The sequence below is a fragment of the Capricornis sumatraensis genome, chromosome 6 (genome assembly GCF_032405125.1).
Source record: "Capricornis sumatraensis isolate serow.1 chromosome 6, serow.2, whole genome shotgun sequence".
Lineage (NCBI taxonomy): Eukaryota > Metazoa > Chordata > Mammalia > Artiodactyla > Bovidae > Capricornis > Capricornis sumatraensis.
The window spans coordinates 69,718,929-69,843,779 of NC_091074.1; the positions used below are offsets into that span (position 1 = coordinate 69,718,929).

The 124,851-nt window shown below is 41.9% G+C and overlaps 3 protein-coding genes and 1 pseudogene across 3 annotated transcripts; 3 read left to right on the forward strand and 1 right to left on the reverse strand.

Annotated features, from left to right (window-relative positions):
• Positions 1-30,428: 30,428 nt before the first annotated feature.
• FRMPD1 (FERM and PDZ domain containing 1) lies at positions 30,429-76,013 on the forward strand. The gene is made up of 15 exons (XM_068974600.1): positions 30,429-30,529; positions 44,217-44,374; positions 45,207-45,309; positions 48,601-48,646; positions 51,977-52,084; positions 55,056-55,151; positions 61,433-61,558; positions 62,668-62,787; positions 63,354-63,490; positions 64,535-64,661; positions 64,813-64,908; positions 66,631-66,813; positions 67,666-67,813; positions 70,067-70,873; positions 73,630-76,013. The coding sequence occupies exons 1-15, from the start codon at positions 30,429-30,431 to the stop codon at positions 76,011-76,013; spliced, it is 4,740 nt and encodes a 1,579-aa protein (XP_068830701.1).
• Positions 76,014-81,800: 5,787 nt separating this feature from the next.
• Positions 81,801-93,971, forward strand: TRMT10B (tRNA methyltransferase 10B). The gene is made up of 8 exons (XM_068973851.1): positions 81,801-82,050; positions 82,513-82,621; positions 83,452-83,576; positions 85,940-86,092; positions 87,250-87,328; positions 87,951-88,018; positions 90,483-90,606; positions 91,209-93,971. Exons 1-8 carry the CDS (start codon positions 81,865-81,867, stop codon positions 91,313-91,315), a joined length of 951 nt encoding a protein of 316 aa, XP_068829952.1. The 5' UTR covers positions 81,801-81,864; the 3' UTR covers positions 91,316-93,971.
• On the reverse strand, positions 93,250-98,117 carry EXOSC3 (exosome component 3). Its single transcript, XM_068973852.1, has 4 exons — positions 97,794-98,117; positions 96,650-96,799; positions 94,749-94,900; positions 93,250-93,678 (listed from the first exon to the last, which is right to left on the reverse strand). Exons 1-4 carry the CDS (start codon positions 98,115-98,117, stop codon positions 93,477-93,479), a joined length of 828 nt encoding a protein of 275 aa, XP_068829953.1. The 3' UTR covers positions 93,250-93,476.
• A 4,780-nt stretch (positions 98,118-102,897) lies between these two features.
• Positions 102,898-120,736, forward strand: LOC138080736 (uncharacterized; annotated as a pseudogene).
• Positions 120,737-124,851: the final 4,115 nt, after the last annotated feature.

The window sequence follows — 124,851 nt, forward strand, 5'->3', positions numbered from 1 at the left end:
GTTTTAGAATAAGAAGGGGCTTGCTTAAGATCACACAGGGGCAGCACAGAGGCAGATAAGGTGTGCCCCTGCTGACACTCAGGCTGGCTGCATTTGCTTGCCATGTTGCCAGTCCCCAGAGCTTTGTTTCTCTGCTCAGAAGTTGTCAGTCTGATCCTAAAATGAGGTATCATTGTACACAAACAATAATAATTGGAATGCAAATAAAAACAGAAGACATTTACAGCCTAAACCCATCATCCATCAGATCAAACTTGCTGTTTTGTGTCTCGTTGCCTGCCACTGCCCAACATCAATTTTACAGCTGTACCCAGAACACAGATATGGCTTTATAGCCTAGAGTTTACACTGTACCTGAAAACAGTTGCTTTTCCTGAAATGTTATATGGCTTCTGGTTATCATTTCTTAAGGATTCAAAAAAGAGGATGTGCTGTAACTTACTTACTCTCTGTTGTCAGGTGTTTTGTTTTTCTTCCTTGGAGATATTGTCTCATTGAGCATCTTTGTTGCACAGCCTTTGTTGCACATTCCCACAGAATGCTTTCTTTCCTTGAGCAAAACTCCCAGCCAGGAGAGTCTCTCTGTCCTTTTATAGTGGATTGACCCAACTGGACACTTTTCTGAACTGAGGTCAGGGACAGAAGGCAGAATGCTCAATTAGGGCTAAGTTTCTGTGTTTCTGGGCCCTACTGTCTTCACTGATTTCTGACTCCAGTTGGCATCTGTTCACAGTTGTCGGCACTGCTCCTAATGGCTGCCATCTCTGAACAGCTGACCTGATTCTCTGAATCGTTGGCTATAAACTGGGCAATTCTACAGGATGGAGAGGAGGTTTCTGGGCAGAATGCTTAATCAGGGCTTAATTAAGATGGCCAGAGTGGCTCATTGGCTTGAACCCTTGCACAGGGTCCTGATTGGCAGGTGACACCTGGTGTTTTTGGCTGTCTGACAGCCACCAGCCGTCCCTAAGCCCCATGCAGAGATGAGCAAGACACATGCTGCCCTTTCACAGACTCCCTGGAGCATTTTAGACATCCCTTTCTCATGGGCCCCATGCTCTGCCTCACGTTGGTTAGGGGCTAATTATGTAGGTGTCGAATCCTCTTGATAACACAACAAACTCTCGAAGGGCAGGTGCTGTGTCTGGCTAACCTTGATCTCCTCTACCACACCCAGCACAGGGCAAGTAAAAAGAGAGTGCTTGATATGAATTGAATGGAAAGCATTGATTTTTTGGACCAGATCCCTCCACTTGAGATAGTTGCAGGGACTAGACTTGAGATATGCAGGGACTGAGAGCCTACAAGCCCATGGCCAGTGCCAAGTCTATGGGAAGGGTGAAGACTTTTTGAGAAGACCTCAAGATCTCTCTGGGCAGGACATAGCCTGTTGTCACAGGTCATGAGGCAGGAGCTCTGAAAAGCATGCCTTGCACCCAGCTTTGGGAGCCATTCTTAGTTTCTTGTGCTGTAGTTGTGGTTGTTATTGTTCTCTTAGCATGGTCGATTTGGAATTTCTTTCTTTCCCTGGATTTGCTTTCTTTCCCTGGATGCAAACACATGGAGGCAAATCTCAGTCTACCCGAGTGGCAAGCTGCTTCATTTGAGCCACTCTGGGGTGCTCGGTCTGAATTTCCCAAGCACTGTACTTGCTATGGGTTTTGCTTTTGGTGCCTGTGGTATCAAACATGCTAGAAGCTATTGAAATTAGTTGGCAGGTAATGACATTTGATGACTCATTTGATCATAAAAAAACAAATCTAGCCTTTGAGTCTACATTCTACAGTTTTGTTGAATTTTACCCAAATGGTGGTAAAGAGGATTTTTCTTAACGGGTTTGGAGCATTTGTAATAACCAACAAATCTATGAAGACAAAAAGAACTTCACGTTGAATGTCAAAGGGGTACTAAAAGCTGGAGGATCTTATGGTCTCTGAGATAGAAAATCCCTAATGAGCTTTTGGTCCAGCACCTGGATTCTTTGTGCACCTGAGAAGCAGCAGGTAGCCCCACGGAAAATGTGTTATCATGAAGGCCCCAAGCATCAAGGCTTTGGCCCCCTTTCAAGATGGACTTTTGGCTGTCTTGTATTTGAAATGGTTGGTCATATATTCTTTAATGTATGTGTGGCAAAATACACAGAACATAGAATTTACCTTTAAAACATCATTTTCAAATGAACAATTCAGCAGCATTAAGTGTATTCACAGTATTGTGCTATCATTACTGCTATCTAGTTCCTGGATTTTTTCATCTCAGAAGGAAACCATCAAACAAACATACCCTATTCCCTCCTCCCCTGAGTCCCTATAATATATAGTGTAGATAACTAGATTATCTCACTTACTGTGAGGTAGGTGAAGTCAACCCACTTCACTGATACAGGTTCAGGAAGCTTAAGGTACTTGTTGAAAGATGCACAAGTGAGTGAGAGCTGGGACTGGAACCCAGGTCACATCCAGGCCTGTGCACTTGACATGAGAAGTTACTTCAAGAGCCTTGAAGCCAGCAGCACTGTCAAAGCACAGAAGGAGGGAATGAAGATGTGCCCACCACATGAGCTCTCCATGCCCTGGAGACTGCTTTGAAAACTGCAGCTGCTGCTGCTGCTAAGTCGCTTCAGTCGTGTCCGACTCTGTGTGACCTCATGGACGGCAGCCCACCAGGCTCCCCCATCCCTGGGATTCTCCAGGCAAGAACACTGGAATGGGTTGCCGTTTCCTTCTCCAATGCATGAAAGTGAAAAGTGAAAGTGAAGTCGCTCAGTCATGTTTGACTCTTAGCAACCCCATGGACTGCAGCCCACCAGGCTCCTCCATTCGTGGGATTTTCCAGGCAAGAGTACTGGAGTGGGGTGTCATTGCCTTCTCCGGAAAACTGCAGAGGACAGTGCAAAACCTTCGCAAACCGTGCTCGTGTGTCTCCAGCAGATCACTGCTGCCATTCTGCTGTGAATTACAATTGGGTGTTTATAGCTCTGACTCCCCCCAGCGAATTACAAACTCCATGAGGGTGAGAACCGTGCTCGCTTGTGAGAACTCCCGCTCAGCCTGTGTCCTGGCACACTGCTGATCAGTGAGTATTTCCTGAGTGAGTGTGTGGGTGTACGCCTTGACTTGGAGAGAAGGAAAGGGAAACAGGTGCCAAGATGATGTCTGTCCAGGTATGTCAAAGCCAAGGGCTTTGACGAGAATTGAAAAGAAAGAAAAGAGCTCTCTGGCCTTCTGGAGATGTGAATGGGAGAACCCATAATGGGAAAAATTTTGGCCTGACCCCTGACTTCCAGCTCCATAGCACTGATAAACTAATCTAATTCTTTTTTCTCTCCCTAGCACTTATCAGTTTTTAACATTCTTAATTCGTTTCCTTTATTATGTTTGTCATTTCTTGTCTAGTGAGAGCTTCCATGAGAGAGTAAGCTTCATCAGGGTTGTCAGTTTGTCTATTTTGCTACACTCCCTTTTCCCCAAGCCCCTCGACCTAAGCCAGCACTAATTCCTTTCTGTCACTATAGATTTGCCCCTGCTGGACTCTCATATGAATGGAATCATATAACACATATGTCCCTGGCGACTGGCTCCTTTCACTGAGCACAGGGTTTCAAGGCGCATCCATGCTTGCCTCTTTACAGGCAGCAGAACTGAAACTCAGAGGGAATACTCGTGACCTGGGTTATGTGGTACGGCTGATTGCAGGTGTTCTGTCTCTCTGTCCAGGGCTTCTTTTCCTGCCCAGTGTGGACTGACAGGCTTGGCAGCCACAGCCAATTCAGCAGTGCCATCTTGCTATCTTTGGGGCTGCCTATAGGGCCCCTTCAAGCATAGCCATGGTGAAATGAGGCCTTGAAGACAGTGTTGTTGTTAGTGGCAGCTTTTTCCCATGTTCTTTTCAGGGCTCACTGTCCACCTGATAAAGTAGATGCCTTGTGTGACCAGTTTCCAGTCTCCTGGTGTCACTGGGCCCTTAGATCACTAGCAAGGGAAAAGCACAGCCCCACATGCTGACTGCTCGGCTGCCACCCTGTCGCTCCCAGAGGGCCATGCAGAGGCCATCTGCACTGAGCTAGATAAGAGGCTATGCCCTTCCTGAGAGATGTCTAATCCTGTTAGGCAGATGTGAAATCTGGATGGCATGGTGATGCCTTGAGCCTGTGTTTCCCAAAGGTTTGTTTTTGTACCATGTGGCACCCAGGGTGGTTTCAGGTGATTCAGGAACAACCATTTTTCTTTAAATAGTTGTATATTTACTTTAATATGTACCAAGAAAAAAAACCCATATCTATCAATAGTATGATCAGACATGTGGCTTAATGAATATTATCGTTAATATTTAGGCTGAAGGTAAAGTAGGAGGTGCTGTACCATAGAATCTTTCTTTAGACAGATGGCATGTCACAGGCATAATAGTCTGGCTGACTTGCTCCCCCTACCTTTCTCACTTTCTCAGAACTGTCATTTTTCTGATAAAGTACCATCTTCATCTGAATTTCTTTTAGAAAATGAATGCAGCCCATTATCTCTCACTGAGCTACAATCACTGCAATGAACGAAGATGATCTCAAATAATTGACCAGAAATGTAAATATGCATTTCCCTAAAATATTTGCAATTAATTTTTCCTTTTGGCTTAGAACTTCAGGAAATAAAACTGCTTATTGTTCTAGTGAGTCTAGCAGACTTACAGATATAGAGATATAACTATAGATATAACTGCAAACTGGTAGTTACCAGTGGGGAGGGGGAAGAGGGAGGGGCAATATAGGAGTCAGTGGGGGGAAGGGTTATTTTGGGATTATATGAAATCATGTGTGTGAAACTTTCGAAAATTGTAAAGCACTATAGAATTATTCAAAAAAACCTTTCAATGTTTTTGAAAAAGAATTAAAGCTGCTTATCGTTCTAGTGTTCTGAGCTCACCATAGCATTTCCGACATCTGTAACCTGCCATTATTAATTCAGCAAATGTCGACTGAGCTCGGGGCATTCTGCTGGACCCTGCAAGGATTTTGAAGAAACAGGACACCTTTCTGCTCCTCTCAAGGAGTTTATAATCTGGAGGGGAAAAAAACAACAACTCTGAATCCATATGAAGTTTGGAAACATAAGACGAGAGCATAGACAAGGAGGTCAGGTGCTGGAAAGAAAGGGTAAGACACAGCACAACAGCTCTGCAATGGGAAACCAGGTAGCTGGTGGTAGACTGGTAAGCAGGAACCCACCCTGGGTGTGGTGGAGCTCCAGCTGAGTTTTGAAGGTTAGATAGGATTTGGATTAAGTCTCAGAGAGTGAGGAAAGAAAGAAAGTGAAGTTGCTCAGTTGTGTCTGACTCTTTGCAACCCCATGGACTCCACCAGGCTCCTCCATCCGTGGAATTTTCCAGACAAGAGTACTGGAGTGGGTTACCATTTCCTTCTCCAGGGGATCTTCCCAACCCAGGGATCGAACTTGGGTCTCCCGCATTGCAGGCAGATGCTTAACCATCTGAGCCACCAGAGATGAAGGGATCACGAGCAAATGCACAGGCGCGGCCACCTAGGGCTCTTCTGAGGGCCAGCTAAGCATTGGAAGAGAGAATTACATGATTGGAGGAGGATGCGGCCTTGGGTTCCCTCGGTCATTTGGAGGAAGTTCTTTACCCTTTACAAGACTCAGCTTCCTTGTCCTTAAAATGCAGTTATGGATTCCCACCACACAGGACTGTCATGAGAAGTCAGTGACATGCTATAGGTTATATATTTATGTTTGTTCCCATCCTTTTCCAAATGTGTCAGGTGGGAAGTTGAGCTGGACATCTGGGTAGAGGTTGGATATTAGGGATGGGAAGCCCTGGAGGCCTTAAGGAGGGAACTGATGAGGTCCAAAACATAATTTTAGGACTGGCGGATTCTTAGAGAAGTTCAGCACTTATAAAAGAAATAACCAGAAGTTTGGTGACTTGTGCAATTTCAGGCCTAATTAGAGTCAAAGTCGGGAAGAGAATCCAGGTTTCCTGACTTTTAGCTCAGTGCTCTTTTCAGATTCTCTAGCTTTTATCTCGGAGAAGGCAATGGCACCCCACTCCAGTACTCTTGCCTGGAAAATCCCACGAATGGAGGAGCCTGGTAGGCTGCAGTTCATGGGGTCGCTAAGAGTTGGACATGACTGAGCAACTTCACTTTCACTTTTCACTTTCATGCATTGGAGAAAGAAACGGCAACCCATTCCAGTGTTCTTGCCTGGAGAATCCCAGGGACAGGGGAGCCTGATGGGTTGCCATCTATGGGGTCGCACAGAGTCAGACACTACTGAAGTGACTTAGCAGGAACAGCAGCAGCTTTTATCTAGAGGGAAGTTAAAATGCACATTCTTGGGCCCTACTGTAGGGCAACTGAATTAGAAACTCTGGGGCCCTACAATTGGTGTTTTAGTCAGCCCTCCAGATGCTTGTAATGCTTTTTGGGAACGAGTGTTCTGGGTTTTACAAAGAAAGAATGGGGGGAGGATATGAGGAAAGACAGGTTCCTTATTGGAGTTGGATATTACTTACCATTAAGGGAAAGGGGGCAGAAGGGTTAAGCTCAGTGCCAGAGAGAAACTTCCTTAAAAACGTACAATTCAGTGGTTTTTAGTATATTTGCAAGGTTATGCTACCATCACCACTGTCTAATTCCAGAGTATTTATCACTCCCAAAATATACGTCTTCCCCATTAGCAGTCAGTCCTCATTTCCCCTTTCCCACAGGCCCTGGCAACCACTGATCAATGCTCTGTCTCTATGGATTTGTCCATTCTGCACATTTTGTATAAATAGAATCATACAATATGTGGCCTTTTGTGTCTGGTTGCTTCTACTTTGTGTAATGTTTTCAAGTTTCATCCATGTTGCAGCACCTATCAGGACTTCATTCCTTTTATATGGCAGAGATGAACTTCTTTTTTAATATTTACTTATCTATTTGGCAGTGCTGGGTCTTAGTTGCAGCATGCAGGATCTTCGATATTTGTCGCATTATGTGGGATCTTTAGTTGTTGCCTATGAACTCTCAGTTGAAGCATGTGGGATCTAGTTCCCTGACCAGGGATGGAACTCAGGCTCCCTGCATTGAGAGCATGGATTCTTAGCCATTGGACCACCATTGGAAGTCACAGAGATGAACTTCTCATAGTTCAAACTTTTGTTTCAGATTTGGTTATATAACTGAGCTTTACACTACCTCAAAAAAAGAGGTTTCCCTTGGACACATTTGTGTAGAACTTTATAGTTTTCAAAGAATTGTCATCACATATTGGAATGTAAACCTTTAACCAACCCTGGAACATGACCATGCAGGAATCGTCGCAGTCGTTCTTCCAGATGAGGAGACAAGCTGGAGAGAGAAGAGTTTGTGCTTGACCAGTGTGCTCTTATGCCCGCACACTGAAGTACCAGTTGGAATTTGGGGCGTGACAGGCAGGGCAGGTGGACCAGGCAGGGGAAATAGCATCTACAGAGGCATGACAGTGTGAGAAGTCAGGCATGACGGTGTTTGGGGAACAGTGGGTAATTCAGTTCTAATGGAGTGTGCAGTATAAGGGGGATGACAGACAGGTAGGCAGGGGCCCGATCACAAAAGGCTTTGACTGCCACTCCAAGGCTGGGAGGAAGGCAGTGGGAGAGAATAGTTGAGTCCAGCTCCAGAGACCAGCAAGCTAATCTGATTTGGAATTTCATTTCTGCCACTTCCTTGCTAGGTACTAAAAGGCCAAATTGCCTCTTCATGCCTCAATTTCCTTTTTGTAAGTGAGGATTGTAATAAGCATTAAGTAAAATAACACATATAAATTGCTTAGCTCAGTGTCTAGCACATAGTAAATGGTAGTATGTTAATGTACTTGTGTTATTAATATTATTGTAATTCTTGAGCTCAGACATTATCCTAAAAATGAAGGAAAACCACTAAAGGATTTTAAAAATAAAAGTGACATAATTAGAATTACATTATGTCGTTTTGGCAGCCACATGGAGGATAGATTGATGGAGGGTAAATCTAGAAGCATAGAGACTGGCTAGGAGATTATCATAGTATTTCAGATAGGATCAAAGGTTGAGCAATGGCTATAGCACTAAGAAAGAGTTAGTGAGAGATGAAGGTAATTGGAGGGTTTCCCAGGTGGTCCTAATGGTAAAGAACCACCTGCCAGTAAAAAAGACGTAAGAGAGGTGGGTTCATTCCCTGGTTTGGGAAAATCCCCTGGAGGAGGGCATGGCAACCCAGTCCAGTATTCTTGCTTGGAGAATCCCACGGACAAAGAGCCTGGTTGGCTGTGGTCCATTGGGTCACAAAGAGCTGGACATGACTAAAGCACACACACATGCACAAAGGTAATTGGGAGCAAAGTCAATAGAACTTGGTAACTTGCTCAAAGTGGGGCATGTAACGAGGGGAAAGAGTCAAGAATGATTTTTGGCTTGGGCAGTTAGAAAATTAAATAGTGGTCTCCTTCAATAAAATGTTCCACCGTAGAGAAGAGGATTTGAGGAGTGGAACAATGAAAGACAGTGAATTCTATTTTATATATAACTGGCCCAAGTGCTTATGGGACATCTTGGTAGAGATCCTAAAGAAGCAGTTGATTCTTGAAGCAGCTGAAACTGGGAGAGTAAATGACATCACCCTTGGAGAGTGTTGTGTGGTAGTTTGAGCATTCTTTGGCATTGCCTTTCTTTAGGATTGAAATGAACACTGACCTTTTCCAGGCCAATGGCCACTGCTGAGTTTTCCAAATTTGCTGACATATTGAGTGCAGCACTTTCACAGCATCATCTTTTAGGATTTGAAAAAGCTCAACTGGAATTCCAGCACCTCCACTAGCTTTGTTCATACTGATGCTTCCTAAGGCCCACTTGATTTCGCATTCCAGGATGTCTGGGTCTGGGTGAGTGAACACACTACTGTAATTATCTGGGTTGTGAAGATCCTTTTTATATTGTTCTTCTGTGTATTCTTGCCACTTCTTCTTAATATCTTCTGCTTCTGTTAGGTCCCTACCATCCCTACCATTTCGGTCCTTTATTGAGGCCATCTTTGCATGAAATGTTCCCTTGGTATCTCTAATTTTGTTGAAGAGATCTCTAGTCTTTCCCATTCTATTGTTGTCCTCTATTTCTTTGCATTGATTGCTAAGGAAGGCTTCTTATCTCTCCTTGTTATTCTTTGGAACTCTGCATTCGAATGGGTATCTTTCCTTTTCTCCTTTGCCTTTCTCTTCTCTTCTTTTCACAGCTATATGTAAGGCCTCCTCAGACAGCCATTTTGCTTTTTTGCCTTTCTTTTTCTTGAGGAGGGTCTTGATCCCTGTCTCCTGTACAATGTCACGAACCTCCGTCCATAGTTCATCAGGCACTCTATCAGATCTAATCCTTTAAATCTATTTCTCACTTCCTCTGTATAATTGTAAGAGATTTGATTTAGGTCATACCTGAATGGTCTAGTGGTTTTCCCTACTTTCTTCAATTTAAGTCTGAATTTGTCTATAAGGAGTTCATGACCTGAGCCACAGTCAGCTCCCGGTCTTGTTTTGGCTGACTGTATAGAGCTTCTCCATCTTTGGCTGCAAAGAATATAATCAACCTGATTTCGGTGTTGACCATCTGGTGATGTCCATGTGTAGTCTTCTCTTGTGTTGTTGGGAGAGGGTGTTTTCTATGACCAATGCATTCTCTTGGCAAAACTCTATTAGCCTCAAACTACAGCACAATTGCACTCATCTCACACACTAGTAAAGTAATGCTCAAAATTCTCCAAGCCAGGCTTCAGCAATACGTGAACCATGAACTCCCAGATGTTCAAGCTGGTTTTAGAAAGGCAGAAGAACCAGAGATCAAATTGCCAACATCCACTGGATCATTGAAAAAGCAAGAGAGTTCCAGAAAAACATCTCTTTCTGCTTTATTGACTGTGTCAAAGCCTTTGACTGTAATACCAGACCACCTGACCTGCCTCTTGAGAAACCTGTATGCAGGTCAGGAAGCAACAGTTAGAACTGGACATGGAACAACAGACTGGTTCCAAATAGGAAAAGGAGTACATCAAGGCTATCTATTGTCACCCTGCTTATTTAACTTATATGCAGAGTACATCATGAGAAATGCTGAGCTGGAAGAGGCACAAGCTGGAATCAGTATTGCCAGGAGAAATATCAATAACCTCAGATATGCAGATGACACCACCCTTATGGCAGAAAGTGAAGAAGAACTAAAGAGCCTCTTGATAAAAGTGAAAGAGGAGAGTGAAAAAGTTGGCTTAAAGCTCAAGATTCAGAAAACGAAGATCATGGCATCCGGTCACATCACTTCATGGGAAATAGATGGGGAAACAGTGGCTGACTTTATTTTGGGGGCTCCAAAAATCATTGCAGATGGTGACTGCAGCCATGAAATTAAAAGACACTTACTCCTTGGCAGGAAAGTTATGACCAACCTAAATAGCATATTAAAAAGCAGAGACATTACTTGGTCAACAAAGGTCCATCTAGTCAAGGCTATGGTTTTTCCAGTAGTCATATATAGATGTGAGAGTTGGACTATAAAGAAGGCTGAGCACCGAAGAATTGATGGTTTTTGAACTGTGGTGTTGGAGAAGACTCTTGAGAGTCCCTTGGACTGCAAGGAGATCCAACCAGTCCATCCTAAAGGAGGTCAGTCCTGGGTGTTCATTGGAAGGACTGATGCTGAAGCTGAAACTCCTATACATTGGCCACCTGAAGCGAAGAGCTGACTCATTTGAAAAGAACCTGATGCTGGGAAAGATTGAGGGCAGGAGAAGGGGATGACAGAGGATGAGATGATTGGATGGCATCACCGACTCAATGGACATGAGTTTGGGTAGACTCCTGGAGTTGGTGATGGACAGGGAGGCATAGCGTGCTGCAGTCCGTGTGGTCGCAAAGAGTTGGACACGACTGAGTGACTGAACTAACTGAATGGAGAGTGGTTAGAGCAGTGGAGCCTCAAACTTAGCTGTTCATTGGAATTGCAGGCCAGGGTAGGGTGGGTCTTTTTTTTTTTTTTTTACTCTTTTTTTTTTTTAATTGTTCCTTTTATTGGGCGGGTCTTTAAAACTAACAGTATGTGGCTTGAACCCTCAAAGAATCTGTTTTAATTGTTGAAGGGTGTGATCAGGGATTGTTAACAGCTCCCCTGGTGATTCTCATGTTCCTGAAGTTTAGAAACTACTGCTTTAGAAATAATGTGTCATTTATTTACATGAGAAGGGAGCTGAGAACCAAAACCTGTAATTAGGTGATGCAGGAAAGAGGAGTGGGTGAGTAGGTATAGTCTGAGAGGCTGGAGGAAACTGGGGAGACAAATGTCACAAGAGCTGAGGAACGAAGGTCAAGACATTTTAATTATTTGTTAGCTTAAGAGAAAATGCTAGTTTGGTAATTTTTTTTCTCTCATTATTCAAAAGGCTGGATGTTTGCCATGCATTTTGTTTCCTTGTTTGTATCATCAGTTAGTTTATATCGTCAGATCTAGTGTATATTGGAGATTAGCTGTTATAAAAAGATACATATATTAAAGCTCTTTCTCCGCCTGGGTAGCCCAATGCCATTTTGGTATAATAGCTCTGATTGCTGCTGAGTCACTTCAGTCATGTCCGACTCTGTGCGACCCCACAGACGGCAGCCCACCAGACTCTCCCGTCCCTGGGATTCTCCAGGCAAGAATACTGGAGTGGGTTGCATTTAACAAGGTGGACAAAATCAATAAATATTAATAAAAGCTAACTCCATGGGTGCATGGAGATTCATGATTATATTGTCTGATTTGTGTATGTTTTGAAATTTCCCTTAAGAAAAATTAAAGAGAAAAGTTGTTTACATTGTTTTCTTGAGCTTAGATAAATTTTTACTTTAGGTTTCATTCAGAACAAGTTCAGGCACCTTTTATACATATAGTCCTTTCCGGTACTTGTTATTGTCCATAAAGTCTCTTAAGTCTTAACAACTGAACAGTTTTGCTCAGGTTATTTATTATTTCTGATATTTTGAAATTGAGGCCCATATGCAGTCATGCCACCTGTAGGCACTGGTGATTTAAGCTCCTTTGCTTTATTTACTTCTCATTTCTCTTTCATGTTATATCACACTAGCTGGTGATCCTAATGTTGTGATGAACACTGTTATTTTTATTTTCCTTTGTGAGTGGAATGCTTTTATCTTTTATTCTAAAGTAATGTTGAATTGCCTGGTATTTCTGGCTTTTTAAAGTCAAAACAAGGAGATTAGATTACATAAAACAAATGATTTTCCAGAATCTTATGATGTGATCATCCATTATTTTTTTTCTGTTTATGAGCTAAAACATATAAATAGTTTCCCTTAAATGGAACTTTTCTTTCTTAGGATAAATCCAGCTTGATTATGATATATTATCCTGTTAATATGTTGTTTCTGGATTTTACTGGAAGTTTCTTTAAATTAAAAAAAAAACACGAGTTTATTGAGAAGATTTTTAATGTACACAAAAGTCAAGAGAATAGTAAAATGAAGTTTAAATACCCATCTGCTAGAATCAAGAATTATTAACATTTCTGGCTAGAATCTTGTTTAGGAATTTAGTGAATATTTTATGAGTAAGATTGGCCTCGATGTCCCTTTTTAGTATAAGTTTTGCTAATTTTAAATTTAGGGCTACCTTTACATCATTAGAAATTGGTCACATGCTATTCTTTTTATCTGTTGAAGAATATTGTCCATTAGTTTTTGAGAGAGTATTTGAAATAATTCTCTGATAAACACAACAGCAAGTTCTATGTAGACTTTTAAATAGATTTTTGAAAAATTGACTTTCAAAATTTCTTCCACAGGTATAAATTTACTCAAATTTTTAACTTTAATTCTGGTTGGTTGTTTTGGGGGTAAAGGTGTTGAGGCAGGGGCTGCATCTTCCTCATCTCTCATTCTTGGTCACCTGCACTGAGTGTTTTTTCAATGAATATGTGCTTAGTCACTTGGATTTATATTTAAACAAATGATATATATCTCAGCACATCCAAGAAAGATCAGCATCTCAGATCCCCAGAGGCTACTACCAGGGTGTTTCACTGTTTCCATCTTCATTGTGGGTCTTAGAGTCTTCTCCTTTTAACACCCAACATAGAAAGTATTTCTTCCCCTATGTCCAAAGAACTGGTCTAGGAAAATCCCTTCACAGGTCCAAATGAATTTACATACCAAGGGTTGATATGGAAATCTTGGGAAACACTGTTCTATGGGGCTGACCTTGTTAGGCAGAAGTCTGCGCCTCAGGAAGACTGAAGGATTTATGAGAAGAATGCATCTAGAAAGAAAGATGCATTCCCAGCAGATCTTCCAAAGCCACTCATATTCTTAGCTTATCTCTAGTGTTTTTTTTTTCCTAATGTTTGTTTGTCTTTGCTCATTTCTCATTTTGTTCATGATAACTTGTACCAGTAGTTTACTGTTTTTTGTCAATCTTTAAGAACCCACATTAATTTTGTCTTTATTAAGTGATTCTTTTTTCTTTTTGGATTTCAGCAAGTCATTTTTATTTTATTTTGGCGGTTTTTAAAAAATATAAGCTTATTTATTTTAATTGGAGGCTAATTATTTTACAATATTGTATTGGTTTTGCCATACATCAACATTCTTTTTTCTTATTTTCCAGTTTATTTCTGCTTTATTTTAATTTTGTTCATTCAGTCATTCAGCAAATATTTATTCAGCCTATGTGACAGGTCCTGAGAGAGAATTAGAGGGATAAGACATGTTCTTTATGCAGTAGTAATAAGAGAAGAAATAGTGAAAGAAAAAAAAGCCACTAAGTGGACAAAAGACCTTCACTAGTAGGTTAAAAAAAAAATCACAGAATGACTCCCAGGGATATCTTTCAAGAACAGAGCGTCAAACATCACTTGTAAAGCTTTTACATTCCCCAGAGAAATAATGAACTGAGTCTATGTTTATACCTAAATAATATGCTACAAAATTTAAGAGCTTAATCTTTTCTTTTTCAAATGATCATATTTTTTTAAACTCCTTTAAAACAGATTTTAATGGTGATTCTTTAATCTTTGGCATTTAAGAACTTGAGCTGATGTGTAAGGAACCTTCGTTGAGGCATATATCTGAGAGCTGCTCCTTGTGTTCTTTATATTTGAAATGTATTTTTCAGCTCAAGAAATTTACCTTTAACTGTTTTTTTTTTTTACAATTTTGTGCATTCCTTTTCTTTCTGTACTAGCTCCTATTATTTGTAAGCTGAATATCCTCAACCTGATTCTAGCTCTGACAGTTTCACTTGAATTGCTATCTAAAGTTCAATTTAGTGTAAGTGATTTTTAGCTCTTTACTTTATCTTCTATCCATTGCTGCCTCCTTTGATGTTTTTCATTTCTCATTAGCAGTTAATGGTTTCCTGAAGTTCTTTATTATCACCACTTATATCCCTTTTGAAGGGTTTATATTCTTAATTGTCTGTTTGCTTTATAAGATGATTATCACCGTAGTGTGTTCAGTCTTTTCCATTTGCAGAATATTTTGAGAGAGTTTGTCTCTTCACAGCGCTTCGTTCCAGACAACCAGAAGTGTGTTCCATTTGCAGATTCATGCTTTTTAAGAGATTTTGCGAAGCCCCTAGGAGGATGATCTAAAGTGATCCTGTTGTGTGAAGACCTTTTGAATGAACTGAGGATGCTTGGTCTGGGACAGAAGGGGCAAGATTGCTCTGTTCAAGTCCAGAGAGACTGATGTATAGAAGAGGGAGCTGATTTATTCTGGTTGGTGTGCTGGTGTGGGGTGTGGAATTCAGCTTTATGTAAAGCAGTTTTCTGGCAATAAGATAGTTCTAACAATAAATGACAGAACAATTAGAGGCTGGATGACTTCTTAGCAATGGGGTTGTAGAGAAGATTCAAATGTATGGAAATTATCTGGGCTCTTATTTTCTTCTATTGGCTCAGCATTCCCAAGGCAAATGTTAAAACCATTAGCAGGTCATTTTCTTGACTTTAAACTTTCCTGCTCAGGCTTTGCTGAGTCAGGGAGCACTTTTAATGGCTTGGTTGATGTCATTTGTTTGGTCTTTGGGGATCCCTAGATGAAGGCGTGTGCCTATCCACAGTCCAGATATATACTGCAAATTAATTACTTTAATTAGAGCTATATATGTTTATGGAAATCAATTAGCTAGACTATATTTGGCAGCATTTGTAACAGTCTCCTATAAGTTACCATTGCAGTCAGATGGCCTTTGAAAGAAATGGAACATCATTATGGATGAGTCTGAGATCCTTAGCGACTCTATGGTCATTTGGAGATTGAAACAACATAGTGGTCAGAGATTTTGTAACTTCCAGAACTGTGGTGACTTCACGAGTTCCAGCTACCCCCCAGGGGATGTGGGTCTTTGAATTCTGAGACAGAACACAACAAATATCATCTTGTCTGCTTTTTTAGATCTAGTAGAGACCTCAAGTTCCATGGATGGAAGCAACTGTAGAAAGTCATCTGGTCCCTGTGCTCTATTGTAAGGTCCCTTCTGTAATCCAACAGAGTTATTTATTTAGCCTCTGCTTGATTGCTTTCAGTGACCTGGATCTTGCTAACTCTTGAGAAAACCCATTCCATCCTTGAATCACTAGGAACACTAGAGAGCTCTAACCTCAGACTGAGCTGGAGTCTCTCTCTGTAGCATTCCCCCATTAATCTTGATTCTGTACCCCAGAAACATATGGCATATGTCTTTTTTACCTGGTGGCCTTTTGGGCGTTTGTGAACCATGTTATACAGGCTACCTCCAGATCTTTGTTGAATAAACATTCTCTAATTTTTTAAAGAAACAATGAAAATAGTGACAGACTTAATTTTCTTGGGCTCCAAAATCACTGCAGATGGTGACTGCAGCCATGAAATTAAGACACTTGCTCCTTGGAAGAAAAGCTATGACAAAACTAGACAGCATATTAAAAAGCAGAGACATTACTTTGCCAACAAAGATCCGTCTAGTCAAGGCTATGGTTTTTCCAGTAGTCATGTATGAATGTGAGAGTTGGACCATAGAGAAGGCTGAGCACCAAAGAATTGATGCTTTTGAACTGTGGTGGTGGAGAAGACTCTTGAGAGTCCCTTGGACTGCAAAGAGATCAAACCAGTCAATCCTAAAGGAAATCAACCCTGAATATTCATTGGAAGGACTGATGCTGAAACTGAAGCTCCAATACTTTGGCCACCTGATGCAAACAGCCAAGTCTTTAAAAAAGACCCTGATGCTGGAAAAGACTGAAGGCAGCAGGAGAAGCGGACGACAGAGGATGAGATGGTTGGATAGCATCACTGACTCAATAGACATGAGTTTGAGCAAGCTCGGGGAGATAGTGATGGACAGGAAAGCCTGGTGTGCTGTAGTCCATGCGGTCGCAAAGAGGCGGACATGACTGAGGGACTGAACAACAACAATTTTTTAGTGAATCTTCAAATGACTGGGTTTTAAGTCTCCTTAGCATCCCAGACCCGTAGGAGAGGTGCTGAAAGTGTGATGTTCAGACATAAGGCAAACGGAATTAACATCCATATCCTAGAATTGCTAGCTGACTCATTCCTGTTAAGGGCGTGACTGAGGCAATTGATACTTGAAAGCAATATCCTGTGGACTTTACTGAATGTTTATTTTTGTATCCTTTGTGATTAGTCTTTGTGTTGTCAGGACACTGGAACCTACATTCTTGACCCTCCCTGGTAAGTCTCATAGAAATATGATGTGGTTTAATGTCCTTGGCAAAAGGACATTAAATAATCCTTAGTATGAAAGTGCTTTTGCAATAACAGAAAGGCAGACATTCTAGTAGAAAGATAAGGAGAAAACAAAAATAAGAAAGTAACAAAAAAGAAACATAAATGGCCATAGTGCATAAAAAATGTTCAAATATACAAGTAATCAGGTAACTTCAAATCAAAACTATAATGTATTCTAATCTGGAAATATATCTACAATGTATTCACCAATTAAAAAATGCAAGATGCAAACACTGAGTATAACATGATTCTATTTTTGTGGCCTATATATTTTAATATATGTAACATAGGTCTCTATAAGTTTAGGGCACAGTTAGAGTGCTGCTGCTGCTAAGTCACTTGAGTCGTGTCCGACTCTGTGCGACCCCATAGACGGCAGCCCAGCAGGCTCCCCCGTCCCTGGGATTCTCCAGACAAGAACACTGGAGTGGGTTGCCATTTCCTTCTCCAATGCATGAAAGTGAAAAGTGAAAGTGAAGTTGCTCAGTCGTGTCCGACCCTCAGCGACCCCATGGATGCAGCCTTCCAGGCTCCTCCACCCATGGGATTTTCCAGGCAAGAGTACTGGAGTGGGGTGCCGTTGCCTTCTCTGAAAGTTAGAGTGAATACGCACCAAATTGTTAACAGTGATAATCTCTAGGAACTGGATTGGATGTTTGAAGAAAGATACTCAACTTATATAATTTTTAATGTTATTGAATTATATGTGACATTTACTTTTGTTTTCTATATTTCTCAAGAAATATATTTAAATTAATAATTAGATGCTACTTTCCATCCCGTTAGCAAATATTTAAAGCATAGTATCTAATATTATATGAGAATGTGGATTTTGTTTACTTATATCTGGTGTATTTTTCAAAATAGAAGCATTTAAATCACTATTTTCCATCCTGTCAGCAAATATTTCTCAAAAGTATTCAATATTTACAAAGGTCAGTCCTGGCTGATATGCAGATTGGTAGCTTCTTGGAAGCAATTTGATGTTAAACATCCAAATTCTTAAAAATGAACATATGCTTAAATCCAATAATTCTATTTCTAGGAATTATCCCAAGAAAATACCTGGGAAGTAGCTATTTACTATGAATAAGGAGAGTCATTATAAAGCTTGTATAATAGTGAAAAATTGGAAATAGCGCAAATATCTGATGTTAGATTTACTGAATAGATTATGATATGACCAAAGAAAATAATACTGTGTAGCAATTTAAAATGATTTAAATGCTTAAATATTAATATGGAATGATGTTCATGAAATATTAAGTGGGAAATATATAATATCTCATTTTAATAAATAAATGTAGCATGTATAAATGTAGAAAAAGAATGGAAATACACAAGTGATAACTCTGGGAGTTAGGACTACAGGAGATTCTGTTTTTATATTTTTCTGTGTTTATTATAAGTATATATACTTTTTAAATTAAATAATTAAAAGTAAATAGTTTTAAAAAGTAGTATATTTTATAATGGAAAACAGCTTATAATGGAAAACAGCAATCTCCACTCCACTCCTCCTCAGCCTCTAATTTCTTATTTTAGAAGCAACCTCTTTCTACTCTTCTGTTTCCTGTTTTATTCTTCCATATATAGAATGCTGCTGCTGCTGCTAAGTCGCTTCAGTCGTGTCCGATTCTGTGCGACCCCAGGGACGGCAGCCCACCAGGCTCCCCCGTCCCTGGGATTCTCCAGGCAAGACCACTGGAGTGGGTTGCCATTTCCTTCTCCAGTGCATGAAAGTGAAAAGCGAAAGGGAAGTTGCTCAGTCGTGTCCCACTCTTTGCAACCCCATGGACTGTATGCTTAAATTACTGCCCTAATTTATTAATTTTATAGATTATCTAATTATTATGGCAGATGAGAATTTAGCTCTTTTATCACTATCATAGCTTTCCTTTACTATATCCTCCCAATATCATCATGTCACTAATTTTGAGAAGTACTTTTTCAGTGTTTATATTATTATAGAAATGTAAATATTACTCAATACTGAGCCAAGTAGTGAGCTCTAATTTTGTTTCCTTTCTTAGACAACGTTTTTTGATTTCATAATTTCCTGTTTTGATTTGTTTAGTTTTCCATGTACTTATTGCTAATACTTTTCACACTTTCCAACAGCATCTCAGTGAGATTTCTGCAGAAACACATTAGATAATCTATCCACTCTTATTTCTTTTCCCTAAGACCTGTGTCTTCATGTACCAGTCTGTATAGGTTTCTCTCTAGGTCTTATAGACAGGCATTACCATAGTACATCCTTTCATGGTCATCCTGAGTGCTCCCTTAGCTTCTTGTCTGTATTTCATCCCTATCTTCTTGGATCCCATTTCTTCTTTTCTTCCTTGTTTTGCTGGAATACATCCCCTGGTAGCATCCTGAGAAAGTATATATGAGAAGTAAATTTTTATAGGCCTGAACATTTTTGAGGTTTTTCCAGTGGTCATGTATGGATGTGAGAGTTGGACTATAAAGAAAGCTGAGCACCGAAGAACTGATACTTTTGAACTGTGGTGCTGGAGAAGACTCTTGAGAGTCCCTTGGACTGCAAGGAGATCCAACCAGTCCATCCTAAAGGAGATCAGTCCTGAGTGTTCATTGCAAGGACTAATGTTGAAGCTGAAACTCCAACACTTTGGCCACCTGGTGCAAAGAACTGACTCATTTGAAAAGACCTTGGTGTTGGGAAAAATTGAAGGTGGGAGGAGAAGGAGATGACAGAGGGTGAGATGGTTGGATGGCATCACTGACTCACTGGATATGAGTTTGAGTAAACTCCAGGAGTTGGTGATGGACAGGGAAATCTGATGTGCTGCAGTCCATGGGGTCACAAAAAGTCGGACACAACTGAGCGAGTTAACTGAACTGAACTGAACATTTTTTAATATCTCTGCTATTTGATTGGTAGAATGGGTGAATTTAACTCACATGACCATTATATGACCATTATATCTACTAGTGTGGGCAGGAATCCCTTAGAAGAAATGGAGTAGCCATCATAGTCAACAAAAGAGTCCAAAATGCAGTACTTGGATGCAGTCTCAAAAATGACAGAATGATCTATGTTCATTTCCAAGGCAAACCATTCAATATCACAGTAATCCAAGTCCATGCCCCAACCAGTAATGCTGAAGAAGCTGAAGTTGAACAGTCCTATGAAGACCTATAAGAAATTTTAGAACTAACACCCAAAAAAGATATCCTTTACACTATAGTGGACTGGAATGCAAAAGTAGGAAGTCAAGAAACACCTGGAGTAACAGGCAGATATGGCCTTGGAGTACAGAATGAAGCAGGGCAAAGGCTAATAGAGTTTTGCCAAGAGAACCCACTGGTCATAGCAAACACCCTCTTCCAACAACACAAGAGAAGACTCTACACATGGACATCACCAGATGGTCAACACTGAAATCAGATTGATTATATTCTTTGCAGCCAACGATGGAGAAGCTCTATACAGTCAGCAAAAACAAGACCAGGAGCTGACTGTGGCTCAGCATAAACTCCTTATTGCCAAACTCAGACTTAAATTGAAGAAACTGGGAAAAACCACTAGACCATTCAGGTATGACCTAAATCAAATCTCTTATGATTATACAGTGGAAGTGAGAAATAGATTTAAGGGACTAGATCTGATAGACAGAGTGCCTGATGAACTATGGATGGAGGTTCATGACATTGTACAGGAGACAGGGATCAAGACCTTCCCCAAGAAAAAGAAAGGCAAAAAAGCAAAATGGCTGTCTGAGGAGGCCTTACAAATAACTGAAAAGAAGAGAAGTGAAAAGCAAAGGAGAAAAAGAAAGATATACCCATTTAAATGCAGAGTTCCAAAGAATAGCAAGGAGAGATAAGAAAGCCTTCCTCAGCGATCAATGCAAAGAAATAGAGGACAACAATAGAATGAGAAAGACTAGAGATCTCTTCAAGAAAATTAGAGATACCAAGGGAACATTTCATGCAAAGATGGCCTCAATAAAGGACTGAAATGGTATGGACCTAACAGAAGCAGAAGATATTAAGAAGAGGTGGCAAGAATACACAGAAGAACTGTACCAAAAAAGATCTTCACGACCCAGATAATCACGATGGTGTGATCATTCACCTAGAGCCAGACATCCTGGAATGTGAAGTCAAGTGGGCCTTAGGAAGCATCAGTATGAACAAAGCTAGTGGAGGTGATGGAATTCCAGTTGAGCTATTTCAAATCCTAAAAGATGATGCTGTGAAAGTGCTGCACTGAATATGCCAGCAAATTTGGAAAACTCAGCAGTGGCCACTGGACTGGAAAAATCAGTGTTCATTCCAATCCCAAAGAAAGGCAATGCGAAAGAATGCTCAAACTACCACACAACTGCACTCATCTCACATGCTAGTAAAGTAAAGCTCAAAATTCTCCAAGCCAGGCTTCAGCAATACGTGAACCGTGAACTTCCTGATGTTCAAGCTGGTTTTAGAAAAGGCAGAGCAACCAGAGATCAAATGGCCGATATCCACTATTTCATCAAAAAAGCAAGAGAGTTCCAGAAAAACATTTCTTTCTGCTTTATTGACTATGCCAAAGCCTTTGACTGTGTGGAAAACAACAAACTGCAGAAAATTCTTCAAGAGGTGGGAATACCAGACCACCTGACCTGCCTCTTGAGAAACCTATATGCAGGTCAGGAAGCAACTGTTACAACTGGACATGGAATAACAGACTGGTTCCAAATAGGAAAATGAGTACATCAAGTCTGTATATTATCACCCTGCTTATTTAACTTATATGCAGAGTACATCATGAGAAATGCTGGGCTTGAGGAAGCACAGGCTGGAATCAAGATTGCCAGGAGAAATATCAATAACCTCAGATATGCAGATGACACCACCCTTATGACAGAAAGTGAAGAAAAACTAAAGAGCCTCTTGATGAAAGTGAAAGAAGAGAGTGAAACATTGGCTTAAAGCTCAAGAATCAGAAAACTAAGATCATGGCATCCGGTCCCATCACTTCATGGGAAATAGATGGGGAAACAGTGGAAACAGTAGATGACTTTATTTTGGGGGGCTCCAAAATCACTGCAGATGGTGACTGCAGCCATGAAATTAAAAGATGCTTACTCCTTGGCAGGAAAGTTATGACCAACCTAGACAGCATATTAAAAAGCAGAGACATTACTTGGTCAACAAAGGTCCATCTAGTCAAGGCTATGGTTTTTCCAGTAGTCATGTATGGATGTGAGAATTGGAATATAAAGAAAACTGAGCATTGAAGAATTGATGCTTTTGAACTGTGGTGTTGGAGAAGACTCTTGAGGGCCCCTTGGATTGCAAGGAGATCCAACCAGTCCATCCTAAAGGAGATCAGTCCTGAGTGTTCATTGGAAGGACTAATGTTGAAGCTGAAACTCCAATACATTGGCGATACTCCAAGACCTGAAGCGAAGAGCTGACTTATTTGAAAAGACCCTGATGCTGGGAAAGATTGAGGGCAGGAGAAGGGGATGACAGAGGATGAGATGGTTGGATGGCATCACCGACTCAATGGACATGGCTTTGGGTGGACTCTGGGAGTTGATGATGGACAGGGAGGCCTGGCATGCTGTGGTTCATGGGGTCGCAAAGAGTTGGATACGACTGAGCGACTGAACTGAACTGGTTGTATAATTCTGTAATCTATAGAATGTATAATGTATAATTCTACCTAGAGATTGAAAATTATTTTCTTTCAGAGATTTGAAGGCGTGGCTTCAATGTCTTCAGGCCTCCGTTGTTCCCGTGAAATCCAATGTCATTTTTATTCTCAGTTTTTTGTATGTGATCCATTTTTTTTTCTCCCAAAGCTTTGAAGATATTCTGTTTCTAGTTTCTGAAATTTTACAATATTATTTCTTGATGTGGGTATTTTTTCATTAATTATGCTGGGTAATTAGTAAACATTCTAAACTGGAAACAAGCTTCTAAGGAAACATTATTGACTTATTTAACTATTTCCTTATCTCCATTTCCTTTACTCTCTCCGTACGGAACTCATGTTGGATGAATTTTGGATGTCCTGGATTGTTAACCATACATATCTATTTTTTTCTTTTTACCCTGTCTTTGGCTCTTGGTTACTTTTTCTATATTTCATTGACTATATTTCTCAACTTTAATTGAATTTTTATTCCAGCTATTTTTAGTTTCCAGATTTATGTTCTCTGATTATTTTTTTCAAAGAAAATTCTCTTTTTGTTTCATAGATGTAACATCTTTTCTTTTTGAGGATTTGAATTGTAGATTAACATTTTTTCTTGTTTCCTGCATTGTCTCTGAGTTCCATTTGTTTTGATATTTTTAAAATAGTATAGGTTTCCTCAAATATCTATTCATGTGTAAGAGTGAAGCATTAAAAGCAATTGGATGGGGCAGGTCATCGACAATATGTATGCATGGTCATTGAGATTATCAGAGAATAAAAAGAGATCTGAGATGTTTTGGGAAAAAAACCAAAATGATTGGAAGCTTTGTATGATGGATGGATGGGCCCCACTGACAGGACACTGACAGATATCCAGCCAGGGTGATCTGGCAGCAAGTTACCAGAAGTATCACTATCTAAAGGTCTTTTCTCTGGTGCTCTTTAGTTCTCCAGAAAGATCTCTTGTCTCTTTGGACGTAAATTTCTAGCTGCCTGGATTCTGGGAACTGGGCAAAGGAGTTCTTGTCATTTAGTAAGAAGAATTTTTCTTAATCCTTCTATTTCATTCCTATATCCTGTGTTGTGCCTGGTCTCCACAAATCTGCTGCCTCTCATGTTTGATTCTCATCAAAAGAACAAGTCTTTTGTTCCCAGAAGGCTAGGGAAGGGATGGTTGTCTAGGCAGGTAGTAGGATGGGGCCTGTGAATATAGTTGCTGCATTATACAGACATGTTTCATGTTTTCAGCCCTATCATTCATCCCTGCTTTCTCCCATGCCTGTTGCCTCTAATTCCTGAGCCATCAAATGCAAATCAGCTCATTTTCAATCAGAGTCTCTTTCTGCAGCACATTGGTTTTTGTTTCCTTTGCTCTGCTCAGTTATATCTACTCCAAACAGTTTATCTTCCAGACACTGTCAACATTGCTCATCTATGGTCTTCTCTATTCTATGGGTTTATTTCCTTTACTGCAATTTGTAAGGTTTAGAAAAGAGAAGAGATTAAGACATTGTTTCAATTCACCATGTTTAACCAGAAATCTCTCACTTTTATAATTTTAAAAAGTGAGCTGTGTAGAACTGAAGATAGTATTCAGGTCTGCTGTCTCCATAGAAAAAAAGCTAGACTGACACATCCCTTGATCCAAATGGAATTTATTTTTGGTTGCAGTCTATGTTTTATACCCATTAATTTGTATTTGGCTGCCATTTGATGAAAAATGTCTCCGTGTTTCCAAAGTGATGAGTTTGGGTGTCCTGCTTTCATTTTTATATGAAAACAGTTAGTGCACTCCTAGTATAGATTCCATTATTATTCTGTAGATTACAGATAGATTCTAGGTGCTAATATTTTATTTAGGATATTATTTACTTTAATAATTGTAAGGGAGATGGTATTTCTGCCTTATCATAGTATGTTTATCAGAATTGGTATCAATGTTATAATGACTGTTTAAAAAATTTTGGAAGCTTTCTTTTTTTTTTTTAATGCTCTAGAATACCTGGAATAGCATTGGGGAAAATAAACTAAGCTGGCTAAAAGCAATGTGATATCCTAGATTGAATCCTAGAACAGAAAAGAAGCATAAATGGAGAAGCTGATGAAATCTGAATAAAATCTACAGCCTAGCTAATATTAGTGTACCAATGTTAATTGCTTAGTGTTGACAAAGTTACAATGATTATGTAAGACGTTAACATTAGGGAAAGCTGAATGAAGGGTGTAATGGAATTCTCTGTATTATCTTTGCAGCCTTTGTGTTCATCTAAAATTATTCCAAAACTTAAAGTTTATATTTAAAGAAAAACAAATAAAGATCGTAAGGGTGAACTATGTCTTATAAATTTGTGAGAGTTCACCTTTGAACCTATTTGCCTGGAATTTTTTTTTCTCCTTTTTTTTTCCTATTTATTTTTGGAGGCTAATTACTTTACCATATTGTATTGGTTTTGCCATACATTGACATGAATCTGCCACAAGTGTACAGGTGTTCCCCATCCTGAACCACCTGCCCCCCACCTCCCTCCCATCCCATCCCTCTGGGTTATCCCAGTGCACTAGCCCCAAGCACCCTGTATCATGCATTGAACCTGGACTAGCAGTCCATTTCACATATGATAATATACATGTTTCAATGCCATTCTCCCAAACCATCCCACCCTTGCCCTGTCCCACAGAGTCCAAAAAACTGTTCTATACATCTGTGTCTCTTTTGCTGTCTCACACACAGGGTTGCTGTTATCATCTTTCTAAATTTCATATATATGTGTTAGTATACTGTATTGGTGTTTTTCTTTCTGGCTTACTTCACTCTGTATAATAGGCTCCAGTTTCATCCACCTCGTTAGAACTGATTCAAATGTATTCTTTTTAATGGCTGAGTAATACTCCATTGTGTATATGTACCACAGCTTTCTTATCCATTCTGCTGATGGACATCTAGGCTGCTTCTGTGTCCTGGCTATTATAAACAGTGCTGCGATGAACATTGGGGTACACGTGTCTCTTTCAATTCTGGTTTCCTTGGTGTGTATGCCCAGCAGTGGAATTGCTGGGTCATATGGCAGTTCTATTTCCAGTTTTTTAAGGACTCTCAACACTGTTCTCCATAGTGGCTGTACTAGTTTGCATTCCCATCAACAGTGTAAGAGGGTTCCCTTTTCTCCACACCCTCTCCAGCATTTATTGCTTGTAGACTTTTTGATAGCAGCCATTCTGACTGGTGTGAAATGGTATCTCATTGTGGTTTTGATTTGCATTTCTCTAATAATGAGTGATGTTAAGCATTTTTTTATGTGTTTGTTAGCCATCTGTATGTCTTGTTTGGAGAAATGTCTAGTTCTTTGGCCCATATTTTGATTGGGTCGTTTATTTTTCTCGAGTTGAGCTTCAGGAGTTGCTTATGTATTTTTGAGATTAATTCTTTGTCAGTTGCTTCATTTGTTATTATTTTCTCCCATTCTGAAGGCTGTCTTTTCACCTTGCTTATAGTTTCTTTTGTTGTGCAAAAGCTTTTAATTTTAATTAGGTCCCATTTGTTTATTTTTGCTTTTATTTCCAATATTCTGGGAGGTGGGTCATAGAGGATCCTGCTGTGATTTATATTGGAGAGTGTTTTGCCTATGTTTTCCTCTAGGAGTTTTATAGCTTCTGGCCTTATGTTTAGATCTCTAATCCATTTTGAGTTTATTTTTGTGTATGGTGTTAGAAACTGTTCTAGTTTCATTTTTTTACAAGTCATTGACCAGTTTTCCCAGCACCACTTGTTAAAGAGATTGTCTTTAATCCATTGTATATTCTTGCCTCCTTTGTTGAAGATAAGGTGTCCATAGGTGTGTGGATTTATCTCTGGGCTATCTATTTTGTTCCATTGATCAATATTTCTGTCTTTGTGCCAGTACCATACTGTCTTGATGACTGTGGTTTTGCAGTAGTGCCTGAAGTCAGGCAGGTTGATTCCTCCAGTTCCATTCTTCTTTCTCAAGATTGCTTTGGCTATTCGAGGTTTTTTGTATTTCCATACAAATTGTGAAATTATTTGTTCTAGCTCTGTGAAAAATACCGTTGCTAGCTTGATAGGGATTGCATTGAATCTATAGATTGCTTTGGGTAGCATACTCATTTTCACTATATTGATTCTTCCAATCCATGAACACAGTATAGTTCTCCATCTATTTGTGTCCTCTTTGATTTCTTTCACCAGTGTTTTATGGTTTTCTATATATAGATCTTTTGTTTCTTTAGGTAGATATATTCCTAAGTATTTTATTCTTTTCATTGCAATGGTGAATGGAATTGTTTCCTTAATTTCTCTTTTTGTTTTCTCATTGTTAGTGTATAAGAATGCAGGAGATTTCTGTGTGTTGATTTTATATCCTGCAACTTTACTATATTCATTAATTAGTTCTAGTAATTTTCTGGTGGAGTCTTTAGGGTTTTCTATGTAGAGGATCATGTCATCTGCAAACAGTGAGAGTTTTACTTCTTCTTTTCCAATCTGGATTCCTTTTATTTCTTTTTCTGCTCTGATTGTTGTGGCCAATCAACTTCCAAAACTATGTTGAAGCCTTCAACTTCCAAAACTATGTTGAATAGTAGTGGTGAGAGTGGGCACCCTTGTCTTGTACCTGACTTTAGAGGAAATGCTTTCAGTTTTTCACCACTGAGGATAATGTTTTCTGTGGGTTTGTCATATATAGCTTTTATTATGTTGAGATATGTTCCTTCTATTCCTGCTTTTGGGAGGGTTTTTATCATAAATGGATGTTGAATTTTGTCAAAGGCTTTCTCTGCATCTATTGAGATAATAATATGGTTTTTATTTTTCAATTTGTTAATGTGGTGTATTACATTGATTGATTTGAGGATATTGAAGAATCCTTGCATCCCTGGGATAAAGCCCACTTAGTCATGATGTATGATCTTTTTAATATGCTGTTGGATTCTGTTTGCTTGAATTTTGTTAAGGACTTTTGCATCTATGTTCATCAGTGATATTGGCCTGTAATTTTCTTTTTTTGTGGCATCTTTGTCAGGTTTTGGTATTAGGGTGATGGTGGCCTCATAGAATGAGTTTGGAAGTTTACCTTCCTCTGCAATTTTCTGGAAGAGTTTGAGTAGGATAGGTGTTAGCTCTTCTCTAAATTTTTGGTAGAACTCAGCTGTGAAGGCATCTGGACCTGGGCTTTTGTTTGCTGGAAGATTTCTGATTACAGTATCAATTTCTGTGCTTGTGATGGGTCTGTTAAGATTGTCCATTTCTTCATGGTTCAGTTTTGGAAAGTTGTACTTTTCTAAGAATTTGTCCATTTCTTCCAAGTTGTCCATTTCATTGGCATATAGTTGCTGATAGTAGTCTTTTATGATCCTTTGTATTTCTGTGTTGTCTGTTGCGATCTATCCATTTTCATTTTTAATTTTGTTGATTTGATTTTTCTCCCTTTGTTTCTTGATGAGTCTGGCTAATGGTTTGTCAATTTTATTTAACTTCTCAAAGAACCAGCTTTTGGCTTTGTTGATTTTTGCTATGGTCTCTTTTGTTTCTTTTGCATTTATTTCTGCCCAAATGTTTAAGATTTCTTTCCTTCTACTAACCTTGGGGTTCCTCATTTCTTCCTTTTCTAGTTGCTTTAGATGTAGAGTTAGGTTATTTATTTGACTTTTTTCTTGTTTCTTGAGGTAAGCCTGTATTGCTATGAACCTTCTCCTTAGCACTGCTTTTATAGTGTCCCATAGGTTTTGGGTTGTTGTGTTTTCATTTTCTTTCATTTCTATGCATATTTTGATTTCTTTTTTGATTTCTTCTGTGATTTGTTGGTTTTTCAGCAGCGTGTTGTTCAGCTTCCATATGTTGGAATTTTTAATAGTTTTTCTCCTATAATCGACATCTAATCTTACTGCATTGTGGTCAGAAAAGATGCTTGGAATTATTTCAATTTTTTTGAATTTACCAAAGCTAGATTTATGGCCCAGGATGTGATCTATCCTGGAGAAGGTTCCATGTGCACTTGAGAAAAAGGTGAAATTCATTGTTTTTGGGTGAAATGTCCTATAGATATCAATTAGGTCTAACTGGTCTATTGTATCATTTAAAGTTTGTGTTTCCTTGTTAATTTTCTGTTTAGTTGATCTATCCATAGGTGTGAGTGGGGTATTAAAGTCTCCCACTATTATTGTGTTATTATTAATTTCCCCTTTCATACTTGTTAGCATTTGTTTTACATATTGCAGTGCCCCTATGTTGGGTGCATATATAATTGTTATATCTTCTTCTTGGATTGATCCTTTGATCATTATGTAGTGTCCTTCTTTGTCTCTTTTCACATAGCCTTTGTTTTAAAGTCTATTTTATCTGATATGAGTATTGCTACTCCTGCTTTCTTTTGGTCTCTCTTTGCATGGAATATCTTTTTGTTTTAATATTTGAAGTAAAACAAATAAAAATCATAAGGATGAGCTATGTCTTATAAATTTGTGAGAGTTCACCTTTGAACCTATTTGCCTGGAATTTTTCTGAGTGTAGCTCTTTAACAACTTTCTCTTCTGTGGTAATTGTCTTTTAGACATTCTGTCTCTTCTAGGGTCATCTTATATCATTTATATTTCCCTTAAAAACCATCTATGTTATTAAGTTTTTCAAAGGTATTTATGTATTGTTAAGCAACATAATCTCTTGTAATTAAAAAAATTTTTTTTTCTGCATCCATGGTTATTTCCCAGTGTCATATATTATTTTGTGTGGTTATTTATTGGATTGTGAAATTAACTTGATCAGTTGAGACAGTATTTTAAGAAATAAAATAGAAAATTATATATTGTTTTAGGAAACTTTAATCTCAAGCATATATACTGTTTTTCTTGGTAACCTGATAATATCTATCAAAGCACAAATGCATGTAAATTTTCACCTCACAATTCAATATCTGGAAACTTAACCAAATATATAATTGCATATGTACAGAAATTATACTTGTACAACATCACTCATTGCAATATTACTTACAATAGAGAGACTGGCAATAACCCAAATGTCTATTAAGGGAAGACTACTTCTTAAATTAGAGTACATTCATACAGTTTAATACTCAGAGGTGTCAAAAGGAATGAGGTGGCATTCTTTGTATTAATGTGAAAAGATACTGATGAAGAAAGCTTGGTGTGGAACAATGTGTGTGGTGTACTATCCTTTGTGTTAAGAAGAGGATACACAAAATCTATATTTGTATTTGCTTATATAGGCATACAGAAACTCTGGAAAGACAGATATCTCAAGTGGGAAAACAGTGATTATGTATCAATATGGGAACTGAATGGATGGGGTTAGGGAAGAGAAGAGGGGAGACCTTTCACTGTATATCTTTTTTAATTTTTATGGTAAGAACACACTTAACATGAGACCTACCCTCTTAACAAATTTTTAAGTGCACAATACAGTAACTGTATATCTTTTTCTTTTTTTAAATCTTGGGTTTGAATTATACAAATTCAGAATTACCTATTCAAAAATTAGATATAAAAGGCTAAGCAAAAAAAAAAAAGCACTCAGATGAGTGGGCACAATGTAATTAAAATGCTTCCATCTCCATGTAGTTCCTGATGCAGTCAAAACCAAGTTGTGCTGTCCAGGAATGCACACAGATTTGAGGTAGGAGGGCAGCATCACACAGAAAGTATGTCTCTGACAGTGGGTCATAGTCACAGTTTGAGAAGCCTTACTTATATTTCCCAATCCTTATCTTTAACCACTGAAGAAATAAAGCCAATCTGTGTATCACAAGACTGTGGGCTCTTTAGGGCAGAGGGCTGCTAAAGTTGTTCACTCTGTGCACACTGAGCACTTGTGTGTATTAATTTCAGATACAAAGAAAGCCCTGGTTATTTGGTCAGCATGTCTTAAAATTGGCAAATATAGGAAGCATCACAGTGATCTGTTAGAATCCTCTTCCAAGCATTTTGGTTAGCTTCTTAAGAAAACTCTTCTTCTTTTTAGGTAAATGGAAGAGCTGGAGACCAGCTTATTCCAGACGCGGAAAGCACACAGAATAGAACAAATGGTGGCAAGATGGCTCCGGCGCTCCCGGGACAGCTCGGCCCGGTAAGACTCCTGGGCTGGCAGAGATTTCTGTCTGTAAGGGTTCAGTGTTCCCGTGGGAGGAGGTTTTGCAGTCTTGGCAGCGCCTGGGGATCACTGTCTCCGGCTTGCTTTGTTCTTACATCCTGTGAGGGGAGAAGTGTAAATGGGTCAGCAGTTTTACTGGAGTGCCTTTCTCTCTGTCCCTTTCCAATTCCTCCCCTCTGCATCCTTCAACAGGCACTCACAGACATAGAGTCACTCACCCCAAACTCATGCCCACATTTATAGAGACGCACATTCACACACAGACAGATGTACGCACACTCCTACCCACATACTTGCATCCATGTGCCTATACGCTCTCAAACACACAGTCACACACACAGTTTTGAACACACACTCACACATGCTCACTGTTTCTGTCTGTCTCACACACACCCCTTGTCTTAGTACTCGATGTCAGGCAATCTGCTGTTTATACTCTCCCCGTCTTTGTTTCCAGCAGCTGTTCCTTCCTTGCAGTCCTATTTCATTCTAAACAAAATGAAATGAAATCAAATACAGATCTGATTTGACTGCTACAAGAGAACTTAAAATATGTTCTGTTTCAAAGCACTCATTTTCCATCTCAGATTTCCTGTCTGGCCCTGACATGGAGATGAAATATCATGTGTCAGGTGTTTCTGATACACATATTCTTCCAAAGGAACTGGGAACAGCTGTCCTGTTGCTGAGCAGTAAACTTGCTCAGAGCTGCACTGCCCCGTGTCCAAGTGCTCGGGTCCTCACACCCTGCAATAGGATAAGGTTGGGAGGACTAGCCCCATTTTACAGATGACAACCTGAGGTTCAGGGAGTATCTCGTTTACAGACGTCTGCACCCGCTCTGCTCTGAAATGTTTGCTGGGTCATCATCTCCTATAGGATGAGTTCAAACATTTTTGGTTAGACATTCAAGGCTCTCTATGATCGACCCACAATCCATTACAGCTGTTTGTCTTACTCTTCTGCTTCATTCACATCATACTTTAGCTGAAATGACCTACTCGCTGTTCCCCTACCCAAGTACCCAACTTCCCGTCCCACCACCTAGACCTGGGTTCCTGTGCCCCATCTGTTCCTCCCGTCTCCATGTGTCCAGACCCCACTCACAGTTCAGGGTCTGGCTGAAATGCTGGGTCTTCCATGAAGTGTTCCGCAGTCCACAGCCAGAATTCATCTCTCCCAAGGTGTCCCCTAGTATTTGGTTTGTAGCATCAGCACTGTGCTTCTCCCTGTGTGTTCAGCTTAAATTCAAGCACATCTCTTTTCTTTCTTCTGAGCTTCTATACAAGCTCAGTGGAAGGCAGGGAAAGTATCAGCCTCACCTCATAGCCCAGATTGAGTTCCAGGAGACTGCATGGAGTCCGGCAGTGCTTGGTGAATAAATGGGAAAACTTCTAGGTACATTGTTTTCTGAAGTGGGTTCTGCAAAACCTAGTTGTGTGTGATGTGTGTGTGATGCAACCTATATCTGATTCCTACCCACCCACTTTTGGTAATTCATAGTGCGTTTTGGCACATTAAAGGCTCTGAGGAGTCCTGCAGAAAAAGACCTGTGTAACTTTGACTTGGCCTTGGCTGAATATTTGCCCATGTAACTCTCTAATATCTAGCTTTTCTCACAGAGTGTAAATAAAAGGCAACATCTAGGAAGTTTTTTTTTTTCTCATCTATTTTGAGATATATTTCACATAACATAAAATTTACCCATTTAAAAATGTACAGATTTATTTAGTGTATATACAGTATATATTTAGTGTATATATAGAATTTTGCAACAATCTACCACAATCTAATTTTAGAATACTGTCGATACCCCCAAAAGAAACCCCATACCCATTAACAGTCATTCCGTATTTGCCCCTCCCCCAGCTCTAGACAACCACTCATCTACTTTCTGTTTCTATAGATTTGTCTGTTCCGGATATTTCCTGTGAATAGAATCATACAATATGTTGTCTTTGTCACTGCCTTCATTCGCTTAGTGTAATGTGTTTGAGGTTCATCTGTGTTATAATATGCATCAGTGTGCATTCCTTTTATTTAAAAACTTTTTATTTTCTGTTGGAGTATAGTGGATTAACAGTGTTATAGTAGTTTTAGATGGATAGCAAAGCACCTCAGCCATACATATACATGTATCCCTTCTCCCCCAAAACCCTTCCCACCTAGGCTGCCACATAATGTTGAGTAGAGTTCCCTGTTAGTTATCCATCTTAAATATAGCAGTGTGTACCTGTCCATCCCAAACTCCCTAACTATCTGGTCCTCCATCCTCCCCTCCCCACTGCTGCTGCAACTGTAAGTTCATGCTCTTAAGTCTGTCAGTGTGTTTTGGTTTTATAAATAAGTTCATTTGTATCATGTTTTTTTAGATTCCTCATATAAGGGATGTCATATGATGTTTCTACTTCTCTGTCTAACTTACTTCACTCAGTGTGACAATTTTTGTTGTTGTTCAGTTGCTCAGTTGTGACCGACTCTGTGACCCTATGGACTGCAGCACTGCAGGCCTTACTGTCCTTCACTGTCTCCTGGAGCCTGCTCAAACTCATGTCCATGGAGTCCGTGATGCCATCTAACCATCTTGTCCTCTGTCGTCCCTTTCTCCTCCTGCCTTCAATCTTTCCCATCATCAGGGTCTTTTCTAATGACAGTTTTAAGGTCCACATCCCTATTGCTGCAAATGATATTATTTAATTCTTTTTGATGGCTGAGTAATATTTGATTGTAAATATGTACTGTCCCTCCTTTATGCATTCCTCCGTTAATGAACATTTAGGTTGCTTCCATATCTTGGCTGTTGTAAACAGTGCTTGCATTCCTTTTTATTGCCAAATAATATGGTATATTTTCTTTGTCCATCAGTTAATGTACACTTGAGTTGTTTCCACTTGGGAGCTATTGTGAATAATGCTACTATAAACATTTTTTATTTGAGCATATATTTTCATTTCTCTTGGGTTTATTCTTCGATTAGAATAGCTGGGTCATATAGCAGCTTGATGTTGAACCTTTGGAGGAACTGCCAGGCTGTTTTCCAAAGCATTTCCACCAGCAGGATATAAGGATTCCAGTGTCTGCACACCTTTGGCAACACTTATTATCTGCAATTTTTTATTATAAACATCCTAGTGGGTGTGAAGTGGTATCTCATTATGGTTTTGATCTGTATTTTCCTGATAGCTAATGATGTTGAGTATCTTTCCATGAATTTAGTAGGAAGTTTGTTTTCCAAGTGCTTTAGAAAGAGAAGAAAAAGAGGGAATGATTCCTGAAAGTGTCAATGGAAGGCATTATTTCTGTGTTTCTAGGATAAATCACATGTAGTCTTATTGAAATTGTTTCTCATCTCTAATCCTGCAACCTTGATTCAAGCTGGGTTCTTCTGTCTTCAGATTAATTGAAAATGGTCAAGAATTGAAAAGCATAATTTGTTTTCCTGGAGTAGAGTAAATGGTACCACCTTCCACAGAATTGTTTAACCAAGAGACCTATGAGTCATCCTGAATTTTCCTTTCTCTCATACTCTGTATCTACCCCATCAGCAACTTTTGCCAGTTCATCCTCAAACATATCTCCACTCTGTCCAGCTCTCTGTCCCCAGAGGGCATTGCCATAGTCACTCACTCTTTCTCTGCTCCACCCTGAAGCCATAGTGGGCTTTTCAAAATATACACTGCTCCTGTCCCACACGCTTGCTCCTGGCTCCAACCCATCCCAAACCATTCAGTGGCTACCCGCCACCATGCCATACCTAAAAGTCCCTTTACAATCTGTTCCTGGTTTCCTGTCTTCATCTTGTTCCTCCTACTTCCTTGCCACACTTTATGACAATATATCCATTTGTTTACTTGTTCTTTGCCTAACCCCGCACCTGTTTACTATGTGACTCTTCTCCCCCAACCCTCCTGCCACATTCGAGACCAAAGACCATAACTATCTTGTCTAAAAAGTATCTTCAGCCCTAGAAGAATGCATACATAGTATGTAGTAGATATTCAATAAATTTTTATTGATTAAGGGCTTTCACAGTCAGGGACTATATTACTTTTTTTTTTTTAATTTTATTTTTATTATTTAATATTATTATTATTTTACTTTACAATACTGTATTGGTTTTGCCATACATTGACATGAATCTGCCACGTATGACCCAGCAATCCCACTGCTGGGCATACACACCGAGGAAACCAGAATTGAAAGAGACACGTGTACCCCAATGTTCATTGCAGCACTGTTTATATTACTTATTTTTATTTATTTAAAATATATCTAAATTTTGCATTGTTTCTTCTTCCAAATGGAAATTTTGATGATTAACAGTTTTAAAATGCATAAAAACTTTTAAATAAAGACTGGAAATTCTATAGATAGATTGCAAACCAATTAGATGTAGGATTAAGCATTTGAGTACTAACATTGGCTTTGCATTTCCTGATAGCCAGATCAAGAAATGAAAAAAATACATTGAAGTGTTGTTTATAGTCCAGAGAAAAGGAAACAGAAATTAATCTGGAGTCATGAGTTTACATGCATCTTTTAACAATCTTGCTATCTTTTCAGACCTTTAAAAGCTTCTACTCATTTCAGCTGATTGTACTTACTTAATTATAATTGCCTTTTTTTCCATAAAGTTAAATTTTATCTCCAACACTAATTGAACTGTCTAGGAAGAAATTAGTCAAAAATAACAATTTCCATTTCTAAACATTATTAAACAAATTTATAATTTTTATGAACTTGGGTAATGTTAGAGCTTTATGAGGCATCTTCAAATGCTTTTTTTCCTGGGGAAGAGTGTCAACTTTCAAAGTTACTTTGATTTCTTCAATTTTAAATGAGTGGACAATCCCTAGTCAAATTCAGATAGTGGCACTCAGTTTGAATGTCTGTGTGTGCATGCTTGGGTAGGGTGGAAGGTTAGTGATACCAATAATTGCAGAAATACAAAATTACTCAGATATTATTAAGATGACTGCTATTTTACCACTTAATTTCACATTCCAATATAAAAATAACATTTACAGTATCAGTGCTCTTTTAGAAATAGCTAACCTCCCCCAAATAGTCTCTATGACATGTTTTGAATTTCTGTAAAAATAGTGTAATACAAACCACTTAATAAAAGCTATAACATAGTGACATTATATTATAAACTAATTTTTAACCATTTTGCTCTGTACTAAATTGTCATCTTCTTTACCGCTTTCTATAACTAGGGAGGTGATAAAATGAGATGAGAAGGACATGTTATAGAATACTTTTTTGCTTAATTATACCATTTTTTTGTCTCCTACAATTTTTGATTTTTATATAGTTAAATGATAATCTCTTGATGATTTCTTTGCTTCAAAGCTTAGAAAATCCTTACCCAATAATTAATTAATTAATTTTCAATTTGATAGTTTAAGATATTTTATATTTAAGTTTTTACTTTGGTATTTATTTTAGTATAGGCTGTGAGATAAAGATCTATCTTGTTTCTTTCCAAAATAAGTAGTGTTTCCATCACCATTAACTGTGAGTAATCTTTCCTTTCTTCACTGACTTATGGTCTTACTTTTTCATATATGAAATTCCTGTGTCTGTGGGTGAAAACTTGTATCTCTTCCTAGGCTAGCTATTCTGTTTAATTGATCTAACTGCTTTCTTTCACACACCTGTATTAAAACTATTTATATTTATTGTCTGTTAAACTAGAGTTTTATTCTCTTTGTTTGCCATTTAATATTTTTATCTGCCTTTCCATGTGAACTTTAGAATAATTTTATTGTATTATTAAAACAATTTTGTGTAAGATTTACTGAATTCTCTTATGTGTAATCTAGAAACATTGGTTTTATAGATCAAGACTTAAAAAAAATCTAAGGAGTTTGATGAATTTCACGCCTTCTTCTTGGTGCTTGGTTTTATAAACTTCAAAGCTTAAAAAGACTTCTTTCAATTTATATTTAATCTTAATATTAGTGTGTATTAGTATTAATCTAATGTGCACACATATGTGTTCAATGAATACACGTATGCACACACTCACACATGTACACACAGGTGTATGTATTCACAAATGTGCAAACGTGCATCATGGCATCTTTGTGTCAGAAGTCTTAGCTATTGGTTTTTCCCTCCTTCTAAATTTGCTTGTTCATTATAACCATAGTCTGTTTACTAGTTATAGGAATGGTATTTTTGACCTTTCTAATACTCCTAATGGTGTAGAAAGACCATTTCAGGTACCAGTTTTTAATTGCTATTTGACCATGGACAAAAGGGAAAGATTTTAAGAGAACAGGTTAGAAAGTTCCTGTGCTGTGTCTGTAGGGTCACCCTTGTCTTCTGAACCTCCTTTTAAAAGTAGCAATGGCATACTTTCTCCTCCTCTCAGCTGTAAGCTTTTGCCCTGTAACACTGTACACACAATATATACATTCAGTGGTCTCTAGAAACTATCACAGCCACAAGCCTAGTCCCGTGATTATGACAAGATAAAGTTCTTTCTGGAACAGGCCACTCCTTCTATTTCTTCTTTCTTTGAATAAACTTTAGATTAAAAATCCAGTTTATACCAGACGTTCACTTTTAAAATCACTCCAGCTGAACATAATACAGTGTTTAAACATAGATTCAAAATAGTTTCTCCACATCCTGCTGGAAGTCAGAGGTGAATTCTTTGTTGTTACAAGATAGAGCCAAATTTATTTCACAGCCTATCAGAGAGCAGATAAAAAGCCAGAGAATATTTGAAGCCTAATCTGTCTCCATCTGGTATTTTTTTTCTTCTCAGGTTTATTGATCAGCTCAATGTGAACTTATAACCCATAAAATATAGAATGAGTTTACCCGAGGCTATTTTCATGATAAATTTAACATGTGTTTTCCGGTTCTACCTTAGGATCCAGTTATCTGATAAGATTTCTATTAGTGTCGCCAGGTCTTATGCTGTTCCGATGTAAAACCACAGGAATGAGCTCAGATTTATGATTTAAAACCATTACAAAGGCAGCAGACAGAGGCTTTTGGATTGTCGGTGTTTAGTTTGTATTTATAAGATTCTTCAGAGGAGGAAATTTTGCTGCAGAGATCATTTCCTTCAGTTCCCTGTCGAACATTCTTTTTGAGGAGAGACTATGGCTTCGTCCTGTTTTTAAGCAATCCCTTTCCAAACAAAAGCCTAGATGTGGCCTTCGGGGAAAATGTCAAATCCAGATTTTGGGTCAAAGCTCCTGACGCTGTCCAGGGATTAGTCAACAAAGCGGGGCCTCGTTTGTCTACCATTGTTGGGGAGCATACCCTTCCAAATGGAAAAGTCAGATAAATAAAGACTACTCACTTGAAAAGTATCCAAATGAATTCTGTTCTAACCACATGGTAAGGTTTGTCTATTTCTTTTGTCTTCTAAACATTTATTAAGCCTTACTCTATGCCTAGCACTGATTTCAGCACATGGGGGCAAGAAAGACATGGTTGTGCTATATGAGCTATTGTCTAGAAAGGACAAGAGACTTCACACTGGTCATTACAAATATGTGTTTCAAAAATTGATGTACAGATTTTGTGTTCAGGTTCAGCAGAGGGAGAGGGATATTTCCACCAAAAACAGAAGATTGAGTAGAAGCTGTGCAGGTAACGTGTATGGTGGGGTGTTTTGAGAGCTGTGTCAAGGGCTGGTGGATATTCTAGGCAGAAGGAAGACCTTGTGTGTTTGAGGAACTCCAAAGGAACTTGTCTGGCTAGAACAAAAATACTGAGAGAGTGAATGGCTTGGTTGTAGAGGCTTCAGTGGTGAGCAGGGGCTGTATTAAGCCATACTAAGGTTTTTGGATTAAGTCATTCAATCAGGGCAGACATATGAGCAGGATTGCACTTATTAATATAATATCAATCTAGTTGCTGGATGGAGAATTGTTTAGGTGAGACAAGAATGAAAAGTAGGGAGGGACTTCCCTGGTGGTCCAGTGGCTAAGACTCTATGCTCACAATTCAGGGGGCCTGGATTCGATCACCGATCTGGGAACTAGATCCCATGAGAATGAGAGAGTGAAGTCACTCAGTCGTGCCCGACTCTATGCGACCCCATGGACAGTAGCCTGCACCAAGCTCCTCCGTCCATGGGATTTTCCAGGCAAGAATACTGGGGTGGGTTGCCATTTCCTTCTCCAGGGAATCTTCCCGACCCAGGGATCGAACCCAGGTCTCCTGCATTGTAGACAGACGCTTTACCGTCTGAGCCACCAGGGAAGTCGACATGCCACAACTAAACGAGTCTGCATGCTGCAACTAAGACCTGGCACAGCCAAATAAATATATTTTTTAACAAAAGAACGAAAAGTGGGAAGACCAGCTAGGAGACATTTAGAGCAATCTGTCTGTAGGACAGGTGACAAGGTCCTGAAATAGAATGGTGGTCATGGAGACAGAGAGAAATGGATATCTTTAGAGAGTTTTGAAGTCATGACTGGTAGGATACTAGGGGTAAGAGCAGGGTAAAGTCAAAGATTACTTCCAGGAGTGTGTCTTTAGCAACTGATCACTGTTCTCCAGATACCATTTATTGAGCCCTGGGATATGAAGAAGACGGGTCCTGATTAGGACTCATAGTCAAAAGGCGGAGCTGTATATCAAATTAAGCAAACTTACAGGACAAATGACAAACATTGAAGTCTGTCATATTCGAATTTACTACTATTTATTAATGGCTATATACACATTTCCACCTTTGCTAATCATATTAGGTGTACTATTTTGTATCATGCTCTCTATATTCAGTATTTTGCTCATATATTCACCTAATAAACAGAGATGCTTTCTATGGGCAAAGTTCTTCACTCAGTATAGTGAGAAATACAGAGGTGGATAAAAAACGGTTCCTGAATTCTGAGAGTTTGCAGTCTATGCGGGGTGATAATATATGGAATCAAATAGCTGTCACTGACAGTTGAGGTGCTCAAGACCAGAAGGGCTCAGAGATGAGTGAACTTGTGTCTAGCTAGGAAATCAGAGGAGCATTTTTGGAAGAGGTAGTATTTGAGCTGGATTTTGATTGGCCTCACAGTTTTCTGTGAGGCAGCTGCATGAACTGAAGCCCAGATGTAAAACTGGTGCAGCAGGAAAGGTTAGGCTGGAGTGAAGGCCTGGGAAGGAGAGTGGGTAGAGAATGTTGGCTAAAGACAAAAGACCAAGAGGGTAAGGTTGAGGAGTTTAACTTTTATCCTATGGGTGATGGGGAGTTGTAGGGGCAGAATAATCCACACAAGGGGGTTGGGGCAGTTTAGAAGAGTATTTTCGAAGCTATATTTCCATGTATGTCTAAGTTTCACAGGCTTGCGGCCCTTCATTGTTGTAGAGGCTTGGGGCAATTCCTTCCTATGCTTGATTTATCCATTCTCTGTTGGGTGGTTTCAATTTTTTCAACTATTCTAAATAAAGCTATGGTAAATATTTTTGAATACACAATTGCCAGGGTGTTTTGAGCTCATACTCTGTTCTAGGGCTTTATGATACAAGGGAATGTTTGTCTTCTAGGAACTCATAGTCTAGTGCAAACAGTGTTTTTTATTTGGGGGGCATGCATGTTACTTTGAGGAATGTTATTCAAAATGGTAACAGAAGGTCAAAGAAAATGATCAAATTTTAAATTCATATGTAATTTCCTTGATGACTTTCCAAAGAGAGTAAGCAGCCAATTTATATGGTCACCCTTAAATCCCAGGGCCCACACATGTTGGACTTTATTATTTTAATTCCTATGTAGTGCTTTAGTGACATGTAATAGTTCTCTGCAGTCCATTCAGTTGTTCTTCTTTGATCACCAGAGTTGTACATTTTCTGTTATTTACCAGCTTTATTTCTTCATGTGTGAGTTTTTCACTCACTTGCTTTGAGGATGTGAAGTCTGGGTATTTACTGCATGTTTTTATGTCCATTCTGCATATATTTTTATTGTAAGCTTTTTCCCTCCAGGATTTTATAAGTCGATTTACTTATTTTCAACAGCTCCATCTATACATTGCATACCATGCAATTCATTCACTTAAAATGTACAACTCACTGATTTTTAGTGTTTTCACAGGGATGTAAGACCACCACCACAATAAATTTTGGAAAATTTCATCACCCCCACAAGAAAATCTGAATGTATTAGCAGTCACTTTCTATTTCCTTTCTAAACCCTCCTTCCCCAGCCCTAAGCTATCACTAATCTACTTTCTGTCTCCATACATTTATCTAGTCTGGACATAGCACATGAATGGAATCATACAGTATGTGGTCTTTTGTGACTGACTTCTTTCATTTAGTATGATGTGTTCAAGGTTTATCCATGTTATAGTACATATCAGTATTTCATTCCTTTGTATTTCTGAACAATACTCTGCTATAGAATATTGTTTTTGTCATTAGTTGAGGTACACTTGGATTGGTTCCACTTTGGAGCTATTATAAGTAATGTTGTTACAGACACTTGCGTGCAAACTTTGTGTGGACATATGCTTTTCAGTTTTCTTGGATGTATGCCTAGGAGTGGAATTGCTGGGTCATTCAGTGTTTAGTCTGTTAAGGAATTGCAAGACTATATGAGGGTTTTGTTTTTCTCCACATCTTAGTCAGCACTTGATCTATCTTTTTGATTAGCCATTATCTATTAGATAGCCGTTCTAGTGGGTGTGAAATGGTATGTCACTGTGGTTTTGATTTGTATTTCCATAAACACTAATAATCTTTTCATGTCCTTATTGACTGTATATTTTCTTTGGTGAAATGTCTATTTAAATCCTTCACCCAATTTTTATTTGGGTTATTTGTCTTTTTTGTTTAACTGTATTATAAAAATTCTTTATATATTCTAGATACCAGGTCCTTATCTGACTCTTTGCAACCCCATGGACTGTAGCCTGCTAGGCTTCCCATGGAATTCTCCAGGCAAGAATACTGGAGTGGATAGTCAGTCCCTTCTCTAGCCGATCTTCCCAACGCAGGGATTGAAGCCGTCTCCTGCATCACAGACAGTTTCTTTTACTGTCTGAGCCACCAGGGAAGTCTCATTAGATATATGGTTTGCAAACATTTTCTCCTATTTTGGGCATTGCCTTTTCACTTTCTCAGTGGTGTCCTTTAAAGCACAAAATTTTCAATTGTGAAGTTCAGTTTATTTATGTTTTCATTTGTTGCTTGTGCTTTTAGTGTCATATCTAAAATGCTACCAAAGTCACAAAGGTCTATTCTTATATTTTCTACTAAGAGTTGTATAATTTTAGCTCTCATATTTAGATCTTTGATCTGTTTTGAGTTAATTTTTGTTTGTAAGAAATTACAAGCTTTTTTCACTTAAATTTCTCTTTGTGCTTTTATATGTAGTTATCCAATTTTTAATTTCCTTGTATTTATGATTTGGTTATTGAAATTTCACATTCAAACCATCCCCCTTATATCTTATGCCTATCTTTAATTCTCCAGTCCTTAGAAATGTGTCTCCTCTTCAGAACTGGCACAAAGGGTCCACATTTATTTCCAGTTTTTGTAATTCTCTCTTTTGACCTTTTTGAAATTTAATACTTTGTATAATGCTTAGTATCACATGTGGTGATTTTTTTACCATGTTGAATTATTTCTGGCTAGCCACATAATATTTTAAAAGACTTTCTGGAATTTCTATTCACTTTCATTGGTAAAGACCAGGCCATGCAGTTTAGATCATTGCTGCCCTCTGATAGGAGCATGAAAATAAATTAGCTCACTGCCTGGTACATAGATAGTGCTCAATGGATGTTGCAAGTGATTATTGTTATTGTTGTTACTGCTACTCTCACTGTCATCAATTTATTAGTTCTTTTTTTTTTAATCTGGAAGGCTTTTGAACCAGTGTTCCATCAAGTTTATATTTTCATTCAGTATTTATGTTCATTGTTGAATCTGTAATCTTCCCAACCAGGAATCCAGCATCAGTATTACTGTGTCTTCTGTTATTATGTCAACTTTTTAAGAAAACCTAGCTCCTGATACACATTCAGCTATTCTGTCTTTAATGGATTGTAGGATGATTTTTGTGGCTGTGTTTTATGTATTTATCCTGCAACTCCACTAAACTTTTTTTTTTAAGTACTAGTGATTCTTTTTCGTGGATCATTTTCTCAGAGTAGATTGTCATTTGTTTGAGGGAAAAAAAGGTATGCTTATTATTCCTCTTATCATTTTTCCTTCTCCAATAACTATTCCAGGCATTTCTCCTGCCACTTAAATAGGAATAGTGTCTAGGGTGTCCTTCCTGTTGCTTTTTCAAAGGAACACAAATGTAGATTTTTGTTTTTCAGTGTACTATATTATTTATTTTATTTAGAGAGGCCCTTTCGAAGCTTTAAAGTTTTTTTCTTTTAATCAGGAATACCTATGGTTTTAGTCAGTATAAATTATCAGAGTTTTCTGTCTCTTCTCTCCTGTTAGGTCTGGCTTCTAATACTTCTCAGTACTACCCATGTGCTTGCCTAGGAGAAATCCTTTCTCTGTTCCTAAGGGAACTCCTTTATGGATAATGTGCATAATATGGCTTTGTGCTTGGACTTGTCACATGCATGTTGGTTCTTTTTTTTTTTTTTTTAAATATATTTCCTGCTCCTTGTTGAAACTTGAGATTATTATAAATGACAGAGAGGTGATTTTCAGATAAGTGAGGTCCTATTGCATTAGGAAGAGTTCCTGACAGTATTTGGTAAATGGATGAGAATAAATGAAAAACCTTAACTGCAGAACCCCAAGGAAGCTGTTACTCCTCCACATTTCTGTTGTGTATAATGACAATAAACACCTTATCTCTCACTCTATGACCTTCCTCAGAAAGAACCACTGACCCTTAGAAAGACAAAAGCCATTTGCCACAAACGAAAAATAGCTCGTAAATTCACTTTGTGGTATTGAGAAATAGAAGATACAACTTTCAACTTATCTGCTTTTAGATATACTGAAAACACACATATTTTTAACAATTAAAATAGAGGGAGTCTGTGCTCTCTGGGATTGTATATTGGAATCCTCATAGATAAACAAAGCTGAAGGGGAAGCAGCATTCATCATAAAGCAAAACAAGAAAAAAAATCACCAAAGAAACAATTCACCTATAAAAATTAATCATCATCAGATATCCAAACTGAGCAACTGCTTGCTGCTACTCACGATCCATGTTTTTCCTCTTTTGTACCTCTGCTGAAGCAGTGCTCCCTGCCTGGGTTGCCTGTCTGTCTGTCCATCCATCCATCCATCCATGGATCCATCAATCTATCCATCCATGCATCCATGCATTCATCCACTCAGCAGCAGTTACTGAATATCTTCTTCGTGCCAGGATTTGGGCTGGGTAGATATACCCTCGAAATCTCTCAGATGCCATCTCTTCCGGGTAGCAAATACTTGCCTGATTCCTTCTCCCCTAGCCCCACAAAGTTGAAACTGCTCCACCTCTTCTTTGCACACTCACAGCACTTTGGGACTTGTCTTTCAGAGCATGGTGCTGTGTCCTGCTGTTTTATTTGCTGGTGTTTGTGTCTTCTCTCTCAAGAGAGGAGAGTTAGTGTCCACTCAGCTCTCCATCTTCCTTCTCCAGGCTGTTTGGGGCTGACCTGGTTTGTGCCACCCACTAGACTCCCATCGCTGTCTCTTTTACACGCTGCTTCTCTTCCAGGGCTAAAGTTGCCACAGCTGATGGGCCCGCCGGGATCCCAACCCAGACCATCATCCCTGTGAAACACACAGTAAAAATAGACAAAGACACCCTCCTCCAGGACTATGGATTTCACATCTCCGAGAGCCTTCCCCTCACAGTGGTGTCTGTCACAGCAGGTAGGGGCTGACTGGGAAACAAGAAAGGACTTGGGCTTCTTGTGGGGGATTATCCCTGGCTCTCTTCCCATATCTCTGTGCTATAACGTAATGCAGAAAATGCTACCCCAGGAAGTTAGAAAGGGCACATCTAATTTTGACCTAATTCTGTCTGGGGCTTTGCACCTTCCTATGGTACAGGGAAGGGGGGCCCCTGTGTACTTGCTGATCTGCTTCACAGGCCCACTGGCCTCAGCTGAGGCTTTGCCCATCCGTGGCCCCCTGGCCAGTCTTAGGAACAGTGACAGTTTGGGGATCAACAGGCCCTCCTTTCTGAACCCTGCATGCTCTGAGCTGGGAAAAATTTCTGGTCAGACAGTAATAGAAATTATTGATTTGTTTTCACTCGAGTCTCTGTAAAATATAGGCTGTATCAGGGGAAGAGGAGCAGGCTGGGAATGTCTAGTGTTTGTTTTCATTCTTCAGTTATGTATTGATGTGAGATCTGGGACCAGTTAAAATCTATTAATCTGAATTTACACACACATATACCCCAGATTTCTTTAGAGATGAATGTAGTAGATTTGTTGGCTGGCTCTGTTGAATTTCTTCTGCTAGTCCTCTTTCCTTGGACACTCTCCTAATATCCCTTGAAGGTGATGGATGGTAGGTATATTATCCAAGATTTGTAAACAGGGAAACTGAGATCCATGTGAGCCCAAGTCTGGCTAGGGGTGGGGATGAGCTGGTGCCCCGGAGACTGGATCAGGCTGCCATTCAGCTGAGTGGCTATGACACATTGGGTCTGGGCCCTCCTGACATGAGCACCATGTATTTCTTTTCTCTCCAACAGGGGGCTCTGCTCACGGTAAACTTTTCCCTGGTGATCAGATCCTCCAGATGAATGATGAGCCTGCTGAAGACCTTTCCTATGAACGAGCAGTCAATATTCTGAGGTACTAAATTGGCTTCCATCATCCATAGAGTTGCACAGATTATTACAGAGCAAGAATGAGTGACAGAAAGGGCATAGCTGATCCTCTGTGATTTAAGGTCCAGGCTCCTTTAAAGCAGCAACAATAGCCTCATTTTAGAATTTCATCTCAGTTCCTCTCTGCTCCTTTTCACCTGCCTATAAATGAGATGAGGAGGCATGGGTCCTATATTCATCAGCCCCCTGCAATGCCCAAAACACTATGCGAGGTGCTGCGGGGAATATAATTATGAATGATACATAGGCCCTACCCCTTAAGGATGTACAGTATAGCATTGTTAAAGACTCCCTGAAGAAGGAAATGACTCCCCACTACAATATTCTTGCCTGGAGAATTCCATGGACAGAGGAGCTTCCATGTGGGCTACAGTCTGTGGGGTCACAAAGAGTCGGACATGATTAAGCAACTAACACTTTTATCCCTTATGGATGTGTAGGGCTGTTGTAACATATGGCAAAGATTGGACTAAATCGATACTAAATCTACTTGTTGTTCTTTAACACTTTGAATTCTCTTCCTAAACCTTTTTGGTGTAGCCTGCTTGATATATATGTAGTTCCATTGATACGGCACCCACAACCGTCTACCTGGTGTCATGGTGATTTCTGTGAATGCCTCACTTTCTGCCTTGACTGTGATCACCTTGAGACCAGGCATACAGCAGGTGCTCAATGAAACAAATGAGTGTGGTTGGCACTGGCAGCTGGTGACCCTCGTTTTAAGACAGAGGAAATCAGTGACAGGAGTGAGGAGGCCTGACAGACGTTCTATAGGTCGATGCAGTCTTTGTCTTTAAAAACTTCCACACAACTCTGTTTGAATGACTTTATTTAATATAAATAAAGGGAAATGAGAAATAGAGCAAAGCCACCTTGAAGATACTTCAAGTTTATACTTGAATTTGTGCCTTTTGGTGAGTGGTGGTTTTCCTTTCTGAGGGCCTGTCGTGTGCAGCACACACTGAGTAACAGGCAATAACAGCAAGGTCAGAGAAAGAAAATGGAAATGCAGATGCAGTCTCTACCCTCAGGAAGCCCACAGTCTCACTGTGGAGAAAGACACACACAGTGTAAGATTTACAGAGATTCCACTGAAGTATAGAAAATAGGATTGCCAGGCTAAGTTGAGTGGGTGGGGCAGCCAGGAAAAAGATTTGATGATTTCCGTTTTAAAAATGAAAGATGGTTATGGAAATTGTGAAGTTTGCTTTCCCAATTATTGGGTGATTTTCTCAAAGAATTTCTCAATTCCAGCAAATTGGTTTTACATTTTCAGTGCTGCTAATATCTCTGCCAAGTTAGATTGAAGTCTGACTAATAAATGAAAAGTATTCACAATCTAAAACAGTAGACTAGAATTTGGGTGTTTAGGTAACATTGAACTCAGGTCGATTCACTGGGCAAGGAGCCCTGTGGGGGAAGGGACTCCACTCCCCGATCCTTAGGCTCATAGTGCAGATACGAGTCACGGAAACCCCACTGAGATCAGGAGGGCAGACAGTGTATCTGAAGAAGCAGGGGAGGACTTCCCCGGTGGTCCAGTGGTTGAAAATCTGCCTTGCAATGTAGGGGACTTGAATTTGATCCCTGATCAGGGAAGATCCCATGTGTCACAGAGTGACTAAGCCCGTTCTGAGCCTGCGCTCTAGATCCTTTGTGCCACAGCTACTGTAGCCTGTGTGCCTAGAGCCCAGTGCTCAGCAGCAAGAGAAGCCACTGCAATGAGAAGCCCACGCAGTGCGGCTCCGAGTGTTCCTCTCACGCCGCAACTGGAGAAAGCCCGTGGGCAGCAGTGAAGATCCAGCATAGCCAGAAATAATAAACAAGTTAATTAATTAATTAAGAAAAGAGAGCAAAACAGGGGAAAGGGGTCATAAACGCTAGAGATTCCTCTAGCTTGTGAGGAAGTTGTGGTTTGGCAAAATATAGAAGAGTCCAGAAGTATTTCAGCTGGCCAAATTCTACCTTAAATGCTGGGCAGAATTTGTGCCTCAAAGATGGAGGTGAAGGGCAGACCAAGTAAAGTGATCAGGAGGAGCCACTGGCTGAGGGGTTGGGGGTGCTGAGTCGTTCAGTTTGTCTAAGGCACCGGATGCCTAGACAAAGTTCTGACAAGTGAGGTCCAGAGGATGATGGAGGGTCTTGGTGCTGACACAGCAAGTTATTCTCCTTCTGGCAGGAGGAGCCACCGAAGACTGCTGAGCAGGGATGTGACCTAATGTTGGCTTGCCCCTGCACTCTCGGGACTGCCTTGTGTGGGAATGCCAGGACTGCTTACTTTTGTAGCATAGTTCCCAGTGTTGGTGCCATTTACAAAAGGAAAACAACCAAGCAAACAAAAAGCCAGCAAAATCTCTAATTCCTCCAGTTATCTATGAGGCCAAACTCTCCTTCTGAGAGCTCTTGGGCATTGGTTTCCTGTGAATTCTCTTGGGAAAGACCTGTTCTTACATAAAATGGGTAAGAGGCAGTCTCCAGACCCTTAAAAACCTTGGGTTGAGTTTATCTGTTGGAGGCAGTAACACACAGGCAGAAATAGGCCTCGATGTTCATCTTGCAAGAAATCAAAAGTATTTGTTTTGCAAGCTGCTATTCTATGTAGCAATGGCAAAGGAAAAGGAAAACATGAATCAGTTTTTCAGTTCTATCCTCAAAAAAGTTGAAGTTTGGTGCTTATCTAGTTGATTTGATCACCTTTGGAACCTAAGAGATTATAACAAAACAAAAATGTCTACTATTTGATTACAGGATTGTGCTCATTACACTGACTTTGTTTGCTTAAATACCATAAACTGATTGGCTTTAATCTGATAAGTGTTATCCACATTCTTTTATTCTGTTTCATGGATATTTAGCCAAGTTTTCTGAAATAGCAACCTAAGTTATCTGTGTTATTGCTGTTTTCTCTTCAAAAATATTTTGGACATAAACCTACCTAGTGGTCATAGCAACTAGATGAGTCTTCCATCATATAGACTAAATGAAGGCTAAGTGACTTCATTTAGTGGCTGTAGGTATGGACAAGATGGTAGAGACAAGTATCTGAAGACTTTCTTAAGGTCACAGTGGCATTTGGGACAACTTAAGTTCTTTCCCAGATCACTGCTTTCTCAATGTCCTTCTCAATTTTGCTGAGGCAAGAGAAGCTGCTTTGTCATTCTACCAGTGTCTTTGACGCCCCCAACCCCACACATGCACCGTCATGTATCACCCAGGATGATAACGCCTTTTTTGTTTATTCTTTTTTTTTCAGGGAAGCTGAAGATTCTCTTTCAATAACGGTCGTTCGCTGCACATCGGTAAAGCTCTTTCTATGTCTGTGTGTTAGTTGCGCTCTTCTTGGCCCCAAGACCCTGTACCACCAGCAGACTATCCCTCAGAGAATAAACAGGGAAGGCAAAGGGCATCAGAGAAGCTGTCAGGCAGTCAGTGTTGCTTGAAGACCACATATGTGCTCATATTATGGAGAACTCATATATGTGCCCAGGCTTCGAGAACTCATGGGCTAGCAAAGGAGACAGACCTGGGATTATGCAGGCAACAAGGGTACCAAGCTCAGAGTTTCAAGACGAGTCTGAGTGGCGTCACTGTGGAGAGGCCCCGTAGTTTCAGTTTTGAATTTTGTGAAACAGAGATGGGGACAATAACTGCCTTATCTATCTAATGGGTGTTATGAGGACCCAGTGAGGTGTTGGGTGTGAACGTGTTTTGTCAGCCACAAGGCAAGGCACAGAACAAGGCACAGATGATGCACAGGGAAGCAACAGCCATCCTAAACCACCACACATTTAGGAGCCTTTTGTATGTGGTAGAGGGAAAAGGACATAATTGAATTGTAAGAGAAAATTACCAAGGAGGAAAAGTTGACAGAAAATTCTCATTCTGAGAGACTTTAGTACATACTTCTTAGCCCTTGGTCACTAATAGACAAAAAAATACAAATAGGGGCATAGAGAATTTTAATAATGCATTTAATAATCCAATCTAATTGATCCCATATCAGGCTACCCCAAAGCTAAATTTCTCAAGTAAGCAACTGTATGTGTCTTCTCTAGAATACAATAAAGCACAAATTGATAACTATCAAAAACTTAACACCACCTAGTCATTTGGAATAAAAATGCAATTTCCTAAGTGAAGATGGAATCAAATGGAAAATTAAAAATTATCATTATAGACTAGCTAGAAAATAATTAAAATTTAGAGCTCTATTTCTTAGAACTTATTATACAGTTGAGCTATACTCAGAGTAAAATTTGTAACCTTAAACAAGAAAAAAGAAAACAGGTCAGGAAAATACTCAGTGCCAGAAGTATAAAGAAAGACTAATAAAATAAGCATAAAGCAGATTAAAGAAAATGATAAAAATTTAAATCTAAATGATGCTTTGGAAAAACAGAAAAATTAGAAATTTGATAAATCCACGGGCTCGTTCTTTACAGGAAAAAGTAAAAAAATTGAAGAACTTGAAGGAAAAGAACTATATGGGCCTTATGTGAAGGAAACTAGAGTAATACTGAAGGAAATAAAATGTTTTCTTTAATAAAAGAGGAGATACATGTTATATTCCTTGATAGAAAGACTATTAATACATTGGATTTTCTCATATTAATGTGTATGCTTAAAGCAAATTCAAACTCCCTGTGGGAATTTTATTTGGATTTTGACAATGTATGTCAAGGTGAGACTTATCAAGAAAAAAAAAATTTTTTTAAAGAATAATGAGGATGGCCTTGAGGTACAAGATTTTAAAGCTAATAAAGCTTCAATAATTAAAACAGTATGATATTGATGAAATGTTGGATATATCAATCTAATCAAATAGAAAGTCCAAGAATAGATACTAGTATAAGGGTTTGGTATATGATAAATATGGCATCCCAAATCAATGGGAGAAAAGATGATCATTCAAGAAATTGTCCTGGGACATTTCTTTAGGTATTTGGAAAAAATAAGTCTAATCCCACACCATTTCGTGTTAAAAACTTATATATAGAAAACAAATCATAGAAATGTCAACAATATGAAAGGGCATCTATTTGGTCATAAGTTGCAGAAGGAATTCCTAAGCACATAGGGAGTGGGAGGAAGTACAGTAGAACAGACAGCTATTTGATTCTGTGCAAAGAAATTGTTGTCTCTTCTCCTTATTTAACAAGTGTTATCTTTTTTGTTTGTTTCCTAGAAATAGAATAGGAAAAAAACTCACCTAAATAGAACTAGGAAGTTTGCCATAAATATGACAGGCCAAGTGTTTTACACACACATAGTGGAGATTCTTCTATTCTACATAGAAGACTGTATCTATGGAATAATGTGAAACCAATACATAAAAAGCAGTGTACTGAAAGCTAATTGCTGTAAATAGTCATGCAGGTGTTGAGAGATTCTTTTCATCTAGCTGATTATCATCTCAATGGAGAACATCTGAATTTTAATTAGGTAGTTCTTTTCCTACTCTATTTCCAAGAAATGAAAGCAGAAGGTAGCACTTGTTAAGTAAGGAGAGAGGGAAATAGCATATAGCTGCCTCCTTTTAAAAAATAAAAAGTATAAAGAGAGGAAAATTAGCATGATCCAGTACCATTCCTGAGATCCTTATGAGGTTCCCCAGAAGAGAGGAGTGTGAATACTGTACTTTGGAGGTCCTGCAGGGAAAGCTGATACCAGCCCCGCTGATGGTCCCCGAGGCCCTGAGAAATGCCCTGAAGATTGTCTAGCCCACTCAGACCTCTCACCAGAAGTGACAGGATCATAAGACAAACGATCATATATATTTTACTTCAACAAGAATGCTCATTATTGTCTGAGTGGATTCTTAGAATCCTCAAATGGTTTGAAATTGATTATCCAAACCAAAGTTGGAATATTAATGACTACTTCTCTAGAACATAGAATTTTATGATCAAAATATATTTTGGTTTAATTGTCTATATCTGTATTTCTATTATTTATTAATATAATAAGCATTACATTATTTTAAATTATTTATTAGAATATGAATGCTAATATTTAATGTCTTATTTAATTTGTGCCAAAAGAAAATCCTACAAGGTAGATATATTGGTAATCTCCCTTTTACAGATGAGGACACTATGACCTCACACACCCATGGTCTCACATTCAGAAATCAGTAGAGCTGGGCTTTTTCCAGGTAGTTAGACTCTGGAACCTATGCTTATTAGCATTATGCTGTTTTTACCTCCTGGTCCAACTCCCCTGTTGTGCAGAAAAGACTGAAGGCCAAAGAGGGAAATGTACACACACACACTCACAACTGGTTTTCTTCCATAATAATTTGTGTTTAAGGTGGTTCTCAGAGCTGTTGAGTAGCTGAAGTTCGGTTAGAATTCAGGTCTCTCTGTTCACAGGCCAGTTCTCTTTGTCTTCATCATACCACAGCCTTGGGCCAATGTGTTAAAGCTTTAGCTTTTCTCAGACACACAAGACATATTTGGTTGAGATCTCTGAATTTCATGAAAAGAGATCTTTAATTGGATATCATTCTTCTCTGTGGTTTTAATTGAGTTCTCAGCAGCTGCCAGAGCTTTTGCTTTTAAGAAATGAGAGGATGTACATGGCTTTTCTAAAAGTCCTGTTCTAAAGTGCGTCATGTTAATGTTTTGCAGGGAGTCCCCAAGTCCTCCTTCCTGACAGAAGAGAAGCGAGCCAGGCTGAAGACCAACCCCGTGAAGGTGCACTTTGCGGAGGAAGTGCTCGTCAGTGGACACAGCCAGGTGCAGCACTGGTCAGGGGGTGGCAATGACTGTTCATGAAGCAGGCAAGCTGCCTCCTGGCACTATCTCCTGGAGACACTGGCATCCACAGCATGGAGGGGACAAAGTGGGAGTGTAGTGGGCTCGCTGGAGGCTCTATGCTCCCTCAGTAAGGTGCCTACAAACCATGGACAGGGAGAGACACACTGGGTATGACTGTGTCTTTCTGAGACTCCATTTTTCTGGCTGGAAATTTCAACATGTTCCAGTTATTCACTTCTCATTCTGAATCTTCTAACTTAGTACTCCCTCTGAAGGTGATACATTGACAGCAGAGATGGTGACAGGGGTTGCTTTTTAAAAAGACCCTATCATATACTGAATCTCTAATACGTGAATCAAAACATCTTGGGTACATAGTCCTTCATCATCACCATACCCTGCAAGGGAAGGTATTTTTAACAAAGAAGAAACAGAAGCTTAAAGAGGTTAAGAGAATTAACTTCTGAGATCATACAGCTAGGAAATACAGGAGAACAGGTCTGTGTGACTTTAGTTTTTCTGTTTTCCACTATAATATGCTGTCTAGTCCTTTTTGATTTGGAATACCCAAGATTGATGTGATATGGGGGTTCAGGAGGCAAGACTGACCCTAGAAGAATCTGAAATAAAAAGCTGTGTTTGGGGTTTTTTAATCATTGAGGTATAGTTGATATATAAGTTTCAGGTTTCAGCATTGTGACTAACAATTGTTAAAGGTTATATATGCATTTATAGTTATAAAATATCAGCTATATTCCATGTTGTATACAATATATCTGTAGGTTATTTATTTTATATACAATAGTTTGTACCTCTTAATGCCCTACCCTTACCTTGCCCCTCCCCTCTTCCTTCACCCTGTTGGTAACCAGTAGTTTATTCTCTATATCTGTGAGTCTGTCTCTTTTTGTTATATTTGCTAGTTTGTTTTACTTTTTAGATTCTACACATAAGTGATATCATACAGTATTATTTTTCTCTGCCTGACTTAAGGAAACCAACACTTCAAATATTCTTAAATTTGCTAGCCATTAAAGAAATGCAAAGGAAAATATTAAGAACTGCCAATTAATAAATTAGCACAAAAAAGGAAAATATAAGCCCTGATACTGAGAAAGTAGCTGCATTCATGTACTAGTTGGCGGCTTTGTAAATTGATTTAATCTTTGGGAGTAGAAAAAAAGTTAATGAATGCCATAAAAATGGCCCAAGAATCACATTCTTATTAATTTATTTATATAAAATAATTTAAATGCAAAAATCCATGCATTTAAAGATATCTTTTGCATATATATATTACAAAAATTTTTGAGAAAATGTTAAATGCTTAGGCAGAGAAATGGTTAAAGAAATTCTGATGTTTCAACTCAATAGAATATTTATAAGTCCATTAAAATTATAAACATTAAACTCACATGAAGAAGTATATATGCGTTGAGTAAAAATACACATAGAATTGTGCATAATATATTAGTGCAGTTCTCTGAAAGCTATTTACAGGTATAGATAAAAATTGGAAGAAGCCTTAGAGAAAAGTAAATAGTGTTAGTTATGTGGTGATGTTATGAATGTATTTTTTTGGATATCACAAGTATCAAGGAAAGCAGTCATACTTGCAAAATCCAAAGATTAAGATTTCTAAATACCTAAAACCAGTCAGGAGATGACAGCAGAGTGAAGGGTTTAAAATCCCTCATCCCTGATTGAGTGTGAACTGGCCCTGGGATATGAACATACTCCTTTTCTTCCATAAAAGTATTCTGGCTTTCAAAAAAAAAAAGTTATATAGAGTGATGAATGTGTCTTGCTTAAAAGATACAAATGCCCTTATATTTAGAAGATACAAAATTCTTAACTGAAAAAGACTGTCAGTTTTCTGAAAAAAGGTGATAAGCTTCTAACCTAGGTGGGTTTCCAGAGATGAGAGCTCGGGGGCAGTTGTAGCTCGAATCCTGGAGACTCTAGAATCTCTTACAGTTTCTGGAGGGCACCAGCCACTTCTTTGTCTACAGCTCAACACTCAGAAGTCACTTTTTATGAGAGCCAGCCCTAGGGGTTTCTCCAAACCCAAAGAGAATGATTCCCTTGCCCTGCTCTGCCTCAGGAATTTTGGCTGGCCTGGGGTCACCAAACAGACTAGTCCTGTGCATCCCTCCCTAAGAGCCCTCCAAGAGTGGCAGGACCCCTCAAGGGGTCCCATGAATCCAGAGTGATAGTTGGGGTGAGTAGAGGCCACTTGGTGTGAAGAGCTGACTCACTGGAAAATACCCTGATGCTGGGAAATATTGAGGGCAGGAGGAGAAGGAGGTGACAGGAGATGAGATGGTTGGATGGCATCACCAATTCAATGGACATGAGTTTGAACAAATTCTGGAAGATGGTGAAGGACAGGGTAGCCTGGTATTCTGCAGTCCATGGGGTCGCTGAACAACTGAGCAACAAGAGGTAGAAAGCAGCCCTCTGTCCTTTGGTGATGCTTTACTACAGAGAATGCAGCAGTGAAATGTTGAGGGGACTCTCAGGGAGCTTCCTACCCCCATTTCACCCAAGCCTACAAGGCACAGTGCAAGAATCTCAGAAAGGCCCATTTGGGGCAGTGGGCATGCTTGTCACTTGATTTGCTGTAGGTGGCAACGAGCAGTGACGTGTCAGCAGATGGTATCATGCATGCCTGCGCAATGCCATCAGCATGCCCGTGGCAGGGCTCACTCTTCACCCTCCTCCCTCCTGTCGAACAGTTCTTGTGGCTGGCCCTGGAACAAAGCCTGTATCTGTGTGGCATAGGCCTCATCCCTTGCAGAAATCTCTGAATGTCAAGAGTCACCCTTCAATGTGGTGAGAAAGTTGGGGAGAATCCTGCTCTCCACACCAAGGCAGGGCCAGGGAAACAGGCTCTGTCACACCCAGGAACAGGGAGGGACAGTTTTGACACTGCTCTTGTGTCTTCCAGGGTAATTCTCTGCTGTGTATGCCCAATGTGCTCAAGTTGTACCTGGAGAATGGACAGACCAAAGCTTTCAAGTTTGAGGCACACACGACTGTGAAGGTAATTCAGAGTAAACTTGAATCTCTTTCTGGTGAGAATTTGCTGGCTCCCAGGATCCCCAGGCATCTTGCCAGCAGCTCCCTCAGCGATCTCACAATCCCATGGTCTGAGCACCTGGAGTTAGCCAAACACTGTGTCATCTCAGTTCATTGCACAAATACCCAGCAAGCTGGTATTTTAATCACCCTCTTGCAGGGGAGGGAATCAGGGTTCAGAGAGATGAAGTACCCAATACAACTCATTAGCCTTCCCCATTAACTACTGGGATTTCCTGCCTCTTGTATGGGGCTCCACCTGCTTCCCAAAAGGCCAGAGTCACTAAAAAACCCAGGCAAGGTATCAGGGGAGGTCCAGGCCCCTGGGAATTCTGTTCTGGATGGAAGTCAGTTTGAATTAGATTTAATTATGTTCCCCCAAAGGAGACGCTCTGAGGCAGGTGATACAAAGAGAGGTAGAAAGTGGTCTCTGTCCCCCTAGCTTGCAGTCTAGTTGAGGGAAAATGGACATCCAAGGAGCTCCCAACAGTCCAGGGCATGATGAAGGAATGGCTGTAAAGAGAGGACCGAGGGGGTGCTTAGCATACAGAGAAGGAGCCCTCTGTCTCATCCCGTCAGGATGTCAGAGAAGGCTTTGCCGAGAAGCTGGACTTGAGCTAGGCTTTGAAGGGTGACTAAGGATTCATCAAGGGCAGGTGGGGACACAGCTGTAGAGGGGTCAGAGGATGTACATCAGGCTGAAGACGTCCCATGAACAAGGCAGAGAGCCAGTAAGACAGGCATCGCCTGGGAGGTAGTAAACCATCCCATGGGACTGGAGCAGAGACCATTTCCTTGTAGGAGGAGTGGGAGAGGGTGCACACTGGCTGCAGGGATGGTCTTGCATGGCAGGCAGTGGAATTGGGATTTTATCCATAGATGTTAAGGGATAGCACTATAGTTTTTCAACAAGGGAGCAAATAGTGTTAGAAGCAGGCTCCAGGGAAGAAACAACAAAGGAGTTGTTCAAGCATTAGAAACCATGTAAGAGTCAACACTGAGCCCAGTTCCTCTGTTATTAGAGGAAGAACAGGTTCAGGTGGGTAAGTACACCTAGGTACTGGACAAGATACACACACACACATATTGCACACACACTTGTGTGCACACATGCAAACATAATGCACACATACCACCAGTGTTCCCTGGCACCTTCCTTTGGCAATTCCTATTGTTGTTCAGTTGCTCAGTCATGTCTGACACTTTGCAACCCCATGGACTGCAGTATGCCAGACTTCCCTGCCCATCGCCAACTCCCTGAGCTTTCTCAAACTCATGTCCATTGCGTCGGTGATGCCATCCAACCATCTCATTCTCTGTCATTCCCTTCTCCTCCTGCCTTCAATCTTTCCCAGCATCAGGGTCTTTTCAAATGAGTCAACTCTTCGTATCAGGTAGCCAAAGTATTGGAGTTTCAGCTTCAGCATCAGTCCTTCTAATGAATATTCAGGACTGATTTCCTTTAGGATGGACTGGTTGGATCTCCTTGGAGTCCAAGGGACTCTCAAGAGTCTTTTCCAACACCACAGTTCAAAAGCATCAGTTCTTTGGCACTCAGCTTTCTTTATGGTCCAACTCTCACACACATACGTGACTACATAGCTTTGATTATATGGCCTTTGTCAGCAAAGTAATGTCTGCTTTTTAATATGCTGTCTAGGTTTGTGATAGCTTTTCTTCCAAGGAGCAAGTGTCTTTAAATTTCATGGCTGCAGTCACCATCTGCAGTGATTTTGGAATCCAAGAAAATAATGTCTGTCACTGTTTCCAGTGTTTCCCTATCTATTTGCCATGAAGTGATGGGACTGGATGCCGTGATCTTTGTTTTTTGAATGGTGAGTTTTAAGCGAGCTTTTTCACTCTCTTTCACTTTCACCAAGCGGCTCTTTAGTTCCTCTTCAAGTTTCTGCCATAAGGGTGGTGTCATCTGCATATCTGAGGTTGTTGATATTTCTCCCAGCAATCTTGATTCTAGCTTGTGCTTCGTCCAGCCAGGCATTTCTCATGGTGTACTCTGCTTATAAGTTAAATAAGCAAGGTGACAACATACAGCCTTGTCATACTTCTTCCCCAATTTTGAACCAGTTCATTGTTCCATGTGTAGTTCTAACTGTTGCTTCTTGACCTGCATACAGGTTTCATAGGAGGCAGGTAAGGTGGTGTGGTATTCCTATTTCTTGAAGAATTTTCCACAGTTTGTTGTGATCCACACAGTCAAAGGCTTTAGGGTAATCAATGAGGCAGAAGTAGATGTTTTTCTGGAATTCTTTTGCTTTTTTGTGATCCAGTGAATGTTGGCAATTTGATCTCTGGTTCCTTTGCCTTTTCTAAATCCAGCTTGAACATCTGGAATTTCATGGTTCATGTACTGTTGAAGCCTGGCTTGGAGAATTTTGAGCATTACTTTGCTAGCATATGAGATGAGTGCAATTGTGTAGTAGTTTGAACATTCTTTGGCATTGCCCTTCTTTGGGATTGGAATGAAAACTGACCTTTTCCAGTCCTGTGACCACTGCTGAGTTTTCCAAATTTGCTCACACTTTGAGTGCATACTTTATCTTATTATTTTTTTTTGAGTGCATACTTTAACAGCATCATCTTTTAGGATTTGAAGTAGCTCAGCTGGAAGTCCATCACCTCCACTAGCTTTGTTTGTACTGATACTTCCTAAGGCCACTTGACTTCACATTCCAAGATGTCTGGCTCTAGGTGAGTGATCACACCATCGTGGTTATCTGGGTCATTAAGATCTTTTTTGTATAGTTCTTCTGTGTATTGTTGCCACCTCTTCTTAATATCTTCTGCTTCTGTTAGATACATACCATTTCTGTCCTTTATTGTGCACATCTTTGCATGAAATGTTCTCTTGATATCTCTAGTTTTCTTGAAAACATCTCTAGTCTTTCCCATTTTATTGTTTTCCTCTGTTTCTTTGCATTGATCACTTAGGCTTTTTTCTCTCTCCTTGCTATTTTTTGGAACTCTGCCTTCAGATGGGTATATCTTTCCTTTTCTCCTTTGCCTTTCACTTCTCTTCTTTTCTCAGCTATTTGGAAGGCCTCCTCAGACAGCCATTTTCTTTTTTGCATTTCTTTTTCTTGTGGATGGTTTTGGCTGCCACCTTCTGTACAAAGTCATGAACCTCCATCTATAGTTCTTCAGGCACTCTGTCTATCAGATCTAATCCCTTGAATCTGTCACTTCCACTGTATAATCATAAGGGATTTGATTTAGGTCATACCTTAATGGCAGTTCCTAGGGCTTCCCCAAATGCCCTATTCCATTCTTACTTCAGCGTGACTGAAGAGAAGCTGGAGAAAGCCTGTCTGGCTCTGGGAAGTTCAAGCCCAGAGGAGGAATTGGAGGGAGGAACGGCTCTGTTCAGTGTCACTCCTTGTCTGGCATTCCCTGGGCACTTCCTTAGTTGCTATCTCACTTAATGCCCGCAGTAACCTTGTAAACTGACAAGTGTTAACCCACTTTTCAGATGAGAACACCAAGATATCCGAAATGCATCAAAATCAGTGTCTTCCAACTTGGTCTGTTGTCTCTGAACCCTGCACTGGAGCTGACCGTGTTGCCATTCAGCACAGAAGTTGTGCAAATGCGTTAGACATGGTTTCTACTTACGTCACCTTTGAGCAGAGTGCACCGGAATGGGGGAGTGCCCTGGAAGTGGAGGGAGTCCTCCTTCTGTGGCCAAAAAGGCTTTGAGATGATTTACAATGAAAACACACACCACAGGGGAATAAAGCCAAGGTGACACATGGAGCTGGGGAAATGGGCAAGGACTTAGCTAGTATAGTGCTGGTTAATCTCACTTATCTCTAATAGCCAAATTTTTACAGAGCAAATCTTTTAGCTCTTTGTGACAGAAAAGAGAGGGGGATGTAAGCAAATTGTATGGGTGAAAAAGAGAAAAAACCACTGTCAAGTCATCAGCGACTTCGCTTCCTCACTCCCTTACCAAAAGAAGCAAGAGTTTTCTTACATTAGAAAACCTTGTTTCTCTATCAAGGAAAGTAATATGTCCTTTAGTGATACTTTTGTGTGCTAGCAAAGCTGTTAATGATACAGAAATAAACTCCCTAGGGTCACTCTCTTAGGGAGCCCAGAGTCTTGGGGTGGGGCTGAGGTGAGGAGATGGGACCTAGGGTTAACTCATGAAGAAACTATGGCGAATGCAATGTGTTCAGAAGCAGGAAAGTAGGATGTGAAAATGGGGTGCTGTGGGCTCCCAGGAGAGAGAGTTTCCAGCTAGGTAGGAAGGAACGGCCCCCAGGACGTGGTGGCCTGTGAGATCAACTTGGAAAGATGGACAGGAATGGGTCAGGAGTGGTGTGTGAAGACAGATTTCCAGTCATGGGGAATGACACCAACAAAGACCCAGTGATGGGAAAGTTTAGCAAGTATATGAGGCTTGCAAGCAAAGTGCAACAGAAGCAGCAGCAAAGGGTAAAGTGGAATAAATGGGTTGGCACCTGATACTTGAGAACCTTTAATGTTAATTGAGGGATCTGGATTTGGGCTAGTGGGCCGTGATGGAGGAGGCACTGAATATTCTTGAGCCAGGGAGAGCATGAGCAATACAAGGCTTAACAAGTTCCTCTAGGTCAAGGGTCAGCAAACGCTTTCTGTAAACAGCCAGATAATGAATGTGGTATGTTTTATGGGCCGGGGGCTTCTGTCGTGGTTACTCACCTCTGCCACTGTAGAGAATGGGTGTGGCTGGTTCCCATATGACTATAATTACAAATATAAGCAATGGGCTGGATTTGGTTTCCAATCTCTGCTCTAGATGTAGAGTGGAGATCAGATAGGGTAGCAGGGTGTTCCTTAGGACATGAATCAACAAAGCCAGGACAAATGTGTGTGCTCAAGCCAAATGGAGAAGGGAGAGAGTGGACAGAGCCATGAGAGGGGCTCTCCATCATGGCCAGCACACAGCAGGCATTGAACTAATGTTTCTGAGTTTCGAGATGATTAAACTTTAGGACCTAGTCGCTGGTTAGTTATGGGGGTGATGGAGAAAGCAGGAAGAGGATTCAGAATGGGGAGCTGTGAGGAGCAGGTAGCACCCGATGGTTTGGCATTTACTAAATCTAAAATTCTAGCAGGACGTGTATGATGAGTCCATGATGACTGTTTATTCATTGAATGGAAGTCTATTGAGCATCACTGAATGCCAAGCTTTGCGGATATAATGGAGTACAAGACAAGCGAGGTTCACATTCTGGGGGAGTCTAGCATCTAGCAGGTAAATGACAATAAGCAGAAAAACAGATGTCAGCAGCTACCAGGCAATGAACACCTGTCATCTGCCAGGTGCTATTCTAAAGGCCATATATGGGCATAGCCATTTAATGCACACAACAACCCCCAAGAGAGGTGTCACTATTATGACCATTTTAGGGATGAAACCACTGAGGCATGGAGAGAGTTAGCACGTTATCCAGGGAGACAAAGCTAGTGATTAGAAGTCTAGGTCTAGAGCCCATTCACTTCACTGTACTATTACTGAAGAACAGTGCTGTCATCGAAGAAGATGTCATACTGATGAAGAAAATCAACAGGACCCTGGGACAGAATAACAGGGACAGTCGCATTTAGATACAGAGACCAGAGGTAGCCTTGGGAAGAGTGCAGGAAGAGTGTGCCAGGCAGAGGAAACAGCATTGTGAATGCCCCAAGGCAGCAAAGGCCTCGTGATGCCGAGGGGGCCCTGTAGTGAACGAGGGGAGTGTGGCATGGCAGTTCTGGGGGCCCAGTATTTACCTGCTAGATGCGAGACTCACCCCATCAGCCCCTCTAAATGGGCATCATCATCCTCTGTTTCACAGGAAGAAACAGGTTCAGAAGCATCAGATTATTTCCCTCAGGGGCAGAGAGGGCAGGTGGTGCGATTATGTCTGGTAAGCAATTGACAGTGCAGACTCCAGAGATAGGATGGATCCGGAGACCATGAAGAGGGGCGTAAGGCCCCAAGGAATAGCTTTAGCCTCCCAAGTAAAGCCAGAGAGGGCGGCCATGCGGTGGGCACAGGGCCCTGAAGGGGTGATGAGAAGTCCCACGTGTGGCCCATCAAGAGTAGCCTCCTGTATTGGCAGTGGACCCAGCCAGCACGAGCCTTTCTCTCCCTGGCAGCACGGAGGAGCAGAGGGGAGGTCAGGGGAGTCCTCCCCGCTCTGTGCCTGAACGTGCGGACTGGCCTGCTCCTCGGTGACCCTTGTGCCTCTGTGCCCGCAGGACATCATCCTCACGGTGAAGGAGAAGCTGTCGATCCGAAGCACAGAGTACTTCGCGCTGGTCCTGGAGGAGCAGTACAATGTCTCCCGGCTACACCTGCTGCATGAGGAGGAGCTCATCCAGCAGGTACCACCTGCCTCTGCTCCCAGTGGGGAGATCTGGGCAGGGTGAGCTGCCTGCCTCGGCCATAGCCTTTGGGTACAGGGTGCAGCGCACCTGCAGGTTTGATGTGCTTTCTTGTGCCCTGACAACACAGAGCTCACTCAGCCTGGTTTGCAAACAAAGTTAGGCAAGCCTCTGTTTTGCAGACAAGGAGAAAGAGGCTTAGAGAGGTAAGGTAATTTACTCAAGGTAACGCAACCGCTAGACCCCATCTTTTGCTTCCAGCTCTGATGACCTTCCTCTGAACCTCCCACCTTTGAGATGTCAGGGAAGCATCTGTTGCTAGGCCTCAGCCCTTTCTGTGAGACTTGTCCTGAGCAGAACAGGGCTAACACAGTCAATCGATCTGTACCTCTCAGTCTTTTAGCCATGCAGTGATTCGTTATACCAGCTTTCAAAAGCCAAACACAGGTCAGTTCCATAAATTCTTATTGAGTATGTACTACTATAAAAATAAGTAGGTTTTCAGTAATTGGAAAAGGAAAAGGGGCTTTTTTAAGAAGAGGAGCAGCATGAACAAGGCATGAGCTCATGGAAGCTGCTCTGAGTGTTCCTCATTGCAGACAAATTCCTACCGTGGTCACTCATTTCGTAACATTGCTGCTTACAAACTTTAAAAAAAATCACTTCTGTTCCATTAGCATTGGAGTAAGAAATCAAATTAGACCGCTGAAATAGTTAAAGTAAAAAAAAAAGGTACAGGGTATATTTATTATATATACCCACATAATGTATTGTATACTACTATTTGTGGGAAATGAAGGAATGTACATTTATAGGAGCATAAATACACATAGACAGTCTCTGGAAGGGTATATAAGAAGCCAGATGCAGAGATTTCTTCTGGAAAGGGGAACAGGTTGATGGGATGAGTGGGAAACTGTTCTTTTGAGCTTTTTACATCTTATACCCATGGGAAAGTCAGTCAAGGACACAGGTCTGTGCTGACTTGGAAGAACTAAAACTGAAATCTTTAGAGACTATCTTTCAGTGTCTTTTTAAATTTAAGTTGTTTTGTGGAATAACTGAGAAGAAAAACAGAAGATGAACCGTGTCTCCCTTATGCATTGCAGGTAGTGGAAAGGGAGGAGTCACATGACTACCGCTGCCTCTTCAGGGTTTGTTTTGTCCCCAGGGACCCCCTGGACCTCCTGAAAGAAGACCCTGTGGCCTTTGAATACCTCTATCTGCAGGTGACCTGGTCTGCCCTTCCTAAAATAACAGTGGTTTTTCTCAAAGATGGCACATTGGGTTATTTTGAACATGAGCTCAAGGCAATTAAGCAACTCACTGGTGGGGATTATCTTGGTCTGAGGGAGAGTAGGCCTGATTATCCCTTAGAATTCCATTTTATGTCACTGAGTTGCTATGTTAGGCGATTTGCAATATATTAATGAACTTAAAGCTTAGTCCTCAATGTAGATTTACATTTTCTAACAGAGGATGAGATGGCTGGAGGGCATCACCGACTCGATGGACATGAGTTTGGGTGAACTCTGGGAGGTGGTGATGGACAGGGAGGCCTGGCGTGCTGCAATTCATGGGGTCGCAAAGAGTCGGACACGACTGAGCGACTGAACTGAACTGAACACCATTTAGGATCTTTAGAGTTACGGGTTTTATTGCCAAAAGGGGCAACCAAGGTCACACAGGCAAGAATTGGCAGAGCTAGGTCTCCAAGTTGCCTTTCACCTAAGAGCACTAGGAACCCAATCCATGTGTTCTTGTTTCCCAGTGTCTCTGATTTCATCTCTCCTAGAGCTGCAGCGATGTGCTCCAGGAGCGCTTTGCGGTTGAAATGAAGTGCAGCTCGGCGCTCCGGCTGGCAGCCCTGCACATTCAGGAGCGGATCTACGCATGTGCACAGCCGCAGAAGATCTCTTTGAAGTACATAGAGTGAGTGGCAGGGGACTTCGGTGTCCCGCCAGCAGCAGCTGTGTGGCATTTATCACTTGGCTGGCGCTGGGCCAGGATGGCCAGAATCCACACGAGGCTGACACTCACCCACCTCCCCATCTGTCCGTTGTCTTCCCTTCATTTCCCTCTGCACCCTCTCCAACACAGCCTAGCTTCCCCCCAGGTCAGAACCCGATGCTCCCTCTGGGGCCCAAGCCAGCTCCAGATGGAATGACACAGAATCCCTTCGTAAATTCCCAGTTCCTGGGAGGATATCTCAGGAAATCAGTTGACAGCTTCAGCATCAAGCTCTTCTGAGAGCAGGAATTCCCTGGAAGTTCATTTGTGGTGAATGAAATCCTGTTGTATTACATTCCTATTAGAGCAGTCTCAAGTCCTGAGGCTCTGACATCTCCAGATTCTTAGCTTAAAATGTCACTTTGCTCTGGGTGGTATCACCCAGATTTACTCATCTCCTCACCAAATCTCAGCTCTGTCTTGCCTGCTGATGAATTCTATTAAAAATTTTTTTTAAAAATCCTTGGCTAAAAAAAAAATAAATAAAAATAAAAATCCTTGGCTTTACCCCTAATATCTTAGGTTAAATCTCTAGAGAGTGGGACCTGAGAATCTGTATTTTTAACTAGTTTGTTGGGTGGGGTGGTGGGGGATTAGGCTGGCATCATCCTCAAGCATGGCCTCAGGGATTCACATGTTCTGTGTGTTGCCCTATGAGACTGTGCTGAACATGTGTAAGGAGTAATGGGCTCCTTGAATGATCATGGGGTTTAATTTTAGAATGGCTCACTTTTGTGGAGTGTGTGTGTGTTTGTATAAATAGATAGATATCACACATATACAGTATTCATATATATATATTTACATATACTCCTCAAGACCAGCCAGATATCTTCTGCTAAGAAAGAAGCTCATAATTACAGTGTTCTTGGAACAATAACTACTGAATCAAATATAATTACGTTCTTCGTTAGAGTCAAGTTCGCTGTAGACATGAGCCTCCTTGTCTCCAATGTCTCATGGCAGGAAGGATTGGGGAATTGAGAACTTTATATCTCCAACTTTACTACGAAACATGAAAGGAAAAGACATCAAGAAAGCCATCAGCTTCCACATGAAGAGGAACCAGAACTTGCTGGAACCCAGACAGAAGGTAATTTAGCCACAGCCCTTGCCAACCACATGCTGACTGTTGTGAAACCTCAGGGGGAGAATTTTCAACATTGCCTGCATTTTAGGCAAATGAATAGCTCTGACTTCAACAGTCTTTTTTTGTTTTCTTTTTTTTTTCACCCTTATTTAAGCAACTTATTTCTGCTGCCCAGCTACGTTTAAATTACCTACAGATCCTTGGGGAACTCAAGACGTACGGTGGGAAAATCTTTAATGCTACTTTAATGGTATGTATTAAAGAACTTCTTATAAGGGATGCAAGAGAGCCTCTGAACATCAATGTATCTTTTAGTCTAAAATTCCTGAGGACTGTCATGGACTAGAATTTGTTTGGGAAAGTGAACATTATGACGTCACGGAGCGTCTGTCATGCCATTGCTTGACACCAGCCCTTTGACAGATGCTGGGGGAGGCAGAGCTGAATGAGACACGGTTCCCATCCTCAAATGATGCAACGAGGCACCAAACAGGGCAGAGCAAAGCCATGAGAGGCACAGGACCATTACTGGAAAGTCAAATCAGAGACCACTGCTGCCAGCTTCAGGTTGAATGGGGGAGGAGAAGGGATTAAGGAAAGGCAAGAAGATTGCATTTTGCCAGATTTCAGAGGAAAGGCATTCTGAGGCATTCCAGTTTACCCTGGAACTTTGGGTATATGAAGTTGAAGAGGAAAAAAGGGAAATCATGAAGAAAAGATAAGAATGTTAGACTGGAGGCTGGGGCCCTGATTATTTAGAAGGGAAGAAGTGAGGAGTGGACCTGAGAAGGGAAAACAAGAAAAAGAGTCCTCTGCTGTGTTATCCATTCCTCCCTTGGTCTGCTTTTTGGTGCCTAGGCCTGGAGCTCTGTGCTCTGCTGCAGTCAGAGATGTGGGATATGGCTTAAGGGAATTCTGCCCCCACCAGTCAGCCCTAGAACTCTCAAGCACAAAGCCAGACAATTTACCAATTAGAGATTAAAAAAAATAATAATAGCAAAGCTCCTTTCAGTGGATTTGGTGTGCTTCTTAGTCATTTACAGTGATGGGTTCATCTAATTAGGCTGCTGACCTAACAGTGTAGATGGAAAAAGAGAATCGGTGTTTTGAAAGAAAGGAAGAGCATCTTGATTGTTTGGGGAAGAGAAAAATTGGTCGAGTCTTTGTACAAGTAGTGGACTAAATGGCGGAGGAGCCACCAGATCACAGAAAGGAAACTTGAAGGTACAAGAAAAACTACCCACTTTTTTCTAGGGCTAATCCTGCCCTCTGCCAGCTGTCTGGTTCCTGTCTCCAACTCCTCTTTACCTTTCTTGTGTAAGGAAAGACCTGGGAGTGGGAGAAGAAACCAGTTTCACTGAACTGGCTCAGGGTGCTTGCTGGTCACTGGAGGTACAGACGTAGACATACACAGACTCTGTTGTCAGGGACCTTAATGGAATATGCAACTCAAATACAAATAATAACAGTAGGAAGTCTGAGCTTAGAAGTCCTAGAAATCCTAGTCCTAGACAGTCCCGTGCTGTCCGAGAAGGACAGAGGACGTGATGTGGAGTCAACATAGAAAACGACTGTTCTGGTTTGAGGAGCAAATCAGGTGGCGTTTTCAATGGGCAGTAGGTTTTGATGGAATGTTCTAAAAAAGGGTGGGTTTTCAATAAGTAATGATAACAAGGGATCCCAAGTGGAGGGCACAATGTGAATTTAGGCACATAGGTGTGCAAGTATATGGTTGTGTTTATGGAATGGATAAAAGTCCCGTGGTTTGATCCTCTATTGTGAAGAGTATTATGGGAGATAAGTTTATACTGAGTTTATCTGTAGATGGGGCCCAGGTTAGGCTGTCACCTAATTTGGTCATCTAGAGGAGTGGTGGTGAGGAGTTTGCAGAGAAAGGTATCATGTCCTACATGTATAATGTATTTTCCCTAGCTTGTGAATGGAAACTAATTCCCCTTCCTGCCCTCTGCAGTTACAGGACAGAGAATCCTACATTGCCCTTCTGGTTGGAGCCAAGTATGGCATTAGCCAAATTATCAATAGCAAACTCAACATCATGTCCACATTGGCAGAGTTTGCCAATATCAGCCGTGTAGAGCTGACAGAGGAGTCTGAGAAAGTGAGCATGGTCAAAGTGTATCTTCAGGATGTCAAGGTAATGCATGGGGAAGAAATTTTGAATCCAGCTTCTGGAATCTGGGCCTAAATTACTCGATGGTAGTTTATGTGAGTTTGGATATTAACAGAGTCTCATGTCCAACATTTTCCTAAGAGATGGAATTGTCCATCCTGTCCCATCAAAGGGAAAGTAATGAACAGGGTACATTCTCCCGGGCAAGTCCAAGGTTTTTTTCCTATAAACTGAGCTTGACCGTGTACTTTCCTGACAGGTTCAGCAACCTAGATGGGACCACCAGAGGGTATTATCACACACATTAGACCAGAATGGCTGCCCAGGATTTTGGGTGGCAGCAATCAAAATAGATCAGTGGCGTAGGGCACTTCCTGTACCTTTCTGGAAGGTCCTACGTTTATCCTGCTTCCTTTGACTTAATCCCAACATGATCAGGACTGGTGCTTCATTCTTCTTATCCTCTTCTCCTTCCTTCTCTACTTGATCCTGCTCCTTTTCTCTTCTAGGTCAGGTCTTGAAGAGGCCCCATAGCATGAATGAGCAGGGTGGGGTGGTTGGGATGGGGCGCTGGGGTTGGGATCCGAAGGACAGGAGACTCTGTGGAGACTGGATGGGAGGAACCCACTGCATGTGTGAGTGCTCGTGTGGCTGTGTGGGTGCATACTCATTTCAGATCTTTTAGGTGAGGACAGATACATTGTTGGGACACTAGGGGGCCTGTCTATGGACCATGGCTGGATTTACCTGAAATCTCTCACGGGCCCCACATGGCCTGATTGCCCTTTCTATCGCTTGCTGCCAGCCTTCGGACGTTGTATCCCTTGTTGCCAGCCTTAGCCCTTTATATGCTTAAGAGCCTCTTTACCTCCAAAGGTTCTGACTTTGCTGCTGGAATCCAACAGTGCAAAAGACCTAGCCTGCCTGATTGCTGGGTACTACAGGCTGTTTGTCGACCCAGTGACCTCCATTTTCCTCTGGCCTGGAAACAAACAGCAGGTGCACCGAGTGTCTGCTGAAGAAGGTGAGATGCTGAGGCTTGGACCCAGTAAGGACAGGCCCACTTCACTGCCTTGTAGGTCAAGGCAGCCTAAAAGGGGATGGTGCATGGAGTGGAGCTGAGGCTTCCACTCAAGGGGATGAGAGCTGTTTCTCCATTCATTTCTTGGTAAACAGCTGATCTTTCCAAAATCCTAAATAGAGAGGATTTCTTTGTACTTGAGAGTCCCATAAAGCCAAGGAAGGCTGTGGAAGGTGTCTGATTCCCTGTGAATGTGAACGTGAACGTGAAGTTGCTCAGTCCTGTCTGACTCTTTGCGACCCCATGGACTGTAGCTTACCAGGCTCCTCTGTTCATGGGATTTTCCAGGCAATAGTACTGGAGTGGATTGCCATTTCCTTCTCCAAGGAAGGAAACGTTGATTCCCTGTAGTATTACCTAAAATCATCTCCAAGATCCACAGTATTTTATCTTTGACAGTAAAACAAGATGTCACTTATTTGTTTAGAAAGAATAGCTGACCTAGCTTCTCATCTCATGCCTCTTTTGCTTCTCTTGAATTATAATAAAAATTCTCTGCCTTACATGTTTATACGAACAGGGTACGTGGAGATAGAAGATACAAATCATATGACAAAAGGAATGAAGTAGGGGAGGCCAGATTAGGTGGACATTTTCCCAGTTTCCTCCAGGCGTTTGCTTCCGCACTATTGACGCAGCATTCTTCCCAGTGGTTTGCTGATAAATGTTTAACAACTGTCTCTGCAGGGGAAGAAACAGAATGAAACAGAACCCTGATTTGAAGCAATTGCCTAAACATTGGCAATGGCAGAAACATTCCCACCGTGTCAGCGATACTTTCTAAACAAATAAGTGACATCTTGTCTTACTGTCAAAGATAAAATTTCAAGCCCCTGACATGCTGTCACTGAACGTGGAGGTGGGGAGAGGCGCCCAGTAGCGCACCATTGTATGGCATTTCCTCCATGTGGATAAGACAGGCATAAGTAATCTCAGAGACTGGCTGATAGGAAACTAAGAATTCCGAAATGAAGAGTTTCCTGCATTTGTTCCCTTTAACACAGCTTATTAACAGGGAATGATGCCTCTGAGACGGCACCCCACGGAGCCATGCTGTTGTGGAGGCCTGGTGGGGTGGTCACAGGAGCCCTACTTCAACCTGTTTGTAATAGGTTATGACGAACATGGTAAAGTTACCCAGGCGAAGAGGGGAGGAGTGATCCTTTGAAGCAGAGGGACACAATGGAGGCGTGAAGGCTGAAAAGCTCTCTGTAGTAGCCAGAGCATGGGGAAGGCTGCAGTGAGCGACCAGGCTGCTGAGGAAGTGGGGGGGCTGCACTGGGAGGGGGTGACCAGGCTGCTCAGGGTCACCCTGTGAGAGCCCCCAACCTCAGTAGGAGAGCTTAGGTTCTTCCCTGTAGGCAAGAGGAACCATCAGAGGTTTAAATACAATGTGATGGGATCAGAGAGAAGTGGGTTTGTTTGTTTGTTTGGGTGTTTGTTTGTTTGTTTTTGGCTGTGGTGTGTGGCATGCAGTATCTTAGTTCCCTGACCAAGGGTGCCTCCTGCAGTGCAAGCGTGGAGCGCTAACCACTGGACCACCAGGGAAGTCCCCAGAGAGAAGCTGAAAACAGATTGCACCTGGAGGTTTATGGTGCATGAGCAATTTGAGACCTGGCTCAATGCTCCCCAACCCTCTCACCATGAATCCTTCCAAGTACCAGCAGTGGGTCACTTTACACTTTTCTATAAGCCCTGTAGCACCAGTGGGTCGCTAGGCCAGGCTTCAGAATGATGCCAGCCTAGCAGCCTCAGGACCCCCATAAAGTTGGTAAAAATACAGATTCTCAGGCTCCATTCCCTAGCTATTAGACTCAATACATCAGGGTGAGGTCCAAGGATATGTTGTTGTTGTTGTTTTAATATGATTCCCTGTCTGATTTTGATACCCAGTCAGGACAGAGCTGAGATTTTTAGGAGGGGAATAGCAAACCACCTAAATACCCAGCTGTTTCCATAAACAGATAGATCTCCTTGGAGGTGGCTCAGATAGATGTGGGGAAGGAGACTTGACACTTGTGTGGAGAAAGTATAAATTTGGAGTCCTGTGTCAGTCAGCGTAGCATGGTCCAGGCCTATCACCCTGCTGGACCTCTGTTCTCTCATCTGAAAAATAAGAGGGCAGGCACGGTGGAGGCGGGTGGATACGCCAGCATCTGCCAGTCCCCTAACCCTGTCGCCTAACTCTTGTGTCAGGCTACGAGTCCAGGGCCTGCAGTGACTCCGAGGAGTCATCCGAAGTGGACTGCGTGCCGGAGCCCCTCTCTGACAGATGCCTGCCAAAGCTGGGCCCCTGCAGACCACTTACAGAAGAAGAGCAGCCTCCTGGGGACAGCTCCACGCCAGCAGAGGCTGGGAAAGGCCCAAGCACTTGTGGGGCCAGCAGCACAACAGACAGTGCCGAATCCGAGGCATCCGACTCGGCCAACACCGAGAGCCGAGGCTGCAGGACCAGCGGCTCCAGTGAGTCCATGGACGCCCTGGAGGAGGATGACCTGGATGCCTGCTCCTCCAGCAGGTCCAGCTTCTTCCACCTGGGCTTGCCTGGCTTCCCGAAGAGTCTTGATTCAGACAGCCAGGAGGAGAGAAGCAGGGTTGAAACCAGTGGCTTCCTCTGTCTCCTGGACCTGGCCCAGAGAGCCAACGCTCGGAGCCAGAAGACAGAGTTTTCTGAGGGTCCAGCTCCTGAGGCCTTCAGCTGGGGGCCGGAGCTGAACGCACTCAGGCTGGACCCCAGGCTATACGAGGGCAGCCGGATAGACTACTACAGCCTGTGTGCCAGCGTCTCCCCCGCCAGCCACCTGAGCGACAGCTCTGATAGCACAGCTACCCGGCAGGGTGGGGGCATGGCAGCCCTGGGCCAGCGGGGAGGGTCTGAGGCCCCATCCAGCTCCGTGCTGCAAACCCTGACCCCAGGCCTGCCACTGGCCTTGGAGGATGGCAGTTCCGACGAGGAATACTATGACGCAGCTGACAAGCTCACACCCCCAGATGCCCTCTCAGGTGAGCCCTCCCTGGCAGGTCTGTGGATTGTGCAGGCAGCTCCTCAGTCCCCAGGGAGGGCAGTGTGCAAGCCTGAGGGGAAAACATTTGGGTAAAGCATGGGTGTTCATTCTCTTTTGAGGTGGGCTCCCTGGGCTCAGTGGACCACGTTGTGGGCATCCCAACTTCAAGTAAGGGCAACAGGGGAGGTTCAGAGAACTGTGGACAGGCAGAGATGGGTGGCATTAATTCTACAGTGGGAATCAGGGAAGGCTTCCCAAAAGAGGCATCAAATGGACCAGGCCTTGTGAGATGGACAAAATTCACAGAGAAAGAAAAGGTTTGATATGAGCGCCCAGCAGAGGGAAGCAGCTGTGCTGTTGTTGACCTGGAAGCTTTAAATGAGGCCTTAAAACAAAAAGAACCTAACTGGCAGGCCATTGGTGGTCCTTAAGGGACACATAGTTGGGAAGATCAGATTCCTCATTCTTTCCTCCACAAAGAGTGTGGGGTGTCTTTCCTCATAGAATGACTTCCTAAGCTGACCTGAGGTCCTTGCAGAATATTTACATACACACACACACACACACACACACACACACACACACACACACTCACACACACACTCACACTCACACACACACTCACACACACACTCACACATACATTCTCTCTCCCTCTCTCTCACTTGTTACTCTGAAAAAATTGGAAAATGGCACCCAGACATTAAGAGTGACCTACTAGGAGCAGGGGAAGCTGTGAGCCCTCTTCTGTGTCCCAGTCCTTTCCTGTTGCTCCCTGTCTCTAGTGGGTTCCCACTGCTCGTGGGAGAAAGGCCAGGCAGCACCTGTGAGCGTTCTCGAGGCCCTCTGTGACCTCGAGAGGTGTGTCTCTCTCCTTCCCCCTGAGCCCTCTCCCTGCACTCCTGCCACACAGACCTCCTTGCCAATTTTAAAAGTGCCCAGTTCTTTCCTGCCTCCAGCCTTTGCACATGCCGCTCTGTCCACCTGAAACACTCCTTGCCCTCATCTTTGGCTGCTGCTGGCCTTCTATCTCTCAGGCCCCACCTGGAAATTCACTTCCTTTGGGGATATTAACCAGATTGCCAGGACGAAGTCTCCCCACCCCCATCACACACCCTGGGTGCTTCCTGCCTGTAGCTGCATACTTATTTGTGTGATTTTTTGTATGGATATTTCTCTCCTTCACTAAAGCGAAAGCTTCTGTGACGTGGGAATGGTGTGTTTGACACTCACCTCTGTGTCCTACCACAGAGTTCCTGGCAGTTGCTGCTAGACGGATGAATGAGTGCCCTCTCCACCACCTACCTCGGTTTCATGAACTGATCAGTAGAAACCCACGGCCGGGTTGTGCACCGCTCCCCAGAGAACACAGTCAGCTGCCATCCATGCCTCCAGTCTTGTCCCGCTAGGCCAGCCATTGTGCTGGAGACATGATGGGGTGAGACAGACCATCAGTCAAGGCCTTCCTTTGTGGGAGTCCAGTTAGGGAGATAAGGTCCACATTGAACACTTCGTCTTTCATGGAGAGCCAGTGAGGTGCTGGGGAGGCAGCCCCGACCTGGGACTCATGGGCCCGGGGTCTGCTTGGGCCGCTGACTCGCTGTGAGAGCCTCTCCCTTTTTTAAGCTTCAGAAACACCTTTGGCCAGTGGCTGAGGGGGCCTAGAGCAGAGCAGTAACTTCAAAAGGTATCTGGGCATCAAAATCACCCAAGAGGCCTGAGTCAAATACCATAAATTCCTAGACCCAGCCTCACAGATTCTGCTTTAGGAGGTGTGAGGAGCAGCATAGGATTTGATGAGGCTTTTAATAAGGTTCAGCCAGGTTGGAAAAAACCGGTCCAAATATAAGAACCCTCTGATTCTCAGGCACTAGCCTGTGATCCTAATTCCTTCTGGCTGATTCCCAGGACTTCATAGAAGTGTTTCTCCTTTCAGAAAGATCCATCTTGGTATGCACAAGATCCCTCATGCCCGCAACTGAGAGTCACAGTCACTTTTTGTCAAAAGAAATCTCCTTCAGAACGCTCACCTGTGGTGATGATCGTAACAATAATGGCACAGGCTTCCTTTAGTGATCACCCACTAGGCACAGGCTTGTGCTAGGAGCCTGATATGTACTAAGTCATGTATCCAGCATGGCAGTATTGATGGACACCACTGGTACTGCCTGACTTGGTTAAAGTGAGATAGTGTTGGAAGGATGCCAGATAGCTTAGAGAATTGCCAGCAGAGGTGAAGCCCTGGTTCTGACATAGGCAGAGAGACCAGACCAGGAGGCTAGGCAGCAGGATTCCTCATTGTACTGTTAGGATTCCATGGCTGCAAAGAATGGGTTGTACTGGTTTTTTTTTTTTTTTTCTTTTTTTCTATCAGTGTGTTTGAGTTTGAAATTTTAGGAAATTTTGTGACTGACTTTCTAGCTCATACCTCTGACCACTTGGCTGATACAAATATGGCTCCTTCATTAATAATTTCAGCAGCCTATAATTGTTGGAGGGATGTCATCCCCTGAAAGGAAGTTGACCAAAAGACAAGGCAATGGATGTTGGGCAACCTGGAATCAAAAAACATCTACCACAGTGCTCATCCCCTTCTTTCAGAAGAGGAAACTGAGGAACTCAAGGTTTAACATGCCCCAGGTTACACGGCCCAGCCAGGATTCAAACCTAGGCCATCCTGCGTCCTGAGCCTGAGATCTACACATCTCTTTGTTATTCTGCTTTTCATCTTCTTTTTCCTTTCTTGATTCTCAGGGCTCAGAGTTGCTTCTGCTGTAGAAACCAGTGCCACAGGATCACAGAATGAGGCCAGCCCCTGCAGCCCTGAGGTCAGCCTGAATCCTGGGCCAGATGGGAGAGAGCCAAGCAGAAGGGGAGGGGTGAAGAAGTATGCCAAGACCCTGAGGAAAAGAAGGTCTTTCCTGCAGACCGACCACACCTGTCAGGTCTCGTTTCCCCTGGTGCCGTCAGCTTCCCTGGAGAGTGTGGACGACGTGTGCTACTATGACCGGGAGCCCTACCTGGCCCTCGGTGCGCCCTCCCCAACCGTGTCCTCGCTGCAAGACATACAGGGTGAGCCTGGTGTCTTGGAGACCAAGGCCCTGGGGCTGCTGACTCCCCTGAGGGAGACCAAGAGCAAAAACCCAGCCTCCCGGGCCATGGAGATGGAGCCAGAAACCATGGAAACCAAATCTGTCATCGACTCTCGAGTGTCATCTATTTCTGCCATTCGCCTCCGGATTGACCCTAACCATAAAGAGAATTCTGGGATTGCCCCTCTGACCTCCAGTGTTGCCAGTTCCCCAGCAAACACCCCTCACGGTCTCAACCCAGGCTCATCTGGCCCAGATACCACTCAGGCAGGGCCTCCCCAGACCTTTTCTCCATTTCAAGACTTGAATGGCAGTGCCCCCCGAGAACTCACCCTGGAGCTTGGGAACAGCACCTCGTCCCTCTCCAGTGCTGATGTGAACCCAGACAGAGTCTGCCTGACCGTCAGCCCAGGGCCACATACTATTGCTCAAGGAGACACACTGGAGCTGGGAGGAGTTCAGGTGGAAACAGGATTGGGATCTCTGTTTATAAATCCTATGCCAGAAACTGCCCCCCAGGACACAGAGCCTTTGTTGTCTTCTCGAGACGGACCTAAAAGTGATGACTGTGGAATAAATTCAGAAGAGACGATGGCTTCTTTCCCTGCAAAGGAGGAGCAACAAGGACAACTATCTCTGGAACATGGTAGAGAAGTTACAAACAAAAATGACACCAGCTTATTTCATGATGAGTCTGGGAAGGATCCAGGTGACACCAAGGTTGATGGGTTGGCTGTTCTTCCACAGACTACTGGTGCCAGTGCTCCAGCTGGTGGCATGGTAGCCTCCCTCTTCTTGGAGACTCCTGTTACAGGGACTGAGCAGACCCCATTAAGTTCCCCTACAGAACCCCAAGGACAAAGCAGAGAGATCCCGGGTCAAGACTGCCAGGCCCAAGAACAAAAACTATTGGTAGAGTTGGATTTTAGTTCAGATTTCTTGCTTAGGGACCAGACTATTTCATCAGCCTTCTCTCTAGAGGAAGGCAAGGCAGAGCCACCTAATCATGTGACAGGGGAAGACACCACCCCTGGGGACATTCCCCAGCATGTCTCTTTGAATCCAGGGCCTTCTCTGCCGGAGCCACTACCGTGTCCCCAAGAGGAGCCCCACTTAGAAGGTTCAAACCGTTTTTCGGTGCCAGAAAGCAAAGGCAAAAGGCCTAGCATCTGCCGTCCTGCTGAGAAGTCTTTTCTGTGCTTTACCCCAGAGAGCTATCCTAAAGGTTCTGACAGTTTCAGGACAGCCCCATCTTTGGGGTTTGCAGGTGTGAATGAGACAGTGGCCCCCAGGATGGGCATGGAGCAGTGCAGCTGCCAGTTCTCCTATGCCACGTGCTTCCCTGGCCTGCAGCCAGAGACAGAGGAGGAAGACAGAGACTTGGAAGCGTGTCCTGCAGCCCCCCTCACCTCACCGCCCTCTGCAGGAAGCCGGCTGGCCCTGCCGTGGAGGCCTGCCCGGGCCCACAGCTGCAGCGCTGAGCTCCCGTCGAGGAACAGCCACATCTGGCCAGAGTACTGCTCCAGGGCTCTAAGACAGCTGAAAGCTGCCCCCGCCAGCATCCCTGAGGGCTTCATCCAACTCATGGAGAGCTTGCTGGAATTACAGGACATTTTGGAAGCTTCCTGGGGGAATGGGAATAAACACCCCCCCGAGAAGTGCACCTGGCACTTTTCTGAAAGCCGGAGCCGCCTCTGCATGGGCTCCCAAAAGCTCCTGTCGAGCTGTCAGCACGTGATCAGAGTGGACCAGACCCCGGAGGAGATGCAGAGTGCTGTGCGGGATACCTTCCAGCACCTGGTCCAGCTGGCCAGCCTGTGCTTCCAGCTCACAGACTGCAGCCGCTGCTCCACCCGCCACAGGGAGGCAGCGGGGAACCTGAGGGATGTGGTGTACACCTACCATCAGTTTGTGGAGGCCGCTAAGCTGACCTGTGAGAGAGGCTACCATGACCTGAGTGTGAAACTCTTGGCCCGTCAGTGCACAGCCCTCACGGCCTCCGTGTTCTGTTTGACCCAGAAGTTCCGGGCCTCCACTGCCCTGTGAGCAGGCCAGTCGCCCCGGCCCCCTGCTCTGCCCTGGACACTTTGCTGAGCGGTGTCTACCATTCTTCTACCCACCCCTCTCAAATGTTTACTATTTAAAGTATTCAAATAAACTACTACTTAATCTTTGCCTGAATTCTACAAAGTGATGACAAGTTTGGGTCAAAACCATTCACTCTTTTTTGTTCAACAAACATTCACTGGATACCTCCTCTAGTCAGGGCGTGTACTAGGATCTTATTCATAAAGATGAGTAAGACAAGTCCCTGCCCCTGGCCAGGATGCTCACAGCTCCTCTGGGTGGGTACAGATAAGCAGATTGCCTTCAGTGATGTGTGTACCCTAGGAGGAGCATACTCTGCGAGTGTGGAAGCAAGAAGTCACATTCTGTCCCAAGTAGGCAGGGATAGGGGAGGAAGGTGGAGTTGCTTAAAAATCGTTTTAACCTCTCCCAGCACACTGATTTGGCAGTAACCTCTGAAAATAGGAGTGAATACCTGTGATATCTGATAGATTCTACCTTCACAAGTTAGGGTTTGCAGCACCTCTACCCGGAGGCCTGGTATTCTTGGTGGCCTCACTGCAATGAGCATAGGTTGCCACTAGGTGGAAGTAAGCACCTTGGTTACATAGCCCCCGCAGCCAGGAGTGCTCTGTGCTTTACCTGAAATTGACTGTACCCTCTATCCGATTTAGGGCTTCCCAGCCTGGTGGGAGGCCGTCTATGGGGTCGCGCGGAGTCGGACACGACTGAAGCGACTTAGCAGCAGCAGCAGCAGCAGACAGCTCAGTTGGTAAAGAATCAGCCTGCAATGCCTGGATCAGGAAGATCTGCTGGAAAAGGGACAGGCTATCCACTCCAGTATTCTTGGGCTTCCCTTGTGGCGCAGCTGGTAAAGAATCTGCCTGCAATGCAGGAGACCTGGATTTGATCCCTGGGTTGGGAAGATCCCCTGGGGAAGGAAAAAGCTATCTACTCCATTATGGCCTGGAGAATTCCATGGACTGTATGGCCCATAGGGTTGCAAAGAGTCAGACACGACTGAGTGACTTTCACTTCACTTAGGTCACTTCTATCCATTTTAAATAGCTAAAAAGGCAAATATTAAAATCCTGAACTAGATTTGCCTTTTAAAGACTAATATTAGAGCAAAATAAATATATCCAGTACCTTTCTCACTAATTCCAGTTGAGCCAGTTAATCCCTATTAATCTTGGTGGGACTTTGATTGGATATGGCTACCTAACTTGTCTGTGCTTTGGTTTTCTATTCTGAATATTGGAGATATTAACAGTGCCTGCTTTGCATGGTAGAAACTAGTAAATGGTCAATAAAAGTTAGTAATCATCCCCAAAGTTTATGGTTGCTTCTCCCCATCTGAAATCCTTTCCTGCATTTTGTTTCCAGGAAAACTGATTTCTAGATACCCTTGGGATGCCTTTCCCCCCGACTTCTCTGTCCAGGCCAAAGATAATTTAGACACTGACTTTGGGCTATCAAAGTTTATTCAAACCCCTGTGGGGCTCCTGATTATTTGCGAGCTAAGTGCGTCCTCTCCTTTGAGGCTCCCTAATTCCTCTCCTTCACCCAGCAAAAGCAGAGCGAAGGTGGGGGTGTTAAGTGACATACCCAAGCTCTTGCCGATCAGAAGGAAAGCAGTATTTGGGGAGAAGAGAGGAGATCTTCCCATCACCTGTTATCAGTTACTTGTTAACTAGTAACCAGTTAATCAGTACTTGTGCCAGGACAAGGTTTTTTTTCTTAGAGGGCTGTTTCTTTTCACAGAATACTTTGAACAAAATTTAAATAAGGCTCTTGAGAACAGATTTGAAGTGGTTTCATGATCATGAAAGGTAGGAACAACAGGACACTGAAATAATAAAAATTGTTATGATGTTAAACAGGACTTGAATACTTTAACAAGGAGACATCTATGAAGAGCTACATGACTAATTTATATGAACACAATCCATGTATTCACAAGCTTAGGGAAGGAGCTCAGGACTTCAATACAATCAGGTCTTGAATCCTGGTGATCAGGGAAGGCTTCCTGTAGGAAGCAGCATTAATTAGAACCAGTATGTCAAGAAGTATTTGTTCAGTAGATACTGTGTGTCAGGTCCTGGGTTTAGCAGATAGGAAGGTAAGTTATTCTCAGGAAAGGTGAAAAATCACTCATTTGTTTATCCTGTTGACAAATATTTACTGTGCAGTGCCACTGGGAATATAATCATTTACATGATAGATGTTATCAGGGAAGACAGAAAAAAAGACTTCTGAGAGGTGAAGGTGAAATAAAGAAAATGAAGAGTGTCAAGATGGGGCTGGGATGAGCCTATCTTCCCTAGTGGGGATCAGTAAAGGCCTCTCTGAGGAGGGAAGGTTTAAGCTGAAACCAAAAGTGTAAGAAGGAGCCAGGCATTTAAAAAGTGAGAGAAAAGGGAACAGTACTTGCAAAGTACTGTTCAAATCATTGAAACGTTTGGTGTGTTTTAATCATTTCAAGAAGATGGGTGTGATTGGAACACAGCAAGCTGGAAGAAGAGTGAAAGATAAAGTTGGAGGGGTATCCAGGAACCAAACTGTGCAAGGTCTTAGGAAGATTAGATTTTACCTTCAAGTACAAAGGGAAACCACTGAGAGGGAGTAAGGGACACCCATAATCATCTGGTAAATGGATGGGGGTGGAGCAGGGTGGGCAATGACACCAGCTAGGTGCTCTTTTCTGTAGGAAAGTGGTCACCAGCTCACAGGAAAGGTGTTCGGTACAGCTGAGTGCAAGGTGCATGGGTTGGTAGGTGTGGTGGGAGCCACTGAAGACCATTTTAGCCAATTTTCAAGTGCTGCTGAGTACAAAGCCAAGGCCAACTTCTGAGCAAAGAAGAGACTTTAGAGCTGGGTTTCAGAAAAAAGCCTTCTGGGGGAGGAAATCATGTTTGGTTTCAGTATTTTACAAGTTGTTCCACTGGCAGATAAAAGATGGATTAAGGCATGGACTGGGAGTGGGAGGTGCTGGAGAAGTTGTGGAAAGAAAAGAGAAAAACTGTGGGGCCAAGAACAAATCCAACAAAGCTGTGGTTTCTTGGATAGTAGATATTTCAGGCTCATTCAGGGCAGGGTCTCTCAAAAGGATGAGACATCTAAGGCTGAAGGAATAAGAGTGGCTGATAGTTTTTATCAGGCCAACGCTTGGACAAGACATTTTCGGTCTTCGAGAGTCATTTTCCCCGTGGATTTGTGAGATGAGATGAAGGAGGGAGAGTGGCCAGAGGCTAGATTCATTTGTGATTTGCCCAAGCCAGGATATCTGTTATCCTGGATGACCAGATTGTGGTGAGGGGAACTGTGTCATCCCGAGGGCTCTGCTGGTTATGGGGGAGCGAAGAGAGCCCAAGGGAAGGCAAGGTCCCTCCCCAGAATGCCAGATGAGGGGAGGTTCACGTCTGGTTTCAGTCCAGTTTCGTCGTGTTCAGACCTTAACAGCCATCAAAGCGCCTGGTCATCTGCAGCAGCGCTAGGCGGTCGGCAAGCTGTTGGGATTGTATCCCCAGCGAACAGGCAAGGAAATCGAGGCTCAGCGAGGCGCAGGAACCTTGTAGCAGGACGCAGCTCCTTACTACCACCGAGCGCTTGGTAGCCTAAGCCCAAGCCTTCGCCGCACCCCGAGTAGCATTCTGGGAGCTGAAAACAACAGCTCCCAGAATGCTACTCGGAGAGGGAACCGGAAGTGGGGTTGGAGGCGGGACTTGGTGAGTGCCGCTTCCGCCGCGGGAGGAGACTGGTTCAGGTACGTGGGATATTTGTTGTCGGGAGGGATCGGGATGAGGGTCCCGCCTCCGATTGCCGCCTCGTTTGACCGTGTGGCAGAAGCCTGGGAAGCAGGCGTTCGCCCTGCACTTGTGTGGCCCCAGACTCTTGATGCTGTTCCTTTCCCGTCGCTTTCGCAGCCTATGGGCCATACGGGACCTCTGTCGGGGTACTCTGGAGCTTGGGGTCAGGGTGTTCTAATGCTGAAGATGCCGGAGGAGGAGCCGGCTTTGGTAGCTAAAACCTAGAATGAAAAGCTAAGAGAAGAGTACAGAGGCTGGTGCATTACTTAGCGCCCAGAGATATATTCATCAGGTGAAATATGGGTTTGAAAAATTCTGAGGCCTCCGTCAACTCAGAGATGGGGTGGAGTGGAGGATTTATGAATTCAGCAATTCTTTATTGAGCGTCTGTTACGTACGACGCGTGTTTCCAGGCATAGAGGATATAATGAACAATACAAACATAACACTTACAGGAGTGGGGACGTTCAGACCAAAACATAAGTAAGATGTGTGCCATGGTGGATAGGGAAGATTGGAATGTAGTGAGGAAGGTAGTAGTCGTATAATTATCCAGGGGAAGAGGATTGAGGTAGGAAAAACAGCAAGTGCAAAGACCCTAAGGTGCTATATCCTTGGTATATTTAAGAAACAGCAACAGCAAGTAGACCAGATAGTTCAGACAACAATAGATGATCATGAACAATCAGTGTAGGCCGTTGTAAGTGTTCAAGAAAATAATCAATAAGCAATCTATAACAGGAATAGAAGAGAGTTTTATTCTAGCCAAATTGAGGAGTGTAGCATGGGAGACATAAATTCAGGAAGCATTTGAAGTGTGTTCCACCAGACAACAAAATGGGAAAACCATATAAAGGTAAAAACTGCAAGGTTACAGTTAGTTACATGAGTTACTTATCATGAATTATAATTGGAGCTGGCAAGAAATAAGGGTGCTTATTAGTAAGGATTGGTTAAGGTCTGAAATGGTTGCATAGTTCTGAAAGGAGATCTTGAGACTGTAGGGTTGCAGCTGGCTGGTGTTATTCTGAATATGACTGATAGTGTCCTTGGGGGTCTGGTATAGTTCAAAGAAAGTTCAAGTTCTCAGTGGTGCAGAGACTTGCCTGAGACCAGATCTTCAGTGGCCACCCAATTCCATTTTTGTCTGCCTGAACTCTTACTCCATTTTAATTTCAATGGATCATTACAGAGATTTACTTTTTCAAAGATACATGTTTCCTGTTATGTTGGTAGCACACTGGACTCAGAGGAATAGCCATGAGCAAAGGTTATACCATTCTTAGTCTGCCACTTGGCTGTAGACTAGAACACTTCTTTTACATATCTTCCTCAGGGATTTTGAACACCGCTTTGAAGTTATTACACTAGTTACGTGTGCTGTAACAATGATTCTTCATGTTTTTCTACCTCTGCTCTTCTGATGGATATTACCCATTTCCTCTATGACTATGGCTTTCTGCTGCAGTAATATATAAGTCAGAGGAGGGAATATGTAGATTTGAAAAGTGAATTCTGATACATCACCAGCAGCTTAGAATCCTTGGTTGGTGGGATTTGGGCTGCTCTTTACCATCATTTTTGGCCGGCTCTAAACCTTCCAGGATGTTTCTAGTACAGGACTTTGCATAGCATAGGTGCTTAGTAAATATTTGCTAAAAGAATGGTTTTGAAAATAAATGGAAACGTAATGGGATAGGTAGGTTTTACCATCTCTGTCTCACCCTCAACTCATGCATGCATTCCAAAGAACACAATAAATGAACTGATGTCACTGCAGCAGTGAATAATTATTGCTTGGAGGTGTCAGGGTTCATGCCTATCTTCTAAAGAGCAAATTTGGCTTCCTTACTACTAAAAGGTTTCTGTGCTTACATATTTCTCTAGAAGACACACATGCTTTTCTCTGTTTGTATTTTACACACTTTAACACTATTTGTCATTTGGATATAGGGAAATATTTCTGCAAGTATAATAGTTCCTTTTTCCAATCTGGGTGACGAGGACAGAGGACTAAGCGCATGGACTGGAAATTGGAAGGGAGTGCTCAGAACACAGAGTCACGGGTGCTGCAGGAGCTCGAGATCACCCTAGACGACCCAGGTGAAGATGGCATCTCTGAGAGCTTCCAGCTTCTACAGATTGATGTGGGGTGTGAGCATTGGGGGCAAGAGACCCTGCCCACAGGCAGTGTGGCTTGGTGCTCGGTGAGTGGAACGAATTGCCTGGTCACAGGCTTTGAGATGATGGAATGTCCCAGAGGCCCCTATTTCAAGGATGGAGCCTGGTAACGAGAAGATTGGGAATGAGTTAGGTGTATTCTAAGGGATGAGTTTCATGTTACCTGGTTTAAGGTTTAATTTTATTTGGATCATAGAAAAAGTAAATTAAGTTCAAGAGGAATCTTTGTATACCTCAGAAAGGTCAGGAAATCTCAACCCTGTTCCTAATAAATTTACCGTGACCTTGGGCATGCCACTTCTCTTTTCTGGGGTTCTGCTTTCTCTAAACACAATCTAGTCCATTTTTGTTTTTAAGACTAACACTGCTTTTCTCTCCTAACCCTATATCTAAATTTGAAAAATAAATAAGTAACTATTTCTAATATTCATTTTCCTTTTTGGTGCTTATGAAGTTCTCAAACAATTTTGTTTTCTGGATAACATAAGAAAAATGTCCAAAGAAAGCAGAGACACTGGGAAAAGATAGTTGCGGCAAAGAAGAGTAAAAGAAAACAAGAAAAAGAAAGACGAAAAGCCAACCGTGTAGAAAATTCAGGTAACAGCAAATTCGATTGTTAGTGTAATTATTAGTATATTTATTTCTTAGCAAACTGGTATCTGCTTGTTCCTGGAAGAGTAGGGATATTGTTTTTAAATAAAAACATGTGGGAGATATGACCTATTGTTCTATTTTGTTGGGAATCAGAGTATCAAAGAAAGCAAAATTTGAGACTGCCTGTGGCTCAGAGGTTAAAGCGTCTGCCTGCAGTGCGGGAAACCTGGGTTCAATCCCTGAGTTGGGAAGATCCCCTGGAGAAGGAAATGGCAACCCACTCCAGTATTTTTGCCTGGAGTATCCCGTGGGCGGAGGGGCTGGGTGGGCTACAGTCCACGGGGTCGCAAAGATTCGGACACAACTGAGCGACTTCACTTTCACTTTCAGATATAAGCAGTCTAGGGCATGTATGTGTTTATAAGCTCGGAAGTAGAAGGAATGATACTAACAACAGCTAATGTTTATTCAGGACTATGTGCTAGGTTCATTGCTAAGAATTTTTTCTGGTTTACCGTAAGGGGTAAGGACTTTTATTATCCTCATTTTCTCGGCAAAGAGATTGAAGCTCAAAGCAGTTAAATAACACACCCAAGATCATATAGGTAATAAATGAACACACTGAACTCTGACTTAGATCCAGTAGTGTGTTCCAAGCACTGACTTCACTGTTCTGCTACACCTACACTGCCTAACGAATGAATACCTTGTATGAGCTTCCAGTTTCTCTTTTTATGAAAAAAATACTCAGTTGGCTGGGGAGATTTAGTTCTTGCTGAATAATATTTTTCTGCTTTTCCACTTTTATTCCTTTCTGGTATTTCTTACCCTAGGCTTCTACCCCCAGCACAGCAAACGTTTTCTGAGATCCCTAATCAAGGAAAGACTTTTGGAAGCCAAGCACTCAGGCCCAAGACTCTGTATCGATTTGAGTATGACTAACCACATGTCTAAGAAGGTAAAGCATCCACTGAACTCCGAATGTCTGCTCACATGAGAGAGGTTGAGGTGGGAGCAGCTTTTCCAAAGAGCATGACCGGCTCCAGTTTCTAGGATTCTCTAGCAATCCAGCAAATGTGGTTAGTTTGTTACACATGGCTACTCAGTTCCAAGATGGCTATTGTAAATAAGAAGAGAACAGACATCCTCTGGTTTAGTTTAAAATTTTTTACCTTATATTCTGTTTTAAACCCAACACATTTGCCACTGTGTTCATGGTATCCCAAGTCTAGAAGGAGCCTTTCAGGTGTAATTCTCCAGAGAAATCTTTAGCTTTCTGCTAGGGAGAGGAATGTTTGCCTGGTTGCATGTTGTGGGGAGATTACCTGGTGGGAGGTCTTTCTACACTGTAGGTGTTTTGTAAAGCCCTGTTGGTGAAGGATGGCTTTTCACCCTAGGATTCTGGGGCTGGCTCAACACACAATACTCCACACCAGACAGATAGATTGATACAGTTTATTGGTCAAATGTACTCATCCGGCAAGGAGCATGACACCGCACACCATTCGGGCCACATGGGATTGCGTTCAGGAACAGAATAAATAGCCAGGGGTCATAGGGGGCAGACTTTATAGGTTTCTGCAGGAAGATTGATTGGTTTGTTGGAATAATGCTGTGGGCTGGCAGGAGCATTGAAACCCATTAAGATGCCCTGGAAGAGGGCATGGCAACCCACTCCAGTTTTCTTGCCTGGAGAATCCCATGGACAGAGGAGCCTGCAACACAGTCCATGGGGTCTCAACTAATCAGACATGACAGAAGCGACTTAGCACACATGCATGCATTCAGGGATAAGCAGGAACCCTATATCAGAGGAATCCCTTTGATAAAAAAGAATTGTTTAGCTTTCGCACCTTATCAGTGGGAGCAGAATTTGGAGAGGCACTTGCAGCTCAGCCCTTCAAAGCCCTCTCATTTTCACCAGATAACAAAGTGGCACACAATGTTGGACCCTGATTTTGGGCCTTATACCGTAAAACACATCTTTGTTTCCCATCGTCCCTGTTGTACGTGGTAGTGTCTGCATGTTTTTCAGAGAAATTAGGATCTGAGATTCTTCCAGGAAACCTCTAACTATAGCCCACAGAAAAGGTCAACCAAGAATTTTCTGTTTGTATTCATTGAGGTATCAGATTAAATCAAAGCCTAAGGTTTTTTTGTGTATGTTTTTATTTTTTCCTGTACTGAACCAAGTCAGGCCAGATTGTGAAATTACCTTTCTATAAGGGTTGTATCTCTTGAATCAGGATGGAAAGTTAAAAACTCCAAACCTATGACATTTCCTGGAGTTAGGGAGATTGTGCCAAGTTTACCTGATGGAGTATAAAAATGCCTATACAGTAATCTAACCTCTTTTTAATAAATAGTAAATATCACATGGTAAGCTTTTTGATAAAAGCTAAAAGAGAAATAGAGTTACAAATATAGAAAACAAACTTATGGTTACTATGGGGTAAAGGGAGGGGCAAGGATAAATTGGGAGATTGGAATTGACATATACACACTACTATGTATAAAATAGATAACTAATAAGGACCTACTGTCAGAGAAGGCAATGGCACCCCACTCCAGTACTCTTGCCTGGAAAATCCCATGGATGGAGGAGCCTGGTAGGCTACAGTCCAGGGGTCACTAAGAGTCGGACACGACTGAGCGACTTCACTTTCACTTTTCACTTTCATGCGTTGGAGAAGGAAATGGCAACCCACTCCCGTGTTCTTGCCTGGAGAATCCCAGGGACAGGGGAGCCTGGTGGGCTGCCGTCTGTGGGGTCGCACAGAGTCGGACATGACTGAAGCGACTTAGCAGCAGCAGCAGCAGCAGCAGCAGCAAGGACCTACTGTATAGCATAGGGAACTCTACTCAATACCTTGTAATGGCCTATATGGGAAAAGAGGCTAAAAAAGAGTGGATTTATGTATAAATGATTCACTTTGCTGTATACCTGAAACTTAATACAACATTGGGTCATCAGCTATACTTTAATAGAAGTTTTTTAAAAAGCTAAAAGAAATATATATATATATGTATATACATGCATGTATGTATATACATGTATGTATTAGCCAGTCCAGAAGGAGGGAGAGGTCTTAGTTTTTTCATTAACTGACTATTTCTGGGCTGGTATCACTACCTTAACTTTCATCTATAAGGTATGATGCCATACATACATGTACTCACTTGTGGAGTAAAAGGGGCCATTGTATTTCATGAGCTTTCCCAGAGTCGCATTCAGTGAACTTACTCAGCAACCATTTGTTGATAATGAATTTGGGAAGAGTGGGCATGTTACTACCCTAAGTTATCCTTACTTCTTTGAAGGAATTAAGTAGACTGGCTGGACAGATCCGAAGGTTGTATGGTTCCAATAAGAAAGCTGACAGGCCATTTTGGATCTACCTCACTGGGTTCACCACAGACAGCCCCCTGTATGAAGAGTGTTTGAGGATGAATGATGGATTTTCCAGTTATCTGGTAAGCCTTATTTTGCATATTATTTGAATTGTCATTTGAAAAGTAGGTTGGAGGGGATAATAGTAAGTTTTTTTTAACTTATTCATATTTTGATGTAAAAAAATTTTATATAATTTATATATTTTCACTATTACAGTCTTAAAAGTTTAGAACCTCTCATCAGTTCTTACATTTAAAAATTTTCATCCTTCCCACTGCATTGGAAAACTAGTATTACCAGTATCTAGGGCTGTATTTTGTATCTAGTGTATTTTATACTAGACTGTGCATTCCAGGAATGTTTTAGGGAAATGCCATGACTCCTTGTTCTTAAAGTGCAAAATTTGGAAACATGAGTTTTGAGGGGAAGAGAGAATCCTTATGGAAGTAATATGGATTTAAGGTGAGTTTTAGGGAGTATTAAGTTACTTTCAGTACTCTCCTTAGGATCTCTTAAATGTAGGCATTGGTATACAGGCAGGAATCCAGATCATTGCCTAAGAAGTGACCCTAAAAGTGCCCTTGTGTGTTCGCATCGTGTAGCTGAGACTGAGTAGTGTGGCCTTTCCCAGGGAGGTCCTCAGAGGCCCCAGGTGTGAAAAGTGCCGTTTGCATTGCTGCACAGTCAGTCATGGTGCTGTTACCTTCATATCCCTCCTATAATGCAGCCATTCCCAACTTTATTTCTCTGTACATGTTTTGTGATTCCTGTATATGAGCCAAACAGATCCACTCTAAGGCCCATGCAGTTCACTCCTCTTGGTTTCCTGTCTTCATGCTTTTCTTAGATAATTCCCTCCAGTTTGAATACCTTTTCCTTTTGTATGCGTGTCAGTCTCACCTCTTTTCAGAAACCCAGTCCCAGCATTCCCTTCACTACGAGGTCGTTCCTGGTGGTGTCCTTCTCCCTCTGTAGTCCCAGGGCATGCTCCCTGTGTGTCTGTTAGGGCCTCATTACCACTTTCTGTCTCATTTTGTAAGGTTGGATGTCTGTGCCTTTAACTTCTGCTCCCCAACTGAGCCCTTTCTGAGAACAGGTTGTCAGATATGTATCCCCTTGATGTACCTGGAGCCAGGCCTGATAGAAACCATTACATGCCCCGTAAGTAACTGGGTGCTGCAGTGTGGGCTGTGTCTTAACCTAGTTAACAGTACATTGGATTGTTTACATTTTTCAGCTAGACAGAACAGAAGAAGACTGCTTTAGTTTATTTCCTCTGGAAACCCTTGTGTACCTGACTCCTGACTCAGAACATGGTATGTTCTTGATGCATTCATTGTTTCTAGCCCTTTATTTCATTATTCCTGGTGTTGGAATTTGTTAAAGCCACCCATGGTGTATCCAAGGTAAAAAAGGAACGAACATTAATTGCACGCCTCTTACGGATAGAGACCTCACTGGACGCTTTGTATTTGTCCTGCCATGTGTACATAGCTGCACAGATTTAGGGTCTCCATCCTCAGCTGGACCTTGTGAACTACTTGGTAATCCTCCTGAGTTTTCCTGGTCACCTCCTTGCATTGACTCTTTTTGGATCAATGTTAGATAAATATTTTTTCCCTGAAAATTATCTGTTTCACATAATTTTCAGTTTTATTAAGTTGATCTCACTAGTTGTCTTCTAATTATTTTACATTTCTCTGAAATTTTGCCTCCTTTCTGAACCCTAATGGTGATTTGAGTCTGCCTATCTGATTAGATATGCCAGTGGTTTATCTATTTAATTGAACTTTCCAGGGAGTTAGCAAATCTACTCTTTTTTCATTTCCTATTTCATTAAATTTCTACTTTTTATCATTAATAATTCTTTCCTTTTACAGTCTTTGGATTTAGAAATTATAAAACATTGATCCTAAATGGCCTTTGTTTTTTCATTAGCTCTTGAAAATGTTGATCTAAACAAAGTTTACATCCTTGGTGGACTTGTGGATGAAAGCATTCAGAAGGTAAGTGTACATTTTAGGCCTGACAACTGCATTTTGAAAAGTGAAGCTTTCTTTTAGAGGTACCTGCCCTGTCGCAATCTCATCCAAAAGGCGTAAGAATCCAGAAGGAGTAGGAAGAAAGAGCCTACTCTGTCTAGGTTGGCCCTCCTACTTGCCAAGTTCCCTCTCTTCTCCTCACCAATGTTAACAATCCTGATACCTGACAGAATCCAGTCAGGGACTAGAGTGGGGAATATTTGGTAATTACATAAATAGCCGTTATTGAATTCCTTTCTTCTCTTCTTGTCTTCAGTTCTGTAGGGATTACTCTGATCTTGACCAAGGAGCTTGTTTTAAAGTGGTTGGCTGTACCAGATCTTAATTGTGGCACATGAGATCTTTAGTTGTGGCATGTGAGATCTAGTGCCCTGACCAGGGCTCACACCCAGGCCCCCTGCATTGGGAGCCAGGAGTCTTAACCACTGGACTGCCAGGGAAGTTCCTACCAGGGAGGCTTTCAACATTATTACCAGCTATTTGTTCTTTGTTGAAAGAGTAGTTTGTTCCTTCTTAGGTCATCTTCCCTGTTGACAGATGTCTTACCCATAATCTCAACCACAGTAGAGTTGTCCAGGTTTCTTTTGTTGAATTTGAATTTTATGAGAACAATTGGAGTTTTGAAACACACTTCTATTATACAAATATTTGTTGAGATAATTTTTTATGCTTAATAATTAGGATATTCTGTAGATATAAATAATGATATAATGGTTAAAATGTATAAAAAGGAGCACAGTGAAAAATAAGTCTGTCATCTTTGTCACCCATGTCTGCAGTGTGAGGCAGCCATGGTTTTCTTGTGTATCTCTTGATATATTCTGTAACCACACAAGTATGTGTTTATGGGTTTATGGGCATATTAAATTAATATATTTTTTCATATATGAGAGTATATTATTTCATATGTATGTGAGATACATACACATATTTAACACAAATGATATTTAACTGTATTGCATTTATTCTAAGAAAAAGTCAGTGTTCCATGACTCCATAGTGATAGTCTTAAAATACGGGCAGGAGGTAAGGGTAGGGGAGGGCTGTAAAGAATGTCAGCTAATAAATGAGAAACGAATAATAGAATTGAAAAGTCATCCTTTTGTCACTCCCAGTGTAATCGTTGATTCAGGGAATTGACTGAAAGAAAGGTTGTAAGGGAACTAACTATTCATGTGGTCTCAAAGTACCAGCCCACAGATGAGAAAGGCAAAAGTGTACCTTTACAATGGAGTGATCTGGAGTTCATCATCTTAACAAATGATCAAACAGAATCACCACTGGTGACATGTACCTCCTTACGATGGAATCTCACCTGTGATGTATTCTTACTAGAAAATGTTTAAACTGAATTTAATCAACAGACCTAGGATGTGAGACATTCTGTAAGACAGCCAGACCAGACTTTCAAAGAAGTCAGTGTAATGAAAACTGATACGGCCATGGGGGCTATTTTAGATTAAAAAGACATAACAGCCAAATGCAGTCTCCCACAGCAGAGTGACAGCCCCTTTTTGAAGCAGACAGTTCTAGAGGGCCAGTGAGCAGTGTGTAATATATAGATGCACACATGTAACACACTGTCCTCTTTATTTTCCACCAACATCTAAACTGAAAAATAACTGGCATAAAGATTTGTTGAAGGTATGGAACTTTTTGGTTGCGACTTAAGAGTTTGGCTTCTTCACTGCTGCTAATGCCAAGTCGCTTCAGTCATGTCTGACTCTGTGTGACCCCATAGACAGCAGCCTACTAGGCTCCTCTGTCCCTGGGATTCTCCAGGCAAGAATACTAGAGTGGGTTGCCATTTACTTTTCTAATGCATGCTTGCATGCTAAGTCGCTTCAGTTGTGTCTGACTCTGCAACCCTGTGGACAGCGCCCACCAGGGTCCTCCATCCACAGGATTCTCTATGCAAGAATACTAGGGTGGGTTGCCATTTCCTCCTTCACAGAAATATGCTAAGAACAACATTTATTCAAGGGGAATCATTTTATCTTTAAATGTTCAGCGAATATAAACTAGACTGTAAACTCCTTCAGAACTCCAGATATCCCGAATTGGATCTTACTGAGTTCAGGCCAGCAGTGTTCTCTGGTTGATTAGACTGCTTGGATTTTTGGATGCATATTGTAACTGCAGATATGCCTCTTTTTACTTCCTTCCTTCTTGGTTGTATTGATAAGTAGCAGCAAGTAGAAGCTAGCAGATAGATGGCTTCCAAATAAGTGAGTTATTGCTGCATAAGCCATTTCTTACTTGCCAGAAATAAATACTCATTATCTGCAGTTTCTCCCTATTTTTTTAATACACTTATGATTACAGATGTAAATGGTAAATGAGAATTCTCACAATTTGCTCTGCTGCATATTACACTGACAATAACTTCATGTATTATTTTTATAAGAAAAATGTTTGTGATTTACAGAAGGTGACATTTCAGAAGGCCCAAGAACACTCTGTTAAGACTGCTCGCTTGCCAATCCAGGAATATATGGTCAAATGCCAGAATGGGAAGAACTATCATTCAGAGATACTGACCATCAATCAAGGTACTGCTCACATGGCGCATGCTTAATATATGTTAGTTATGCTACTGCTTCTTTACATTGTGTTTAAGTATAAATGGCCCTTGAAGCAGCCTCCCCTGTGACTAATGTGCTTGGACTTTATTGTATGCACTTTGTGACATGTATCCTGACCTCTCAAAGGCATTTTGCATTTCCTTCCTGATTCCCACCTGTGTTAAAGATGGTTGAAATTGTTCCTTTGTCCTAGTATGCCATGCCTTCAGCCTGTCACTGAACAGTGAATTCCTGTTTGTCCTTCCTGATTCCGTTCACAGGCATCTTGGCTGCTCCCTTCCCCTTCCAGGCCATGTCAGGCCCCTCTGTTGTGTTCCCGTTGTACTGTGTTCCTCTCTGCTGCATTGTCCATTCACAGGCCTGTATCTCTCAGTGTAGGCTGAGATCCTTGTAGGCAAGCAGGGCCTTTGTCTTTGCCTGTCTCCCCAGGAGACGTATGTGGTACCATATTTGGTGGAGTAGATTTGTTGATTGAAATATTCCAGAACACTTTTTTCCTTGTTAGTTATATACTAATTCTCTTTTTTCCTCTGTGTGGTCCCTCTGTTTTCTGTTTACCCTTCCAACAGTGTTTGATATCCTGTCTACTTACTTTGAGACTCAAAACTGGCCTGAAGCATTGAAGAAAGGAGTTTCTTCCAGAAAAGGCTATGTTCTTCAGAACTCAGTGGAATGATGGAGAGCCTAAGGAGGCAGCTGCAGGAGGTGACGTTGCTGGAGTTGTCTTGACCAAAGAGCAGAGCAGAGAATGGTGGTGGTACTCATTTGCCTTTACTTGACATCTTGGCTCTTCATTTGGATGAAGAGGAACCACATTTTATGCTCTTTTGTATCTCCCATAGTGCCTGTCTCACAGGAAGTGCCCAGATATATGTTGACTAACTAGAAAATTTACCTAACAATGAATTAGCCCTACGACTACATGGCTTTGGATGTGTTAATTCATCTTCTGTACATCTATTTGTGAAATAGCTACTCGTAAGAGTAGCTTAAATAATCAAGTAAGAATTGTTCTATCTGTTCTATCAAGAGTTAAATTTTCACTGCACAGGCATCATAAAGTTGCATGACTTTGTCTGGCCATCTCAAACATGCTGATTTTCCCCAGCTCAGTAATATGCTATACAGACTTTGCAGGGTCAGCCTGTCCTAACAGCCCTGCTTTAAGCCCCCATAGCATTTTGTTCCATCTGTGGCTCCTACTTTGTCTCCCCTATTCTGAGTATGGGCAATGAGTGTTTCTCTCTTCCTAATAGTAGCCTTGTAACAATTTGTGGCAGTATCTTTGTATCCTTATGAGCTTTGTACCAACTAGATTCTTCATATATACTTGTGATTAACAGGTCAAATTGAAAAGCACACAGTATTGTAAGTCTGACTTGAAGAGACAGAAAATACATTGTATCTGACACAAGTATGTTAGGTAACCTAAATCTCAGTGATCTCTTTTTTTCATGTCCTAGTCAGGTAGAGTTGCTTCAGTTACTCTAGCCAGTTTGGGTTAGTAAAAACTTGTTAATTTAGCTGCTAGCAAGTTCAGAATGTATTCTATATTTTAGAAGAACCAAAAGGTTACTTTTCTGCTCTGTCCCCTCTCCTTCACAATTTAAGTTCCTCAAGAGCTGTGATCACTTGATAAATTTTATCAGTGTCTTTTTACTACTTACAAATGGCCCAGTCTTCAGGAAACATCTTTAGGAATATGTAATACCTTGGTCTTTATCAGCTTACTGAATGTGTGCTATAATCCTTGGTCTTTATCAGCTTACTGAATGTGTTCTATAATCTCTGTCATCCAAAACCTATGGATAGGCTTCAGGGGTCTGTAACTCTTACCATATATTGATATATTCTCAGGGAGGTCTCTTAACAGAACCACTGACCTGGATCATCTGGCAGGCTTCATTTTCACCTTTCAAGGCTTTGCTTAAAATGCAAATTTCCTCTGACTCCATCACAAACCTCTACTGTTTTTTTTCAAAACCCACAGGTAGTTTTTTGTTTGGCTTCCCAGAAATGATTTTAACAAAGTAAGATCTGGCTAGACTTGGAATCAGAGACCTTCATCATAGTGTCATCTATAGAACAATAAAAAACTACACATATCTAAAATATGCTGTAACATGAAAATGAAATATTATACAACTATTATATACTTTGTCCACTTCAAACAACATGTAATATATTTTGTGATTGCTATTAAAAATTCAATAAAGTGGTATATAGAGTATAATCCTATAGTTCCAATTTGAAAAACATACATTCACATATAGTAGTTGAGAATGTAGTCCAAGTTAATCCATGCCTCAGTTTCTTCAACTAGAAAGTTAAATGTCTTTGCAGTTACTAAGTGAATTAATCCATGCAAAATACTTGGAACCAATCAGTTAGCTGCTACATACTCACCCACTAAATAGTGGAATTACAGGTGGTTTTTGTTTGCTTTATATTTTTTTAATGTATTCTGTATTTTCTTTGGTGAACATATTTTACTATCAGAAAATAATTTTATCTTAATGCTCACTTTCACTTACAGAAGCTACACTCTAGCAAAGGAAAAGTTAACATCAAATAAACCATAACAGTAACTGTGAGTAAACTTTATTGTAAAAAACAGAAAACTACATCATGGCTTCATGATTTTTCTCACCCATAAGAATTTGGGTGGCAACCAGTAACTTTTTTATAAAAGCATTTTATTTAGGACTGTAATAGACAATATGTACATTCACATCTTGTCTCCTGAAGATTTAATGGGGAATTCACCTGAGAAGCCTTTTTCCCAGGAAACCCAGTCTCTCGGTTCAGCTGAGCCATAAAAAAGCCCACATAGGTCTTCAGCTCTCTGCCAGTCTGGAGAAGATTTGTTTTCTTTGATCTGCTGTCATGTGTTCACAAGCTTCTAAAATGTTTGCCAAAATCAGAGTCTGCTGAATGGTTTTTGCCTTAACCCATATTCTTCCATTCATTCCAAATACTATCTCCAAGGGGTAGAGTTTTCCCACTTCTTGTAGGATTTCGCAGTCTGGAGCTAACAGCCTGGTGAGGAAGGGAAAGAAAACACAACTTTATTATGTGGCCGGGTGTGCCTTGACTACTTCAGGGGACTCCTTTTCTGGGCAGTTCTCCACAGTTACTCAGAGCTCCACCAACATCATTGCAAAACAACAAGGCACATGAAAATATCTGCTCCCCTTTTTCTTCCAAGAAGCTTTATAACTTACAGGTATACCAGAGGTCACAATGGTGGGCTATCCTCTACAAAGAAACCAAACTCCCTATGCCATCAACTTTACAAAAAATATATAAAGTTCTTCTTTCACACTGTCAGAGCACCTTAATTCTAGACTTTAGAACTGTAGCTTTTTTATTGTCTCTGGTACTGAAAGAACACTTTAACCTTGTTTTCCTGACCATGTAAATTATTCTTTGGTATTAAATCAATCCTTGGAGAAGAGTGTTGACTCTTTCAAACTACAAAATGTTGCTTGGTTAATAACATGCTTCTTTAAATGTCTTGAACTAATTCTGCAAATCTGCAAAATAAGTAGCAAAGAGAGATATGCAAGATAGCTGTGAACCTCAGCTTAAGGAGTAAAGCCCTTTAATGGGGCATAGCTTTGGGTAGGTAAAGATCTAAACCTAACAAAGAGAATCTGCCTCTGGGAACTATTAAAAGGACAGTAAAGCAGGAGCCTTTTGTGAATGTCTGCCTAAGTCTGAGGGTCACATCACTCTAGCTTAATTTGGCTCCCATTATAAGAGAAATATGATGATTTTGTACAATAATAAATTGCATCTGTATTCAAGTAACTTAGAAGGGGGAAGGCCAGTTTTCACATTTGGTCTGAGTATATATAAGGAACAACTGACGTACCAGCAGAGAAGTCCAGATTCCATATCAATACAGAAACTATGACAAATATGTCTGAATTTTGTGTATTCACAGAGAGGATGAGGCTAAATCCAAGAGTTTACAACTGTGCTAAAATGGATACTAATTTTTAACTTTGAGGAGATACAGCCATTGTTACAGCCAAAGATTAGTCAGCTTTCTAAGAAGGTATAATATAAAAGACAACAGGCAAGCTGGAAAGCATCAGACTTACTTTCTAATTAAGCCCAAAGTGACTTTAAAAAGCAGACCATCCTGTCCAATCACACCCATTCCATTGGCTCGTCCACAGCTGTCAATACAGACCATCTCTGGTTCCATATCTTTATTAGCAACCACAAATTGGCCATAGATGAGATCTCCGACCTACAATGATAATTAAAAAACATCATTTCCTCTCAGTGAACTATGCTACAGGTGCTGCTATTGGCTGTTTTCAATAGCCATCAACACCAGTCACCTGCAATTCTGTGGCTAAATGACAGACTACACTCCAGGATTCTCACAGTCCCGCTGGAGCTGCGTCCTAAAAGAAGGCAAATTAAAGCCTGTACCCTCACCCTTCCCTTTGCAGAAAATCCTCAGACTGGGAGCCTCAGCAAAGCCAGAGGGTACCCACTGGGGTTACACTGTCAAGTACACTAGCCACTACTCACATGTAGCTGTTTAAACTTACATTTTATTAAAACGATGTACTTAAAATGCAATTTTTCAGTTGCATTAGCCATATTTGAAATGCTCAATAGCTATGTGTGACTTAGTGGCTCCCATAATACTCAGTGCATGTAAAACACTAGCATCACCACAAAGTTTTATTGCACAGCACTGCTTTAGGGGATTACAGAAGAAACAACCCCTGGCATGCAAATTATTCAAAGCAAAACAGAATATTGGTAATTGACTGACTGTTCTCCATACAATAATTACTTTAAAAGCCTCAAAAGTTTAACTTCAAAATGACAACAACTATGGAAATGAAGAGTAAACTTGTTTCATTAAGTACCAACAACTGCTGGTGACTCAAGGAACTAGAAAGAACATTCTCTGCCTTTTAGAGCATTTACTTTCAGCGGGCAGTGGAGATATATATGTAAACAAACTTCATTCACAGCTGAATCCAGTAAGAAAAATGACTGAAAATTAGGGATGTTTTTACAGAGCGTTAGTGGGGCTCAGCCTGGGTCTTGAAAGACCAGAATATGTTCCACAGGTTGAGAAGAGGATAAAGCAATCCAGACAGAGGGAACAGCATAAACAAAGGTACAGGAGCATAGAGTATGAATTCAGTGGTGCTCTTAAATAGTTCAGTGTAATTCAGGCAGGGCCACATGGAGATATAATTATGGATGAGAGAAGAACTCTGGAAATAGTAACATGTAGGCTTTGAAGAACTTTTTCTTTTGCAGAAAGGGGTATGAGAGGCTGTCAGCTCTTAAAAGCCTGGATGAAGGGGCAGAAGTGTACAGGCAGGATGTTACTAAGGAGGTCACTGACTTACGTCCAGTCAAGAGACAGCCAAGGCCTGAACTTGCAAAGTGGAGATAAAGGGGTGCACATGTGGCAAATCAGAGAGACTCAACATGAGGGATGAGTGAGAAAAGGCAAAGAAACCTCCAAATTTCTGGCTTGGATGGACAGGAAGCGTGGCCATGCTACCTGAAAAGCCCAAGTTGAAACTTGAAGTAGCAAGACTGCTCCTCTTGCAAAATGGGATTGTTGGGAAACAGTGATGTAACCGAAGCTGTGAGATACAAGTCCCAGGACCCACATCCAGAAAAGATGGATGAGTGATACAGCAATTTCCACCACTGTTCCTTCCTCCCTAAGCCTCTGGCTTACTTCTTGTCCAGTGTATATGGATATAACAAATAACAGATATAACCTTTCAGCAGAGATGAAAATATCCCCCAACATAACAAATGTAAACTTAAGTATGTGGCTTTGGTCCCAGAGGTGGAGCATCTGAAAGAACTCTTGAAGCCTGGAGTGATTACAAAGATGCTCCAAGATCACCCAATAGCACTAGGAAAATAAGACAGTTCCGGTAGTCTTCTGGATATGACTGTTTAGGAAATGGATATTTGCTACTTGTGAAACCAAAGGTCCTGTCGTTACCTGCACATTAGGTCTGTTTCTTTTAGTGGCACCTTCAAATGCCAAGTAAGACAGGGAAGCTGGCTCACTCCCTCCAACATCAACCTTGAATATGTCTCCAGACTTAGCTGTCACTATGCCAATCACATGGTCGCCTTTCACCGGGACATACTACAAAAAATAAGAGAACCACCATACATGACAATCATTTTTAAGACATCTTCAACAAGTCCTCAGCGGTTGTTATGTTTGTCATTTAAATATTTAGAAAATATTTTAAAATCCATGTTTACAAATCAATACAAACCTTACAACAAACCTGATATGTCACTCTCCCTAAAAGAAAACCAATCACATGATAAACTCTCAGATTTCCAGCTTCTAACAGTGTTCATTTAAGTCTGTATCATCTTATCTCTTCTGAATTCTTATCAGAAACTCCCTAGAGTTGGTTTGCAAGAGTCCAGTGATACAGGGGGAGAAGGCAATAGCAACCCACTCCAGTACTCTTGCCTGGAAAATCCCATGGACGGAGGAACCTGGTAGCCTGCAGTCCATGGGATCCCTAGGAGTCGGACACGACTGAGCGACTTCACTTTCACTTTCATGCATTGGAGAAGGAAATGGCAACCCACTCCAGTATTCTTGCCTGGAGAATCCCAGGGACGGAGGAGCCTGGTGGGCTGCCGTCTTTGGGGTCGCACAGAGTCGGACACGACTGAAGCCACTTAGCAGCAGCAGTGATACAGGGGTCCTCACAACCAAGCAAGGTCATTCTGTTATTTCTTCCTATGTGAAATTTCTTATTTATTCTAAGAGAAACACCTCCCCTGTGATATCCACTCATTGAACTTGATTCTTTGGAACGCCGAAAGGCAAGTCTGCTGCTCCCTGACCTATAAGGTTTTGAAGACAATGACCACGTCTCAGTCTTTATCCTCTTATGTGCCCTTATATTCCCAGGGTCTTTTCTCGCCTGGTCGCCCATCTAGGCCCACGTTCCAGTTGTTCACGGTCCCTCTAAAGGAGTTGTAGAAGCAAGCACAAGACTCCAGTGGCTCTTCGCTAGCCTTATCAGAGGAAGGCTCCAGGGTCCCTTTCGTGCTTCCGAAGAGTATCCTCAGCCTTCTCCCAGCTGGACAACCCCTCCGGAGTCTCAGCTTACCCGCTTCTGCTGCGAGTCCACCCAGTAAACGCCACCACCGCTGCCACTGCCGGGTTCCTTGTGACGGAGCCGGCCGCACTTGGTGACCAGCAGTCGGTCGCCGCAGCGCCGCAAGCCTGGGCCGCACACCACGCGTCCCCGGGAGCGCGCTGCGGCGTTTAGGCGCAGCGGTCGCTCCCCTGCACCTCCTGAGCCTTCTCCGTCCTCCTGATCTGGCAGCAGCAGCTCTTCGCCCGGCAGCACCACTTGATCTAGCACCGTCCGCGCTGCCCGCGCCCCGCAGCCAGCCAGGGACTCCGCTGCAACACCCACTGCTTCGGCCATCGCGGGCGTCACTATAGTTTCCGGCTTCCGGCTCTGCGTCCAATCGCCAGCTCGCCCAAGACTTTCCGTTTCCGGCAGCACAGGCTTGTGGGACTTGAACCTGTTTTCAAAGTCCGATCTCTCTGGTTTAGCGGGTTCCCTCAAGATGGCTATGACTGTGTCTTTAGCTGGCCGCCCATCCAGCAGTCTGTTCGCAGGTCCGCAGGAGAAACACTAGCTTGAGTCAGTCGCGGAGCCTCTTCCCCCGGTGTCTGAGATGCACAGTGGGATATGAGACCCCAGCATCTTTCGTTTCGTGGAAACCCTGGGAACTGAGCAGGCCTTCGGGAGTTGGCTCTGTCTTCTGACTCTACCTTCTGAGGGACCGCTAATCTTTTACCAGGAAGAGTATTCAGTATTTTCTTTTGCATAGGAAACTTTTATCTATTCACGTTGTGGAAGACCAGAGAAGAATAGAAAGAAAATGAAAAGCATTAGTTTTGCTCCCTGTTTGTCTTTCTGCTAGGCTGTCAGCTAGTTCTCACTTTTTTTCTTCTAGCGCAGGTCCTGGCACGAAATAAATAATACTTGGTGAATGAATGAATGAAAATGAATGTTGACATTTTGGTTTGCGTTTCCTTCCCCCCTCCCCCGAAAATATTTACATATCACTTGCATATTTCCATATAACTAAGCTTCCCCTCCACCGCCTGGGAAAATCAGAAACTGCAGTTAAATCTTTGCTGCTGTTTTCCTTGGAGCAGGCCTTAGTTGCCCAGGTGAAGAGCAGCTGAATTGCAAATCAATAGCACATTGAGTCTCCCCTTCTGACTTTCAAGGCTCTCACTTGAAATATCAGGTCGTCTGGTATTCCCATCTCTTTCACAATTTTCCCCAGTTTATTGTGATCCACTCAGTCAAAGGCTTTGGCATAGTCAATAAAGCAGAAATAGATGTTTTTCTGGAACTCTCTTGCTTTTTCCATGATCCAGCAGATGTTGGCAATTTGATCTCTGGTTCCTCTGCCTTTTCTAAAACCAGCTTGAACATCAGGAAGTTCACGGTTCAAATATTGCTGAATCCTGGCTTGGAGAATTTTGAGCATCACTTTACTAGCATGTGAGATGAGTGCAATTGTGTGGTATTTGGAGCATTCTTTGGCATTGCCTTTCTTTGGGATTGGAATGAACACTGACCTTTTCCAGTCCTGTGGCCACTGCTGAGTTTTCCAAATTTGCTGGCATATTGAGTGCAGCACTTTCACAGCATCATCTTTCAGGATTTGAAATAGCTCAATTGGAATGCCATCTCCTCCACTAGCTTTGTTCATAGCGATGCTTTCTAAGGCCCACTTGACTTCACATTCCAGGATGTCTGGCTCTAGATGAGTGATCACACCATCGTGATTATCCGGGTCATGAAGATCTTTCTTGTCCAGTTCTTCTGTGTATTCTTGCCACCTCTTCTTAATAGCTTCTGCTTCTGTTAGGTCCATACCATTTCTGTCCTTTATCGAGCCCATCTTTGCATGAAATGTTCCCTTGGTATCTCTAATTTTCTTGAAGAGATCTCTAGTCTTTTCCATTCTGTTGTTTTCCTCTATTTCTTTGCATTGATCGCTGAAGAAGGCTTTCTTATCTCTTCTTGCTATTCTTTGGAATTCTGCATTCAGATTATTATATCTTTCCTTTTCTCCTTTGCTTTTCACCTCTCTTCTTTTCACAGCTATTTGTAAGGCCTCCTCAGACAGCCATTTTGCTTTTTTGCATTTCTTTTCCATGGAGATGGTCTTGATCCCTCTCTCCTGTACAATGTCATGAACCTCATTCCATAGTTCATCAGGCACTCTATCAGATCTAGGCCCTTAAATCTATTTCTCACTTCCACTGTATAATCATAAGGGATTTGATTTAGGTCATACCTGAATGGTCTAGCGGTTTTCCCTACTTTCTTCAATTTCAGTCTGAATTTGGTAATAAGGAATTCATGATCTGAGCCACAGTCAGCTCCTGGTCTTGTTTTTGTTGACTGTATAGAGCTTCTCCATCTTTGGCTGCAAAGAATATAATCAATCTGATTTTGGTGTTGACCATCTGGTGATGTCCATGTGTAGAGTCTTCTCTTGTGTTGTTGGAAGAGGGTGTTTGCTATGACCAGTGCATTTTCTTGGCAAAACTCTATTAGTCTTTGCCCTGCTTCATTCTGCATTCCAAGGCCAAATTTGCCTGTTACTCCAGGTGTTTCTTGACTTCCTACTTTTGCATTCCAGTCTCCTATAATGAAAAGGACATCTTTTTTAGGTGTAAGTTCTAAAAGGTCTTGTAGGTCTTCATAGAACCGTTCAACTTCAGCTTCTTCAGCGTTACTGGTTGGGGCACAGACTTGGATTACCGTGATATTGAATCGGGGCAGCGACCTAAAGTGCCAGGCTGCAACGGTGCAGGAACAGCCAAGAGGAGCTACCCCGCGTCCAAGGACAGGGGCGGTGGCTGAGAGGAGCTACCCTGCAGCCAAGGCCAGGGGCAGTGGCCAGGAGGAGCTACCCTGCGTTTGCGGCCAGGGGCGGCATCTAAAGCCATGGGTGGTGGCCAGGAGGAGCAACCCCGCATCCAAGGAGCAGTGGGGAGGGCCTAGAGGAGCCATCCCTTGTTGAAGGTCAGGAAGGGCGGCAGTGAGGAGATACCCCTCATCCAAGGTAAGGCGCAGCGGCTGTGCTTTGCTGGAGCAGCCGTGAAGAGATACCCCATGCCCAAGGTAAGCGAAAGCCAAGTAAGATGGTAGGTGTTGCAAGAGGGCATCAGAGGGCAGAAACACTGAAACCATACTCACAGAAATCTAGTCAATCTAATCACACTAGGACTACAGCCTTGTCTAACCCAATGAAACTAAGCCATGCCCGCGGGGCAACCCAAGATGGGCGGGTCATGGTGGAGAGGTCTGACAGAATGTGGTCCACTGGAGAAGGGAATGGCAAACCACTTCAGTATTCTTGCCTTGAGAACCCCATGAACAGTATGAAAAGGCAAAATGATAGGATACTGAAAGAGGAACTCCCCAGGTCGCTAGGTGCCCAATATGCTACTGGAGATCAGTGGAGAAATAACTCCAGAAAGAATGAAGGGATAGAGCCAAAGCAAAAACAATACCCAGCTGTGGATGTGACTGGTGATAGAAGCAAGATCCGATGCTGTAAAGAGCAATATTGCATAGGAACCTGGAATGTCCGGTCCATGAATCAAGGCAAATTGAAAGTGGTCAAACAAGAGATGGCAAGAGTGAACATCGACATTCTAGGAATCAGCGAACTAAAATGGACTGGAATGGGTGAATTTAACTCAGATGACCATTATATCTACTACTGCAGGCAGGAATCCCTTAGAAGAAATGGAGTAGCCATCATGGTCAACAAAAGAGTCCGAAATGCAGTACTTGGATGCAATCTCAAAAATGACAGAATGATCTCTGTTCGTCTCCAAGGCTGAGCCACAAGGGAAGCCCCAAATACAATAACAGAGGCCAAATGAAATGTAACTTTGGTTTTGTGACAGATTATTGCGAGAGGTGTTCTTGTTTGGTTACCTTTACAGAAGGGGTGGCATAGATAAGTTTTTCTCTCCTCCCCACTCCAACCCAGTTCCAGAGGGCCTGCATAGAGCAGGTATTCAGTGACCAAGACTACCTCTATCGCAGCTGGCCCAAGGCCAAGCTGTTTAGTACTCAATGACCTCAGGTCCCGGCCAGACAGAGATGTCAGGAAATGATCCCTGGATTGTCTCTCATGCACCCTCACGTCAATAGAGGAGCCCCTCTGTCAGAAACGTGACCTAAATCTGGCTGAGGAGGTCTACCAAGGGCACTTCAGGCAGGTGTGTCCGCACGTGGTTGTTGGTCTGGTAGATTGCCAAGTCCACAGTGGCAAACATAGGTCTGGAAAAGAACAGTCACCTGAGACCGGAAGTTCAGGCTTGGAGGGCGAGTCGAAGGTGCCTGGAGGGCGGTGCCCTGCGCGACACGCCCAGAGGGCGGAGCACACTAGAGGCATCCTGGTCCGTGTGTCACGTGTCGCAGTGTCGGTGCTCTGCCATCTTGGCGTCGTGCAGCCGGCGATGAGTAAGCTCACGTGGCCGTGACCGTGGCCGGCTTGGCCGGCAGACCCAGGGGTGCTTAGGTCCTCCCGCGTGAGAGGGTGGAAGCCGAGACCGCAACCAAGTGTGCGGAGCCCGGCTCAAAGCCGCGGACCTGGACTAAGGGGACGCGGGTGTTGTGGGGACTCGTTGAGAAGTTCGCTTTTAGAATGGCACATGCAGCCTTTTCTGGGTATGAAAGTGGCCGCTGCCATTGGGGAATGAAGAGGAGGCGGGGGCCGTGTGGTCGATGGTGCGCCTTTCAGAGCGTAGCTTTCCATTTGGTGCGTGGGGTCTTCCGGGTGTATCCACCAGTGTGAATTAGGCCGGCTACTTGTTTGGGGGACTTGCGGGCCTGGATCCTGTGCAGCAGGAGTGGTACCGCCCTCGACTGCCTTTGGGATATACTGCCGCATTTCTTAGCATTGCCCTCGAGAAAATAACCGAATTGCCCTTTGGAAAGGTTGGTCCAGACCATGGCCTTCTGAACTCTTTGCCAGAACCTCCTGTTTAGAAATCTTTGCTACTTGAGAAGCTGGAAAAGTGCTATCTCATGGTTGCTTTTCTTTGTTGACTGGTGAAGTTGGGCGTTTTTGTCACTTTCAGTCAAGACTAGTTGAGCTTGTGCTCTGGACCAGGAATTGAGCTGTGCAATGACCCCGGAAGCCAGCTGAATCATGGTCCCTACCCTGGGGAAGATGACTGTCACCACATGGAAATACCAAGTGTAACTGACTATAGCAACCTGATTTGGGTGTCAGCCCCGAGAGTACAAAAGATGAAATGATAACCTCTATGTGGGAGGAAGGTGGGAGTCAGAGTAGATGTCCATAAAGAAGTAGAATTTGAATGAATCTTTAAATTTTTTTAGTTCACAGGTTTCTAAAAATCATAAATGAACTGCATGCTAATTTATATACAAAAATTAATAGGAAAGAATCCATGGAAGTGTTAATATTTTTATTCAGGTAAAGAATTTAAATGAAATGCTCACAATTATCACTACACAAGTGAGAATCTGTTTGGTATAAACGTTTTTAATCACAAATGATTATGGCTTGTGAAAATGAAAGAGAGCTTTAAAGGGTTTAAGAATAGCAGATATAAGGAACAACCATTACTCCTAGCACTTAGCTCACCTAAGCAAAAATCTCTCTCCACTGGCCTGGCCTGATTGAGACCTTGTTTTAGGGGACATTGTTATGGCTTGTTAAGTGGCAGGAAGTCATTAGAAATCTGTGCCAGACTTCCCTGGTGGTCCAGTGATTAAGAATCTGCCTTGCAATGCAAGGGACACATAGTTAAATCCCTGGTCCTGGAAGGTCCCACATGCTGTGGAGCAACTAAGCCCATGCACCACAACTGCTGAGCCAGTGCTCTAGAGCCCCATGAGCTGCAACTACAAAGCCCACATGCCATGCGGAGCCCATGCTCCACAACGAGAAGCCGGAACTCTCCTCCACAACTAGAGAAAGCTCACATGCAGCAATGAAGACCCACCACAGCCAATAAAGAAAGAAAGAAATCTGTGCCAGTGGAACTTGCTGGAAACCAACCCTTCAGAACTTGCTGGCATTTCTAGGATGCGAGGGAAAGCTATTCCTGGGGCGGTGTCTCTTGGAAGCATCTGTTATAAAACTGCCTAATAGCATGCTAGGGGAAACTGCTGACTGCTGGGTGATTCCACCCACCAGACGAAACAGGAGCTGATGCTGGAGAAGCTGTGGTACTGCAGGAATATGCCAGAGAGCACAGTGGAACCTCCAACCAAATCTCATTTCTTCTGCAGTGCTTCTGCAGGGCATTCTGCCTACAAAGCTTGTCTTCATGATAGATGGCAAAGGAAAAATGTTTTAAAGGCCTAGATCCATTTTCTCAGAGCAGGCAGCAAAGGGTGAGTTTAGAGCTGAGTGGCGATACATTGATAACTGGCCCAGAGTCTCATGAGAGGTTTTAAGATGAACAAATTCATCAGTAATAGCAGTAAGATAGAGTCTGCCTGGGCCCAGATGGCTTCACTGATGAGTTCTGCCAAATATTTAAAGAATTAATAGCCATTAATACAAACTCTACCACAAAAATAGAAGAGGGAACATAGCCTAATTTGTTCTATGAAGCCAATATTACCCTAATATCAAAATGAAAGATATAACAAGAAAAGAAAATCATAGATAAGTATCCCTTATGAATATAAACACAAAAATCCTCAACAAAATACTAGCAAACTGAATACAGTAACGTACAAAAAGGGTTACATACCATGACCAAATGGTATTTATCCCAGGAATACCTGGTCTTTTAACATCTGAAATCAATCAATATAATACACCATATCAATAAAATAAAATCCACATTATCATCTCAGTACATGGATGAAAAGCATGTGGAAAAAGTCCAACATCCTGCTATGATAAAAAAAAAACAAAAACAAAAAAACACTGGAATTAGAAAGGAACCACCTAAACCTAATAAAGAACAGTTATGGAAAAACCCACAGCTAACGTCATAATTAACTGTGAAAGAATGAAAGCTTTCTCCCTAGGGTCAAGAACAAGACCAGGAAGTCTGTTCTCTTCACTTCTGTCAGCGATGTATTCAAGATTCTATCCTGGGAAGTTTAGCAAGAAAAATAAAAGGTATCTAGATTGGAAAGAAAGAAGTAAAACTTGCAGGTGCTATGATCTGGTATATATAAAATTCTAAGGAATCTATTTTACAATAGGCAAGATAATTAAACATTTAGGAATAAATTTAATGAAAGAAATAACCTTAAAACCGTGGGAACTACAAAACACTGTTGAAAGAAATTAAAGATCTAAATAATTGGAAAGGTACCTTCATGTTCATGGATCAGAAGAATTAGTGATAAACAAATTTAAAGCAGTCCCTGTCAAAATCTCTACTGTCTTCATTGCAAAATTTGATAAATGGATCCTAAAACTTATATAAAAATGCAAGGGACCTAGACAAGCACCACCCCCTCCCCCCAAAAAACTGAAAAAGAATGAAGTTGGAGGATTTATACTTCTGCTTTCAAGATTTACTACAAAGCTTACAGTAATTAAGATAGCCAGAAGCATAAGCATAGATGTAGATCAGCAGAATACAGTTGAGAATTCAGAAGTAAACCCTCACAATTGTGGTCAGTTGGTTTTTGACAAGGATGCCAAGACGATTCATTGTGGGAAGAAAAATCTTCCAGTACTACTGTCCCAAGTAATGTTGGGACAACTGGATATCTACAGGCTAAAGAAAGATGCTGCATCTGTCTCTACTGGAACTACCAAGTTTATGCACACCCCTACGATGCAGAAACTGGTATATTAAAGTCGTCACATGAAGGAGTTTCTATACCTGTGAAGGAGTTTTATACCAGAAAGAGTCCCATTGCCTTCTTATCTTGTCAGATAATTCTCTAGCTTAATTAATATTTTATGTCACATATCCCGGCAGGAACTACTTAGTTTACTTTTCCTCTAGGCGAAAAACAATATATTTGAGAAAAAACATGGTTCCCACCCTTGAAAATGTGTGTCTCGCTTCTAATTTTCCTTTAAATAATGTAGGTGACGAGTTTTAAAAGTCTACAAGGTTTTCAAAGGAAAAAAACAGTGGTGGTTGCCAGGGGCAGGGGGAAGGGGAGTTCAAGAGTTTCAGTATGTGAAGATGAGAAAAGTTCCTCTAGTCCCTCTCCCAAGAGGCAACCACCTCTTCTCCTGTACACTTAGGTCAGACTCTAGGCATTACTTCATTATCAGAGTCTTAAAACAACTATGGCAAAAACAAAACTATGGCAGGTTTACAGAAGTTTGCTCTTCTTCCATTCTGGGAAAACCTTTTCCAAATCTCAAACTAAACATGATATTTTATATCCCCCCATACATGCAGGATTTTAAAACTGCTATACAGACTATAAATTTCATACACTTCAAATATACAATTAAGTTAGTTTTAGTAAATGTATTAGTAGTGCAACTATCACCAAAATCCAGTTTTAGATCACCTCAGTCACCCTAAAAAGATCCCTCATGTCCATTTGTGATCAACATCTTTCCTACCCCAGCCCCACACAGCCACTAACCTACTTTCTGTCTCTCTAGCCTTTTCTGGACACTTTACATAGATGGAATCACACAACATGTAGTTTCTTTGTGTCTGGGTTTTTTCACTTAGCATGATGTTATTTAGGTTCATCTATGTTTGTAGAATGTATTAGTCGTTCATTGCTTTTTATTTCTGAATAGTATTTTACTGGGTTTGTCAAAAAGTTTTGTCACGCGAGTGTATGTTCCAGTTCTTTGTCTCGTCACAGCAAAGATTTGGAGTGACAGACATTAAAGCCCCCTCGGCATGTCACAGCTCTCAGGTCTTAGATAGACCGTGTTATAGCTCTCAGGTCTCGAATGGACCATGTTATAGCTCTTAGACAGATCAGTGTTACAGCTCAGTGTTACAGCTCTATTTTATTTAGAAGATAGCAGGAAAATCCATCTTCAAGGCGTGAGGGCACGTCAATCCAAAGACACGAGGAGAAGAGCACCCCAGCGCGCCGGGGAGAGAGAGCGAGCTAGCTTTGGCTCCTGTATTTATATGTTTATCTCTCCCTGGGCCTGTCCTATGTAAATGGGGCCCCAGCCAGGAGTGTTGCTTGATTTACCTGAGGTCCTCACTCCGGTCCTCGGACCTTCTTTTGTTCTATTTTCGCGGGCTTTTCCCTTCATTGGTTTTTAGCCACCGCCATTTTGGACTCCTTTTTCCTGTTCTAGCGACCTAACAGTTTGTTCATGTTTTTCTGTAATATCTTATGGAAAAATCAAAATAAACTTTTTTGCCAACCCAGTATTTCATGGATACACTACATTTTGTTTATCCATTTACAAGTTGAAGGCCATTGGGGTTGTTTTCACTTTTTGACTCTTATGAATACTGTTAGCATTTGCATACAAGCCTTTGTGGATGTATAAGTTCATTTCTCTAGGATAGAGTACTTATGATAGGAATTGCTGGGCTTGTGATAAATTTATATTTAATTTTTTAAGAAACTGCCAAACTTTTCTAATGATGCTGTAGCATTTTACATTTCTCACACCAGTATATAAAGGTACTGGTTTCTCCACATCCTCACTAATACTTGTTATTGACCTTTTGATTAAAGTGGGTAGGAAGTATTAATTCATTGTGGTTTTATTTTTAATTTCCCAAATAAGTAATAATGTTGAGCATCTTTTCATGTACTAAATGGCCATTTGTATGACTAATCTGGTGAAATGTCTATTCACATCTTTTACCCACTATTAAAATGTGTTATTTGCTTTCTTATTGAATTATAAAATATTTTAAAATATATTCTGGGTACAAATTCCTTATCAGGTATTGATTTGCAAGTATTTTTTACTGGGTTTTGGATTGTCTTTTCATCTTTGTAATGGTGTCTTTTGAAGCATGTTTTAAATTTTGATGATGTCCAGTGTACCAATTTTTTCTTTTTGGATTGTGCTGTACTGGTTCCAAATCGGGAACGGAATACGTCAAGGCTGTATATTGCCACCCTGCTTATTTAACTTATATGCAGAGTACATCATGTGAAATGCTGGGCTGGATGAAGCACAGCTGGAATCAAGATTGCTGGGAGAAATATCAATAACCTCAGATATGCAGATGACACCACCCTTATGGCAGAAAGCAAAAAAGAACTAAAGAACCTCTTGATGAAAGTGAAAGAGGAGAGTAAAAAAGTTGCCTTAAAACTCAACATTCAGAAAACTAAGATCATGGTATCTGGTCCCATCACTTCATGGCAAATAGATGGGGAAACAGTGGAAACAGTGAGAGACTTAATTTTGGCGGGCTCCAAAATCACTGCAGATGGTGACTGCAGCCATGAAATGAAAAGATGCTTGCTCCTTGGAAGAAAAGCTGTGACCAACCTAGACAGCATATTAAAAAGCAGAGACATTACTTTACCAACAAATATTCATTGTAAGGACTGATGCTGAAGCTGAAACTCCAGTACTTTGGCCACCTGATGCAAAGAACCAAGTCACTGGAAAAGACCCTGATGCTGGGAAAGATTGAAGGCAGGAGGAGAAGGAGATGGTTGGATAGCATCACTGATGCAATGGACAGGAGTTTGAGTAGGCTCTGGGAGTTGGTGATGGACAGGGAGGCCTGGCATGCTGCTGTCTATGGGGTTGCAAAGAGTCAGACATGACTGAGTGACTGAACTGAACTGAACTGAACTGTACTATAACCACTGGTAGTGGAACCCTGATGCTGGGAAAGATTGAAGGCAGGAGGAGAAGGGGACAACGGAGAATGAGATGGTTGGATGCCATCACTGACACAATGGACATGAGTTTGAGTAGGCTCTGGGAGTTGGTGATGGACAGGGAGGCCTGGCGTGCTGCTGTCCATGGGGTTGCAAAGAGTCAGACACGACTGAGTGACTGAACTGAACTGAGCTAATAACCACTGGTAGTGGAACCGTGATGCTGGGAAACATTGAAGGCAGAAGGAGAAGGCTGTGGCAGAGGATGAAATGGTTAGCATCGCCAACTCAATGGATGTGAATTTGAGCAAACTCTGGGAGATAGTGAAGGATGGGGAGCCTGGTGTGCTGCAGTCCATGGGGTCACAAAGAGTCAAAAACAACTTAGCAACTGACCAACAACAACAAAATGGAACCCAGTCTCTATATTTTTGAATCATGAAGTATCTGATATTTTCACAAAATTACAAGTTTTAACCTATAGTTCACTGATAACAGCTGTCATTTTACACTTATCTAATGTCAAGTACTGTGCCTGTGTACATACCTCAGATGGTTTCATCAATTGGCTTTTTACATTAGCAAATGTAAGCTAACATTTTACAGACTTTTTAAAAATATGTATTTGTCCTATAGGTTTTAAAAAAATAATTAAATATCATTTAAAATTTGTTTTATTATGGAAGATTCCAAACATAAAAGTTGGCAGACTACTATAGTGAACCTCCATGTAGCCAAAATAGAACCCCAGTGGCCACCAGTCCTGCCACATCTGTACTCATGGGAAAAACAATTGAGTCAACATTTAATAATTAGGCAATTTTGTGTGAAAATTTCTGATGAGCTAATCCAGAACACCCAGTATGAGTTCAAAGATTGGAAAGAATAATATCACCTTTATGTTGTTTTTATTTCAGTGTAGTATCAAACTGGCAAACAAGCAAGGCAAAGAGTCAAGGACATGAGTCATGGAATCAAGGACATAGCTGCCCCTCCCCCTCACTTCCACAGAGATGTGTCCACAGTTCAGAGGTGACTGTGCCAGGTGAAAAGTCCAGTGTTTGGGGCTTAGTGCCCTGTGAAACTGGAAGATGGAGGTGGCTGTGTTTTCTGATTTTACCCACAATCACAGGAGGTGCTTCCTTCCTGTGCTAAGTACATAGTCCTATGTCCTGTTTCTTGGTGCATCATCAAGCAGACAGCAGGTCTTATTTTGAACTTCAACTTCCAGCTTCTCTTGAAAAAGATGTAACAGTACTGATCTTGAACTCATTCATGGTAGCTGAGGTCTGGTGTGCCCCAGTGGAGAAATACACAGTGGTGACATTTAATTTAAAGTTCAGAGGACAATACCTGTAAAGCTCCTACCAATAAGCCTGGTGAAGTACTAATGGAAGTTGTTCTTTTAAAATAGTATTCTGGTTATTCAAGGTTCAGAATGAAAATTTTGAAAGTGTTTAGGGAAATAGGAGGACAAGACCTGACATTTATAGATTAGTTTGGATTTAGGGATTAAAAAAAAAAGTAGTTGTTGTCCTTGACAATGAGCTTGTGTATACAACACAGCACAAAGATTATGAGCGTGGACTTGGGAGGTAGACTGCCTGGGTTTGAATCCTGCTCTGTGACTTGTAGGCTCTTGTGACTTATCTTTCCTATGCCTATTTTGAGATGGCACAGAGAATGAGAAATGTTTTCTCATTTCTAACATGAGAACAAGAACAGTACCAACATATCTTGAGTTAATATATAGATAAAGCAGCCAACAATAATATTAGGTATGTATTAAGCATTTTATGAGTGTTTACTTTTTGTTTATTTTTAAAATAAGCTTATGTGATAGCAGCTCTTTACTTCCGATTCCATTGTTTCCTTTGGGTTAGAGAAGGTTCATCGATTGAGAAGACATGTTTGCTTTCTCTTTCTTGTCATTCTGATTTTTCTTGGCAATGCATGAGTCCTATCTCAAGTATTATAAAAGTAAGCATCATGTTACATGTAAACTGAAACTGAGAGGTCATTTTGGTACCTCAGAGGACCTCTGCAGCCAGACCCTGAGAACTGTGTCATGAACAAGTCTCAGTTACTCTCAGTCCTACCTCTTTTTGTCTGTCTGCACCTCCTCCTACCACCAGTGTTATTCCTGACCCTCTATTCTGAGTCTTTTCTCCCTCTCATAGCTGCCGTTTACTCCGGATTTCTCTCTTGCTCCTTTGGTGCATAACTGAGCAGCATGACCCCAGTGACCTGGCTTTACCTCATGACTTTTCAGCTCCAGCTCTCATTGCTAGCTAGCTCACTCCTGATTTCCCAGTTCAGATCCCAAAGAGTATGAATCTATGTGGGCAGAGTTTTTTGGCCTAGCAGCCTCATGGACCAGTGGCCAGTCTGTGGCCTGGATACTCAGATACTTGCCCCACCCTAGCTAATGGGTAGGGAAAACTAAGGTAGAAAAGCTACGGAGTTTCACAGCCTGGGCCTTCCCCTTTAGTAGGATGTATATGCTGGCCCATAGGTGAAGTGTCAGATGTGAAAGGCAGGAAGATAGGCTGCTACAAACAGTAAGATAGAACCCATCGGGGGTCCCCAGAGGATGTGAAGTTGCTAAGTCGCTTCAGTTGTGTCTGACTCTGTGGGACCCCATGGACTGTAGCGTGCTAGGCTCCTCTGTCTGTGGGATTCTTCAGGCAAGAATACTGGAGTGCTTTGCCATATCCTTCTCCAGGGGATCTTCCTGACCCAGCGATCAAACCTTAAATCTCCTGTATTGGCAGGTGGGTTCTGTGAAGAGAGTTGTCCAGATCTTTTCTGTGGGTCTCATATTGAATATATAAGCAAATGTCAGTTGATAGATCGATAATGTACCCAATATACTTTAATCACACCTTTATTTTAAACCTGTAACACTTTTTAAAATATACAATATTTACTAAGTGCAAGGCTTTGTTTTAAGAGCTGTGTGTGTATTAACTCATTAAATCTTCATAACAGCTCTATGAGTTGGTATTATTATAATTCATACCTTATAGATGCGGAAATGGAGGGACAGAGAAGTAGCATGCCCCTGGTCACATAGCACATAAGTAGCGGAGTCAGGATTTGGACCCAGCCAGTTGAGCTTCAGACAGCTCTATATTATACTATCTTTCACAGTTGGATTACTGACCAGACTGAGTTTTCTAGGAAAGCATAATCTTGTTTTCTTGCACGCATTTTGGAACCTTGTATGGTAAAATGCATGAAGAGGCTACCCATTACAGAAGACCTAAATAGACATTTCTCCAAAGAAGACATGCAGATGGTCAACAGGCACATGAGACGATGCCCCAAATCTCTAATTATTAGAGAAATGCAAATCAAAACTCTAGTGAGCTACTACCTCACACCAGTCAGAATGGCCATCATTAAAAAGTCTACAAATAGCAAATGCTAGAGAGGATGAGGAGAAGAGGGAACCCTCCTACACTGTTGGTGGGAATGTAAGTTGGTGCAGTCACTGTGGAAAATAGTATGGAGATTCCTTAGAAAACTAAATATAGAATTACCATATGATTGAGCAATCCCACTCCTGGGTATATATCCAGATAAAACTGTAATTCAAAAAAGTACATGCATCCTTATGTTTATAGGAGCATTCTTCACAGTAGCCAAGATGTGGGAATGTCCGTTGAGGGGTGAATGGATAAAGAAGATGTGGTACATATATACCATGGAATACTACTCAGTCGTTAAAAAGAATAAAATACTGCCATTGCAGCAACTAGAGATTATCATTCTAAGTGAAGGAAGTCAGAAAGAGAAGACAAATACCACATGATATAACTTATATGGGGATCTAAAGTATGACACAAATGAACCCATGTAGTAACAGAAACAGAATCATGGACCTGAGGACAGACTGGTGGTTGCCATGGGGAAGGGGACTGAGGGAGGGATGCAGTGGGAAGCTGCAGTTAGTAGATAAAAACTTTTATATATAGAAAGGATAAACAACAAGGTCCTACTGTATAGTACAGAGAACTATATTCAGTATCTTGTGATAAACCATAATGGAAAAGAATATCAAAAATAGAGTATACATAGAAATATAGGTATGTATACACGTATGTGTGTATAACTGAATCACTTTGTTGTTCAGCTGTAATTATCCCAACATTGTAAATCAACTATAATTTTTTTAATGTAAAAAAAATAAAGAGGTTGCCCTTTTAGGTTTATGTTGGTTTTTCTCAGTTTTCATTTGTAAAGTTGTTAGTTTTCTATGTTTTTTAGTTAGATTCTTTTTTAAGAGACAGGATTCTAAAGTGAGAATAATGAAGACTTTGGAGTCAGATAGACCTGAATTTTATCTCTGTGTGACCTAATCCGTCTGATCCTTAGATTTCATATCTGTAAAGTACAGGATTGCTGGTAGTTTTGGGGAGTGTATGCAGAAGACCTGACACATACTAGGTGCTCATTATATGACAGTTATTATCATTGCTATTGGCAGCACGTGATATATATAAATCCTGGCCGTCATTTGGTAGCCTTAAAAGTCTTAAGAAAGTCTTCATGGCGTTGAAGAACCTCAGGAAGTTTTATTGTTATTAGGTGGTATCTGAGCTGGACTTTAAGGCAAGCACTGTAGATATGTTATTTGGACCATCATGCCCTCAATATCCTCTTCTCATGTCAGACATTATCAATGGATTACAGCATTATTTCTTGTTGAGCTCAGAATCCGTTTCATGATTGCTCAAGAGTTGGTGGTAATTAATGGGAATTGACCCCGGAGGTACTGTTTTTTCTTTAAGTCCAGATATACAAACAAGCTATCCAAGCCATTCCTTTGGTAGCCCATTCCAATCCTGTCTTTGTTTCCTTTCAGTCTCTTCTTCGCCTTGTGACCAATAGGTTTTGGAAAAAGTTGCCTCTAGTGACCCTGAACTTGCGCCTGTATGAGTCTCAGCACCAGGAAGAGAAGTCCAAACCCATCAGCCATTACCCCATTCCCTACAAAAAGGACCTGCCTTTTGACATTTTAGAGCTCATGGAGGAGATAGAAAAGAAGGTGAGACACTCACCTCATGCAGAGAGCCACAGCCAGTGCAGACCTTTGTTGGCTGGAGTGTAATCCCTGGAACTGATTGCCGCGGTCTGCCCAAGTTTCCGCTGTGGATGAGCCCTTCCTTTGGGGTTCCCAGTCAGAAGAACATGCACTTTTTCCTCTTGTCTTAGGCACAGCCCTTTAAGTTCTGGAACTCTGTCACTCAGTTCTCTGCCCACTGTGACTGAGGTGTGTTCTGTAGTTCCCTTTAGCGCTGTAATATGGTGTGGAGATAGAACCATGAGATATGTGCCAGATGCTTCAGTAAATGTGAGAGGTACCTTGATCCTTCCTGCAGTTATGTATTGAAAAATTAGAAAAATAAGCAAAACTTTCAAAAATAAAAATTCCACCAAAGTCAGCCACTTGTAGCACTTCTTCCCTATTTTTTTAAAATAAATATACATGCAACTTTTTTAATGAGATCATGTTAACATGAACATTTTTCTAGGTTAAAACATCATGTTTAATGGCTGCATGATATAGCACTGTATAATAGAGATGTTTTAATTTATTTCAGCAATCTCCCAATCTTGGATATTTGTGACTTGTAACAGATGTTTATGCAGATATCTTTTTGAACATCCCAGAATTATTTCTTGAGGATACTTTTTATTTATTAAAATTTTTTTTATTTGTTTTTGGCTGTGCTGGGTTTTGTGTTGCTGTATGTGGACTTTCTCTAGTTGGGGTGAGCAGGGGTAAGTATGCAGCCTTCTCATTGGGGTGGCTTCTCTTGTTGTGGAACAGGGGCTCTAGGTGTACAGGCTTCAGTAGTTATACACAGGCTTAGTTGCCCTGAGGCCTGTGGGATCTTTCATGACCAGGGATTGAACCTGTGTCCCCTGCATTGGCAGACAGATTCTTAACCACTGGACCACCAGGGAAATCCAAGGGTACTTCTTAAAGCTGATGCTTTATATTGTCAAATTATAAAACCCTTGTCGGAATGCGGATGTTTACTCTAAACTTTGTTTTTGAAACTTGGTGCTGAAACTTTGTGGATTTTTTTTCCAGACAGAATCTTGTATGTAAATCCATTTATAAGTATATAGAAACCCAGCTGCTCTGGTGGGAAAGGTTTGGAGCCCCCAGCCTCTCTCTCAGTACCTGTCTTTACCTCCTCACATCATCACCTCTTCCCTAGCTCGTGCCCCGGCAGACATAAATGGTTCTTTTACCATGTCTTCTAGATCAGTAATGAACTTTAGCATCTATTATCAGTTAGAGTGCTTTCAGCTACAGGTAACAGAAAATCCAATTCAGTTTATACAACAGCAAGGACAATTCAGTGTCTTGTATTAGCAGTAGGTCCAGACATAGGGTGATTCCTGGATTGTTAATCCAGTGGCTCAGTGATATCAAGGATCAAGTTCTTTGCCTTTTTTAGCTCTGACTTCCTTGATATGATAACTGTGTGCTCAGACTGGTGACCTCCTGGTCCCTGGGTATAACAGCAGCAAACATGACATCCTTGCATAGCTCCTAGAATGGATGTGGAGCTCACACCCTTTTCTCATATTCCTTTTGGGGAGAGAAGGCTCCCAGCTGATTTCCTTTCATTTCTCATTTGGCATAATGGTGTCACATGCCCATTCCTAGGCCAATCACTGACAAATAGAATATAAATAATTGGTTTAGATCAATCAGGACTCACCCAGTGGGGTTGGGGAAGGGTTTAACCTTCCCTGGAGCCCATGGAAATCTGATATCTGAACAACATCCAGTATCCACTGTCAAGGGAAGAGGGAAGAAATGGCTACTGGGTAGCAGTCAATAGTTGTCTGCCATAGTATCCCATTGGAAAACATACTGAGGGACTTCCCTGGTGGTCCAGTGGCTAAGACTGTACTCCCAATGCACGGGGCCTGGGTTCCATTCCTGGTCACGGAACTAGATCCCAGATGCTACAACTAAGAGTTCACATGCCACAACTAAAGATCCTGTGTGCTGCAACTAAGCCATCGAGCCACAGCCAAGATCAGATATTCCATGTGCCACAAAGACCCAGAGCAACCAAATAAATAAGTAAATAAATATCTTTTATAAAAAAGAAAAGAAAACCCAATGTCAAAATCGCAAACATGCCTCTTAGATTTGGTTTGGCTTGCGCAAGTCACTCAACCTCTCTGGGCCTTAGTTTCCTTATCTGTAAACTGGGATAATGATCCTTGCCTTACCTACCTTAGAGAGTTGTAGAGAAGAAAAAATGAGATGGGATGTATGAAAGAACTTTACAGAACTTTACTAATATCAAGGCTTGTTACTGATTTAATTCTTAGAAATAAATGAGCACCACCAGCCCCTCTGTGAAAAGGGGGGTAATAAGTATAGCCTAAATTCTAAGAAATATCATTTAGTTTATATACAACTCTCTAAATTTTATAAAATGCCTTACTAAAAAGAAATTACATATGCCTTTAGAAGTAACCCTTATAATTCCCTAAAACATGAAAGGATGTGTGGGTTGTGCTTTGACACAAGGCTGTGGCCTTCTTAAGACTGCACCTGGCATTCAGCAGACAGTATGGGAACTACCAGTTACTATTTGCCAATCCTGTTCTTAGTTGTCATTTTACATTTCCCTGTTTCTCTCCTTCCCTGCAGACAGGATTTTTACCAAATGTATTTAAAGTGTTGTCTCACTGGCCGTTGGAATACAGAGCCTTCTTTGCTTATTACAATGTCATCTGTAACAAGAAAACAGGTAAGTGGGGGGTGTGGGGGAAGTGTTAAGTCATTTTTAGATAAGATCCAGGTGCCTGCTTGCTAGAGTTCATTCCCACATAGTCCCAGATTACTGTGGAGCTAGGGAGAAGCTCAGAAGGACTGGAGCTGGCAGAGACATTGTCTGGATTCTGACGCTGAGGTCTGAATGTTACTTGATGGTTATAGGTATAGAACGGAAATAAGTTAGATAATAACTCTGGCTCGACTTTCTTTGTGTTCAAAGGCCCTGTCTGGCTCTCTACAACACCCTGGATAAAGTTCAGGGACTTTAGACAGGTAATCATGGATTTCTTGCTTAGGATTCAGGTTAGGCTGCTGTTGCTCAGACCAAGGACACATTGATTTAAACAAGGTATTTTTTTTCTCTGTCTCTCCTATAGTCTCCTATGAGCTTTTGAGGGGCAGTGTAGTGTTGTTTGCTATCTGGAATTGCCCTTGCTTACATGCTTATGTGGATTTACCACTACTATCTGCAGAAAAAGAAAGAAGGGTATGGATAGGTGGACACATATCTTCCTTTATGGTCATGACATGGAAGCCACACCCATCAGTTCCATTTACCTTCCATTGGCTAGACCTGCATCACATCTAGCTGCAAGGGAGGCTCTGTGGCCGTGTGCCCAGATAAAACTAAGGGATTTTATTATTAAAGGAAGAGTGAGCAGCAGAGATGGGAGGCAGCCTGGCACCATGACTCTCTATGGCTTGACACCAGCCTGCCTCCCAGCCTCATTTCCTTCAGCCTCTCTTCATGTTCTGTTCATGCAAGTCAAAGTGAACTGTGAATTATGCTTTACTCTCCAAAGCACTCCAGTCTCATGATATCTCTCCTCTTTAACTTGGATCACAATTTACTGTGCCTCTGGGCTGCCTTGTCTCCTATCCATGCTTTGTGAATCTGAACTTTCCATCAAAGTCCTTCTCACCTGCCTTCCCTTAGGAGGGACTCTTTCTCCTCTGACCTCCCACAGCCTCCCGCATCTGTCCTTTTCCAGTGGCATGCAGGGTGCTGTCTGTTGTATCTTCCACAACTGCCTCAGCCTGTCCATCCTAGAGGGAAGAGATAGGTCCTGTGTTCAAATCTGATTTTGCCATAAATCATGATGTGAGCTTCAACAGAGTACTTAAATGTCTCAGTGCCTTGGTTTTCTTACTAGTAAAACGGTATTAATATCTCCTCTGCAGAGCTGTTGTGAAGATTATCTAAAGTTCCCAGATGGTACCAGGTACCAAAGTGGACTCTCCCCTTCTCTGCTTTTCTCTGTGTAGAAGTAACATGGCCCCTGAGGTTGGAAAATGTCTTTTTTTTTTTAACCTCCTTTTCAAAAAGTGTCTAGTACCTGATGGGCCTCAGAAAATACTTCTTGAATTAGTAATTCATTCACATATTTTCTGAGCAACTACTATCTGTTAGACATTCCTCTGGGTATACAGTGGTGAACAAATCAGAAAAATGCATAGACTTTGAAGCATATTCCAGAGGGGAGAAAACAGTGAATGACTAGAAATAAGGGAACAAGTTGACTTCAGGAAGTGTTAAGTATTGTGAAGAAAATAAAATAGGTTAGCTCATAGCACAGGACTGGGAATGAATAAATGAGCAGGTAGGCGGGCAACTTGCTAAAATATGGCTGAGCCTGTTTAGGTTCTTCTGTGCTGCTCTCCAGGCTTATGGCAGCTCTTCTCTCTTCTCCCTCCCCAGGCCAGCTCAGCAGAGCTGACAAGGAGCTCATCATTCTGGTGACCAGCCTGGCCAACAGGTGCTCATATAGCGTGGTTGTCCACAGTGCCCGGTACAGGGTCTTCTCGAAGAACCCAGTGTTCTCTGACCAGGTGAGTGCCCACCTCCCAGTGCCAGTTTCCCATTCCTGTGCCCACCTGCTTCTGTGTGCACGTGATATTTGGGACGAGGGGATAGCTAAGCCCTAGCCTGTGCCAGACCTGACACACATTCTCTTAAACGCACACAACTCCCTAAGCTGAACCTTATTATAACCCTTTTACCTTTGAGGTTCAGACCTGGAATTAATGTGGGGTGCACAACTAGAATGGCAGAGTCCACTTTCCAAGTTTACACTCTCTCTGCTACATTGTATAGTATGCATTTTCCGGTATGAGTTTAGTCTTTGCATCCGTGTCTAGTCGCTTCAGTCATGTCTGACTCTTTGTGACTCTGTGAACTGTAGCCCAGCAGGCTTCTCAGTCCATGGAATTCTCCAGGCAAGACTGCTGGAATGGGATGCCATGCCCTCCTCCAGGGGATCTTCCCAACCAGGGACTGAACCCGCATCTCCTGCATTACAGGCAGGTTATTTACTGTCTGAGGCACCAGGGAAGCCCTTGTGAGTTTAGTCTGTCCACTAGTTATTCGTAATGGGCCCTAAACAGTTTTTTAAATTAATTAATTAATTTTAATTGGAGGCTAATTACTTTACAGTATTGTAGTGTTTTTTGCCATACATTGACATGAATCAGCCATGGGTATACATGTGTTCCCCATCCTGAATCCCCCTCCCAATTCCCTCCCTATCCCATCCTTCAGGATCATCCCAGTACACTGGCCCTAAGCACCCTGTTTCATGCATTGAACCTGGACTGGTGATTTAAGATTTCTTTTACTTCGTACAGCTGGCCCCAAGCTTGGGCTTGTCAGTCTCCCATTCTGGAACTGCCCCCATCTGCTCTTTCCCACCAAGACTGGTTGTGAAACGGGTCTCAAATCCCCAGCGAGCAGCTTACTCTTAACTTGTTTTGTCCAGAGTCAGGCTGTTTGAATGTCAGACATCATGCTAATTCTTCCCAGAGAAATGAACCGAGGATAAAGACACAGTAAACATGGGTTTGTCACCAAGCTTACAAAACCCTACTCATCCCTACAGTGAAATTCCTGATCTTTTGAGCCAGATGTTTCTTCAGAAACAGATGTTTCTGTTCTCTGCATTTATTCCTGAGGGAGGGTCATCAGTCTTTTCCTATCCTCCAATCTTCCTTCCTGACCCCACCTGAGTGGAGACCTTGAAAATTGTTCCGAGGGCCTCTGTTGCCAGCCAAAAGCTAAATAAGACAGGTACCTCATCACCTTTGCCCTTCTCAGAGCCGCCTGCTTATTCACCAGAACTTGGCTCATCCAGGACCAGTCTCAAACAGTCTCCCTAGTGATCATAGGATGTAGTCACACCAGTTGCTTAACTGTTCTTCTGATTTTTAGGTAGTTAGTGTGTGTGTGTGTGTGTGTGTGTGTGTGTGTGTTAGTCACTCAGTTGTGTCTGACTCTTTGTGATCCCATGGACTGTAGCTCACCAGACTCCTCTGTTCACGGAATTTTCCAGGCAAGAAAACTAGAGTGAGTTGCCATTCTCTTTTCCTGACCCAGGGATTGAAACTCAGGTCTTCTGCATTGCAGGCAGATTCTTTACTGTCTGAGCCACCAGGGAAACCTCAGGTCATTAATAGTTTCCAGTATTTTGCTTTAGTAAGGGTAATGATTATCAATATAGTCACTGGAATCAAATACACTTTGATTCATATCCCAGCTCTGCCACTGTAGCTGTGTGACCTTGGGAAAGTGTGTGAACTCTCTGAACTTCAGTTTCTTTGCCAGTAAAATTGGGAATGACTAATAAAAACCATTACTTCCTAGAATTTTTATAAGAATCACATGAGATAATGAATATGAAGCATTGAGCACATTCTTAGCACATAGTCATTGCTTAAGTATCAGCTATTAATTTATGAAATTAATAGCTGATACTTATTTGCAATTAAGTGGGGACAAAGGGCTAATTATCTGAGTTTCACTTTTCTCATAAAAAAGGTTGATATTTTCAGGCCCTTATGTATTAGGAGTCTTTGAATCTTGGTTCTGAGGTTTTTGATGCTATGGGTGTTTAGAGGAGAAAGAAGTACTTGTAGTTGGAGTGAGCAAAGATTTCCTGGTAGAGATAGAGTTCCAGGTTTGTATTATATTGAACTTGACCAAGATACTTCCTGTCTGTAAAGTTTATTTTGGCCTCACTTCACCTCTTTACTCTAATCTTAGGTTTTTTCATTAATGCTTCTTTTGTTAGGCCATGTGTTTTATTGGTTATGTTGTGATGGACAGAGATTCTGCCTCTAACTGTGTGTTTTCTTACAGGTCTGTATCAACTGGAGAAAGTCTGACCTCCCTGCCTGGGAAAAGGCAATGCTGGAATTTGCACTTGCTATTTCCCAAGCTGATGATGTAACAGATGACCATTTCAAAAAGCTCGAGGTGCATGGTTTCAACCAGGAAGATGCCTGAGATATAGCTGCAATTTCAGCTTTTTATGCCATGTCCAACCGCCTTGCTCATTTTGTCAATCTTGTTCCCAACAAAGAATTCTATTTGATGGGTAGAACCAATGATGTCAAAGACATCAGGAGTGAACCTGCTGCTCCAGAAATATAAAATCCTGAACAGAAAGGCCAGTGTTTACATTTCTAGCACATTTCATTATAAGACACCAGTTGGGAAGTAATTAAAAAAAATATTTAGTCAACGGATAGGGAAGAAAGTAAACAAATTTGTTCTCTGCCTGTTTAATGAGATTGATGCTAAAAGGACATGTGATGAATATCACATGTGCTTTTGCCTTTTTTTTTTTTCACTTTTGTTGTGATTGGAAAGGCACATCAGGATTGGAAAAGAGTATTGGGACAAAGGATTTCAGAAGATGCTTCAGGCATTTCTATTGAATTGATATCTGTGAATTTCAGCAGTTGAAGTTGAACATTTTTTAGTTTTTTAAAAATAGCATTGCATAGAAATTGGTCTATAGACTGCAGTTTGAAATAGATTTCTTGTTAACACAGTGGTGGTTAAGGGCTCTGAAAGGCAGTGGGTAAATAGAAGCAGGCACAGAGTTGTTCTGTCTTTAATGCCTTCTCTGGTAACCTCTAGTGATTTTTATTTTTTTCACTGAGAGGTTTTAAAATAATGGTGAAACATTTTAAGTAGAAGTGTAAGAAAAAAAAACCCAAACCTGGTATTACTAAATGACGTGTTCTGTGTGTTACCACAACCACCGCCTTAAATTTGTGGCTATCTTAACTTTTCAGGAATCATTTTCACTATCTAACTTTTAGATGTACATGCAAATCTACAGAATGTTGTTTCCAGTGGATTTCTTTAGATTCTCTAAGTTGCCAGTGAACAGTTCTTAATCAGTTTGGGAGCAATAGTGAGTTAATTTTGAATTGCCTGAGCTGTGAAACCTGATTATCTTGAGACAGCACAGCTCTTGTTGCAGAGCTCTGTTGGAATTATATCTTAAATACTTTGGAATATGTAACCTTTTAACATTGAGTTTTGAGGGAAGGAGGCAGAAAAAGGAAAGAAAGTTGAGTTTAATTTTACTTACTGAGAAAGTTAATAATGTTGGTAAATATCATGGTCAAAGTTTAATAGACCAAAGAAATTTTAGCCATTGGCCATAACTTGGAATCAAGCAGAGGACCTTTAATAAACATTTGTTGCAGTCAGAAGTTGTGGGTCACTAAGGAACATTATTTGTTAATCATAAAACAGACCTCTAACCCTTACATAAGGAATATCTCCGGAAGAATGGCTGCCTTGATCTTCTCTGAACACCAGACGCTTGCTTCTTGCCCATGTTTCAGTCAGCTTATTGAATAACTACTAACTTTGCTGGTGGGAGGACCTGCTGAATGTTCAGTTTAGTTCAGTTGCTCAGTCGTGTCCAACTCTTTGCGACCCCATGAATCGCAGCACGCCAGGCCTCCCTGTCCATCACCAACTCCCGGAGTTCACTCAGACTCACAGCCATCGAGTCCGTGATTCCATCCAGCCATCTCATCCTCTGTCGTCCCCTTCTCCTCCTGCCCCCAATCCCTCCCAGCATCAGAGTCTTTTCCAATGAGTCAACTCTGCGCATGAGGTGGCCAAAGTACTTGAGTTTCAGCTTTGGCATCATTCCTTCCAAAGAAATCCCAGGGCTTATCTCCTTCAGAATGGACTGGTTGGATCTCCTTGCAGTCCAAGGGACTCTCAAGAGTCTTCTCCAACACCACAGTTCAAAAGCATCAGTTCTTCGGCACTCAGCCGTCTTCACAGTCCAACTCTCACATCCATACATGACTACTGGAAAAACCATAGCCTTGACTAGAAAGACTTTAGTCAGCAAAGTAATGTTTCTGCTTTTGAATATACTATCCAGGTTGGTCATAACTTTTCTTCCAAGGAGTAAGCGTCTTTTAATTTCATGGCTGCAGTCACCATCTGCAGTGATTTTGGAGCCCCCAAAAATAAACTCTGACACTGTTTCCACTGTTTCCCCATCTATTTCCCATGAAGGGATGGGACCGGATGCCATGATCTTCATTTTCTGAATGTTGAGCTTTAGGCCAACTTTTTCACTCTCCACTTTCACTTTCATCAAGAGGCTTTTTAGTTCCTCTTCAATTTCTGCCATAAGGGTGGTGTCATCTGCATATCTGAGGTTATTGATATTTCTCCCGGCAATCTGGATTCCAGCTTCTGTTTCTTCCAGTCCAGCGTTTCTCATGATGTACTCTGCAAAGAAGTTAAATAAGCAGGGTGACAATATACAGCCTTGATGTACTCCTTTTCCTATTCGGAACCAGTCTGTTGTTCCATGTCTAGTTCGAACTGTTGCTTCCTTACCTGCATATAGGTTTCTCAAGAGGCAGGTCAGGTGGTCTGGTCTTCCCATCTCTTTCAGAATTTTCCACAGTTTATTGTGATCCACACAGTCAAAGGCTTTGGCATAGTCAATAAAGCAGAAATAGATGTTTTTCTGGAACTCTCTTGCTTTTTCTATGATCCAGCGGATGTTGGCAATTTGATCTCTGGTTCCTCTGCCTTTTCGAAAACCAGCTTGAACATCAGGAAGTTCACAGTTCACGTATTGCTGAAGACTGGCTTGGAGAATTTTGAGCATTACTTTACTGGCATGTGAGATGAGTGCAATTGTGTGGTAGTTTGAGCATTCTTTGGCATTGCCTTTCTTTGGGATTGGAATGAAAACTGACCTTTTCCAGTCCTGTGGCCACTGCTGAGTTTTCCAAATCTGCTGGCATATTCAGTGCAGCACTTTCACAGCATCATCTTTCAGGATTTGAAACACCTCAACTGGAATTCCATCCCTCCACTAGCTTTGTTCGTAGTGATGCTTTCCAAGGCCCACTTGACTTCACATTCCAGGATGTCTGGCTCTAGATGAGTGATCACACCATCGTGATTATCCGGGTCATGAAGATCTTTTTTGTACAGTTCTTCTGTGTATTCTTGCCACCTCTTCTTAATATCTTCTGCTTCTGTTAGGTCACTACCATTTCTGTCCTTTATCGAGCCCATCTTTGCATGAAATGTTCCCTTGGTATCTCTAATTTTCTTGAAGAGATCTCTAGTCTTTCCCATTCTGTTCTTTTCCTCTATTTCTTTGCATTGATTGCTGAAGAAGGCTTTCTTGTCTCTTCTTGCTATTCTCTGGAACTCTGCATTCAGATTATTATATCTCTCCTTTTCTCCTTTGCTTTTCACCTCTCTTCTTTTCACAGCTATTTGTAAGGCCTCCCCAGACAGCCATTTTGCTTTTTGCATTTCTTTTCCATGAGGATGGTCTTGATCCCTGTCTCCTGTTACAATGTCACGAACCTCTGTCCATAATTCGTCAGGCACTCTATCTATCAGATCTAGGCCCTTAAATCTATTTCTCACTTCCACTGTATAATCATAAGGGATTTGATTTAGGTCATACCTGAATGGTCTAGCAGTTTTCCCTACTTTCTTCAATTTGAGTCTGAATGTTCAGCCCTATCCAAATCTCATTCCTTTTCTCCTGGCATTTTTCAGACTATCCTAAACCATCACCAAATCACAGCTTTCTGTAACTCAGTTCTTGCTTAAGGCCTGGAAAATGAAAGTTGCTCAGTGTGTCTGACTCTTGGTGACTCCATGGACTATACAATCCATGGAATTCTCCAGGCCACAATACTGGAGTGGGTAGCCTTTTTCTTCTCCAGGGGAATCTTCCCAACCCAGGGGTTGAACCCAGGTCTCCTGCATTGCAGGCAGATTCTTTACCAGCTGAGCCACCAGGGAAACCCCAAGGCCTGGAAGGGTTGTCATTTCTTATACCTACCTCTTCTTATGCCTCAAGGTTCCCCTCCTTGAAGACTTTCCTTCTCTTCCCAGGAAACACCCCAGTTCCAGTTAAGCTTTTTCTGCAAATGAATTCTGTGTATTTATCTTCAGCAGCACTAACAGCATCTATTATGCCCTCTATGCCCTGCTTGGCAGATGTAAGCAGGATTGACCCTGGGCTCTGTCACTTGTAAGGTTGAATTCAGATTTCAGCTCCTCTCAGTAACTCCTGGCTGGGGTATGCTCCCTGCAGAGAGGAAGGCTTTGGTAAAGGCTTGACCTAGTAGGTAAAGTTGCTGGTAACTGGTTAGAGCTCCAGGGTAGCAGTAAGCCCCAGGCGCTGTGCCATCCAGGGCTTTTCAGTGCAAAAGTTAAACCTGAGTCCCTAGATTCCCAGG

Coding starts and splice junctions, on each gene's coding strand:
- FRMPD1 (XM_068974600.1), top strand. CDS start 30,429: ATGGAAGAGCTGGAGACCAGCTTATTCCAGACGCGGAAAGCACACAGA. Junction 63,491..64,534: donor ATCTCTTTGAAGTACATAGA/GTGAGTGGCAGG, acceptor GTCTCATGGCAG/GAAGGATTGGGGAATTGAGA. Junction 66,814..67,665: donor TGTATCTTCAGGATGTCAAG/GTAATGCATGGG, acceptor TTACCTCCAAAG/GTTCTGACTTTGCTGCTGGA.
- TRMT10B (XM_068973851.1), top strand. CDS start 81,865: ATGGACTGGAAATTGGAAGGGAGTGCTCAGAACACAGAGTCACGGGTG. Junction 83,577..85,939: donor CTAACCACATGTCTAAGAAG/GTAAAGCATCCA, acceptor ACTTCTTTGAAG/GAATTAAGTAGACTGGCTGG. Junction 88,019..90,482: donor TGGATGAAAGCATTCAGAAG/GTAAGTGTACAT, acceptor TGTGATTTACAG/AAGGTGACATTTCAGAAGGC.
- EXOSC3 (XM_068973852.1), bottom strand. CDS start 98,117: ATGGCCGAAGCAGTGGGTGTTGCAGCGGAGTCCCTGGCTGGCTGCGGG. Junction 96,800..97,793: donor TGGACTCGCAGCAGAAGCGG/GTAAGCTGAGAC, acceptor TATTTTTTGTAG/TATGTCCCGGTGAAAGGCGA. Junction 94,901..96,649: donor GAAACAGACCTAATGTGCAG/GTAACGACAGGA, acceptor TTATCATTGTAG/GTCGGAGATCTCATCTATGG.